The following is a 140,744-nucleotide window of genomic DNA, read 5'->3' on the forward strand; positions in this document are numbered from 1 at the left end:
CCCCCACTCCCCACTGTGCCTGGCTCCCCACAGCGAAGATGGGAACCTTCTGCAAAGTACCACGCAGGTTTCCTCTCCGCCAGTCCCAGTATGTCATTATCAGGCACCACCCAAAACCTGCCACTAGGTGGCACCCTTGGCTTTCTTGTGCCCCCCAGTCTGGCTGTGGCCCCCCCGCCCCTTCTTGGCCGGCTCTCCCAGGCAGCTGGCTGGATTGTATCAGACGCTGGCTGGGGTCAGGGCTGTGCTTTCTGGGCGCTCTGCTTGCCAGGATAAACAGACCCATGCAGGCGGGGATCAGCAGAGAGCGGCCCTTATGAAAGCCTGCAGCCCCTGCCCGGTGCGGAGGGGGGGCGGGAACGCCTGCTCTGCAGTCACCAGTGCAGGCTTTGAAGGCCGAGCCCACCAGGCTCCCAAGCCAGAGCTTCCGGCTCCCGTCCCCCACTTTCACTCCGTCGCCCCCAGCCCCTTCCTCTCCCCACGCCAACCTCCTGGACTCCGGCTCAAAACTCCGGGGCTGGTTGTTGGGAAAAGCAACGTCAGACCTTCCCCCAGGGCCTCGTCCCGTGGAACCTGCCACCAAAGCCAATCTCGACAGGCTTGTGCTCCAGAACTGACGCTTTGGTGCACCCGCACGGCTGCGATTCCAGCCCTTCCGACGGCGAAAGGTCCTTCCAAACATGGCCCAATGTCTGCCAGAGTCTGCGGAGAGCCTGCGCCGACAGCTCGGAGCGGGGGAACTGCCCTGAGTGTACCTGACGCTGTGGCATGGCCTGACTTTGTAGGCAGCTTGAGACAAGAGCTCTAAGAAGCTCCTCTCTTTGCTCCAGGGGGGCGCTAACCCGAGAGGCCCTTTGAAGTCCGCTTTTGTTAACTGTTTAGCTGCCAATCCTTTCAGCAGAGGCGGCGAGTTAACAGACCTGCTCCCCGTCACCCGCAGCTTGCACCGTCCATCGTTTACAACTGTGCAAAGTCTCCTCAGATTCTGCCGAACCAGAGCGTTTCCTATTTCTGACGTAGTGGTGCAGTGCAAGCAACTTCCATGTAGATTTCTCAATGTCCTGACCACAGGCCCCGCCCCTGCCCCGTTGTTCTGGTCCTGGGCTCCCCCATCCCACCCCCAGCTCTGCCAGCGCACCAGCAGCCCCCACTTCCTTGTTATTGCAGTTCTGGACTCCCCGCTCGGATCCGCTGTGCTCAGTGCCTCATTCCCTGAACGCTGCTCAGCCGGCACGCTGCGGGAGGCGGGCTCTCGCACAGCCGTATGGGACAATGCACTTAAAATCGGGATGGTAATGCATAGCCACAGGGGGCAGAGTTAAGGGTAAGGGCGCCATGGCAGCTTTGACAGCTCTTGACTTCTGCGTGCTTCATCAGGTTCAGGTGAAGTGGGCAGGAGGGCTGAAAAGCCGGTTTATAATGCGAAGTGAGCGTCAGGCTTCTCCCTGGAGAGAGAGAACGCAAGCGGAGACGTGGCTGCATTGCCAGGCCAAGAAATTGACGGGGCTCCTCCCAGACAGAGGCCAGTGCTGAAGTGTGGAACTATGGGATCCAGACACTGCACTGGGCATTCCCCATCACCTATCACGCGAGCTTGTCTCTGCGTCGCTCAGAAGCCCCCCCGAGAAAACCTTTACCCCCCTCTTGCATGACCCCATCTATGCTCTCGAGGACGGCCTGCTCCGCCGACGTCCAGGGAGCGACGCTGGGCTACACCAGCCGGGGATCTATCCAGCGGTCCATAAAATCCTAAACGCAGCTGTTGATAGGATGTTAAGATTTCGCAGATAACATCAAAAGCAGCCTGGAACTGCAGCCCCGGCAAAGGCTGGGGTGCCTCCCCCGCATGGCACATCCTGTGTGTTTGAGGAGAGATGTTTTGTGGTGTAAGTCATGCTATATTAAGCCACACGCCGAACTGGAAAAACAGGAGGCATGTGGGGGAAGCTCCTTTTGCACAGGGTGATTTCAGCCTCGCTCTTGGTCAGGACGCGGAGTCCCCTGCCCCTTGCTTTGCACACGCACTGCACAGGTGGAAACAAGGCGCACGGGGCTAGGTGGAGCCCTGTGTCTTTTCAAACGAATCTTAGGATCTTTAACGAGTGTAAAAGGTCAGGAGGTGGCTTTTCCAGCTCATCTGGAAGCCAGCCATGCCGGCCTAGGACCTACCACCTGCCTCCCCGCAGCACAGAGCCCCCGAGCACCCCACGGGAGTCACCACTGCCTGGAGGAGGAGAGCGCCTCCCTCTGAGTTACCCATCCCGCTCCCCGCAGCACAGCGCCCCCTAGCGCCGTGGCACTGGGGGCACTAGGGGGTAAAGTTGGTTGGGAAATTATGTCCCCACCACCCCAAATGTTGAGAGTGTTGTTGAAAAAAGAAAATGTTTTGGTTTGTGGCAACTGGAAACCCCAAAGTTTTCCCTTAAAATGGTTTGGGGGTTTTCAGCTGAATTTTGTTGCTTTCTGACAAATTGAGAATTTGGGAGAAACCCCATTTTCTGGCCAGAAGAGGTTTAGAGAGACTGTTCACCTCGCCCTGGGAAGGGGGCACCCTTATGCTTTAGGGCGCGACCCGAGAGCCCCCGTTCCCTTCCCACTGGCTCGCACGCCTGGCTATTTCACTCGCTCCCTGCCAGACTGCAGCGCACCCCAGCTGCCTGGGACGGCCCAATGGGCACCGAGGGCTGCACCCGTCGCAGCGTCCGCAGGGCCTGCCCGGCTCGCTGAGCTAGAGGAGCCGGGTGGGGGGCGGATCGGGCAGCCATTCTGCTTCCATCCCCCGGAGGGCGCCGGCGACCCAGGCTGGCTCGCCCAGAACATTTCAATACAAACCCTCGACTAGAACTAGGGTGGGATTTTCATAAACGGAGGGACTCAAGCTCTGCATTTGGGCACCTAAAGGAGTGGCTCGGTTTTCCAAAGCGCTGGGTGCCCAGCAGCACAGGGTGTGCTGGGGGCGGGGGTCACTGACCCTGGAGTATCTGCCTGATCTGGCCAAAGAGCGTAGGCCGAGGGCTTTGCCGTCCCAGCGTGTCTCATTCTCTCTCTTGTCCCCGCTGTGGTCGGTAGGCAGCAGTGGGAGTGGCCCCCGCCCTGCCTGCTCCAGCGAGCTGGGCTCTTGCTGCGTCTCCAGAACCAGGAGCCAGGCCCGTCTCTTGCAGGCGAGAGCGGCTCCGGGTTGATTGATGCCCCGGACATGTCTCCCCTGGCCTGGCACAGCATTTAATAAAGAGGGAGTGATTTATGGCCCCTCTTAAGCAGGAAGGAATGTTCCCCGGGGGCATCCCACCACAACGAGCCCCCCTCCCCTCCTCATTGTCTCAAGGAACTCGGCAGCCATCGGCCAGAGCAGGGGGGGAACGAACCCCTCCCCAGCAGCCGAGCCTTCAGCAGCCAGGTGCCATCGTCCCAGCCCGAGTGACCCTGTGCCCGGGGTGCCTCAGGAAGGCCGAGCCTGGGAGCCCCCAGCTGGGAGCCCCTCCCCTGACCCCACCATTCAGCTATGGCCCACCGCACTGCCTAACCACGCTGGTCTCAGTGCATGCTGGGAAATCATGGTGGGCTGCCCCCCAGCACCCCAGCTGGCATGCATGCAGAGCAGCAGCACCTGGGGCCATGCACTTGGGGCTATCCTGGCATACCCTAGCCAGGTACCTGGGCACCTGCGGGACCCCTGCACTGACTCAGTGGGCTGGACTGGTGACAGGAGAACAGCCGAGGCCTCTAGCGGGTGTCCTGGTTTCTGGGTATTAATCAACCCGAGGTGTGGACACCCCCCCTACCTCCCCCCAGGCCCCTGTCTGGGAGAGCTGAGGGGTAGGTCCGGGGGCTCGCCAGGGATGGGGACAGGATGGGAACGTTTCCCTGTCTCCAAAGGGCTAACGAGTCAGGACAGGGGGGCATAAGTGAGGGGGCGGAGAGGGCGCCGCCCAGCCAAAAGCTGCCCCAAGAGGCTCCCAGCTGCTAATGAAGATAAAGTGCCGAGTTCCTTTTCTTCTCCGAGTGAAATCTTGTGGCTAAGGGAGAAAAAATGCTTTCAAGTGTATTCAACTAGAACAGGGCCTGGGAGGCAGAGATTCCAGCAGCATGAGCTGGGCCTGGCAGAGGCACTTATCACACACACACCACACACCCCCCCACAGGTGTACACACACGCACGCTCACACCCACACATCGCACAAAGGACACACACAGGCCAGAAAAAACACCCAGACGCACACACACGCCATACAAAATATACAGACTGCATGCAATATACCCCCCCCCCAACACAAACGCAACACAAAACGCACACAAGTAGAGTCGCCCACCGCAGGACGTGCACCTGGACAGCTGCATGGGTGAAGCGAAACACACAACGTACACTTGCATGCATACGCCTGATGGATGTTTCACAAAACACACGTGAACGGAGATGCACGTGACACCCACGGATACACGCTACGCACTAAACGCCCCCCCCGTGGACTCGCCCTCACTCATGCCACGTGCACGAACACACACGTATGGACACACGTGCCTGCCTGTCTCTCTCAGGATATTTTGCCGAACCCCAAGAGGAGCACTTAAGGGCTGAGCAGTTGACAAGCGCGTCCTGTGGCTGTGAGCACGAAGCTTCTGGATCGTGAGCTCGCTGGGGCAAGGACTGTCCGTGTGTACAGCACCTGATACAATGGGGCCCTGACCCCTGCCTGGAACTTCCGGGTGCCAGTGAAATACAAAATAACCATCAGCACTTTAGATGTTGTAAAACTCGACTGTACAAACTCCCTGTGGGGTCACTAGTCATAGAATCACAGAATATCAGGGTTGGAAGGGACCTCAGGAGGTATCTAGTCCAACCCCCTGCTCAAAGCAGGACCAATCAAAACTAAATCATCCCAGCCAGGGCTTTGTCAAGCCAGGCCTTAAAAACCTCTAAGGATGGAGATTCCACCACCTCCCTAGGGAACCCATTCCAGTGCTTCACCACCCTCCTAGTGAAATAGTGTTTCCTAATATCCAACCTAGAACTCCCCCACTGCAACTTGAGACCATTGCTCCTTGTTCTGTCATCAGCCACCACTGAGAACAGTCTAGATCCATCCTCTTTGGAACCCCCCTTCAGGTAGTTGAAAGCAGCTATCAAATCCCCCCTCATTCTTCTCTTCCGCAAGTGGGTGGCTATTACCACGGCCAACGGCCAACGTTCAAATAGCGACCTCTCCGTTAAGGGCCCAAGAACTCGGGGCTTTTCAGGGGCTTAGAAGACTTGGACTCATCCTGGGCCCTGTGGGACCCTGGGTAGGTCAGGTTCCATCTGCAGAATGGGAATAACAGCCCGGCCCTGCCTGCCAGGAGCGTGTGAGGAGAAATGTGTTCAGGCTTGGGAGGAGCTCAGCTCCTGGCCACATGGGTGCATACAGCAGAGATAGTGCGATGCTCCTGCCGGGCCCTTCTCCCTGGGGCCGGGACTCAGGGGAGCTCCCAGCTCTGGGCCGCTCAGCCAGGCCACGCCAGCCTGCAGGGGCCGGGAGCCCGCAGCGTCTTGGGCGACGGCATTGCGCGGCCCGAGCAGAGTCTGCCGTGCAGCCTTACTCAGCGCTGCGATCCTGGGGGGTCACGCTGCTAAACATACCCACCGCTCCTGCTGCAGCCACCCGTGCATGGCATCTGCCAGGCCTCAGCTTCCCTCCTCCGTGGCGCTCTCTGACCCTCCGGGCCAAACCTTCCCACTGGGGTCTGGGGTCTTAGCACAGACCAGTTATCCAGGCCCAGCCAGTCTTTTCCCCTGGGCGTCACAGTCACCCGCAGCAGGCCTCTGGAGCAAAGCCCTCCCTGGCGCTACGCCCAACCCTCCACCCCACACCTTCCCCCACCCTCAGGCCCTCCCCCCCGACCCGAGAGCCCCCCAGGCAGCCACATGATCCCCAGCCACTGTCCCCAAACGCTGGGCTGACAGGTGTGCCGGGCCACGCAGGCACCCAAAGGACCAGTGCCCAGGATTGGATTTCTGCAGCGACCATCCCCGTGGTATCTAGGCACTAACACGTCAGCTACAGAGCTCACCACCTGATCACCAGCCCCGAAGCGACCAGCCAATCCCCTCGACTCACCAATGGCCCAAACAAGGGGCAAAGACCCCCGTGGCAGCGGGCTGGGAACGGAGGGGGAGGTATGACGCCACATCTCCTCGAACCCGAGCTCCAGGACTCAGTATTTCTGATGCCAGCAGTTCAGCCAGAGGCACAAAAGCAGGCCCAGGCCTCGGCAGGAAACGGCTAAGCCGCAGGTCGTGCTGACAGGTCGCTGCGTGTCGCCCCTTCCGGGCTGCGGGGTGCCGAAGTTAGGGGGCTGAACGCAGTGGTTTAATTGAGCTCTGGCATTGTTCGGCACGGCCGGATCGGGCAGGTATATTAATATCCCGTCCTGCCTGGCTGCAGACAGACGGCTCATTGTTAGCGCCGGGGCCCCTTTTATTAATTCGTATGGATCCGCTCGGTCGAGCCCAGGAGAAACCGAAATGAACTGTGTAATGACGGTCCCTGCCCCAGACACCCCCAGCCGTGGAATGTTAATAAACGAGGGGCCCAGGTGGGGTCTGGCCTGAGCTCGGGCAGCGCCAGGCAGAGAGGCCGGCAGCACGGGGGCAAGGACCCCCGTCGCGGTGGGGCCTGCCAGGGGGACTAGGAGACAGAGGCCCTGCCCCGGCGCTGTGCGATGCCAGCAGGGGAGGGGCCCACGCGGGTCTGGGAAAGGCTCAGAACTAGTTGCATCCGCTGTATTCCAGACGTCGGTGAGATGGCGGCTTGTGCCCCAACGTAGGCAGGTTTATGGTCCCCTCTTTCCTCGCTGGCTGAACGCCCTGGCCGCTGCTGAGCTCTTCCTACCCAAGCTGAGCTGCAGCCATCCCCTCATACCGTGCTCCTCACCGTGGCGTCTGGGCACCAGCCAGATGTGCATTGAGCAATGTGACTAGCATCTGTCATGCCTTTGTGCCCTCATCCACACATCACGCCCCTCGGTTACTGGCCCCATACTGGCTGTCCCCTCGGCACCATCTCACAGCCCAGGTCAGCGGATTTAGCTCTTTGAATTGGGTACCCCAGCCCCGGCTTCATTTCTGTTGCTGGAGCCCCTCCACTTTGTCCGGGTATCTTGGTCCTGGAGCTGCCCCGGTGTCCCAGGTAGAGCGTGAGCCGGCTCTCACGGCGGTCCAGGGGACCCTTTCCATCAGCTTCCATGGACTTCAGGCCAGGTCTTCAGCTTGCAACTTCCATGCAGGAATCTCAGCTGGTCACTGATTTAACCCCTTGCCTCCCTACGGAGCTGGGGAGTGTCATAAACCCACAGACAGCCCAGGAAACTCAAAGAGCTCAGCTTGTTTAGCCGAACCAAACGAAAGGTGAGGGGAGGTGTGATCCCTCTCTATACATACAGCAGAGGGATACATACCAAGGAGGGAGAGGAGTTATTCAAGTTAAGTGCCAATGTGGACGCAAGAACAAATAGCTGTAAACTGGCCACCAACACATTTAGACTCAAAATTAGGTGAAGGTTTCTAACCACCAGAGGAGTGAAGTTCTGGAGCAGCCTCCCAAGGGGAGCGTGGGGGCAAAAACTGAACTGGCTTCAAGACTGAGCTTGATAAGTTTATGGAGGGGGTGGTGTGACAGGACTGCCTCCGATGGTGTGTGGCTCATCGGCGGCTGCCTGAAGCAAAAATCCCCTGCAGCTGGAGATGGGACGCTAGCTGGGGAGGGCTCTGAGTCACTACAGGTGTCTGGCTGGTGGGTCTAACTCAGGGATCGGCAACCCTTGGCACACGGGCAGCCAGGGAAATCCGCTGATGGGCCGGGACAGTTTGTTTACCTGTCGCGTCCGCAGGTTCGGCCGATCGCAGCTCCCACTGGCCACGGTCAGCACATCCTTCTGCCCACGCCATTTCCCGCAGCCCCCATTGGTCTGGGACGGCGAACCACGGCCACGGGGAGCTGCGATCGGTCGAACCTGCGGATACTGCAGGTAAACAAACTGTCCCGGCCCGCCACCGGATTTTCCTGATGGGCTGCGTGCCAAAGGTTGCCGATCCCTGGTCTAACTGATGTGCTCAGGGTCTAACTGATTGCCAGATTTGGGGTCAGGAAGAAATTCCCCCCCCCGGTCAGTTTGGCAGAGACCCTGGGGGGTTTCACCTTCCCCTGCAGCATGGGGCAGGGTCACTTGCTGGTTTGAACTAGTGTAAATGGTGGATTCTCTGTAATTTGAAGTCTTTAAACCATGATCTGAGGACGTCAGTAACTCAGACAGAGGTTAAGGGTCTATTACAGGGTGGGGGGGGTGAGGTTCTGTGGCTTGCAAGGTGCAGGAGGTCAGACTAGATGCTCACGATGGTCCCTTCTGATGGTAAAGTCTCTGAGTCTATGAGCAGGAGTGGCTGGGCCAGGCCACGCGGAGTCTCCTGACTCTGCCGTTCCCCAGACGATGACAAGGGGCATTGGTCCCGTCGGTCCATGACATGCTGCTCAGGACCCCATCAGCACACGGGGCAGGAGCGCCTGTAACCCCAGGGAATGGCAGTGCTCAGCATGTGATGGGCTTGGCCATTTATCTCTGTCTGGGGGCATTGTTTTCTGGCAGAGGCCAGGGACTGCTCCCTGGGAGAAAGCAGCAGCCAAGGGGGGAAAGCGAGGTAATGTTTAACCACAGAGCGGGGATGCCCTGAGTAATGGAGGTGCATGGGGAGGGCGGCTTCCCAGCCCTCCCCAACTCCTTAGACCAGACACTTCCTGGGACACTAATTCTCCTGGGAGTCATCTGTCCCAGCGGAGGCCTGGGAAGGAACCCTAGGCCCAGGGGGCTGATGGTGGGGAAGCAGAGATGTCACAGATACCATAGTGATGAGGGCCAGAGAGGTACCTGGATAGATGGAGTGATACCAAATCGCCAGCACCCATAACAAATCTGTGGCCACCGATGGCCATCACAGTTGTCACTGTGGTGCACGCCTGCTGTCCTCAGTGACTCCTGAATTTGGCTGTCTTAGGTTTCCCATCTGTTGTCTCTCAGCATCAACCCATGGGATGCAGGAATCGCTGGGTGGATTTTCTGGCCCGGGCTGTACAGGAGGACAGATGAGATGATCACACTGGTCTCTTCTGACCTTGGACCTCTGAAGAGGAGCTGGCCACCGTAGAGATGGCCTTACCGAAATGGGGAAGGAGGAGGAAGAGAAAGAGCTAAGCTGAGGAATCAGACTCAGACTCTGTGTGAGTCCTGTGGTACCCGCCCTTATGGGGCTCCAGATTGGAGCCTTGAGCTTCCCTGGCTGAAACTCTGGAGGAAAGGATGGAGAGACGGACAGAGGCCACTTGGTGCAATATCCTCCAGCCCCCTTGCCCACATTCAGCCCTGCTCAATGCCGGGTGGCCATTCTCCCAGCCCCCTCTGTCGCCTTTTCTCTGCTCAAATGTCTCCTGGAGCCTCAGAGGTAGATAAAATGACAAAACCGGATGGGGGGGGGAGATTCTGGCCCCCACTCCAGCCCCCAGACGTCACTCTAGGAGCTGCATGGAGGCTGAGGAAAGATTCCCCCTAGTGCAGGAGCAGCTTAGGGCTGGCAGAAGTGGTTTGATGCTGCCCCTCTTTGCAGAGCCCAATTTTGGGTGGGGGCAGGTCAGAGGGGCACCCAGGGTGCCCATCGCTGCCAGGATTCCGGACTGCTGGAGTTTCAAATAGCCCCTAAAGCCCCCCAGCCCTCTTTGCCCCCTCTCCCCATAGGCTGCACAGAGCCTGCCCCGAGCATCCATCCCATCTGTGTGTGCCGTGGGCTCAGAATCCAGGGGGCCCAGGACGCCTCCCCCCTCAGGCCCATCCCAGGCAGCGGAGCCCTTGGGAGGCGCCCCACTGCCGGATAGATCCCTGGGGCCTTGATGCAGACTCACTCTCACAGCCAGGACCTCAGGATTGGGCCCCATCAGCTGGCACGCGCCCCCTTGCTGCCACTCAGCACCATCTCGTACCTGCCATCCGCACTAAGCCAGGATGTGACCCGTAGCTGGGGGCCAGCGCATGGGGCTGCAGTGTGGGAGGTCCCCATCCCCTCACCAGCCTGGGTGGTGCATTTGGTCCCACTGGTGCCTTTTTCCAGAGTCACAGGGTGAAGCTGAATGGGACCCCGTCCCAGGGAGGTGACCTGGGGTCAGTTCCCTGCTCCGACACAGTCTACCCGTGTGACCTTGGTATGTCACTTAACTCTCCCCACAACTGTGTGACGCTAACGGGAGCCAGGCCATGCACTGGACCTGTATCCTGTGTCGAGTGATTGCTTTGTGTCTGGGCACAACACCCTGGGATTCAAGCCTGGGAGGGGCGGCAGAGGGGGTCCTTCTCAGTCTCCTCTGCGGAAGGGACTGGTTGCTAGCTGAACCCCCAGCTCTCCATCTCCTCTCTCCTGTCCCCACGTCTCAGGCAGGCAGCAGGGAAGAGGTTAAGATCTGTGCAGCATGCCAGGGAGGGCTGTGGCTGGCTTTGAGCCATTTCTGGGGCACCAGTTCAGCTCCTACCTGGAGCCGTGACCACAGGCCGGAGCTTCTGACGGTGACTGAGTGGCTCGAACGCAAGTCTCAGCCCAGATCTTAGTGGAGGGGAACCAAACTGTCGGTGGGCACACACCCTGCCCCGCCATGGCAGCCTCCGCAGAGAGCCCAGCGAGGGAATGGGTCACGCCGCCTTTGCCAGGCCTAGAAGAGCTGCGTCCAGGCCCAGGAACGGGCGTGGGGGGAGGCGCTGGGGGTACTTGCCTGCTGCTGCCCACGTGGTACCAGCTCTGCGGGTTAGAACCCGGGGGGGTTCGTTACTGGATTCTCAGCCTGGCATGAAATTTGAGAAACCGACTTTCTCCGAAGGTGCCGATTTGGCAGCGTGTTTTAGGGAGGCCAGGGAAGGAGGCCCGACGCCCCCATGAGTCCCCGCTCCTCCTTCCCCTCTGGCTCAGATTTGCAAAGGATCTCAAAGCACTGGGTGCACATTGGGTGCAGAGCTCCTTTCAATTGTGGGGGCTGAAAGCTTGAAATCTGGCTCCTCCCTGAGCTGGCATGTGGGGCATGATCCCAGACATGACTGGCACCGAGCCAGGTTGGGCGTGCATCTCTCTCCCCCGTTTTATCTCAGCCCAGCCCTGTCTGTCCATCCGTCTGTCTCTCTGTGTCCAGCAGAGGGGGTGTGCTCTCTGCAGCTGCCGAGGGAGGGAGCTGTCCTGGCCGGTTCTCACACCTGCGAGCCAGACGTGAGCAGCAGCGAGCAAGCGAGCTCGGCCTTCGAGGCTTCCGCGGCTGCCATCCCGGCCCCGCACGGCTGGCTGCTTCCCCTTCCCCGGCTGCTTATTTACGCTGGGAATTTACCCAGGTGTCGGAAGCCTCCAGACTAGTGCTCCGCAAACGCGGAGGGGAGGGTCGCAGCCAGCTGGCCCAGGAGGCCGGGTCCATGGGGCTGGGTCACTCCCCATGGCCACCGAATCTGGGATCACACCTCCGGTCGAGAAAGGGGGAGGCTCTCTGCCTCCGAAGAGTGACCCAGTAGCCCTGGCTCTGCGTGGCTCCGGCTCAGTGTGTCAGGGGCTGCAGGACACGTGGGCCCAGTTTACCAGTAAAAGGATGGGGTGGGCACTGGAGCCCAGCTGGGATCCCTCCCACTCATACACCATCACGTGGCCCCATCACGGCCACACTCTGTCCTCGGTGCCCCTCGCGTGGCCACACCGCCATGCGGAACCAGGGCTGTCCCATCAATTCCAGGAGGGGGTGAGGAACGTTGCTTCAGCCAAAACTCCTGGGAGGAAGCCCCTTCGGAGCCCACCCGCGGCGCTTGGTCTCTCCCTCAGGGATGGGGCCCACTGCTCCTTGGCACCTCCTCCCTCGCTGACACCAGGGACTGGGAGTGTGGGGGTGGGATCTCACCTATTCAGGGGGTTCAGCACTGGGCTGGTCCCTCTTCTGTCCAAACAGCTTTGCCAGCCCCATAGATGTGTAAGCAGAGACAGGGTGGGCTCCACCCTGACATCTGGTGGTGAGGTGTGGCAAGTTGTGGAAAAGAACTTCAGGGGCTGATCTCATTTGCATAGGCACACCCACCCTGCCTAGAATGAGGCCATAACTGCCCAAATCGTCACTTTGGCTGCTGTGGGATCCCCAGTGTCTCTGTTATTGGGGCGGGAAGAATAAATTGTTAGTACCCTGATTATGGGAACTGTGCTTGGAACTGTACTTGGCCTTTTTGTTATGATGGAGGACTCACCATCAACTGAGTAGCACTCACTAGGCAAGGGACATGGGTTCCAAAACTCTGTGAATTGAGAGAGACTTGAGACAGGTATTAGTGCCTGGTGGTGTAGGCCCCTTTTGTGAGGGCCTGAAGCACCAATTGCACCTCTGTCTCTCTCCACTGTGGAATGTCAGAGCTAATTTTGGGTCTATTAAGAGTTTTGTTACAGGTATTGTGCTGAATTCACTTCAGCCTTATAGTGCACCAGCACTAAGGCTCCCACTACTATGAGCTGAAATCACTGAGAGCTGAAATCACTGAGCACTGTGTCAAGTAGGGGGGAGCCGGAAGTTCTAGTGTGCAGTGGAGCCGGTCGTGAGACAGCGGTGTGTTCGTGAGACGGCGAGCTGAGCGGAGCCGGTCGTGAGACAGCAGTGTGTTTGTGAGACGGCGAGCTGAGCGGAGCCGGTCGTGAGACAGCGGTGTGTTCGTGAGACGGCGAGCTGAGCGGAGCCGGTCGTGAGACAGCGGTGTGTTCGTGAGACGGCGAGCTGTCTGGAGCCGGTCGTGAGACAGCGGTGTGTTCGTGAGACGGCGAGCTGAGCGGAGCCGGTCGTGAGACGGTGAGCTGTGCAGAGCGGAGCCGGTCGTGGTGGAGCGGAGCAGAGCCCTGTGGGGCAGTCAGCTTCAGGACACGTAAGGTGCCCCTTACCTCTTTCCCCCACACCCAGGCACATTTTAGCCAGATTGGGGAGTAACACTCTGCAGGTGAACTTTTGAACTCCGGGGCTGGACTTTTTTTGGACTTTGGGCGATTAGTGGATTGCTGGACTCAAGAGACGTTTGGGTTCTGGGACTCAAGAGCCTGAGGGAAAGGATGTGGCCCAAATTTTCTGGGGTGGGTCAGTGTTCATGGTTTGGTTAATGAACACTAGTTGTGGTGTTTCCCCAATTTAATGCTGATGTTGTTTGCCTCATGTTATTAAAGATTCTCTACTACACCAAGACTCTGTGCTTGCGAGAGGGGAAGTATTGCCTCCTTGAGGCGCCCAGGGGGTGTGTAAGATTTTCCCAGGTCACTGGGTGGGGGCTCGAGCCAGTTTTGCATTTGCTTTAATGAGAGGGAACCCCTGTGTATTGAACCCGGCCCTTGCTGCTATCAACTTGGCCTGGCAGAAGGGTTACAGATGGATCTCCCCACCCGAGAGGCCAACCGTCCTGTGTTGTCCTGTGTCATCGTATCAAATCCCCGGCTTTGCCGTCTACCTCCCTGCTGTGCTTTGGGGCTGCTGACATCATGGAGCCGGCAGGGCTAGCCTCCAAGCCCCCTTCTCCAGAAACAATGAGCTCGGCCAGTATGGCTAAAGGAGGATCCTCACTGTCAGTACAAGGCCAATGACACACAGTTGAACTGTTCTGAGGCCACCCAAAAGAGAGCAGCAGCCACTCTCTCTCTCTCCGCACCCTCCCCCCCATTACGCTTGTGTCTTGGTGTGATGAAGCAGGACTGTTCTTAATGTTTCCTCTGAATAGTGTGCGGGTGCCTCAGTTTCCCCTGTGCAGTTCTTAAGTATCTAGGGGGTGGGGTAAGGGTGTGTGATCATTGCAGAGCCCTAGAGGGCAGGTGTGTGCAGGAGTCTGGACACAGAGAATGGCCGACACCCTGTTTCCTGGCAACTGGTGGCCAGGGCCCTTCCCCCTGCAAGGTGAGAGCTAAAGGGTTGGAGAACAAAGGAATCAGGTGCCCTCCTGGCCCGGGAAAGAGACAAAGCCCAGAGGAGGAGGGGCTGGAGGGAGTTTCAGTTTGGGGCTGGCTGGAGACATGGAGTGAAGGGCAGACGTGGTTGTCTGGCTCACTGGCCCCCAAAATGGACCCAGCTGAGGGGTCCTGTTCTCTGCACCTACAAGCTCTGTTTTGACCATGTTCCTGTCGTCTAATAAACCTTCTGCTCAAATAAATTGGTTAGTCTCTAAGGTGCTACAAGTCCTCCTTTCCTTCTGTGTTACTGGCTGGCTGAGAGTCCCGTCTGACTGCGAAGCTGGGGGGCAGGACCCTCTGGCTTCCCCAGGACCCCGCCTGGGCGGACTCGCTGTGGGAAGCGCAGGCAGGGGCAGAGGAGGCTGAATGCTCTGAGGTCAGACCCAGGAAGGTGGAAGCCGGGGGAGCTGTGTGTCCTGCAGACAGGCTGCTCCCAGAGAGGAGACTTCCCCAGAGTCCTGCCTGGCTTCGTAGGGAGCAGCTCCAGAGCATTGCCCAGGGACTCCGTAACACTTGGCACCAGCATCGTGGGGGCCGATGATGGGCCTTGTGGCCTAGTGGTCAGAGCCAGGCATGCCGTCAGTGGTCACAGCGAGGGTCAAGCCAGAGTCAGGGCGAGGAAGCGGGAGCTAGGGGGCTAACAGGCGCGGGGCTGAGCCAGGGCAGCAGGAACGGAACAAGGTGAAGCACCAGGAAGTGGGCAAAGGGGCAGAGACTTGGTCCCAGGAGTCTGGGGGCAGCACCAGGCCCAGCAACGGGTGGCTCAGATGGACAGCGAGAGGAAAGGGAAACTTTGCAGCCGGTGGGCTCCAGTTAGCCGTCCGCTGCAAATCATCTGCCCCTGCCGAGTCAGCGGGTGTAGCCGCTGGTGGTGGGGTGTCAGCTGCAGTCCCCCCCCCGAGCCAGGACCACGGAGGGCGGGGTTCTCGCGTGGCAACCCCAGGGGTGTGAGTCGGAGGCCGACAAGCACAGAGCACCAGAACGCTGGACCTTAGAGAGGGAACGGCCCCGTGGGGAGGTGCTTGGGCCAGGGGATGCAATGTGAATTTGCAGGGGAGGGGCCTGGAGCCCAGGCTCCAGCCTGAGTGCGGATGGTTCTGCCAGCCCGTGGACACTGGCCAGACATGGGTGTTTTATTGCAGTGTAGACATACCCAAAGGGTCTGATTAAGCACATCCCTCCCAGCCCCGCATGGAAACCCAGGATTGTGAGTTCAATCCTTGAGGGGGCCATTTAGGGATTGGGGGCAAAAATTGAGGATGGGTCCTGCTTTGAGCAGGGGGTTGGACAAGATGATCTCCTGAGGTCCCTTCCAACCCTGATATTCTATGATGGCACCAGTCTATGATGGGTCAGGGCAGGGTCGGGCTGCCCCCCAGACTGTTCTCCAGGGCTTTGTCCAGGCCAGTTTCCAACATCCCAGGTGACTGGGCTTCCCCTCAGTCCTTCCCTGCTCTGCTCCAGGGGGAATTTCCCAGCCTGTCTCCTGCGGTGTATTTTCTGTGCCTCTTCCCCGGCACTGGCTGCGTCTCTGCCAGATTTGGGGGGGGGTGGGGGGAGGCATCCGTGCAGCTGCAGAGCATTTAGCCCAGATGTGGAAGCTACACTTTGCAAAGGCAAAGCAAACCGGAGGTTGCCGGGGATCAGGCCAGTACTTAGCCGGCCGCAAAATGGCACAGGAAGAAAGGACATTCTTGCGCTGCCGGTGTCACCCTGTCATTATGACCAGGGCAGCCGCAGAAAGGGTGTTCCCAGCCTCCCAGAGCTGAAGTGAGTCCAGATCAGGGTGGTGGGAGCTGGGGCGGGGGGTGGGATCCTGCGTGGCCATTGGATCCCAAGTGGCTGCCTCCGTGAACCTCTCGGGCTTTCCACGTGCTGAGGGTTTCTGGCCCACGTTCAGCCTGCTCAGCAGTTGAGTGAGTGCCCTTAACGCAAGCCAGGCTGTCCCGGAGCCCAGGCCGGGGCCGAGCCTGCCAGAGCCACACCAAAGCCGGGGGCATGCGAGCCGCCACCAGCCCTGGGCAGGCAGCATTCCTGGGGGAGCTTGTGGGAACGCCAGCTTGGGGGGGAGATCTCGACCCATCCCGAGGGAGGCTGCTGGCTGGCTGTTCCTCCCAGAGGCTGGGTGAGGGCAGCTCCTATTAATCAACACCCCCGCTTGGGGTTAACATCCGGGAGATCCCAGAATCCCACTGCCAAGGTGCCCGGCTGGTCACCCTTCTGCTGAGGCTCCCGAGACCCAGGCGTTGCGTGGGTGAGGGCACAGAGGGCATCTCCCGGAATTGCTCCAGGGGGAGAATGTGGGTTCCCATAATAAGGGCCCAGGGAAAGTGACTGCGTTGGTTATTGCGGGCCTGATTCTCAGAGGTGCTGAGCCCCCACGCTGATGTCAGCGGGAACTGGATGTGCTCGGAGCTGGAGGACCTGGTCCCTGGCGGATCCCCCAAAAAGGGGGAGGTGGAAATCAGGGTGGGGGACAAGCATCCAGCCAGGCTCTCCCAGGTAAGCGGTGATGGCAGTAATCCCAGCACCCCCCTGGCCCCGCCCACCCCGTCAGCATTGTTACCCCAGCGGCCAAAGCCCCTCCCCCCGAAATCAATGAGAGCGCCAGGGGGCCAGCACCGCTGAAAATCAAGCTGTTAGTCACAGAGCTGGGGATGGAACCCAGGTGTCCTGGGACCTGGTAGCACACGGTCGGCCTGATCCCACAGCCCCTCCACCCCTGGCTCCCCCCAGGTTAAAGAGGAGGAGGCCGGTCATGGAGCTGCCCTTGCTGTGGCTGGTAGGGCTGGGGCGTGCTGACCTCCAGGGTCTGATCGGCAAGCTCCCCAAGAGGAAGGATGCTCCTAGCCCTGTCCCTTCCTACCGCGGATCCCCGGGGCCCTTGGCTTCGCCTCCTTCTCCTCCTGGAGGGTCTCTCCCGCCACCTCTGCCAGGTGCGCGGCTCCGCGGCCTTCTCCACCAAGTCACCAGCTAACCATGAATCCTTGTCCCAGGGCTCGTCTATCCCTGGGGGAGCTGGGGACACACTCAGTGCAGGGAGCAAACTGAGCTGCCAGGGGAGGGCTGTGGCAAGCCTAGCAGATGGCATGGAAGAGGCAGGCGGGAGGGAAGGAGACAGAGGGAGGTCGGGGTGGGGAAGGAAAGGAGTGGCTGGACTGGGATTCTTGTGTCTACGGGTCCCTTCCCCCCGACTCGGCTCCTGGGGTGCGGCTCTCCGCCTGTGCTAGCCGGGGAGTAGGGGGGGAGGTTTGCACTGAATTGCCCTGCTCTGCACGCACCAGCTCTTTTCACGCCCCCGGCTAACCGGGGCTGCATGGAAGTGTTGTGCGCCGCTGGGGGACAAACAGCCCAACGCCGCGCTAACTGCAGGCCTGGCTGCTGCCCTGGCTCCTGGGATTAAGGCTGTTACTGGAGCGAGGGAAGATGGGGCAGCCAGGGGGCCGGGGTGAGCCAGGAGCTGCTGTGTCTGGTTTGCGGGAGGGCAGGGAACGGACTGGGCCTCCCCTCCTGCGCCCCCAACCGGGAGAAGGAAGTGCCCCAGGGTCGGGATGAAACCGCAGGGTTGGGAGCTGAGAGAGGGCTGGCCAGGGCAGCTCCCACTTCTGGGCCTGGCTGTTCCTGGTTAGGTAGCACGGCCTACTGATTAGAGATGCCAATGGAGCCTCAGGACGCCTGGGTTCTTTCCCCACAAGGCCTGTGATTCACTGCATGGCCTTGGCTGAGGCCCTTAGGCCTGATTCCAGATCCCTGACGTGAGACACCAGGGGCCTGATGTTCAGGGGTGCTGAGCCACGCCTGCACCCCACAAGCAGAGGGGCCAGTGGCTATGGGAGGACTTGGAGGAGTTGCCAGGATGGGACAAACAAGCAGGCGGCTTGTTCACACCAAGGTCCCCTCTTCTGGGCTGGGCAGCTCCCCAGTGCCTGTCCCCGCAACGGGAAGGAGCTCTGGCTGCCCTGGCCAGGCCGCCTAGCCCCACCTGTGCCCCTTTCAGTCGGCCCCAGCTGGGCTCAGCCTGGCCCACTGCCTGGATAGGGCAGCTTTAGCTCAGTCTCTTGCTGAGCTGTGCTGGAAACAGCTGCCCGGTTCCCACGGGAACTAGCCGGAGGGAAATCTGAAGGCGCCAAGCCCGGTGCTCGCCATCCCGCCAGGGCCCTGCACTCTGGGCTGTGTCCTCGCAGGAAGCCAGCGGCCAAGGAAGACAGTTCGCTCTCTGCTCAGGAGGCAGAGGTGAGTCCCAGACCCGCCCCATGGGGTCATCCTAGGAAAGGTTTCCCAGAGCTGAAGCAGGGTTAAGGGCCCTGGGGAAAGAATGGAGCTCCGGTCTGGGTCTCTAGCAAGCAGTGGGCACCCAGCCGTGCCATACTGGGGAGCCAGCCAGCTGCTCATCCAGTCTGTTATGCTTTCTCTGGCAGTGCCTGCGGTGAGAAACCCCTTGCGGGGCAGCTACAGAGCTACTTGCCCATAGGGGTGGCTTCCTCCTGGCCCTGGTCACTCAGTGGATGGCTTGTGCCCTGAAGTGGGAGGGTTTAGGACCCTTCTTAAACAATTTAACCTCTTTAACGGTGATGTTCTCATCCATATAAATGCCTGACCTTGTCTTAAGCCATGCCAATTACTTGGCCTTGGTGACAGCCTGTGGGAGAGAGTTCCACAGGTTAATATTAGGTGTCTTGTGTGTACAGATTTTAAAAAGTGCTTTCTGTGCCTCAGTGTTAAGTTTGTTTCTAAGTGTCACTGTCCCACTGTTCCTGTGCCCTAGGAGAGGGGGACCACTAGTGCTTTGGTGGACCTTCTCTAACTCAGTCATTGGTTTTAGCCCTCCATTTTCTCCTGGTTCGTCTCTTCCCCTCTAAACTGAAGAAGTCCAAATCTTTTCACTCTCCCGCCAGGCAGGCGCTTCTCCTCACCATTCTGTGGCCTGTCTCTGCACCCCTTGCATTCTGCTGTGAGATGTGGGGGGACAGAACTGAACACAGTAGCCCAGGGTGGGCGTCTGGTTTTGCCACTGACATCTGAATATTTTCGGTGTGTTTATTGTGAATCACGCTCGTCGTGGTGGTGCCTGGGGGAGTTGCTGTCTAGTCTGTTCCTGATGCACCCTACTGCTCCTGACCTGTGTGCCCGCTGTCGCTGGGGGCTTTGTCAAGCGGCCCTGCTGATGCCCCGGCTCCTCCTGGAGCAGTTGCAGTTAATCTGGTACCTCCCAGGTGTACCCGCAGCTCAGACAATTCCTTCCAGTGTGAGGGTCCAGTTGTCGGCCTATCATAGCACCCCACTGTCATTAATGGACTGGAGGCAGGGAAAGACTCTCCCCGCGGATGGGGAATGGGGTACAGGGTAGAGTAAGTGACTTGCCCAAAGTGTCACAAGAAATCTGTTGGCAGAGACAGGAATTGAATCCAGGTGTCGGGAGCCCCAATCCAAAGGCCTGTCCTAGACCCTCCTCCCTGCTCTGGGCTCTGTTGCATGAGTACTGCAGTGCCGGCCTTTCCCCTAGCTCGGCTGGGTTCCTCTGCCATGTGCTCTGGCGATGAAACGAGGGTTAAATGGGGAACTGATCGCCAGGACATCAGAACGGTCACACTAGACCAGGCCAACAGTCCGTCCCGCCCAGCGTCCTGTCTCTGACAGTGGCCGGTGCCAGATGCTGCAGCAGGAACGAAGAGAACAGGTCGACTATCAAGTGATCCACCCCCTGTTGTCCAGTCCCAGCATCTGGCAGTCAGAGGTTTAGGGACACCCAGAGTAGGGGGTGGCACCCCTGGCCATCCTGGCTAATTGCCATTGATGGACCTATCCTCAGTGAACTTCTTGAGTTCTTTTTTCAACCCTGTTATAGTTTTGGCCTTTACGACATCCTGTGGCAATTAGTTCCACAGGTTAACTGTGTGTTTTGTGTGAAAAAGTACTTCCTTCTGTTTGTTTTAAACCTGCTGCCCATTAATTTCATTGGGTGATGCCTGGTTCATGTGTTATGGGCAGGGGTAACTAACACTTCCCGATTCACTCTCTCCACACCCGACATGATTTTACAGACCTCGGTCATATCTTCCCCCAGCCATCTCTCTTCTCAGCTGAACAGTCCCAGTCTTTCTAATCTCTCCTTGTCTGGAAGCTGTTCTGTACCCCGATCACTTGTGTTGCCTTCTTGCGTACCGTCTCAAATACTAATCTATCTTTTTGAGACGGGGCGACCAGAACTGCACACAGTATTCAAGGTGTGGGTGTATCGTGGATTTATGTAATGGCAGTACGATATTCTGTCTTATTATCAGTCCCTTTCCTAATGGTTTCCAGCATTCTGTTCGCTTTGACGGCCGCTGCACGTTGAGTGGATGTTTTCAGAGAACTCCCCACAGTGACGCCGAGATCTCTTTCTTGAGTGATAACAGCTAATTTAGACCCCATCATTTCATAGGTATAGTTGGGATGATGTTTTCCAAAGTGCATCACTTTGTATTTATCAACACTGAATTTCATCTGCCATTTTGTTGCCCCGTCACCCAGTTTAGCAAGATGCCTTGTAACTCTTCACAGTCTGCTTTGGGCTTAACTATCTTGAGTAATTTTGTATTGTCTGCAAATTTTGCCACCTCGCTGTTCACCCCCTTTCCCCAGATCGTGTATGAATACGTTGAACAGCACTGGCCCCAGTACAGATCCTTGGGGGACCTCGCTGTTTACCTCTCCACTGTGAAAAGCGACCATGTGTCCCTACCCTTTGTTTCCTGTATTTTAACCAGTTACCAATCCATGAGAGGACCTTCCCTCTTATCCCATGACAGCCTACTTTGCTGAAGAGCCCTTGGTGAGGGACCTTGTCAAAGGCTTTCTGACAGTCCAAGTTCACTATATCCACTGGGTCCCCCTTGTCCGCCTGCTTGTTGACCCCCTCAAAGAATTGCAAAAGGTTGGTGAAGTCTGATTTCCCTTGACAAAAGCCACGTTGACTCTTCCTCAACAAATCGTGTTAATTTGTGTGTCTGAGAATTCTGTCCTTTCCCACGGTTTCAGCCCCAGGGGTGCTCCACTCCTTAAGAAGTGTAGGCCACATGCTGTAAATGTAGGCTTGCTTTTCAGAGGCGCTGAGCACCCGCAGTGGATACACAGCACCGGAAAATCCCTCCACGGGTCCTTGTGGAGGCTCCAATTCAGCCTCGGCTGAAGGGACATGTTGGAAAGAGCCTGATCCTGGATCTCTCCAAGTCCTGGTGCCTGCTGTCAGATTTGGCATCTCTTCCAGCCCTGCCCCTGGCTCACCGTCAGCTGGGGAGCAAGGAGAAGGGCTCTCTAACCAACTGTGCTGCATCCCTGGTGCTGGGGAGGCATGTCCCCTGCTGCCCACGTTGCCATGGGACCTTGCCCATGTGGGGCGTGGCAGCGTTGTTTCCCACATGGGAGTTGTTCCGATGGGCTTGCCTCTTCATGCCAGTGGCTGCGGTTGGGACCCACTTGACGCACCAGGCTGCCTGGGGTGTTTGGCTCAGCAGGACAGGGAAAAAAACCCAGCGGTGCTGGCAAATGTTGTGTAAAGTTATGTGAAGCGGCGTGGCTGGCTCCCTGGGATCGGAGCAGCACTGGGGTGCTAATTCCCTGACATTAAAGCACCAGAGTGAGAATGAGCAAAGCCTGACTTGTGTAAGCAAAGCCAGACCCAGTTCCTTGTTTGCCTCCCTCTTGGCCGGCGTCCATTCCTGCCAAGCCTATCTCGTTGCACATTTAATAATTATCTTCTCTTCTGAAGGATCGTTAGATAGAATCATGCTATTTTACATGCTATTGGCCAAACTCCCTGCTGGCAGAACCCTACTGACTTCAGTGCATTTGCATCAGCAGAGAGTTTAACCTATATCTATCTATGCATCTACCTATTCATCTGACATCCCCGTGCTATAGTATCCAAGCGCTCGGTTCATTTCACCCAGGTCTACAATGCAGCCACCTCTGGGGTGCAATGTGACGTCTGAGTATTGGCTCAAAGCAACACCACCCAGCATTAAAACCGGAAGTGAAGATGAATCCCATATCGAACTCGGACTGCAAGGGACCTTGGGGAGGCAGAATGTAACTAGCTGTAACGGGGTTGCTGCTTACCGTGAGTGCGCCTCCTTGTGTCTGGCTCTGGGAATGGATCTCTCGCTGTGTCGGGTGCCCCCTTGCTCACTCTGTGATGATCTTTCTTCTGGTAACTTGGCCTTCCAGCCGGGTCACCCTGTAATCCGCCCCTTCCAGGGTTACAAAGTCCAACTCGACCCTTGCCCAAATACTGTCTCCAGATGGTGTCGGCCCCTCCTCGGGCTCAGTGCCACTATACCCATGGCTGGCAGGGAACCTGGGCCCACCTACTACACCAGGCTCCAGCCCAGGGACCCTATAACCAGAGATCCAGGTCTTCAGTCCCTGTCCCTGTTGGTGTTTCCCTGGGCTCCTTTGTACCCAACCTCTCTATCTTCCCTTGCCTGGTTCTGGGTTTGCCATGGGAGCTGCTCTGCCCCCTCCTCGCCTCTGGCCAGACTCCTCACTCCAGGGCAGGCTCTCAGGTGAGGCCAGATGACCTTCCAGGCCCTTGTGCACACCCCGTCATGTGATCCACGCTGGAATTCATCCAGGGTGACAGCGTTAAAGTCCCAACTCTCAATTTCAAAGTGGTCCAAACGCCGCAAAGGGCCTGCCCACTGCCGAACCACATGCCATGGGGACCTGCCATTGTGATGCGGCCGAGCTGGAAAGCCAGTCTAATTAATTCTGTAACGTTTCTAAGGTACGTTAGCTGTTAGCCAGAGTTTCCTCCTCTACTCTGAAGCCTGTAGGGTTGTATCTCTGGGTCTGTCTATACTGCAGTGTAAGCCCGGGGTCAGCAGACCCTAGGTTTGTTAACTTAGGGCTTGAGCCTCTACACTCCTTTGTAACCCCAGGTTGGGAATTGTTGAACCCTGGGTCCCAACTTGGGGCTCCTGCGTCTACACTGCATTATGCGGGCCCAAGTCCGACCACACACAGCCTAAGTGCCCTCCCAAAAGGTAAAAAGAAAAGGAGTACTTGTGGCACCTTAGAGACTAACCAATTTATTTGAGCATAAGCTTTCGTGAGCTACAGCTCACTTCATCGGATGCATGCTGTGGAAAGTGTAGAAGATCTTTTTATACACACAAAGCATGAAAAAATACCTCCCCCCACCCCACTCTCCTGCTGGTAATAGCTTATCTAAAGTGATCACTCTCCTTACAATGTGTAAGGGATTATCATACACATTGTAAGGAGAGTGATCACTTTAGAAACCTCCCAAAAGGTAGCCACTCTTGCCCTTCATTCATGGTGCGGGGTGGGAAAACTTGACTGTCCACCAAACTTGATGGTCTGCAGGACAAAGGATGTCCTTTGGGATTGTGGGATACTTTTGGGCAAGCAGCCCCCAGCACGTCACCCCTGCCCTTCATCCCCTTCCCTCCAACCCTTTTCCCGGCCTCTTATCCTTCCAAGGCCTTGCTCCATCTTCCAAGCCACAAACTGATCAGGACCCAGCTACGCCAGAGGCTGCAGCTCCATCCAACGGCTGGAAGGCGAAGCTAGACCAAGCCAGAGTGGAAATAAGGTGCAAAGTGTTAACAGAGTAATTAACAGAGTGGTGGAGTCTCCATGACAGGCAGTTTTAGAAAAGGGCCAATCTTGATTTGAATAGCTCTGCCCTGGGAATTATTTGGAGGGGGCAGTTCTACAGGAGGTCAGACTAGATGGTCCCTTCTGGGCTTGGAATCTAGGAAGCTCTGACCCTGGCACGCACCCAGACAGCTGTGCCCCTCTGGGCCGAGGCAGCGGAAGATAAAAGCAGTTTCGGTCCAAGGGATTTGGCTCTGGAGCCAACTTCCAGAGGAGAACAGGCTAATCCAGAACATGAGCGCCTTCCGGCCGTAATGCAAACCCCTCCTCTCTCTCGACGCTTTCCCACCATAACCAGGAAGGATGACAGCTACGCACCAAAGCCAGGCGGAAAACCCAGCAATGTCTTAGCAATGTTCTGGCTGCTTTCTTATTTTCCGCAGGGAGGTTCTTTTGAACGTAGGAGGTGGGGAGAGGGAACTGCTGCTGTCCCTTAGCCAAACAGAAGGACGCGGCTCCTTCAGGGTGGAGATTGGCTCAGACTTTGCTGAGGACTCTACCTGCCAGCGCGTGGGGGGCTGCTGAGCTGTTGCTGTGGATTAGCACAGGGCACCGTGCCTGCCGTTTGGTAACCTAGGAAACCTGACGGGATCCCAGGCAATCTAGGGAGGAAAAGCAACTCGCCTCTGTCACGGCGTCCCTGGGCGATGCTCTGGAACTGCTCCCTACGAAGCCAGGCAGGACTCTGGGGAAGTCTCCTCTCGGGGAGCAGCCTGTCTGCAGGACACACAGCTCCCCCGGCTCCACCTTCCTGGGTCTGACCTCGGAGCATTCAGTATCCTCTGCCCCTCCGTGCGCTTCCCACAGCGAGTCCGCCCAGGCGGGGTCCTGGGGGCCCCAGAGGGTCCTGCCCCCCAACTCCGCAGTCAGACGTGACTCTCAGCCAGCCAGTAAAGCAGAAGGTTTAGGAGACGACAGGAACATGGTCTAAAACAGAGCTTGTAGGTGCAGAGAACAGGACCCCTCAGCTGGGTCCATTTTGGGGGGCAGTGAGCCAGACAACCACGTCTGCCCTTCACTCCATGTCCCAGCCAGCCCCAAACTGAAACTCCCTCCAGCCCCTCCTCCTCTGGGCTTTGTCCCTTTCCCGGGCCAGGTGGTCACCTGATTCCTTTGTTCTCCAACCCTTTAGCTCTCACCTTGCAGGGAGGTAGGGCCAGGCCATCAGTTGCCAGGAAACAGGATGTCGGCCATTCTCTGTGTCCAGACCCCTGCACACACCTGCCCTCTAGGGCTCTGCAAAGATCATACACCCTTACCCCACCACCTAAAGACTTAAGAACTGTATAGGGGAAACTGAGGCACCCCCACACTATTCAGAGGAAACATTAAGAACAGTCCCACTTCGTTACACCTGCTGACTAGACAAAGCCATCAGCTCACAAGGCTGCCTAGGCTCATCCAGACTTTCCTTACCAAGCACCTTGCCACTCCCAACAGATCCCCTGCCCTGCCTTTGTCTACCCCCCACTCAGCTGGGGTCTCAGCTTCCACTGTGCTCAGCGCTGCCCTGGCTGTCCCAGTGGGGTAGGCAGCGAGCTTGCTGCTTTCCTCACTGCATCAGAGCCAGCCTGAGCCCCCTCTCCAGTGTGCAAGGGGGCAGGGAGCATCTCTCTGTCCCACCCAGCCCCAGGGGACTGTTTACAGGCAGGCAGGTAGCCCAAGCCTAGCAGCTCTTCCCTGCTGCCAGCCAGGTCATCTGCATTTTCACTGACCGTTTCCCTCTCCACCGATTGGTTCCCTGGATTCAAATTCAAACCCTTGGCAGTTACCGGAGCAGGGACTGGATCCTGTCCCAAAGAGACACAGTCACCCCACAACAGGGTCTCGCAGCTGGTGTCCTGGAGCACCCCAACGACCAGCCAGCCCCACCCCTCCTGGGTCTGCACAGGGATCTGGGTCATAGGCAGGGCGAGGGGCTTCATCCCTGGGACCCTCACACAGCTCACACAGCCCCTCAGCATCTGAGGCTGCACCACCCAGGGCCTGACAACAGTTCTCTCTGTCCCAGGATCTCGCCACCCCGGGAATGTCTCCCCATTGACCATCACCTTCTGCTCCCACTGGGGGTCTGAGGGGCCTGGCCCCAGGAAACTCCACACAGACATATAGGTTGGGGTCAGGAGTGGGAGCCTGTCCACCTCCCCACCCATCTCGCTGACGGAGTCTATGGCCTTGGGACCCAGCAAGGCAGCAAGACACCGGGGCTTTTCCGCAGGGTGCCCCTGGTTCAAATTGCCAGCCTGCTCAAAGGCAGTGAGGTGGCATCCACATCCCCCCCATCCTTAACCAGGGGCAGCAATTTAGTCTCGAGGTTCCCTGCGGAACTGGCCCCCCGGGGTCTATCCCCACTCACCCCGGGGAGGTCCCCTAGGCCTCTCCACCCCACCACCGCCAGTTCATGCTGCTGCTGCTTCTGCAGCTCTTTCTCGGGCTCTCGCTGTCTCCCACAGTCCTCTTGCTCTCTCGGACTCAGCTCCAATCCCGTCCGTCTCCGATCCCCAGGTGGGGAACCCGGTCGTGAAGACCCCCGTCTGGTCGGGGACAGGAGTCTTGGGGATCCTGGCTACTACTCCAGCTGCTCCCAGATCCTGCTATAGCCCCATTTGGGGTCAGGAATCTGTTCCTTAGAGCGGTCATCCTCCTCCAGCTGCACGATGAACTGTGCTTTGGTGAACTTTCCAAGGCTCAACGCTTCCTTTCTGCACAGGGTTACAATGTCCTTCTTAAGGAGACGGTGACAGGCCATCACTCCGCTCTTCCCAAGCTGTTGTGGACTCACAGGCCTGTGTGCTCTCAGCTCCCCACAGTTTCCAGGGAGAACCCCTAGTGTGCCAGCCTTTCTCGAGGTCACCGCCTCTTTGCCAGGGTCGAGCTGCAGACTCCTCCGCCCCTGGGACCGCTCGCTGCAATCCCCCGGGGGACCCTGTTACTGCAAAAGTCCTTCTCTCTGGTCACACATTCCCAGGGGTTAACCGCCCCCTGAAACCGTCTCTCTCTGAATCTTCAGCACGCCTGGTCCCTGTCAATCCCCCTTCGTTTTACTGCTCCCCAGTCACTTACTGCAGGAAGCGCCATCCACGGGGTGCAGTACATCCCACCCCTGCCACCAGTTTTCACGGAGTCCCTGGGCGATGCTCTGGAACTGCTCCCCATGAAGCCAGTCAGGACTCTGGGGAAGTCGCCTTTCTGTGAGCAGACTGTCTTCAGGACACACAGCTCACCCAGCTTCCACCTTCCTGGGTCTGACCTCGGAGCATTCAGCATCCTCTGCCCCTCCGTGCGCTTCCCACAGCGAGTCCGCCCAGGCGGGGTCCTGGGGAAGCCAGAGGGTCCTGCCCCCCAACTTCGCAGTCAGACGTGACTCTCAGCCAGCCAGTAAAACAGAAGGTTTATTAGACGTCAGGAACACGGTCTAAACCAGAGCTTGCAGGTGCAGAGAACAGGACCCCTCAGCTGGGTCCATTTTGGGGGGCCGTGGGCCAGACAACCACGTCTGCACTTCACTCCATGTCCCAGCCAGCCCCAAACTAAAACTCCCTCCAGCCCCCCCTCCTCTGGGCTTTGTCCCTTTCCCGGGCCAGGTGGTCACCTGATTCCTTTGTTCTCCAACCCTTTAGCTCTCACCTTGCAGGGGGGAAGGGCCCAGGCCACCAGTTGCCAGGAGACAGAGTGTCGGCCATTTATGTACCCTGGCCCTTTCCTCTGCAACAATTACACCCCCTTATCCCACCCCCTAGAGACTTAAGACATGCCTAGGGGAAACTGAGGCACCCTTACAGTATTCAGAGGAAACATGAAGCACAGTCCCGCTTCGTCACAGCCTCTAACTGGGCAGCAAGGGCCAGCTGGCAAATGGAGCGGTGATTTGGGGCAATAGGTGAGCCGCTGTCGCCAGAGCTCAATTGTCAGGCGATCCCTTTTGTTTTAGGAAAAGAGCATGACTCCGGGTGCTACACCAGCCAGTTCACTCTTAGTGGAACAGCAGCTCAGTCACGTCTGACTCTTCCCCACCTTACACCAATGTAAATCAGGAATGATTTACAGTATTTACACTGTGCCTGTACGGATTTCCTCTTCCTTAGCCCAGCACGTCACGAGCATGAGCAACAAATGACTCACCTTCGTGCGAGGGACAAGGGGATGTTTCTGCTCTTGGCTGAAGTGGTGTAAATCCAGAGCATCCCCTTCTACTTGTCTGGAGTTACTCCAGATTTATACCAGCGGAGCTGAGAGCAGACTTTGGCCCTAGTGGCCTGGGGATGGAGAGCTGACGTAGCCACACGGGAACCTGGGCTGTCACCATCTAGGCCCAGTCGTACCAGGGTGGGATCGGACTCCGGTCCTGGGGGAGAACTCTAGCACTGAGGTGTCACGGAGTCCCCGGGCGATGCTCTGGAGCTGCTCCCCATGAAGCCAGGCAGGATTCTGGGGAAGTCTCCTCCCTGGGAGCAGACTGTCTGCAGGACACATAGCTCACCCGGCTTCCACCTTCCTGGGTCTGACCTCGGAGCATTCAGCCTCCTCTGCCCCTCCGTGCGCTTCCCACAGCGAGTCCGCCCGCAGAGAACAGGACCCCTGAGCTGGGTCCATTTGCGGGGCAGTGAGCCACACAACCACATCTGCCCTTCACTCCATGTCCCAGGCAGCCCCAAACTGAAACTCCCTCCAGCCCCTCCTCCTCTGGGCTTTGTCCCTTTCAAGGGCCAGGAGGCCACCTGATTCCTTTGTTCTCCAACCCTTTAGCTCTCACCTTGCAGGGCGGAAGGGCCCAGGCCATCAGTGGCCAGGAAACAGGGTGTCGGCCATTCTCTGTGTCCAGACCCCTGCACACACCTGCCTCTAGGGCTCTGCAAGGATCATGCACCCTTATCCCACCACCTAGATACTTAAGAACTGCCTAGGGGAAACTGAGGAACCCCCACAATATTCAGAGGAAACATTAAGAACAGTCCCGCTTTGTCACATGAGGTGAAACCTTACTCCTCGGGCTCTGAGCTCCCGCATGATCAGTGTATTTTTCATGAGGGTTTGTATAAGGGTGCCCATCACCATGGCATCTGAGCTTCAGGCTGTTTAATGGCTGTGGAAACACACTGGGGGCTTGGCCCGCAGTGAGCAGGTGAGAGAGCATGGTTGACACAGTAGCCTGCAACCAGCCTGCCCCTGGAGCAGAGCTAACGCAGTGGGCGGCTACTTACTCACACAGACTCTGCCCCCTAGGCTGTATGCTCTTCAAGACCGTGTCTATGTTCGTACAGCGCCTGGCACAGCTGGGCCTTGATCCTGGCCTGGGCCTTTAGGTGCTGCCAGAATGTGAACATTAAACAACTCGGAAAGGCCGAGTGGGGCCAGTCAGGTCACAGCCTCTCTGACCCGCACTGTCTGAGTTCACCATCCACCTGTGGGCTGGGAACAGCTGGGCCGGAAAAGAGCTGGGAGGGCTGGGGCCGGAGAGGACCTCGGCGGGGCTGGCCGACCCGAACAATGGATGTCCCACAATGCTGATGCCCATCGTGGGCTGTGGCAGGCTGGCAGGGCTCTTGCTCTCACTGGGTCAGAGCTCTCATGAGGAGGTTCCAGAGTGACCCTGGACTTCCCGCTGGTTTCACTGGCCCATCGAACCTCCCTGGGCCTGGCCCACCACTGGGGTGAGCTGTCCTAGCCATGACGGCCCCCTGCTGCCATCCGCCGGGCTGAATTCCTGTGAGCTCAGGTGAAAGGCCTTCCCAGAGCCTTTCCAGCACCCCCCTTTCCCCCCGCCTTAAGCCCTGAAATTACAGCTGCCTGCAGGACAGCGTCCCTGGCTGGAGGTGCCCAGGAGACAGCAGGGTCATGTTTACACACCAGGTTTCCTCCATGTGCCTGTAAGTCATTACAGCTGTCAGGATGTTGTGGGTTGTCTGGTTGCAGCCCACTGGACATGGCGCTGTCCCCTCGCCTCACCCAGCAGCAGCGGGCAGCTCCGTCAACCACAGCTCACCCCTGCCTGGCACCCAGGATGAGCCAGGATCCTGCCTAGGTCCAGGGGGATGCAGCAGTCGTGGGAGCTCTGTACCCTGGTGGGTTCCCTTCGGGAAGCCGTCTGGGGTCAGCCAGTGCTCGAATGACTTGGGTACGTGCAATGACAAACCAACGGCCAGGCTAAACGCGATACCGATGGGAAAGGCCAGACTTCATCCTTCATTCAAAAACCCAGCCCGGTAACGACGGAGCCAGAATTCCAGGATGTTAACGGGCCATCACCATGGAAACTAGGATTCCCCAGCAAGGCTCTGCCCCAGCGTCCCAGAGCAGAGGTGGTCCCGTAGCCAGGGCCGTGGTAAGAGGGGAATGTGCAAGCCTGGGACCCGTGGGTCTGGCCGAGGTGACCCGTGTGCTGCGAGGTGCTGGGAACAGCTCAGACCATCCGTGCTGGCTGGGAAGGTGTGACAGCATTTTGTGGCCTTTCGAGGCAGGTTGTGGCTGGCCAGGGGGCGGAAGGAGGCCGGGCATGAGACCCAGTGTCCAGGCAGTGCTGGCCGCTTCCAGTCAAGGCCTGGGAAATACTAGACGCCAGGAGGGTGCAGCCCGCTAGCCCAGGGTAGATGAGAAAGCTGAGGGGCCAGGAAGACAGCTCCCAGGAGGAGCCAGCTGCCCTGTTACTTATTCACAGCTGCTGGTAAGGGGAAGGGCGCTGGGATACCTGCCTGCAGACCGTTCCTGGACCCTGCCAGGGGGCACCATCTCTCACATCTGCTGCTGGCTTGTCGATGGATCCAAAACCTGAATCTCCAGCCCTCTGGCTGCTGGAGGAGAGAGGGAAATTGCTGCTTCTTCCCAAAGCCTGCGGAACTCACCGCCACAAGGGAGTGGAAGCTTAGCAGGATTCCAAAAAGGACAGGGTGTTTATAGGGCCTGTGAGATCCCGCACAACTCTGAGACAAGATACACAACGTACAAGGGCTCTCGCCCCTCCTGCTTCCCAGTACAAGCCAGCAATAACAGCCCGAGGCTAGGACGGGATTTCTCCCAGGGCAGATGCCACACCTGCATGCTAAGAAGCTGCTTGTGCTTTGCTCCAAAGGAGCCGGTGCTGACTGCTGTCAAACACACAAGTCAGAGTCAGATTGGGCCCCTGGGCTGGTAAGTCTGAGATTTCCTATGGTCTTAATTTGTAGTTAATTGTCTGCCCTTCTCGGGGTGGGGTGCGGGGGAATCATCCATCACTATTGCAAGCGGGCAGTGCAGGTCGCTACCAGGGTATTTGTGTAGGACTCTGTCCACAGCAGTGGGGTTGGGAACTCCCAGGGCTCCTGGTGTCCAGCCCAAAGGACAGGACATCAGTACGGCATTGATGGGTACCCCCGGAGCCTGCCTCGCTGAGTCTGTCAGTTCTGTTTGAGCAAACACCGAGAAGCACAGTGTGTGTATAAACAACCCAGGAACACTGAGTGCAGGCCAGACATGGGGGACTCTGTCCTGGGAAACAGCGACTCTGAAAAAGGTTTGGGGTTCGTGGTGGATAATCAGCTGAACACGAGCTCCCAGGGGGACTCTGTGGCCAAAAGGGCTAATGTGATCCTGGGCTGCATCAACAGGGGGATCTCGAGGAAGAGCAGGGAGGTTATTTTACTTCTGTATTGGGCACTGGTGCGACTGCTGCTGGAATCCTGTGTCCAGTTCTGGTGCCCATGGTTCAGGAAGGATGTTGATAAATTGGAGAGGGGTCAGAGAAGAGCCACGAGAAGGATTAGAGGCTTAGAAAACCTGCCGTATTGTGAGAGACTCCAGGAGCTCCATCTATGTAGCTCAACGAAGAGAAGGATCAGTGGTGATGTGATCCCAGTCTGTGCGTACCTGCATGGGGAACACATGGTTTTGTTAATAGAGAGGCTCTTCTAGCTGGCAGACAAAGGTATAAGACGATCCAATGGCTGGAAGGTGAAGCTCGACACATTCAGACGAGAACCGTTGTGTGAATGTTTAATGGGGAGGGTAATTAACAGTTGGGACAACTTCCCAAAGGCTGTGATGGCTTCTCCACTGCTGGAAATCTTAAAATCAAAATCAGGATGTTTTCTTTCCAGAAGATCTGGTCTAGTTCAAACAGGAATTAATGCAGGGAGGCCCTATGGGCTGTTGTTATGCAGGTCAGATGATCATAATGGTCCCTTCTGACTTTGCAATTGATGTATCACCGCACAGGCTTTGAACCCAGGGCCTTCAGCATTCAAAGCATGGGCATCTGCAAGTCAAAGTAAAGGAGTAACTCCATTAGCTGGCAGCAGTAGTAGGCCCTTCTCCTCTTACAGACCAGCCACTTGAAGGGGACGTGCCCCACGTGGGGCTGGCATGGGTTACGTATGCAAAGCCTGGAACAGCTCTCCCCTAACTTGCAGTCCCCAAGAAGGGATTCCAAAGGAAAAATAGCCGTTTAATGGAACAGAGCCTTAATGATAATTTTCCTTTGTACTGCGGGGGCTCCCAGAGTCTCCAGCCGAGAACGGGGCCCCACTATGCCAGGCGCTGCATAAACACCTGGTGAGAGATGGTCCCTGCCCCAAGGAGATCACCGTCTAAATAGCTGTGAAGGGGGCAGGCCAGAGATCTTTGGGGAGGGGAGTTCAGATGTGCAGGTTCAGGGGGCCAAGCGGGAGAAGAAGGGGCTGTGGGAGTTGAGTGGGGAGGAGGGAAGCTGGCAAATGAGCCTGGGGCAGCTGAGAGGGGTGAGAGGAAGGGGACCAGCAGCCAATGGCAAAGCAGCCAAAGGAGATTGCATGGGAGCGGAGTGACTGGGGATCTCTGGAGCTTGCAAGGTTGGGGTGGGGGAGGTGTGCTGGGTCCAGGTGAAGGTCAAAGGGTGGGATGTGGGGGAGGATTTTGACTGGCAGGCTTTGGGGGTCAGGGGAGGCATGAAAGTGTACGGCAGTGGGATCCTTCCTGCAAAGTCTTGGCTCTGGGAGAGAGAAGGACTTTTGCAGTAACAGGGTCCCCCGGGGGATTGCAGCGAGCAGCCCCAGGGGCGGAGGAGTCTGCAGCTCGACCCTGGCAAAGAGGTGGTGACCTCGAGAAGGGCTGGCACACTAGGGGTTCTCCCTAGAAACTGTGGGGAGCTGAGAGCACACAGGCCTGTGAGTCCACGACAACTTGGGAAGAGCGGAGTGATGGCCTGTCACCGTCTCCTGAAGAAGGACATTGTAACCCTGTGCAGAAAGAGAGGGTTGAGCCTTGGAAAGTTCACCAAAGCACAGTTCATCGTGCAGCTGGAGGAGGATGACCGCTCTAAGGAACAGATTCCTGACCCCAAATGGGGCTATAGCAGGATCTGGGAGCAGCTGGAGTGGGAGCCAGACATCCCCAAGACTCCTGTCCCCGACCAGACGTTCCCCATCGGGGGATCGGAGATGGATGGGATTGGAGCTGAGTCCGAGAGAGCAAGAGGACTGTGAGAGACAGCGAGAGCCCGAGAAAGAGCTGCAGAAGCAGCAGCAGCATGAACTGGCGGTGGTGGGGTGGAGAGGCCTAGGGGACCTCCCCGGGGTGAGTGGGGATAGACCCCGGGGGGCCAGTTCCGCAGGGAACCTCGAGACTAAATTGCTGCCCCTGGTTAAGGAGGGGGGGATGTGGATGCCACCTCACTGCCTTTGAGCAGGCTGGCGATTTGAACCAGGGGGACCCTGCGGAAAAGCCCCGGTGTCTAGCTCCCTTGCTGGGTCCCAAGGCCATAGAGTCCGTCAGCCAGATGGGTGGGGAGGTGGACAGGCTCCCACTCCTGGTCCCAACCTATACGTCTATGTAGAGTTTCCTGGGGCCAGGCCCCTCAGACCCCCAGTGGGAGCGGAAGGTGATGGTCAATGGGGAGACATTCCTGGGGTCGCGAGATCCTGGGACAGAGAGAACTGTTATCAGGCCCTGGGTGGTGCAGCCTCAGATGCTGAGGGGCTGTGTGAGCTGAGTGAGGGTCCCAGGGACGAAGCCCCTCGCCCTGCCTATGGCCCAGATCCCTGTGCAGACCCAGGAGGGGTCGGGCTGGCTGGTCATTGGGGTTCTCCAGGATATCGGCTGTGAGTCCCTGTTGGGGGGTGACTGTGTCTCTTTGGGACAGGATCGAGGCCCTGCTCCTGTAACAGCCAAGGGTTTGAATTTGGATCCAGGGAACCAATCGGCAGACTGGGAAATGGTCAGTGAAAATGCAGATGACCTGGCTGGCAAGTGGGGAGGAGCTGCTAGGCTCAGGCTACCTGCCTGCCTGTAACCAGACCCCTGGGGTGGATGGGACAGAGAGATGTTCCCTGCCCCCCTGCACATCGGAGAGGGGGCTCGCGGTGGCTCTGATGCTGTAACGAGAGCAGAGAGCTCGCTGCCTGCCCCCACTGGGACAGCAAGGGCAGCGCTGTGCATGGGGGGAGATAAGACCCCAGCTGAGCGGGGGACCCACAGGTAGGGCAGGTCGGCTGCCAACCAGGTTCGCTTTGTCCAGAGGTGCTACTGGGAAGTGAGTCCACAGCAGGGAGGGAGCGACCAGGGACAGGGCTCAGCGGGGCTGTGACCCCAGGCCCAGCCAGCGAGAGGGAACAGGTCCCGCTCCCTTCCCCAGCAACTGAATTCCAGACCGAGCCACAGAAGGATCCCTCCTTGGAGGAGCAGAGGGAACGTGCTGGCCACAGGCTGCAAATCCCCTTGGGGAAGGCTGCAGGGACAGATTCCCATGGGAGAAGGGATTCCTGTACCGGGAATGGGCTCCCCCAGGGGAAGTAGAACTGTGGGGGATCAAGAGGCAGCTGGGGGTGCCCCAGAAGTGTCACCGCAGGCTGTCGTACCTGGCCCACGATGTCCCTCTGTTGGATCATATTAAAGAAGTTCTGTATTAAAATCACAAATAAATTGATTCCCCAGAGTTTAAATTCCAGGGTATTACTAATTAAGAGGTCTCTTGGTTTTTGGTGCTGTTTCTCTCCCTCTATGTGTGAAACCTGCAAGCTGCTAATTGCGTTAGTACATTCTAAGACAGAGTCTGTTCTCAAAGCAATTCACAGAGAGAGAGAGACTCAAAGCAATACTCTGTAACAACAGAAACAGCACCCGGAGACTCCCCGCCCTTTTGTTGTATTAACAATTGTGATTAAAATAGAGATAGAGGATGTATGTGGATGGATGCTTGGTGTGGATAATAACTGAATGATCAGGGAGGGGCCAGCCTAAGAATCCAGTGTCCATCGGCTGAAGAAGGCGTCAAGTGGAAATAACCAGAGGACCCCAGGAGGGCAGACTGGAATCCACCCAACAGCCTCAAGAATGGGAGAACCAAAGAACAACATAACATCTGGCAGCACGGAGCCATCAGGAATGTGCCATCTGCTGATTGATTCATGATGAAGCAATTCCCACAGACTGGCCTAGGAAGAAATTCCTATAAAAATGGACTCTAGAAAGTGAGAACTTCGGGGTCTGATTCTGCAAACCAACTTCCAGGAGCATCAGATGAGCACCTGACAAGGCCCTGCTCCCTCCTCATGTCCAGGCCACCTGGCCAGTGGCTTGGCATGAGCAACTCCAAGGCTGGTAACTATGATAACAACCTTGCAGAACCTGTGTGTGTGTGTGTGAATAAATATGAGATTGAACGGAATGTTATAGCTATAACTAACTGCTTACTATGATTCTTTCTGTGTTCACAATAAATGTGGCATTTTGCCTTTTTCCCTTTTAATAAGATCCTGCTGGTTTTTAATTTATTGGTATAACACCTCTCTTGGGACACCAGGGGATCCAGGCCCCAGGCAGTGGCTGCTGCAGAACTGTGACCGGCCCGGAGTTTGGGACGCAGCCCGGCACCACGGCAGGTCCTGCGACCCCGGCCAGAGCGGGGGGGGGGAAGGCCGGGATAAGGGTGAAGCCCCCTTGAGACCCCTGCCCATCATAGAGGAACCTTTCCAGAAGCTGGCTCTGGACAAAGTGGGGTCCCTCAGCAAGGCGAGCCGTGCAGGGAAGAAATATGTCCTGGGGGTGATGGATTTCGCCACCCGCTACCCAGGGGCGGGGGCTCTGTCTCCAGCAAGGCAGACACCAGGGCAGACATGCTGCTGACCATCTTCAGCAGAGGGGGGGTCCCCAGCGGGGTCCTCACAGATCAGGGGTCCAATGTCCTGTCAGCCCTTCTCCAGGGCTGGTGGGAGAAATGGGGGGTCTGGCCCACCGGGCCTCTGCATGTCACCCTCCATGCAACGGGCTGGTGGAGAGAGTTTATGGGATGATGCTGAGGACTTCTATGAATCAGCATCCGCAGGACGGGGACAAGGACCTGCCCCACCTGTGGTACGGGAACGTGCCCCAGGAATCCACCGGGTTCTTCCCTTTCGAGCTGTGTGGGAGGAGAGTGAGGGGACCCCTGGACCTGGTAAGGGATGGCTGGGAGGAGAACGGGGAAGACCCCCTGGTGGATCTCTTCCCTGAGGTGGGAGCCAGTCCTCCCATCATGTGTCCCCTGTTCAGAGTCACTAGGAAAACAGCCCAGAACCTGGAGAGGGAGATCAAGGATATGCTGGCTTTAGAGGTGATCTAGCCATTCAACAGCTCATGGGCCTCACCCGTGGGGCTGATCCCCAAGAAAGACGGGTCGAGCTGGTTCTGTGGGGACTATCGGAAGCTTAAAGCCAACACCGTGTCCGATGCCTACCCCAGGCCTAGGCCTGGTGAGATTCTAGACAAGCTGAGGGGGGTGCAGAACTTGGCCCTGGCATCCATTGAGGACATCGGTGTCTTTAGCCAGGCCTGGGAGGAACACGTGTCCCAGGTGAAGAGGGGGCTGGGCTGCCTCAGGGAGGCAGGACTGACGGTGAAAGCTGGAAGGTGGGGATGGCAGAGGCATTGTACCTGGGCCACAAGGTGGGGAGCGGCTGCCCAAGGCCAGAGCTGGCCAAGGTCAAGATGGGTGCTCTTAACCAAGAGAGCCTGAATTGCAGCCCTCCAGACTGGAGCGCTGGGAGAAAACCCGATCCCAGTTTGACCCCCGGGGGTTTTGGGGTGGAAGAAGGGCACGGGCCACATAAACCTTCCCACATGCAGCCTGCGAGTGCCATCGAGCACACCCGACCTAAGGGAGGGCGTGAAACAGGAAGGGCGTAAAACTGGAAGGGCCTGGTGTAACTCCCACCAAGGAATGGGAGAGATGCTGGGGCATCCATGGGAATGTTGGTGGGTTCGAACTTCCCCAGGTCACCGGCTAAACTGACCCTGCTCAGTTCGATCTCGAAGGGGGGAGAAATGTGACGAAGTGGGACACTTCTTAACGTTTCCTCTGAATATTGTGGGGGTGCCTCAGTTTCCGCTAGGCATTTCCTAAGTCTCTAGGGGGTGGGATAAGGGGGTGTCATTGTTGCAGAGCAAAGGGCCAGGGTACATAAATGGCCGACGCTCTGTCTCCTGGCAACTGGTGGCCTGGGCCCTTCCCCCTGCAAGGTGAGAGCTAAAGGGTTGGAGAACAAAGGAATCAGGTGACCTCCTGGCCCAGGAAAGGGACAAAGCCCGGGGGAGGAGGGGCTGGAGAGAGTTTCAGTTAGGGGCTGGCTGGGGACATGGAGTGAAGTGCAGACGTGATTGTCTGGCTCACTGCCCCCCAAAATGGACCCAGCTGAGGGGTCCTGTTCTCTGCACCTGCAAGCTCTGTGTTAGACCATGTTCCTGTCATCTAATAAACCTTCTGTTTTACTGGCTGGCTGAGAGTCCCGTCTGACTGCAGAGTTGTGGGGCAGGACCCTCTGGCTTCCCCAGGACCCCGCCTGGGCGGACTCGCTGGGGGAAGCGCATGGAGGGGCAGAGGAGGCTGAATGCTCCGAGGTCAGACCCAGGAAGGTGGAAGCCGGGGGAGCTGTGTGTCCTGCAGACAGGCTGCTCCCAGAGAGGAGACTTCCCCAGAGTCCTGCCTGGCTTCGTAGGGAGCAGTTCCAGAGCATCGCCCGGGGACCCTGTGACAAAGACATCTAGATTTGTAAAGGTATTTAGGCACCTAGTTGATTTTAATGGGGAATCCCATGGGTGTTAGGGGCCTAGATGCTTCCAAAAATCCCACCACAGCCCTTGGTGAGTTGTCCCAATGGTTAATTACTCACTGGGCTGGTTTTTTGGTTTTTTGGTTTTTTAAAAAACACCCCTTATTTTAAAAAACACCCCAGCCATTGGGCTTTGTTCTATCTTTGCTAAAGAGCCATCTGCTATAATAAACCTCTTCCCCATGTAGGTTCTTGTAGCCTGTGATCTAGTCCCCTCTTAACCTTCTCTTTGATCGGCTTATAACGTTCAATCTCTTCTCACTGTAAGGACGGGGCTGGCCTTCGTGCTCAGGCAGAGAACTCGCGGGAGATGAACTTGAAGCAGAAATAAGAAGTGGGAGCGGGCACTGAGATGACATGTAATGGTGAACGGTCACATTCCCCATGATAATCCACGCGTGCTCCTCCCCAGGGAACTCGGTGTGTCGCCAATGAAGCAATGGGCACAGTGACCTCACCCAGCGGGGAAGCCACCAGGGCTGGTAAGTCACCCCAATTGCCCTAAAGACTTTGCGCCAATGCCTGGGGTTGATGGTGGCTTCTGTGGGGTGCTGCATGGAACGGATTGGAAGCTCCTGGTTCAGGCTTCTCCCAAGGATGGGGACACACAGCCAGGGCTTGCCCAGGAAGGCCTGGGGTTCTGGGGCATCAGAGGTGCTGTGTTTGCAAAGAGACACTCAACTGCATAGAATTCTCTGGCTGGTGTCACACGGGAGATCAGCCTAGGTGATCACGAGCGACCCTTCTGGAGTGAGATTTGAGACGGTTTCAGGGCCAAGGCAGAGTCCAGTTGAGGGATGCCAGAAAGGGGGGGGGGGGCAGAGTGCTATGCCCTCCCACTTTTTACGAGGGCTGTCCATTAATTGCAGTTAACTCATGCGATTAACTCAAAAAAGTTAAATCATGATTCATCGCAGATTTAATTGCACGGTTAAACTGTAGAATACCATTTGAAATGTATTAAATATTTGTGGATGTTTTTCTACATTTTTAAATATATTGATTTCAATTACAACACAGTCTACAAAGTGTAGAGCGCTCACTTCATACTATTTTTTATTACAAATATTTGCACTATAAAAATGGCAAACAAAAGAAATAGTATTTTTCAGTTCACCTCATGCAAGTACGGTTGTGCGATCTCTTTGCCGTGAAAGTGCAACTTACAAATGTAGATTTTTTGTTTTGTTTTGTTACATAACTGCACTCAAAAACAAAACAAAGTAAAACTTCAGTGCCTAGAAGTCCACTCAGTCTTACTTCTTGTTCAGCCAATCACTCAAACAACCAAGTTTGTTTACATTTACGGGAGATAATGCTGCCTGCTCCTTGTTTACCATGTCACCTGAAAGTGAGAACAGGCGTTCGCATGGCACTTTTACGGCCAGCATTGCAAGATATGTAAGTGCCAGACATGCTAAACATTCACATGCCCCTTCATGCTTCGGCCACCATTCCAGAGGACATGCTTCCATGCTGATGACGCTCGTTAAAAAAATAATGCATTAGGTAAATTTGTGAGTGAACTCCTTGGGGGAGAATTGTACGTCTCCTGCTCTGTTTTACCCGCATTCTGCTATCTATGTCATGTTCTAGCAGTCTCCGGTGATGACCCAGCACATGTTGTTTGTTTTAAGGACACTTTCACTCCAGATCTGACAAAACGCAAAGAAGGTACTGATGTGAGATTTCTAAAGACAGCTACAGCACTCGACCCAAGGTTTAAGAATCTGAAGTGCCTTCCAAAATCTGAGAGGGACAAGGTGTGGAGCATGCTCTCAGAAGTCTTAAAAGAGCAACACTCCGATGCGGAAACTACAGAACCCGAAGCACCAAAAAAGAAAATCAACCTTCAGCTGGTGGCATCTGACTCAGATGATGAAAATGAGCATGCGTCAGTCTGCACTGCTTTGGATCATTACTGAGCAGAACCCGTCATCAGCATTGACGCACGTCCTCTGGAACGGTGGTTGAAGCATGAAGGGACATATGAATCTTTAGTGCATCTGGTACATAAATATCTTGTGACACCGGCTATAACAGTGCCATGCGAACGCCTGTTCTCACTGTCAGGTGACAGTGTAAACAAGAAGCGGGCGGCATTATCTCCCGCCAATGTAAACACACTTGTTTGTCTGAGCGATTGGCTGACCAAGAAGTAGGACTGAGTGGACTTGCAGGCTCTAAAGTTGTACATTGTTTTATTTTTCAATGCAGTTATTTTCTGTACGTAATTCTACATTGGGAAGGTCAACTTTCACGATAAAGAGATCGCATGACAGTGCTTCTATGAGGTGAATTGAAAAATACTATTTCTTTTGTTTTTTACAGTGCAAATGTTTGTAATAAAAATAAGTATCAAGTGAGCGCTGTACACTTTGTATTCTGTGTTGTAATTGAAATCAATATATTTGAAAATGTAGAAAATATCCAAAACTATTTAAATAAATGATGTTCTATTATTAACAGTGTGATTAATTGCATGATTAATCATGATTAATTTTTTTAATCGCTTGATAGCCCTACTCTTTACCTACCTTAAGGGCAAGCGATGGGGCGAAGGGGGTGGAGAGGAGTGAGCAGAGGGCGGGGCCTCAGGGGAAGGGGTGGGAAGGGGGCCTCAGGAGGAAGGGGCGGGGCCTCAGGGAGAAGGGGTGGGGCCTCAGGAGTGTGGGGGGCAGGGCCATGGTTCGGGCACCTGTGCCCACCCCTCACCCCCGACCTTTAGGGCACTTCTGCTGCTCTTGGTCCAGTCTTGATTTATGCTACATGTCCTTTGTGCTGAGTGACAGTATTTTTGGGGCCGTATCAAGAAGGTCTGGAATTAGGAATGCTGAGATCCGGGGTCATCTGTGACTGCAAAATTCATCTGCTGAGCCTAGCGCAATGGGACCCAATCCCCGATCGGCACCGCTGTAATAGAAATAACCCCATCTCCGCTGTCCACGGGGCTTGGTTGGATTTTCTTCGTGGGTGGCCCCAGCGGGGTGACTGGATCTGAGCATCTTTCTCCTCATTGGCAAAGGGGGATGGGAGACACGGGAAGAAAGTAAGAAGGGTGGGAGTTGCCAGGTGGCGCAGTTGCCTGTTACCAATCTTCTTTCTAAGGGTGTGAGCACTGTTCGGTCTTTGAAGCAATGTGGCGTTGTTGTTCGGTTTTGCGATGCACGTTCATTCTGGGGGGCACTGTTGCAAACAGCAGGAGAGTTTTTTCTCTGACTTACTAGAGTCAGTTCTTGGGGCAGTTGCTCCCTGGGAACCAGACATTGGTATTTGGGCTGTGATGCCTAAAAGAGGAGTTTGCCGGCCTGCTACCTCTGCTCCAGGACTGGTGCAGGGGGTGTAAACAAACAAACTAAACTAGGAAAATACTTCTCCAGCAAGGAGCCAACCTGCGCGGCCCTGAGACCTGTGGCCGCTTGGCAAAGGGGTGACAGGTAGCTACAGTCGAGGGGAGCCCAGAGCGGTTGTGTCGCGTATGTGCCACGTCAGGTATAAGTGTCTAAGGTGTGTAGCTTGCACCAGTCCGACACCCAGTGCTGCAATAAAATGAGGGTTAATTGCATTATGCCAGCACTGAGTTTGGTGCGGCGGTTTCCTGGGGTTGCCCCCAGCTTAATCACTGAGGGTGGAGGAGGGGAAGGCGCACACGCCCGTGACCTGGGTGCAGGGGATTCGTGGGGAGGGGGAAGCTCCCGAGTGCTGGGAGATGTCAGCAAGGCCGGCAGAGGAGGGACGGGCAGGTTGTGAGAAGAATCCCGGGCATCTCCTCTCCCTGACGGAGCAAGCGGCGCTCGGGCGTGATGGGGCGTGTGCTGCTGGGCCATTTGTACATGCCTCGGGTGCCTCTACACACCCGGGACGTGTGTTAATGGTCCGGTAGAGCAGGCCCCAGCACGTCTCATGCCACTGCGCGTGGCTCCCCTCCCCACAGCTGCAACCCAGGTGGAGAACAACACACGGGGTGGGAAGCTCTTGGCACATGGCCGGGACGAGAAAAGGCTGCAGCAGGCCTCGGAGGAGGAGGACTGCTGGCCTCTGAATCTCCTCCTGGGGTCTTCCCCCTCCTCCAGGCAGTGAGCGTCCTGCCCGGACAGGACTCCCCCTGGAGCCACATTCATGCTGTGTGGGATCAGCCAGAGGGGACGCTGCAGAGCAATGGATGGATGGTGCTAATTCCACTGGGTAGCCCTGCGGCCCCCATCGCTCTCCTGCCAGCTTGGGGAGCGGAGTCTGGGACTGATCCTGAGGCTCCTGTGGGGGGGGAGCACAGAGCCCCAGGCGCTGCATGGATGGAATTTGGGGTGCACACCTTACCCCTGATTGTCATGGTGCAGTGGGATGTGGGTGTGTTGTGAGGATCACGGGGGCTGGGGGGAGGCGTTAGGCTAACTTTGAAAGTGCCCCATCCTAGCTATTCCTTTTCTTCCTTCCTGAGCAGTGACCAGACCTGGAGCTTGAGGGTCTGTGGCGGGATCTCACCTTCGCTTCTTGCACAATCGTAACACACTCCTCTTCCCGCTCGTTACATCCAGAAAACCCGGGAGGCCCCAGAGCTGGTCCAAACCCTCACAACGTGGAGTCCTTCCCTGGGCCCACTCCAAAATCCATGGGGCTCTCCAGTGGCATCCACAGGCTTTGGATCAGGCCCTATTTGGAGAGTTGTTTGAAAACCCTCCCTTGAAAGCTTCTTCAGTGGTATCAGAGTCGTGGTTAGGCAGAGCCCAGTGGCGGGGTCCTGCGGCTCTCGGGATGTGCTGTGAATGTTCAATCCTGTTACCTCCCGAAAGCTATGCGGGGGAGAGAAAGGAGAAGAGCAAAAAGGCAGGAAAATGCAGCTTCTTTCTCTCCCCCTGTGCAGACCGTGGGTGCAATGCCTGGCCCGTGGCCCAGCTGGCCACGCTGGGGCCCCGGCTGGACTCCCCGGGCTCTGGGAAATGTTTGGCCAGGTGGCATGAATTTCCCTCTGACCAATCTGCTAGAAGCAAATCTTAAAGTAAGACTGGGCCCCCAGGGGCTCGCTCCTGGCTCAGTGGAACGGGTCACAGAAAGTGCTAGAGTTTGGGGTTGTCCTGGCTGGCCAAGCTGGGCCCGTCCTAGAAAGAAGGCAAGAGAGAAAGAGGTGGGGCTAGAAGTCGAAAGACGCGGGTCACGTTTCAGGAGTTGCTCAGGACACAGCCATGGCCATGTCAGCTGGTTCCGTGTCCTGGTGGTGCTTTCCAGGAGAGAGCCTGGGCTTCCACCAGGGCCAGCGCCGGGCTAGGGACCATACTGCGGGCCCTGAGCTCGTGCTGACCCAGCTGAGCTCCATCTAGCGGCTAATTGTCAGTGAATGGTGACTTGGGAGGGGGGCCTTAAAGGGACCCGACTTTCAGAAAGGGCTGAGCGCACACGCCCACACACACACGCATACGGAAATCAGGGCCCTTTCTGATGTCCCACGTTGGGCGCTGATCGTCAAAGCTCCCTGAGTCACTACTCTCTTGAAAATTTTGACCCAAATATCTGCCACTCCTGGATGCCTGGTTGACGCTGGCAGACCAGGTCATGCCAGCGTGTGTTCAGGCCAATTCACTGTGTATGAGTATTGATCCAAGTGATTGTTGAAGGTAGAACAGTGCATGTGGAGTTCAGACTCCGTAAAACTGATGGGACATTACGCACAGTGTTTTCTTTTTATCTGTGTCCTGCTATAATGTCGTAGCAGACATTTACATTGCAGATACCCTTGTGACTAAATAACCCATCGGACATCAAAGAAGCCTTGTGGAATGCTAATGAAGGACTTTATCAGAAAAGTGCCAATTTCACAGCAAACGCCCATTGTGTGCGACCACCGAGATCAGAGACTTGAAGTAGGTTCCTTGCTCACCATCATCAAAGGAAAAGCCCACGTGGGTAGAGATGCCGTTTGCCAGAAGCTGGGAATGGGTGACAGGGGATGGATCACTGGATGATTCCCTGTTCTGTTCATTCCCTCTGGGGCACCTGGCGCTGGCCACTGTCAAAAGACAGGATACTGGGCTAGATGGACCTTTGGTCTGACCCAGTCTGGCCGTTCTTATGTTCTCGTTTTCGGTGAGAAGCTCTCAGTGTGGATTCAAAGAAAGATCCTTCAGAGACAATCTGGGTACCCTGAAGACTTCTGGGAAACGCAGTTTATTACATCATGGCCGCCATTTGGAGTTACAAACTGTGATGCACCTTTGCAGTTATGTTACCTGCTTTAAGCTCTCAGTAACTCTCAGTTCCTTTCCATAGCTAATAATCCATCGGTCAGTGTACTCTGGAATTGGCTGCCAGAGGAGTCTTTGGAGTAAGATCCAGAGACCCCAGATCAATTGGTAACGTGACCGGTCTCTTGGGCCTGGGAGCAAGTGGTGTGATTTTTGGTGTCAGTGACCATTATCACAAAGACCAGTTTGTCTGGGTGGCAGGATGGGCTGACGAGTCTAAGGGGGCTGTCTGTGACTCCAGGATAAGGCAGATCCAGGAGTTCACATTTGTTCCTTGGCTTGGTGCGGTCTAATTATAGAACACACCCCCAGCTTGGGGTGTCTGCCCTGGCTCTGACAGTCTGCCCTGAGGTCGGCTTGCATGGGTGTAATTTGCTCTTTGTGACACTGAGTTTTGTTCCTCGTGGGTTACATGACCAAGGGACCCAGCTTAGAAAGGAAGTTGCAGAGCTCTTCGGCTGGTTTCCTGGCCTCCGGACAGTCTCTCATTTCCCGTGGTGGGGTTCAGGCTGGCTGTGTCTTTTAGGCTGCGGTATTAATGGCTGCTCCCAAAATCCAAGCACGTGCTCTCTTGTGAGCACTGTTGTGGTAACGCACGCTGAACGCCTGCCGGGTGTTTAAGTGACGACCCGCCAGCAAGCACCAGGACGGTACGTACAGGTGCCTTGGTGGTGCTTGGGGCAGATTTTAAGACCTGCACAAATCACCCTGGGTCTCGACACGCTGCTCAGCCTAGCCACGGTGACTGGGGACACGCTCGGTGTCTTTGCTGGAAGCATTTGTCTTCCAGGTGCAGAGGGCTGGGCTTTCCGGGGCTGTGACTCCAGACCCTCCCGGGCATCGAACGTTCCGTGTCAAGGGGGGGAAAACATTTATACGGTGAATTAGAAACTGACAGGAGACAGACTGTGCGGACAGCAGGAGAGTCTGACAGCGAATGTAAGCCAGACGCAGGTCCCATGTGCAGCTCCGCCGATGCCCCTCAGTCCCAACCCACAGCCCCCTGCTAGCCCAGCCCTGGGCTCCCCCTCCCAGCTCTGCCGGTGCCCCTCACTCCTGCAGCCCCCTGCTAGCCCAGCCCTGGCCTGCTCCCAGCCAGCTCTGCCGGCGTCCCTCACTCCCAACCCACAGCCGTCTCTCCTATTACCATCGTGGCTCCCTCCTGAGCCGTGCCGGTTGATCGTGCCAAAGCGCGTGGCTATTCTTGATCAAAGCTCCTGCGGGCTCTGAGCCACCTGATCCTGCTCTCGCTTGTGGGCCCGCAGGGTAATTAGTCCTGGCCGCCCGCAACCCAGGCTCTCGCTGGCTTGAAGGCCCAGACCCTCTGGATGGGCCAGACCCCTCCCTGCCTGCTCGCCGGCGCAGGGGACTGTGTGGCTGACGAGCTCTCACCCTGGCCTGGCTTCCTTTAACAGCCGGGCAGCCCCTGAGCAGGGAGCTGGCCGTGCACTCGGCCTCGCAGGCTGTCATTATGTCATTGCTTCTCCCCCCAGCTGGAAAGTCTCTGCACATGGAGCTGTGGGGCTGAGGGCCACCGCACGCAGCTGCAGGCAACCACATGAGAGCCGGCAGCTCCCCCTAGATTACAGGGCTCCGGGCGCCGCCCCAGCCCAGCTCCAGGAGAGCTCGCTCCCGGCCCCTTTCAGCTGGCTCCTGCCTGGCCCCCCCTCCCATGGCTGCCTCTCCGCCGGCCCCAGCCCCCTCGGCTCTCCTGCCCTCCCGCTCGCTTGGCGGTGGGGGGCTCCGCTTGCTCGCTGGCCCTTCCCCCCCCCGGGCTTCCCTTGGCAGCTGCCTCTGTGCTGCCAGCCCCCTACCCTGCGCCACTGGGGCGCCAACCCCCCGGCGATCTCAGCCCAGCCCTGTGGCGGGTCAGGGGGAGCTGAGCCCGAAGCAAGGCTGTGCTCCCCAGTGGGAGCTCCTGCGTCCCTGTTGCCCCCTGTCTTCCCCCCCATGGTGGCCTCCAGGGCCCCCCTTCTCCTTGGGGGGAGAAGGAATTTCTTCAGGTGCATTCTTCACAAGTGGCTGACCTGGTCGGGGAGCTCTTCCACACACCCCCCAGCTGCTTTTCTGGGGGGCTCCCTTCCCCCATCCCAGGCACTGCTCAGCCTTTTAATGGTGGCAGCTGCTTCCTGAGTGCCCCCCCCCCGCAGAAGCCTCTCCCCATCCCTGCCTTCTCCCAGCCCGTTCTGGGGAGGGGACGACACCTTTCCAGGGTGCCTCTGTCCCTCCAGTGTGCTCTCGCCTGTCACCGTGGGGTGTGGTGCAGGATGAGCCCAGGCCTGGGAGGTGAGCGAGGGGAGACCCGGGGACTGGCCCTCGACCAACGGAGCCCCCCTGAGCCAGCGTCCCCCCCTCGCCATGGGCGGAGTAACATTCTCCCCTTCCCAACGTCCCGGCCGGCCGCACAGGGAGCAGAAGCGACCCCCCGTGATGAGGACAAGCAGCCCCTCCCGAAATGCCAGTGCCCCCTCCCGCTGGGGAGCCCCCCGAGGCTGAACGGGGGGCGGATTCCGGCCGCATGGCCTGGGGGCTGCTACCCACCGACGGTCCCCTAGTGCCCTGGCACTATGCCCTGGCTGATTCCCCACCGCCGAGCCCTGCTGTGGGTGGAGATCAAACCGTGCCCGAGCAGTGGGGCACATGCTCCCCCCTGGGGTAACTGTGTGGGCCTCAGCAGGGCAACACCAGCGTGTGCTCGGTCCTGGAAGCCACATGGCGAAGGGCAGGGCGGGGGGCGGATCCCAGGCATGGCATTGTTGTCTAGGGCTCCGGCATGATTTGTAACACTCCAGGGCCAGGCCGACCTCGGTGTCTAATTCATCCCAATCCTCCCCGCAGTGCTGACCGCCTGGCGTCCTCCCGGGCCCAGGAATGGCTCTGCTGTGGCCCGAGGGGCAGCACCGCGGGGTGAGGCCTGAGGGATGGAGACAGGACCATCTCAGCCAGACCCTTGCCCTGTGCCCGGCGGATGCTGTGGCTGGGAGAGACGCAGATGCCCCATTAGCAGGGTGGGGGCCGAGGGGCTGTGAGCCTCCTCTGCCCAAAGGCAGAACAATGGTGGGGCTGGCAGGGGGTCTCCGCTGGGCCTGGCTTGCTCACCAGTGGGATGGGGCTCTGGCATTTTGGGAGGGCCCAGGCTTGGGAGTAGCTCGGTGGATCTTGTGTTGGGGGGGTCTGAGGAGATCCCAGGGCCCTGAAGCATGGGTAGCGCCAGGCCTGGGCAAGTGGTGAGCACCGTGGAAGAAAGGCCTAGTGGTGAGAGCTCTTGGCTAGTTAGCTACCTTTCCAGCCAGGGTCCCGGCTGGGGTGGGGGCCGGGGCCTGAGACCGTGTGCCCCACTTCTCAGACGCTCTAGAGCGGTTTTACCCTCCCCCACACACTGCCTTCTTTGCTCGCTGACTCAGTGACCCCTCCTGCTGCCTGCTCCATGCCCCCCTTCCATGGGCTCCCATAGTCCCTCCCATCTTCTCTGCCGGGGGGGGGTCTCCGGCCTTCCCCCATCGCTTAGCCCCAACCCCACATCCATAAAACTTGGCTCAGCCCCACTTCTGCCTCCGAGGCCTGTGCCCACTAATTCAGCAGCTAGGTCTGCACCCCACCAGCCCTCCCTGCCCATCCTTAGTCCAGCCAGGAAACCAACGTCTCTGGGCCCTGCGGCAGCCCAGGAGGTGCACGTACCAAGCTGTACGAGGGTGGCCTGCCCCATCCACCCCGCTAAGAACGTGGTGTGTTCAGCGGGGAGGGCGGGTGGCTGGCTGAGTGGCTGGGAATCTGGGCAAGATGCTGGTTTTAAAAACACCCCCCACCCTCGTCCTTGCAGACCCGGCCTACACCAGTAAAAGCAGGACATGGAGTCATTGAACAGGCCAAGCGTTGGCTGCAGCCTCCTGTCACGGAGTCCCCGGGCGATGCTCTGGAGCTGCTCCCTACGAAGCCAGGCAGGACTCTGGGGAAGTCTCCTCTCGGGGAGCAGCCTGTCTTCAGGACACACAGCTCCCCCGGCTTCCACCTTCCTGGGTCTGACCTCGGAGCATTCAGCCTCCTCTGCCCCTCCGTGCGCTTCCCACAGCGAGTCCACCCAGGCGGGGTCCTGGGGGGCCCAGAGGGTCCTGCCCCCCAACTCTGCAGTGAGACGTGACTCTCAGCCAGCCAGTAAAACGGAGGTTTATTAGATGACAGGAACATGGTCTAACACAGAGCTTGTAGGCGCAGAGAACAGGACCCCCTCAGCTGGGTCCATTTTGGGGGGCAGTGAGCCAGACAACCACGTCTGCCCTTCACTCCATGTCCCCAGCCAGCCCCAAACTGAAACTCCCTCCAGCCCCTCCTCCTCTGGGCTTTGTCCCTTTCCCGGGCCAGGAGGCCACCGGATTCCTTTGTTCTCCAACCCTTTAGCTCTCACCTTGCAGGGGGGAAGGGCCCAGGCCATCAGTTGTCAGAAGACAGAGTGTCGGTCATTTATGTACCCTGGCCCTTTGCTCTGCAACAATGACACCCCCTTATCCCACCCCCTAGAGACTTAAGAAATGCCTAGGGGAAACTGAGGCACCCCACCGTATTCAGAGGAAACATTAAGAACAGTCCCACTTCGTCACACCTTCTCGCTGGTGTAGATGTCGCCTTTCTTGGGGCTGGTGCTGGGCTTGTGAAAGACAGAGTGTAGCAACCAATGGTGTGTGTGTGTGTGTGTGTGTGTGGCGGGGGGGGAGGGGCAGCATGGCACAGGACTCCTGGGTTCTTCTCCCAGCCCTGCTGCTGACTGGCTGTGTGACCTCAGGCAAGTGATTTGCAGGAGAAACTGCATCAGCCCACTGTGTGATCAGTGGATAGAAAGCACCCAATGCCATGTGTTGTCTCCCCATTAGGGACCAGGTCTGTGCCGCCACGTAAATCCCTCTCCAGATCCCAGCAGCTGGGAGCCGTTCCCTTGTGGGGACCTCTCGCTTTACTTCATGCCGCAAGAGAATAGAATTGGGAGGGAGCTGGGTGTTCCCTGTGCACTGTGAACCCCCAGGCAGAATCGGCCTCAGCCCAGCGTTTGGAGAAAGGAACAAATACCAAAGGAGTTACTCAGGGTTCGCCGGCTCCCCCTTTGCTCCCAGGAGACGTTCTTCCCTTGTGATCTCCTGGTGGTTAGCGACTGGGGGTGGGGGTGATTGTCAGGCCCTGAAAATTATGGGCTTGGCTTAAAAATCATGAAATTTACAAAGAAAATAATCATAAAATGCTGGGTTCTCTGTGTTTCCCTTCTGGTGTCCGAGCCTTCAGGCACCACGAGGCTCCTGCCTTTAAAGCTTTTCTCTGCTATCTGCGGGGCCCAGAAATCTCTTCTTAAAAAATGCAAGCTGAGAATCTCGTGTCATCCCATGACTCTGGGAGCTGGGGCTTTATGGAATGCACTAAATAGCAGCAGACTTGTGATAAAATCATGAGAATTGGGAGGCACCCCCCTCTCTTCCAGGGGAAATGTTACATCCCAATAAAGTAGAGAGGTTTCTTGGGTCCCAATTGAAATTGGTGCACTTTAATAGGGGGAAACCCCATTCCTGTTTTATCAGTTGTTAAGAACTAGCTACTGTTTTGGGCAGTTTTTCTTCTGCCATTTTCCTGTCGCTGGTTCACTTCTCTGGATTTGCTGGGGAACTTCCTGCTTGCTTCTAGCGCACAACCGCTTTGTGCTGTGCTGGTGAGAAGGGGATCAACCGTCTCCGGGCAAAATTAGCTTCAACACTCGATTGCTCAAACTTTTTGCCCATCTCTGGGGAAGAGCCTGGGATATTTTAATCTCCTGCCCTAGACAAACTCTTTCAGCCCAAGGAGAAAGGCGGGGTATGTGCCCAATGGGTGGTGCTGCGTGGGTGTGACATTGTGACCCTGGCGGGTGGCCTGGTGGCGAAATGTCGGGCGCACGGGGGTCCTATGACTCATAATTCCCAGCGGGTTGCACCAACACAGGCTGGCTGGGCAGCATGCACTAAATGACCCACGTTTCCCCTAGCCCCTCTCCTGTCCTGTTTCTCCTCCCTATGCTCGGGGTGTCTCTGCAAAGGGGCAGAGCTGCTGCTCCCTTGTAGAAATGGAGCAATAGCAGTGGGGCCAGAGATCCAGGCAGTGAAAGCGCTGGGATACCCAAATCAGAGCCGCTCAGGGGTTAGTGTAGTCAGCTGGGAATGCAGGGGTTGCAGATTCAAATCTCACTGGGGCCTGGGTAGCAGTTTCTATCTTGGACTCTCCTTGTTGGTGGCTCATCGCTCCTCTCTGTTAACCTATTGCCCAGGGTTACATTCCATTTAATCTAGCCTGAAACGTTGTTCCCACAGGTGTCACCAGGAGGCGCTGTTACATGCCTTACACCTTGTTTTTGGATTCTTAGTGTGGGGGGCAGTGTCCTGTCTTTAAAGAACGCCCAGCTGTTGCTCGTTTTGTGATGCACGCTCATTCTGTGGGAGCTGTGGCAAATGGCAGGGGAATTTATTCGAATTAGAGTCAGTTCTTGCAGCAGAGTTGCTGCTTCCTGGAAATCAGGTGTAGGCATTTGGCCAAGAACCCCAAGAGAGGGGATTTCCTGGGTGCTGTTTGTGACCCCCTCTGCTCCAGGACTGGTGTCAAGAACAAGCTATGACAGGAATGTTGCTGCGGATGGCCGGCTCTAGTCCAGGATGTCCGGTGGTGGCTGAAGACCTAGGCAGAATGCCCTGAGCCCGTCACAGGACAGGGCTTTTACCGGCGAGTGGGGACTGAATGGCTGCCTTCAGGGCACGTTTTAACCGCGGATTTGCCGACCTGTTTGACGCAGCCCTTGCACAGCTGCGCACAAAGCCGAAAAGTGGCTGTGGCAGGGCTCTGATTTTTAGGGTCGCTGGTCGATTGCAACGCTTGGGGCTGGGGAAAGCAGTGTGAGCCTCGGATTGCCTGAGGGCGTCACTAACGGAGTGGCGTGATGGCTGAACTTTACAAAGCGGGGGGGCAGCTTGCAAATGTCACCTGCGCTCGGAGCTTCCTGGGGCTGCTGGACGGTTGGCGCGTACTGAGGCGAATGAACGTGTGTGAAAGAGGACAGGGCCTTGGGCCACAGCATGGCGCCTGTTAGCTTAACGTCACCCGAGCGTGGTGTTTGAGTGGTGTATCGGAAATGCACCAGACTCTCTGTAATTTTGCGGGGGAAGTTGCGTGGGATTGTGGGGATGCAGCCATGTCCCCGCTGCACCTCCCCGAGACCACATCAAGCAGAGGCCAGGTGAGCCGCCCGCAGCGGGCGACCCAGCTGTTGCAGCGTGTAAATGCTGCTGGATTAGTAGCTGGGGCGTTAATGAGCTGGTGGAGGGGAGAGTAAATTACTGTCTGAGGCAGCCCAGCGAGATCACACGCTCCCCGCAAAGCAGCCCCTTGGAGTTTGGAAACAGATGCCAAGTACAAAGTGCCGAGGTGTGATTGATGTGCAGAGGCCGACCTCCCCGCCCAGAGACACAGGGGCTGGGGAGGGAGGAGGTGAACATTTGAGGAGCTGGGCAAGGGGGTCGCCCTGCTACTGAAGGGTGGTCCCAGGGTCGAGATATGAGGGGGGCTGGGTTTCCATGCAGCATTACATTGGGAAGAGGGGTTCCCAGTGTTGGGGGTCCCCGTTCAAGCTCTGAAGCTGAGACTTCCGGGGGGGATTAGGAGGAGAGCCCCCCAGGGGAGGAAGTGGAGCTGGAGGGCCCAGGTGTCTGTGGGCATGAGGGGACGATAGAACAAGCGCAGGTGGGACACTGAGTCACCAGTGGAGGGTGGGGGGCAGTTTTGGATGGGGGGAGCAGTGCACATCCCTTGGTGCACCATGGAGCACTCTGGGGCCGTGCTCCTGCTGGAGGTGGCCGGTGGCCCTGTTGGTTTTTGAGATGTGGAAATTACAGATCCCAGGGGAAGCAAATCTCTTTGCAGTGAAACAAACTTGGCCTGTGTGAAAACCCCACCCTGTATGTGTCAGGGCATGGACCCGTAGTCCTGGCCAAAGTCCAACCCAGGTCCTCCAATCCTGCCTCTCTGCTTCCTTCTTTCCTGCAGGGCCTGTGGCCACCATTATTCTCAACTGAACCACAGTAGAAGAGCAGCTCCTAGCCAGCCACTGTGTTTTCCCCAGAGGTGGCTGCATTTCAGTGATGGGGGAGTGATCATTCTTACGCAGCCCAGCATGCAAGCTGGTACGGTGCTTTGGGAACCTGGGGGTGTTACAGCCGCTGTTTATGCACAATAACCCACGATCGTAAGCTAGTCTCTGTAAGCGCCTGATCGCCTTCTTGTTCCTTCTGTCCCCTCACTCGGTCTTGTTTGTTGTTTCTGGCTCTAAATGCCCCAGGGCAGGGACCACAACTGTGCCCGGCATGGCAGAGCCCTGATCTCGAGTGAGGCCTCTGTGTGCTACGCACATGTTAATCCTGGCAAGCTCCTTTCAGCCTGGTCTCATGTCTCCCATGACACCCAGAGGAAGGCGCTAGGGTCTGCAGGAGCCAGGCAGCCTGTCCGTTTGCAGCCACCAGCAGTTAGAGACAGGGCTGTCGCTTGTGACAACTTGCGGTTTGGTAGCTACTCAGTGTTATAATTCTCAGGACCCCAGAAATGTCTGTTTCTCAGTTGAGTCCTGCTGGGCCCTGTACTTAACCTGTGGGACCCTCGCAGCAAGGGCCGCCTTCAGTTCTGTGTCTGTCCAGCCCCTAACGCAGCGGGGTCCTGCTCCCAGCGGGGTCCCTATCACTACCGCCATACGAACAACACCCTCTGAGCGGTCACGGGGCCGAGTCATCGGCAGGGCAGGTGTTGCCAGGAGTTCAGGAGCTTTTTCCCTCCGGTCCAGCCCACGTTGTTTGTCTGCGGCCGCTGGCCGGCCCACAGAGCCGAGTTTATTTTGCAGTAGACACAGCTGCGCCCGACGCCAAGGGCCGAGTTCGGAGCTGCTGTCATTAGTGCCCTTCGTTTGCTGATTTACCCCAGGTGAGGATCTGGGCCCATGTAGAAATACCCCCCAACCCAGCATGCTGCTCACCGCCCGGCCATCGCCCTTCCAGACGAAGCCGGGGTGGCGGATGAGGGAGGCTGTGGAATCCGCGTCCCTGGAGGTTTTTAAGAACAGGTTGGACAAAGCCTGGCGGGGCTGATCTAGGTTTGCTTGGCCCTGCCTCAGGGCGGGCGGCTCTGGATGGCCGCTCGAGGTCCCTTCCCGCCCGCTGTTGCTCTGAGCCTGATGCCAGCAGCAGTGGGGTTGCTGGGCCCCGAGTTGCAGAGGCCAGGGCCCTGCCCCGCTCCGAGTCAAAGCTGGGGGTGGCCAGGCAGAACTGAGCTCAACAGGCTTGACGGGATGGGGAGACGCAGGCCTGTCGGGCTTGAGATCAAAGTCAGCAACGGGGCCAGCAGCCGTCAGGGGCGTGGCACAGGCTCGGCCAGGGTAAGAGCTGGCTCTGGGAGCGGAGCCGGCCTTCGCTGCCTGTTCCCTCCACATCACAGTACGAGCCAAGACCTGCACCAGCCCGAGCGTCTGACTTCCCCTCTCGCCCTGAAAGGGGGTCCCTCTGGGGCAGGCTGGGGGCAGCGGGCCCTGCTTTCTCCATGCCACGGGTAGAGGCCTTGGATCCGCTGGGCTGCCCGGCCGGCTCCTTCCCCTGGCATGGGGAGAGCAGCTGGCTCAAGCCCAGAACCTGGCAAGGCTGGATCCCTCCTGCAGCGCTTCGGGGGGCCCTCCCTAGCTGGGGCAGCAGGGCCTTTCCTTCCACTCTGGTGTTTTCCTTTCGCGTAGCCCGGGGGCTGAGCCCAGGATGGCCGGGGAGATGCCGGCAGCAGGAATCCGCGTGCAGGGCAGCGGGGGCTCGTGTGTGACGGGCACTCCCCTCGGGCCCCGCCAATGTCTGAGACCATGGAAACCGGCGCGGCTTGGTCCCCTGAGCTCTGCGGGATCCTGCCCGTGGGGCCTGGGGTCACTGTTGGTGCTGCAGGAGCTTGTGGGCGCAGGATGTGCCAGGCCACTCTTATGCTGGGTGGGTGAATTTGAAGGGGGTTGGGCTATTCCAGGGCTCCCCCGACTCCCCTCCTGCCCAGTCCCAGGGGATGCAGAACTGCCCCTGTCCCCATGGGTTGCCTGTCTTTCCCGAGTGACGTTTGTGCTGGTGGAAGATCCCAGCCCCCCGCAGCTCCAGGGCCTCTGCGCCCAGCTGTATCCCCAGATCACATACAGCGTGGCCGGCGGCAGGACAGGAGGCTGCCTCTGTGGCTGTGTTGGATCCCGTGTCCATTTCACAACCGCCTGGGGCCTAGCTTCCCACCGGCTCCCACTGATCCGTGGAGATCCTGACCCCTCTGCTCCCAGGGGTGGATCCTGTGTGGGGCCAGGAGGCTCAGTGGGACTGCAGAGCCAATGGGCGAAGGAGGTTAAAGTGGTCAAAGGAGCACCCCATGTTTCTAGGGGGTCTCTTCTGCCTTCCCGCAGCAGCGGCTAGCCGCATAAGCTCCCTTTAAACCCCTGGGGACTCTGCAGAGCAGGGAGGGGGCTGCCCCTCCATTAAAACCCTCTCCCAATCTCCCGCCCCCAGCCCACGCTCAGAACCGCTGCACGGCGCCGTCTCCAATCCACTTTTATTCACGATAATAAAATAACTTACCAGACACCACCAGCCACGGGCGCGCGTGGCACGGCCCCGGGGCGCTGGGGACCCCTCCTCCTCTTCGAAACACTGGGTTAGTGTCCTTACAAATCTTGCTTACATGTTTTTTTCATATGGAAATCCCTTTTCAGTGCAGTCCGGTGAGTCCTGAGCTGCCCCTCTCCATTGAACGAGCCGGGCGGGCGAGGGGAGACTGCTGGGATATTTAGTCCCCTGCTCCCTGGAGGTCTCTGCCCGTGTCCACACTGGGTGGGGACGGAGCTTTTGCCAGAGCTGCTCACGAATGGCCCGAATCCCATCCAGCCTCTGCAGCCCGTGGGCTGTGGCTAATGCTGTCCCTGAGCAGAAGGAAGGGTACATAGCTCGGAAACGCCCCCCACCCTTCCCACCCCACCCCACCCCCGCCCCGCCACAGAGTTGCCCTGCGGGTCCCGGCGCGGGGTCTCTCCCTGTCCGCGAGCAGCGCCGGGGTCTGCCCGGGCCGTCGTCTGACCGCTCCCCGCGGCAGGGGCCGGCGCGGCCCCGGAGAGGGCGGAAGGAGCGTTAACCGGGCTGGGCGGCGCCGGCCGGGGCCAAGGGAAGCCGCGCCGGGCCGCCTCACTTGCAGACGCTGACCCACTCGGTGCGGCGGCAGTCCTCGCAGGCCACGAAGCAGCACCAGTGGAATCTGCAGTGGCAACGCTCGCTGCGGGTCTGGCGCAGGATGTTGTGGCCCCGCCCGCAGCACAAGCTCTCGCAGTTGTCCATGCCCGGGCTGCTCTTGTTGCACAGCCGGCCCTGGGTGCCCAGGGAGTCCAGGGCCGGCTCCCGCTCGCAGAAGTCGGGCGATTTCTCGAAGTAGATGAGGTCGCCAACGCTGGCTCGGCGCCGGTGCCGCACGGGGCCTGGCTCCAGCTGGCCCGTGTTCCTGTTGTGGGGCCGGATCAGCGTGGCCCCGGAGAAGCGGTCCTTGAGCAGGGAGCCCACCAGGCGGAACTCGGGGGTCACCTGCCAGCACGTCTTCAGCTGGCAGCTGCCGGAGGTGCCGTGGCACTTGCATTTCCTCCGCATGTTATCCAGCACCACCTGGGGGGACAAGGGGGTTCGTTAAGCCCAGCACAGCACCCCCTGCTGCAAACGCAGTGCAGACAGCAAACCAGCCCCCGTGTGCAACTGGAACTGAGCCGCGAGCTCGCTGCACCGGAGCCGCACCTGCCTTTGCTACGGCTCGTTAACGAGCTGCGTTAATCGTCGAGGAGAAAGGGGACGCCGAACATGGGGGATCGGTCACAGCAGCCACGTAAGCCCTGGTCTTTAGGGAAGAGGGTTGATGGTACCTGAACGGGCCGGCTAGCGAAAGTGCACAGGCCTGGGCCTGGAGCCCCCGGTTGGAGTCGCGGCTCAGTGACCGTGGCCCTTTGGGGACGTGCGCTGGGCAGCCGGAGGCCTGGCTGCTCGCACGAGGACACGCCAGGCTGGCTTTGACGGAGCACAGGAGGCTCCGTGGCTTAGCCCCACCCACCCAGAACCCGGCTACGAAGGGCAGCTCCCGCGGCGTGGCTGCAATTGTCACTCAAGCTGGCTTTGATCTCGCTGGATCGCCACTAGCTGCTGTCACACCTCCCGCCTGCAGACCCTCCGTTTTCCCAGCAGTCAAATGGGGAAACTCCCTCCCTGCCTCCCAGGAGAGCTGTGAAGATAAAACTCCTCACTGAGTGAGAGGTGCTCAGCTGCTCCGGTGAGGGGTTGAGTTTAGCTCGAACGGACACGCTCGTAAACCCCAGTGTGGACACAACGCGAACGGTTTTTGCAGGGCAGCTTACGGCTAAAGGGGGCTGGACCAAACCTGCCTGTCCTGCTTGCGCTAAACATCCACTCGTGTTAAAACATCTCTGAAAACGCCAGCATGGCGGAGCCGCTCGCTGCTTTTGCTGGGCAGCCGCCCCAGCACGCAGGCTTGGAAATAGAGCCAGCTAGCACGAAAACAGCTGCTCGTGAGCGCTAAACTCTGCTGCCCTCATCAGCAGGGTCTTCTCCATTCCCCGCCCACTTCCATGATCGATCCACCTTCTCCTTCCATTTACGCAGCCAGCATGCACCACTAAAGTCATCTAGCTGAGCCGGCCGGTTTCTGGGCACTGCCATCTCTTTCTCGGTCAATTAGGTTTCTCACAAAGGCTGCTTGCTGTTTGCCGTTCCAAGGGAATTCACACTGGATTCCCCCAGTTAGGAGCCAGAAACTCTAGAGTAACTTGGAGCCGCCTACTCGAAAAGCAGAGGTGGCCCCTAATACGCTGAGCTAAAGGAAAATCTCCATGAGCTGTTAGCAGTACAGGTCATAGGACACACTATTGAGCAGTTCTGATTCCAGTCAGTAGAGGGCAGCAGTCTCTTTGACACAAACAGGGATGGAGCTAGAGAGATCCATTACCTTACAATACCACACACACACACACACACACACACAGAGGATTGTACTTTGACAGATGGTTGAAACAGAACCACAAGGTTTTTAGGCAAAACAGAGCAAAAAATCAAATCCCCCCATGTCTACCTCTTCCACCTGGGCTCTGGCAGACCTGGAGAGATTTGATTGATTCTCTTGTCCTTTCTTATGACAAAACAAAAGTCTTCTCCTGGAGCCAGAGTCTGACCCCGGAGCCCCTCTCAGTTCTGTTTAAAATTCAGAAATCCAGAGATTTTATACAGCCGTGTTGGAGTGTGTCCCCACCTCCTGCCCTTCCTCTCTATACCCCCACTCTGCCTGGGTCCCCTCCACCCTTCATATAACCAGACTTTGGGTCAAAAATACCAGCATCTGCCTTGCCTGTGACTCTCAGCACAGGGACTGTAGCATTATTGTCTGTGATGTAGTGTGGGGGGAGGGACAATGTGATATATGTTGGGGGAGGATGTACATATGGGGTGTGTGTGTGGGGGGGGGTGTCATATCTGCCCTGTAAAAGACTGTATAACGATAGTGTTGCCAACTCATGATATTTGGTTTATTTCTTAAAGCCCCAGCTCCTGGAGTCCTGTGATTATGAGGAGACTCGGGTTTCATTTAAAAAGGAAAATGAAGTACGGGCCAATGGGAGTTAGGTGCCTAAACACCTTTGAGGATCTGGACCCTTGTTGCAGAGGAAAGCATGAAAACCTGGCATGAGCATGATGTAAAGGCTCAGGAACCAGCCAGCCTAACCCAGGATAACTGCACCACCCATGTGCTGCAGCCGTGAAAAAGGCAAACACGATGGGAAGCTGTGTGAGGCGAGGCGTTCCCCATCGAGATAGGGATGTGTTAATGCCATCGGACCGGGCTGTGCACACGGTGGGCCGCCCACCTTCAAGGAAGATGAATTTGAAGAGGAACCGATGTTGAGACGACCAGGGGGATGGAGGGCCGCTCTTACGAGATCTGATTGCTGTCTCTAAATGCAGCAGGGGGGCAAACCCCAGGAAGGGAGGAGAGTTATGGTAGCCAAAGGGGATAAACTGGCCATGCATAGACACAGGCTGGGAAGGAGAAGGAGGTTTCTAAGCAGCGGAGGTGGGAAGAATGGGGCCAAGACACCTGTCTGCTCTGAAGATGGAACTTGATCAGTTTACGAAGGGGATGATCTGTGGGGGCAGCTGACCCAGGACGTCCCTCCCCATCCAATGGTCTGATTCCTAAGCAGAACCACTTATTTATTATTCCTAAAGAGTGTGGGATTGTGGGGCCCTGACTTGCACTGTCTGAATGGTGGGGGCCGGCAGCGTCGTGGTTCCTGGCTCCCCCCAGCAGTCGTGACGCAGGGCGTGGGCATGGCCCGGGTGGTGGGTTTGGCTGGTGCCATGCTGGGTGCAGGTGGCATGCTGGCGTGGGCGGGTGGTTAGCCCCGGTCAGCAGACAGGCCTCTGGTCTCCGCGTGGGGACGCAGCAGGCCTGTACTTGGGGCGGGGCAGGGGAGGGCAATGCCGCGTGCGGTTGCTGCAGGGTGTGGGCGGACAGAGCAGGTGTTTGTGGTGTTGGCCAGGAGCCGGGAGTTGGTTGTTCGTGGGGACTCGGGGAGGGGGGTTTGATTTGTTTGATGTGGGTGGCCACGGCCTGTGTGGGTGGAAGAACATTGGCCAAAGGCTGGCTGGAAGCCAGAGCGTTCCCCTGGAGTCTGCCGCTGCTGAGAGCCAGGGTGCAAGGAAAGTGTAGAGCTGGGTGTGAGCAGGAACGGAGACTGGCACTGAGCCAGGAGGGGCCTGATCACTGGCCCCCCCGGGCCGCACACACCGTCCCAGGGGCAGGGCAGGGTGATCCCACCAGATGCCCCTGGGTGTGCCAGCCTGGAACACAGTGTCAATATCCTGCAATCCAGCCTATTGGACCACCTCCCTCCCGCCCACCCACCCAGCAGGGTCGCCAGCCCACACAGCTGCTACTCCGGACCCCCCAAACTGCCTCGCTAGCACGTCCCGGTGGGGGAGAGCTCAGCACCTCCAGCCCGGGAAACCCCGGCTCTGGGAGGGGAAGGAAGGGGGTTTGCTGGGGCTGAACAGGTAATTCCGGCTCGCTGGGCCCAGAGCCAGCGGGGCCAAGCGCAGCATCGGTACCCATCCCAAGATCTCAGGGCTTTGCCCTCTGCCCGTGAACAGCTGTGCCCCCTAGTCCCACGAGTGTATCCCGGCAGCATCCCAGTGCACCTGAGAGCAGCCGGCCCAGCCTTGGTCTGCCTGTCCAGACAGCTGGATGAGGATGTTCCTTGGAGACCCCCGGCACGGCTCTGGTGCCCTGCCCAGGGTGAGGGTAGCCCCGGGGTTGGCCTGTTGGGGGCGCTAGTCTCACCTTCGCCCAGCACAGCCCTTGCTTCTAAAACCTCTGGAGCACAGATTGGGCAGCCCCCCACCATGTGGTAACCCTGTAATAAGGAAAATTAGCACCAAATTCCAGAGCACGAAGAGCTGGGAGGCATTCACCACTTTGAAGTCTTTGCAATGCGTTTCGTGGTGGGAAGGCAATTTCTTGTGCACTGTCCAGGGCGCCTGCCTCAAGGCAGTGCAGCCTGGCATGGACGCTGGTGCCAGCCCCTTCCTGCTGCAGAAGGTCCCACTGGAGCCGCACCAGGATGGCCAAGCCCCAAAAGGCCCCGAGTGACCGTGGTTCAGCAAAACACTCGGACGCTTCTCAGACCCAGCGCTCCGAGCGTCCTGCTGCACTCCGTGGCACCCGTCCCGTACCCCCTCTGGCGCCACCGGATGCCCAAATAGCTGTGGTCGTGAAGCCCCTCTCCCCTCTTCAAGGAATCCCTGTTGAGGTTACAGGGACAAACCATCCCGATGAGTTGAAAGAATAGTAAATATGGCAGGCGACCAGCTTGGCTTAATGGTGAAATCCTAGCGGATCTTAAACATAAAAAAGAAGCTTACAAGAAGTGGAAGGTTGGACATATGACCAGGGAAGAGTATAAAAATATTGCTCGGGCATGTAGGAATGTTATCAGGAGGGCCAAATCGCACCTGGAGCTGCAGCTAGCCAGAGATGTCAAGAGTAACAAGAAGGGTTTCTTCAGGTATGTTGGCAACAAGAAGAAAGCCAAGGAAAGTGTGGGCCCCTTACTGAATGAGGGAGGCAACCTAGTGACAGAGGATGTGGAAAAAGCTAATGTACTCAATGCTTTTTTTGCCTCTGTTTTCACTAACAAGGTCAGCTCCCAGACTGCTGCGCTGGGCATCACAAAATGGGGAAGAGATGGCCAGCCCTCTGTGGAGATAGAGGTGGTTAGGGACTATTTAGAAAAGCTGGACGTGCACAAGTCCATGGGGCCGGACGAGTTGCATCCGAGAGTGCTGAAGAAATTGGCGGCTGTGATTGCAGAGCTATTGGCCATTATCTTTGAAAACTCGTGGCGAACGGGGGAAGTCCCGGATGACTGGAAAAAGGCTAATGTAGTGCCAATCTTTAAAAAAGGGAAGAAGGAGGATACTGGGAACTACAGGCCAGTCAGCCTCACCTCAGTCCCCGGAAAAATCATGGAGCAGGTCCTCAAAGAATCAATCCTGAAGCACTTGCATGAGAGGAAAGTGATCAGGAACAGCCAGCATGGATTCACCAAGGGAAGGTCATGCCTGACTAATCTAATCGCCTTTTATGATGAGATAACTGGTTCTGTGGATGAAGGGAAAGCAGTGGATGTATTGTTTCTTGACTTTAGCAAAGCTTTTGACACGGTCTCCCACAGTATTCTTGTCAGCAAGTTAAGGAAGTATGGGCTGGATGAATGCACTACAAGGTGGGTAGAAAGCTGGCTAGATTGTCGGGCTCAACGAGTAGTGATCAATGGCTCCATGTCTAGTTGGCAGCCGGTATCAAGTGGAGTGCCCCAAGGGTCGGTCCTGGGGCCGGTTTTGTTCAATATCTTCATAAATGATCTGGAGGATGGTGTGGATTGCACGCTCAGCAAATTTGCGGATGATACTAAACTGGGAGGAGTGGTAGATACGCTGGAGGGCAGGGATAGGATACAGAAGGACCTAGACAAATTGGAGGATTGGGCCAAAAGAAATCTGATGAGGTTCAATAAGGATAAGTGCAGGGTCCTGCACTTAGGACGGAAGAACCCAATGCACAGCTACAGACTAGGGACCGAATGGCTAGGCAGCAGTTCTGCGGAAAAGGACCTAGGGGTGACAGTGGACGAGAAGCTGGATATGAGTCAGCAGTGTGCCCTTGTTGCCAAGAAGGCCAATGGCATTTTGGGAAGTATAAGTAAGGGCATAGCGAGCAGATCGAGGGACGTGATCGTTCCCCTCTATTCGACATTGGTGAGGCCTCATCTGGAGTACTGTGTCCAGTTTTGGGCCCCACACTTCAAGAAGGATGTGGATAAATTGGAGAGAGTCCAGCGAAGGGCAACAAAAATGATTAGGGGACTGGAACACATGAGTTATGAGGAGAGGCTGAGGGAGCTGGGATTGTTTAGCCTGCAGAAGAGAAGAATGAGGGGGGATTTGATAGCTGCTTTCAACTACCTGAAAGGGGGTTCCAAAGAGGATGGATCTAGACTGTTCTCAATGGTAGCAGATGACAGAACGAGGAGTAATGGTCTCAAGTTGCAGTGGGGAAGGTTTAGATTGGATATTAGGAAAAACTTTTTCACTAAGAGGGTGGTGAAACACTGGAATGCGTTACCTAGGGAGGTGGTAGAATCTCCTTCCTTAGAGGTTTTTAAGGTCAGGCTTGACAAAGCCCTGGCTGGGATGATTTAACTGGGAATTGGTCCTGCTTTGAGCAGGGGGTTGGACTAGATGACCTTCTGGGGTCCCTTCCAACCCTGATATTCTATGATTCTATGATTCTACAGCTGCCCGTCTGTTTCACATGTGTCCGCAGCCGCCCCCCGTGGACATTGCACTGTGGAATGACAACTCCGGTCACACGACTTCTCCAGAGTGCTGCGACCCGCCTGCTTGGCACCGAGGGCTCAGCTCCCTACACTGGTCTCCCCTCTCTGCCTCCAGAGCCCTCCACGGGCCAAGCTACCTGAGACGCCCCCTCACCCTGCAGTCCCTGGGCCATCGGCGCACACGGGCTCACCTGGGGGACCTGCTGCTGGGCCTTTGGGATTGAACCCCCTTTGCCTTCGTTGTCCCTGGAGCGAGAGGAGGGGGAAGAGGCAGATGCCCTCATCTCTATGGCAGAGGGCAAGAACTGCAGCCTCGGGAGCCGGTGGGGATAGCGTGCTGCTCAGTCGCGGCACAGACAGGAGCCAGGCCAGCGCGTGGAACAAGCTGGAGGGCTCAGAGCCTCCATCTTCTCCCATATTTCCATGCGGGCTAGAAATCCTGCGGGAAGGGCTAGCACCACTTCTCCCCGTTCTATCCCTCCTCAGGTGCACGCACGCTGGGCCATGTTACCCCTTGCCCCATCGGCACTGTCTCCTGGGCACAGAAGGGCTCAGCTGAAGCCAGTGCTGTGTTCCTAGTGGCTAGAAGGAATGTTACATTGTTGCAACGGAGGGTCTAGCATGCACCTGTGTGACGTTATTGACTTGAACTGGGACCGTATAGATCATTGTTGCAACCCAGGTCCTGTAGTGGCACCAAATCTTGTATAAAGGGGGTCAAATGAGGTGTCTAAGAGGAGGTTATGGTTTGCTGGTTAGGATTATGCTATCTGTATATGTGTATCATTTTTGTAGTTGAAGTTATGAATATTGGCTCTGTACTGTCTGCAGTTCAAACTTGTGCTCTGCTTCTGGGGGACACCCCAGACATGTTGGGGTCAGCTCTGCCTAGCCTGCTGGATGGCCCATTAAGGACCATCAGCGACACAACTGACCCATTGAGAGAAGGCAGACACGCCTGGGGACTCAGCCAGGTGTGCAGGGACCTGCCTAGGGACAGGACTCTGAGGTGTTTCCAGGCCATGGGATGGACAGCTTGTCCTTGGGACACAGAAAGAGACCACACGGCAAGAGACTATACAAAGCTGCTGCAGCTCCTCCATCTTGTCTTCAGTCCTGCTTCTTACCTCTGGAGGGACTTGGCTACACACTGAAGCTTTGAACCAAGGACTGAAGGACCCATCCCAGCTGGGGATGTTCTCCAGGGACTTGATTTGAACCTGCCGTTTATTCCATCCCTGCTGCAAGCCTGAACCAAGAACTTGGCCATCACTGTATGTCATTGATTCCATTTCACCAATTCTAGCTCTCATCTGTATCTTTTTCCTTTTCTGAATAAACCTTTAGATTTTAGATGCTAAAGGATTGGTAACAGCATGATTTGTGGGTAAGAGCTGACTTGTACATTGACCTGGGTCTGGGGCTTAGTCCTTTGGGATCAGGAGAACCTTTTTCTTTTACTGGGGTATTGGTTTTCATAACCATCTGTCCCCATACCGAGTGGCACTGGTGGGGATACTGGGAAACTGGGGTGTCTAAGGGAATTGCTTGTGTGACTTGTGGTTAGCCAGGGGGGTAAAACCAAAGTCTTCTCTGTCTGGCTAGTTTGGTTTGCCTTGGTGGGCATAGAATAAACGGCAGGTTCAAATCAAGTCTCTGGAGAACATTTGATGCCACTACAGGACCTTGGTTGCAACAATGATCTATACGGTCCCAGTTCAAGTCAATAACGTCACAACCTGTCTCTAGGGTCCAACTCTGCTCTCAGTGACACTGACGTAACCACGGGGCTAATGTTAGGTGGGAGACAGAGCTGTGACCAAAAGCTTTGGAGCTTGGAGTGGAGGTAGCTGCTGTGATCTCTGGCTTTGTCCCTGGCCCGTGTCTGTTCAAGGTGCAGCACAGTGGCCTGGAAATCCCAGTGAGGGCCCTGGGCATGTTATCAGGGTCCAAGGCAGCAGCCCAGCTATGTATCTGAGCTGCACCTTGCTGGGGAGACTCCACCCCATGGCCCCTTCTCAGAGAGCGCCCGCCTAGCACACTGTAGGTCCCACACCTGCCCTGACAGCGGTGCCCCGCTGAAAGAGTCCCTGCGGCTGTGAGGTCACGGAGGTCTGCTGATGCCTGCACCAGCCCTGACTGGGGCTCAGCCACACGCAGCCCTAGAATGTGAGAGCAAAGTAACTGAAAGGGCAGTGTCTGTCCCCCCCCAATCCCTCCCAAGCTCTCATCTCCAAAGGTGCTGCACAGACACCGTGTGCCAGGCAAGAGCTCACAGTCCAAGTAGCCCAGGCCAACAGAGGAAGGACTGTTATCCCCACTGCACAGATGGGGAAACTGAGGCCCAAAGCCATTAGACTGCAACGCAGCCAATCCAGCGATGTCGAGCTCCACAGGGCTGCCCTGGGTCTAAGCTCAGAGACAGGCTGGTCCCTGCTAGTGCATGTTAGCAATGTGTGAGCTAAACTTAACCCCTCTTCGGAGTTAAGCTCCATGGTCCCACAGGGCAGCTGGGGCCCAGCTGGGAATCAAATCCGGCCCTCCCAAGTCCCATTAACCACTAGCTCAGCCATTCTTCCGTGCCTGGACACACCTCTGTCCCTTGTTCACTGACACACATGTCCTTGCACATGCATGCTTGGGCTCCCCCACCCCCACCCCCACCCAGTGCTTCCCACACACACCCAAAGCATTTTATTGCCATTCTTAACTCCGGGAAGCCTTTGTTGTGAGATTAATAGGCTCCCACTCCCCTTTCATCTCAGCCCTCTGATCCTGAGTGCTCCATAAAATACAACCCTACAAGGGAGCTGGGCTCTGAGGTCCCGTCCCCAGCCCTCCCTCGGGCCCCATTCTCAGCTGTTCTGTTCCTGTGTTATGGCCTTGGAAACCCCCTCTCCAAGGGGATGGACCACTGCCGACTAGCCTGGGCCAGGAGCCAGCGATCGCAGCATTCTGTGGCTGAGAAGAAGCTCCATTTTGGGTCACGGTCCCAGGATTCCCATTTATCAGCTGTGACCGTCCCAGGCCAGCTGGGAGCGAAGCCTCCCCGGGCGTGTAGGTGGAGGGATACGGAAAGCAGTATGCATCAAACTGCTCTCTACACCATTGCTAAGAGCGCTGCGAAACTGGGGGCACACCCCGGCCACGTGGGGACGAGCAGAGGTTTATAGGCACCCATTTGGGGTGGCTTCCGCACTGCATCCATCCCAAAGCCATGCCAGTGAAACCTGTGCCCCAGCCCAGCCTGTAAGCCCGACAGAGCAAACACGGATTAGTGGGGAGTAATGGCGCCTCATGCCCTCTCTCCCCCCTTCCGTCTCAAGCGGCCACCAAGCGCTTTGCAGGGTGGGCTGAACCCTGCAGGATTACTGAAACCCCTCAGCACCCAGCGCAATGGGGACCTATGCAAAGACAGGAATCGCTACACCACCACTCAAATGCAGCCACCTCTGGGCTGGAACATGGCAGCTGATTAACTGTTCACAGCAAAACTCCACAGCAGTTTGCTATGGGAGTCTCTTCACTTCTGTCTTCATCTTTGTGTGTGTGTGTTACAAAATATAACTATAAAATAAAATAAAAACTCAGCTTTGAAACCAGCTAGTCATGCCCACAGTGTCACATGAGTTCCTAGCCCTGATAGTGTCCTTCCCCTTCCCCAGATGTTTTATACCCATTTGTCGCCTCTCATGTGGAATTAGAATATTAACTCTGTGCGGCAGGGCCCTCTGTTTTTGTACAGCTACTAACACAATGGGATGACAGCCCTGCTTTGGGGCTTGTGGCCCGCTGCATTGCAAGTACTAATCACATCTCACCGCCCCTGCAGGGAGAGAGGTGGATGATAAAGACCCTGAGTTAGTCTGGCCAGGAGTCCCCCAGTAAATAGCCCCATTCTTGGAGAAAATACCATGAGAGAAGCTGGGACTGGATGGCAGGGGATGGATCATTGCCCTGTTCTGTTCATTGCCTCTGAAGCATCCAGCACCAGCCGCTGTCAGAGACAGGACACTGGGCTAGACGGACCCTTGGTCTGACCCAGTGTGACCGTTCTGATGAGAGTTTAAGGAGCTGGGTGATCTGGGCTGTCTCTGCTCTCCATGCTGGCTGCGGGTTTCTAGGTGCCCTGGTTGCTCAGTGGATCGGGTTTTACATTCAGCAGGCGATCGCAGGCCGGGCAATCACCTGGCCAGGCAGCAGCGTGCGCACTGCACAGGGCCGGGCGTTCATCCTTGAAGCTGCACCGCACAATAGCCAGCCAGCGACGCCCTCCAGCATCATCCGGGGCCATCGCTCACTCACGGCCCCAGCGTGAGGCCCGGCGGGCTGGCTCCGGGAGGGGCAGCTGGGCGGGGGTGATGATAATGCCTCCCTCTAGCTTAGTTGTACCCAAACAGCTGCTAATGAAGAGATCACCAACGGCCTCCAAGAGGGAGTGATGGAAGAACCAGTGTCCGGACAGCGCCCTGGAGCGTCTCTTGCAGGGACGGCAGCTGAGGAGACAGGAGCAAGGCTGGGCTGCAGCCCTGCGGCTTTGCCCTGAGCCCAGCCTATCAGGCTCTCCCAGTACAAACCTCTAGCACCTTTGCAGAGGTTCTTGCAAGCAGGGTGAGCTCACACCAGCATGGCCAGGGATCTGAATATGCCTGCGCTCGGGGTTTGCACTTGAGCAGCTTCACCACTAGGTGCAATTGCAGCAATCCCCAGTGTAGACAGAGCCTCAGTCCAGTCTTTGTGGCCGGGACAACCAGGCACTGGCAGATTTCAGGTGCTTTTTCACCCAGGCAGGCAGATTTGCAGTTTCTATGTTGGTAGCAGGGACCATGGCCTGTTTTTGCCTCCAGTCTCAACTCAGGGTTCACTCAGGAACATTCTCATAGGCGGGGGTCAGGAATGAGAGAGGAGACTTGAAATAATAAGGGCAGGAATCTGTGTCCTATACACTTTCGATGACTGGCTGGAACACAATTGTTGTAATCGCATGTGTGATTCCTTATGGCGCCCTGCTGGACAGAAATGTTCCATTGTGTGTCCTTGGCTGTGTACCGCAGCAAGCTAGTGGAGATTTCCCTTCAGTGTGTGATCAGGGCTCTTGGACCAGGAGGCCCTGGATTCTATCCTAGCTGTAGCCATGGCGTTTCAAGTGGCCTCCACATGCAACAGACCATGCCGCCTGTGTTCTGCGACGGCAGCTGGTACGTCCTAGATGGCCACTGGTTTGTCACAATATCATGTTCTGTTCTTGTCCCTGAGACCAGCTGTCACGGAGTGTGGGGGAGTCCAGGCCCTGCACCCCTCTTCCTGGGATTCACTGAGACTCTCAGCCAGCCAGTAAAACGGAAGGTTTATTGGACAACAGGAACACAGTCCAAAACAGAGCTTGTGGGTACAACCAGGACCCCTCAGTCAAGTCCTTCTGGGGGAGCAGGGAGCTTAGACCCCAGCCCTGGGGTTCCCTGCGTTCCACCACCCAGCCCCAAACTGAAACTAAACGCCCCCCAGCAGGCTCCCTTCTGCAGCTTCTGTTCACATTCCCGGGCAGAGGTGTTACCTCCCCGTCCCCCGCCTGGCTCAGGTGACAGGCTCTCAGGTCTCCCATTGAAACTCCCCTGCCACATTCCCAGGTCAACGCTCCCCCCACCCTGCTGCGTCACATCTCTCCCCCCTTCGAGACTGAACTGAGCGGGGTCACTCTGACCAGTGACCTGGGGAAGTTCGGGGCCCCCTCTCCGGGACAGCGCATCCGCTATCAGGTTGGCACGTCCCTTCATGTGGACCACGTCCATGTCGTAATCCTGCAGGAGCAGGCTCCACCTCAGGAGTTTGGCGTTGGCTCCTTTCATCTGGTGCAGCCAGGTCAGGGGAGAGTGGTCGGTGTACACGGTGAAGTGCCGCCCGAAGAGATAGGGCTCTAGTTTCTGGAGGGCCCACACCATGGCCAGGCACTCCTTCTCGATGGCCGCGTAGTGTAGCTCCCAGGGTAGCAACTTCTTGCTCAGGTACACAATGGGGTGTCTCTCCCCCTTTTCATCCTCCTGTATTAACACCGCCCCCAGTCTCGTGTCTGAGGCGTCGGTGAACACCACAAAGGGCTTGTCAAAGTCTGGGTTTGCCCGAACTGGGCCACTGACCAGAGCCTCCTTCAGCGCCCGGAAAGCCTCCTGGCACTGCTCGGTCCAGACCACCTTGTCTGGCTTCCCCTTCTTGCACAGCTCCGTGATGGGGGTGGCGATGGCGCTAAAGTGGGGCACAAATCTTCGGTAGTATCCTGCCAGCCCAATAAAGGCTTGGACCTGCTTTTTGGTGTGGGGAGCGGGCCAGTCTCTGATCACCTCCACCTTGGCTGGTTCCGGCTTTAGGCGGCTGCTCCCCACCCGATGGCCCAGGTAAGATACTTCCGCCATCCCCACCTTGCACTTCTCCGCTTTTACAGTCAGCCCAGCCCCCTGGAGTCGGTCCAGCACTTGTCTAACCTGGGACACGTGGTCCTCCCAGGTCTGGCTAAAGACACAGATGTCATCAATATATGCCACGGCAAAACTCTCCATCCCCCTCAGGAGCTGGTCCACTAGGCGCTGGAAGGTGGCCGGCGCTCCCTTGAGGCCGAAAGGCAGGGTCAGGAACTCATAGAGCCCCAGAGGGGTGATAAAGGCCGATTTCAGCCGGGCATCTGCATCCAGCGGCACTTGCCAGTAGCCCTTTGTAAGATCCATGGTGGTAAGGTACCGAGCTCCTTCCAGCTTGTCTAGGAGCTCGTCCGGCCTGGGCATGGGGTAGGCATCAGATACAGTGATGGCATTGAGCTTCCGATAGTCCACACAGAACCGGACCGACCCGTCCTTTTTGGGGACCAGCACCACCGGCGAGGCCCAAGGGCTGGCAGATGGCTGGATCACCCCCAAAGCCAGCATGTCCCGGACCTCTCTTTCCAGGTCCTGAGCAGTTTTCCCTGTGACTCGGAAGGGGGAGCATCTTATCGGCAGGTGCGACCCTGTCTGCACCCGGTGGACAGTCAGATTAGGGCATCCAGGCTGGTTGGAAAACAGTTGTCGGTATGGATGCAGCACCCCCCTGACCTCAGCTTGCTGGGCAGGGGTTAGCTGATCCGAGAGGGGAATTGTTTCCAGGGGGGAACCAGCTCTGGTCCCAGGGAATAGATCTACTAAAGGGTCATCTCCCTGCTCCTCCCACTGTCCACACACGGCCAACACCACATTCCCCCTGGCATAATATGGCTTCATCATATTCACATGGTACCCCCGGCGGTGGTGTGCCCGGTTCGACAGCTCCACCACATAGTTTACCTCCTTGAGCTGCTTGACAACCTTTAAAGGGCCCTCCCAGGCGGCCTGTGGTTTGTTCTTTCTCACGGGGATGAGAACCATCTCCTGATCCCCGGTGGCGTAGGCACAGGCCCGCGCCGTGCGGTCATACCAGACCTTCTGCTTCCTCTGGGCTCTGGCCAGATTCTCCCTGGCCAGGCCCATGAGTTCAGCCAGTCTCTCTCGGAAGATCAGGACATACTCCACCACTGACTCTCCATCGGGAGTGGCCTTCCCCTCCCACTCGTCTCTCATCAGGTCCAGGGGGCCCCTCACCCTCCTGCCATATAACAGTTTGAAAGGCGAAAATCTGGTAGACTCCTGGGGCACCTCCCTGTACGCGAACAGCAGGTGAGGTAAGTACTTGTCCCAATCCTGCGGGTGCTGGTTCATAAAGGTTTTCAGCATCATCTTTAGCGTCCCATTAAACCTCTCCACCAGCCCATTGGACTGGGGGTGATAAGCTGAGGCCCAGTCGTGCCGGACCCCACATTTCTCCCACAAGCACCGGAGCAGGGCCGACATGAAGTTGGAGCCTTGGTCTGTCAAGACTTCCTTGGGGAACTCCACTCGGCTGAAAATGGTCAGGAGCGCATCGGCCACGGTGTCGGCTTCAATGGAAGCTAAGGGCACTGCCTCGGGTTAGCGGGTGGCAAAATCTACCACCACCAGAATGTATTTCTTCCCCGACCGGGTCGTCCTGCTGAGAGGCCCCACGATGTCCATGGCCACCTTCTAGAAAGGCTCCTCTATGATGGGCAAAGGTTTCAAAGCCGCTTTCCCCTTGTCCCGGCCCTTCCCCACCCTCTGACAGGGGTCACAGGATCGGCAATACTGCCGGACCGTGGTAAAGACCCCGGGCCAGTAAAAGTTCTGTAGCAACCTCTGCCGGGTGCGCCGGATTCCCTGGTGCCCTGCGAGGGGGATGTCATGGGCCAGGGACAGGAGCCTGCGGCGATACTTCTGGGGGACCCCCAGCTGCCTCCTGACCCCACAGGACTGTACTTCCCTTGTGGAGCCCATTCTCGGTACAGGAACCCCTTCTCCCACAGGAACCTCTCCTGGCAGCCTCTCCTCATGGTCCGTCCCACACTGAGGTCGGCCAGGTCCCTGAGCTTCCGCAAGGAGGGATCTTTCCTCAACTCGGCCTGGAACTCAGCGGCTGGGGAAGGGATGGGGACCGGTTCCCCCTCAGTGGCCAGGTCTGAGGCCTCCACCTCTCTGAGCCGTGCCCCTCGGCGCTCCCTCCCCACCAGGGCAGGGTCCTGCGCCTCCGGTGTGATACCCTCCCCGAGGTCAGGGCGCAGTGCCCCTCGCCGGCTCTGGCTACGCGTCACAACCAGGGCGGTCTGGGGCTTGCTTGGCCAGTCCTCTAGGTCTCCCCCCATCAAAACTTCAGTGGGCAAATGGTGATGTACCCCCACATCCTTGGGGCCCTCCTTGGCCCCCCATTTCAGGTGTACCCTTGCCACGGGCACCTTAAATGGAGTCCTGCCCACCCCCGTCAGGGTCAGGTAGGTGTTGGGCACCACCCGATCTGGGGCCACCACCTCGGGCCGGGCCAGCGTCACCTCCGCGCCCGTATCCCAGTGTCCATTGACCTTCCTCCCATCCACCTCCAGGGGAACAAGGCACTCGCTCCGGAGGGACAGCCCCACGCCCACCCTGTAAACCGAGCACCCTGAGTCCAGAGCCTCCAGCCTTCTGGTGGAGCTGGCCGGGGGTACTCTTCCCTCCTGAGCAGGTGGTAAACTGGTAGCCCCCCTTGCCTGGGCCGTCTTCCCCTCGTCCAGCGGGGTCCCTACCCAGTTAACCCTGGGTAGGTTGGGTCTGCTCAGTTTGTCCCTGAGCCTGGGGCACTGGGTCTGTACGTGGCCTCTCTGGCCACAGTGATAGCAGCTCCGGTCACGTTGGTCCCCTCGAGCGGGTCGGAGGGGCCCGACGCCAGGCGTTCCCCTTGGGAGGGGGTTCTCCCTATTTCCCCGCTGGGAGGCTCCATGGTGACTCTCTCTCTGCATCGGGGGGGCCTGTTCTTTTGGGACTCCTCCCTGCTACCCCCGACCGACTGTTCACAAACTCGTCGGCCAGCTGCCCTGCGTGCTGGGGGTTCTCGAGCTTTTTGTCCACCAACCACAGCCTCAGGTCGGACGGGCACTGTTCATACAGTTGCTCCAGTACGATTAGGTCCAGCAGGTCCTCTTTAGCTTGGGCCCCAGCTGTCCACTTGCGGGCACATCCCTGCATCCGGTTGACCAGTTGTAGGTAGGTGACCTCAGGCGTTTTACGCTGACTCCGGAACCTTCTCCGGTACATCTCGGGGGTCAGCCCAAACTCACGGAGCAGGGCCTGTTTGAACAGTTCATAGTCCCCTGCCTCCACCCCTGTCATCCGGCTGTACACCTCCACGGCTTTGGGGTCCAGTAAGGGGGTGAGAAACTGGAGCCTGTCTGCAGGGTCAACCCTGTGCATCTCGCAGGCATTCTCAAAGGCCGTCAGGAAGCTATCTGTGTCCTCCCCCTCCTTACGCTGGGCCAGGAAGCACTTATCAAAGCTCCTTGCAGTCTTGGGTCCCCTCTCACTCACCGCAGCCGGGGCCCCACTGCTCCTCAGCCTGGCCAGCTCCAGATCATGCTGTCTTTGTTTCTCCTTCTCCTGATGTTCCCGCTCCTTCTCCTCCTGCTCATGCTTACCTTGTTTTTCATGATCCTCCAGCTCCCTCATTTTCATCTCCCTCTCCCATTCCAGCCGCCTCCGCTCCAGGGATGGGGAGCTCCGCCGGGAGGATCCCCTGCTGGCTGCCGGGGTCAGGGTGCCCTCGATATTCGCTGGGCTTCCCCCAACCCCTCCCCCAGGCATAGGTAGGAAGGGTCTTGGGATGTCCTGGGCAGCAGTCTGACCCCTCCCAGCCCGGTAAGGCCCCAGGGCCCACGCTGCGTCTGCCGGGCGGCTTCCCTCAGGGACAGGGATCGGGTCATCCCTCTCCTCCAACTGGGCAATCAGCTATTCCTTGGTGGACCTCCCAATGTGCAGCCCCCTCTGCCTGCACAGCTCCACCAGGTCGCTCTTAAGGCGTTTAGCGTACATCTCCCTGCTGGCCACTCGCAGGCCGGGCAGCTTCCCACGGTTTCCAGGAAAAGCCCTTAGTGTGCCAGTCCTTCTTGAGGTCACTGACTCTTTGCCAGGGTCAAGCTGCAGACTCCTCCGCCTCTGGGACCGCTCGCTGCAATCCCCCGGGGGACCCTGTTACTGCAAAAGTCCTTCTCTCTGGTCACACACTCCCAGGGGTTAACCGCCCCCTGAAACTGTCTCTCGCTGAATCTTCAGCACGCCTGGTCCCCGTCAATCCCCCTTTGTTTTACTGTTCCCCAGTCACTTACTGCAGGAAGCGCCGTTCACAGGGTGCAGTACATCCCACCGCTGCCACCAATTGTCACGGAGTGTGGGGGAGTCCAGGCCCTGCACCCCTCTTCCTGGGATCCACTGAGACTCTCAGCCAGCCAGTAAAACAGAAGGTTTATTGGACAACAGGAACACAGTCCAAAACAGAGCTTGTGGGTACAACCAGGACCCCTCAGTCAAGTTCTTCTGGGGGAGCAGGGAGCTTAGACCCCAGCCCTGGGGTTCCCTGTGTTCCTCTCCCCAGCCCCAAACTGAAACTAAACCCCCCCAGCAGGTTCCCTGCTGCAGTCTCTGTTCACATTCCCGGGCAGAGGTGTTACCTCCCCCTCCCCCTCCCCCTCCTGGCTCAGGTGACAGGCTCTCAGGTCTCCCATTCGCAAAAAGAAAATGAGGACTTGTGGCACCTTAGAGACGAACCAATTTATTTGAGCATGAGCTTTCGTGAGCTACAGCTCACTTCATTCAAACTCCCCTGCCACATTCCCAGGTCAACACTCCCCCTCCCTGCTGCGTCACATTGTCACACCAGCCCCGGGGCCGCACTGGGCTCGAGTTAGATAAAATGGTTCCCCGCCTGCTAGCCACAGAGAAGCCACAAGCAGGGTCCATGTCTGGCTCAGAGGACTCTGCATGCCATTCGCCCCTTGTTACTAGAGTAATCTCATGGTGCAATGCCCCAGAACACCTGTGTTAGACAGGAGGCCAGACTAGCTAACCAGGGTGGTCCCTTCTGCCCTTAAGGGGACTCAGAGTTCTGAGCATCTGTCACAGCCTGCACCAACTGTTACTTGTGGTGTGACCAATTGTGTGGTCTCTCCTTGCTTGGGGGTAGAGACCTATATTAACCCCCGCTAGGCAGCTGTGTGGGTGTGCACACAGTGTGTGTATTGCCCAGAGCATACACAGGCTATTACACTGGTAGCTGGTAAAAATGATCCACAAGCCGACCCACATACAGGTGTTCTGATGGCATCCCAGTAACCACACGAGCAACACAAGAGCCACCAGAACCCTGGGCCCGCTCCACATCCCAGGTTCCTCTTCTGCTACATTATTACACACACTATGTTTAGAGAACACTGAGGTTGCAACACTGAGCAGTCAAAAGTTAGGAAATACCAGAAGGAAGGGCGCCCACATAACCTTAATTCAGCCCCCTTGTGTGTATGCATTATGGCTCTTTTGTCCCTTCGGTATTCAAATCAGGCGTTTTCCTCCTCTGCACTTCCTGGGTCCAGCAGGGGGGTAACTGAGGACCCAGGATATACACAGGCTCCCTGATGTCAGTACAGGGCCTGGCTGACACTGTAACCTCTGGCAAGACTGGCAGCCAGGAGGAGCAAATGCAGGGAAAGTCTGGGCTGGAGCACGCTCAGCCACTGTGTGGGGATGGCGCATGTGCTGTCCGGTCACATGTAGAAGCTGAAAGGGGACTGAGCGTGCTCAGTGAGGTTGGAATCAATGGGAAATTTAGCTGCGGAACTCTAACAAGGTTCTACTAAGCACGTGTAAATTGAGATTTTTCAGAGGCCTATAACTTGGCCAAATTTGGGCAGCTTTTCTTGGGAATAATAAAAGACTCATCCCAGTGACCAGGGTGACCTCCCCACCAAATTTTAAGCCCCTGCGCCAAAGCACGGACACACTAGAACTTCTCAAACAAAAGGCCCTATGAATTGTTTTAACAGGGGCGGAACAATATATTGCCCCTCCTCTCGTTCTCGGAAAGGGCTGCACCATTTCTGCTGAACCTGTCCAGGAAAATGCAGCCTGAGGCAGATGCCCAGCTTTGCAAATGTCAGCTTGGATGGTTGAAGTTTGGCAAAGTTATAAGCGACTGAAAATAGGGCCTTATAATGGGAGGTGTTAGAGAACCTGAACTGTGGGTAGGACTACGAGCAGACTAGGACAGCCCGTGTGAAACAGCAAGCAAGGGCCTGATTCTCCCATGGGCTTCATTATGAAAGGGCTCTGTGTGTGTGTGCGTGTGAGCATGTGTTTTACACACATACTGCCTGTTCAGAATGAAGCACATGGGAGAATCAAGCCCTTACTTGCTACTCTACACTGCCCTGTATTGGATGGAATCAGAACTCCTCAGCTGTGTGTCATAGGGTCTATACTGTTAAGAGTGAAGTGGGATTCTCCTTTAGCTTAGGGGATTGTGGACTTGAAGCAAAAGACTTTGAGGATATGTCTGCACAGCAGCTAGAGACCCGCAGCTTGTGCCAGCTGACTTGAGCTCTCGGACCCTGCAGGGTGGGAGGGTCCCAGAGTTCGGGCTCCAGCCCAAGCCCGGGTGTCTACACAGCAAAGGAACAGCCCCACAGCCTGAGCCCCGTGAGCCCGCATGGGCTGGCACTGGCCAGCCAGAGGGTTTTCTTTGCTGTGTAGACACACCCTGAGTTTGATCCCGGCTGCCTCAGCAAAGTTCCTAGGTGGCTACTAATTTGTTACAGGGACAAAACAAACAAATCCGTTTGGCAAAAGCACCAAAGTCTGAGCAACGAGAGCTGGCACCAGCGTGGCCTCAGATGGGAAATCCTTGCGGAGCAAGGGGGCCAACCCGCTGGTCTGTGTTTCGACTAGCTGAGGAGAAGACTGATGGAGCTCGCGGATCAGCAACGCACCAATTGCACGAGAGCTTCCCAAAGACCACCTAGAGTCTGAGCGTATGGGGAAAGTTTTACTTGTCTGCACTGCCCAGTGACTAGCAGAATGGGGCCCTGCTCCGGGCCTGGGGTTCCCAGATGCAACTGTAATAGAAAGAATAATAAAATAAAGAACACGCTTTTTTAAAAATTCTATTCAGCGAGTCCCTCCGCCGTGGGTCGCCTGCAGGGATACGGGTTGTATGGTTCCGCTCGAAGAAAAGAAACCCCCAGATTAGAGGTTTTGGGGGGATTTGCAGTCAGATCTGAACAGCTGAGAGCTGGAGGAGGGGCAGCTGTGACAGCACCAATAACTAAGCCAATTGTGTCATTAGAGGAGAGTTTGGAACAAACTGATAAACTAAACAGCAATAAGTCACCAGGACCAGATGGGATCCCCCAAGAGTTCTGAAGGAACTCAAATGTGAAAGTGCAGGACTACTAACTGTCGTCTGTAACCTATCGTTTAAATCAGCTACCAGATGACTGGAGGGTAGCTAATGTGATGCCAATTTTTAAAAAAGACTCCAGAGGCAATCCCGGCAATTACAGGCCGGTAAGCCTGACTTCAGTACCGGGCAAACTGGTTGAAACGATAGTAAAGAACAAAATTATCAGACACAGAGATGAACATAATTTGTTGGGGAAGAGTCAACATGTTTTTTGTAAAGGGAAATCAGGCCTCACCAATCTATTAGAATTCTTTGAAGGGGTCAACAAGCATGTGGACAAGGAGGATCCAGTGGATCTAGCGTATTTAGATTTTCAGAAAACCTTTGACAAGGTTCCTCACCAAAGTCTCTTAAGCAAAGTAAGCTGCCACGGGATAAGAGGGAAGGTCCTTTCATGGATCAGTAACCGGTTAAAAGATAGGAAACAAAGGGTAGGAATAAATGGTCAGTTTTCAGAATGGATAGTGGTAAATAGTGGTGTCTCCCAAGGGTCTGTACTGGGATCAGTCCTATTCAAAATATTCATAAATGATCTGGAAAAAGGGGTAAACAGTGAGGTGGCAAAATCTGCAGATGATACAAAAGTACTCAAGATAGTTAAGTCCCAGGCAGACTGAGAAGAGCTACAAAGGGATCTCTCAAAACTGGGTGATTTGGCAACAAAATGGCAGCTGAAATTCAATGTTGATAATTGCAAAGTAATGCACAATGGAAAACATAATCCCAACCCTACATATACAATGATGGGGTCTAAATCAGCTGTTACCAATCAAGACAGAGATCTTGGAGTCATGGTCGATAGTTCTCTGAAATCATCCACTTCATGCGCAGCGGCCGTCAAAAAAGCGAACAGAATGTTGAGAATCATTAAGAAAGAGACAGATAATAAAACAGAAAATATCATGTTGCCTCTATATAAATCCATGGTACGCCCACACCTTGAATACTGCATGCAGATGTAGTTGCCCCATCTCAAAAAAGATATATTGGAATTGGAAAAGGTTCAGAAAAGGGCAACAAAAATGATTAGGGCTATGGAACAGCTGCCGTATGGGGAGAGATTAATAAGACTGAGACTTTTCAGCTTGGAAAAGAGATGACATGGAGGGGATACGATAGAGGTCTATAAAATCATGACTGGTGTGGAGAAAGTAAATAAGGAAATGTTATTTACTTCTTCTCATAACACAAGAACTAGGGGTCACCCAATGAAATTAATAGGCATCAGGTTTAAAACAAACAGAAGTATTTTTTCACTCAACACACAGTCAACCTGTGGAACTCCTTGCCAGAGGATGTTGTGAAGGCCAAGACTATAACAGGGTTAAAAAAAGAACTAGTTAAGTTCATGGAGGATAGGTCCATCAATGGCTATTAGCCAGGATGGGCAGGGATGGTGTCCCTAGCCTCTGTTTGCCAGAAGCTGGGAATGGGCGAGGGGAAGGATCACTGGATGATTCCCTGTTCGGTTCATTCCCTCTGGGGCACCTGGCCCTGGCCACTGTCGGCAGACAGGACACTGGGCTAGATGGACCTTTGGTCTGACCCAGTCTGGCCGTTCTTAGGTTCTTATGTTAATTGCCTGATGACATACTTTAGTTTATTTGCATATTGCATTCCTATTGGTTGAAAGGCTTTAAAGGTCTGTGTGGGGTTTTGTCCCCTCTTCCCGCAGGCAGTTCGCCCAGGGTGCTATTTGCCCTCAGGCCGGCCCCACGGGAAGGAGTCCCTGCCTGCATGGTGGGGATCTCTGCTTCTCCAGCCTGCACAGCCACAACTGCTGGGAGGGAGTTTGGGGATAGGAGGGGCTGCAGGGGTGAGGGCTGTGGGGCTGAGGATGAGAGGCTTGGGGTGTGGGAGGGGGCTCAGGGCTGAGGCAGAGGATTAGGGTGCAGGGGGATGAGGGCTCTGGCTGGGGCTGGGGTTGGGGGGTTTGGGGTGTTGGAGAGGCTCAGGGCTAGGGCAGAAGGACAGGGTAAGGGCAGTCTGCCCTGCCGTTAGTGAATAGGGGGCACTAGGACCCTGCAGCAGCAGTTGATGCGGGGAGCCTGCAGAGCAGAGTCAGCATGAGCCACAGTCTCTGGGGCCAGGGGAGGAGAGTGGGGGCAGCAAGTGGGGGCCGGGGGACACTTGGGGGAGCTGCAGGGGGGCGGCAGGCAGGGCCGAGGGAGAGACCTGGCCCCAAACATTGGTGGAGCCGGGCCCCCGGGCCCTGAATATTGGTGGAGCCCAGGCACCATGAGTGTATATAACTCGCCGCCCCTGCACCCTTGTGCACCAGGCCATCTTTGCTTTGCTGACCCCTCCGGTGTGCATGGACACACCCACACATGCACACCTGCCCGCCTGCACACACAGCTCCCTGGCCCCCAAGGCCTGTGGCTCCCTTGAAGCCTTTCCAGCAAAGCCTGGCCAAATTCCAAGTGGGGCGATTCCATTCTGCCCCCGAAGTGCCCCCGCAGCTCTTGTTCTCCAGGTCCCGTCCTACCCTGCTGAGCACTGTGAACCAGCTGCCACGTCACACCCCGAGGGGGCTGCCGCTCAGTGGTGGGTGGTGGGACATCCCCTCCCCCCGCCCAACGTCCATACACGGGACAAACGTCCCGTCAGCATTAGTGCAACCGCTACCTCAGCTCCCTCCTGAAAACCCACCTCTATTGCGGCGCCAGCCAACCCCCCCCACCCAGCCTTGGCCCAGCAAGTGCTGAGCTGGGGCTGCTGCTTCTCTGCTGCTCTCGGCTTATTGTTCCCCCTCTCTGCCTGTTTCCTCTACCGATCGCGCCCTGTCCGACCTGTGGCCTGGCAGCTCTCTGGGGCAGGGGCCATCCTGATCCGTCTGCCCAACGCCCAGCGCCATGCGGCCCGGATGGGGCTAATGGGGATGGACTGGAAGGCGCCCTGCAGAAGTGCAAAGAGCTTCTGATCTTGTGATGCCCTCCGCGGGGCTGTGCAGCCGTGTGACGGTGCGAGGAGCAAGCCCCCCGGTGCAGAGCGGGTCTCTCTGGCAAAGATGCCACGGCTCCCGCAAGAGGAAGATGTTTGCAAGGCGGGGGAGTCCCAGGCTCTCTTTTCCAGCCTGGTCTGGCTGAGGTGCCCCAAACCAAACCCCAATTCCTGTCTCTGTCAGACAACCCAGAACCCAACCAAAACAATCCCGACTCTGCTTCGCTCCGAATCTTTTCAGATGATTTGCTTCCCTCGAGGTGGGAAAAGAGAGCGGGGGATTTAAACCCAAAGGGAGGGAGAAAGGGGGATTTTCCCCACCAAAACGAAATGCGGAGAAATGCTTCCAAAAGACGCAGAGGAAAGTGGGAGTTTTCTGGCAGAAACGCCAGCTTGGTGGAATAGGGCGACCAGACAGCAAGTGTGAAAAATCGGGACGGGGGTGGGGGGTAATAGGAGCCTCTATAAGAAAAAGACCCCCAAATCACGATGGTCCCTCTAAAATTGGGACAACTGGTCACCCTAGGTGGAAAGGCCGTTTCAGGTCAAAATTTTCATTCAACAACAACATTTCGAGCAGCTGTGGGCGTGAGCAGCTTCCCCCGGCCCCCATTCCAGGAACCTGCCCTGGCTGCCCCTCGCAGAGGCATCGAGCGGGGGGATGTCCCCCAGTGCTGCCATGCCTGCCCCTGCTGCCACTGTGCACCACGGCGCCCCCCAGGGGAGATCTGCCCGCAGCGCGCACGGACTCACCTGCCGGCCGACACGGTTGTTGTGCAGCCTCATGCGGGAGTGGATGTCCCTGTAGGTTTCCCGGGAGTCGAGGAAATCCTTGGAAAACTTCTCCCCATAGTCCATATCGGGGCTGCAGCCCCCCCACTCCCAGGAGTCCTGGAGCCCTGGGGCCTCGGCCGGCATGTGCTCCAGGCGGACCCCGTGCACCATCCCTTTGCCCCGGTTCATGGCCTCCAGCTGGAGCCGGTGCAGCTTCGTGCGGAAGGCTTCCTCGTCCCCCCGGCGCTTCTGGTCGCAGCCGCAGGCCTGCAGCTTGCCGAGGGCACAGGCGTTGGAGACGGCGTGCACCACCCCGGCGGCCGCAATGGCGTAGGCAAAGGCGCTCTCCCGGAAGCCTGCAAGGAAGCGAAGGGCAGGGGGTCAGTCAGAGGCTGGGAAAGCAGGGGGTCCGGCCGGGGGACAGGCAGGACGGGGCACCGGGGGGGTTAGCCCAGCCCAGAGGAGTCAGGGTCTCCCAGCAGACCGACGGGCCAGCCGGGGCGGCGACAAGGCCTGGTTCGGCCTCCAGAACGCCCTGGGCTCTGCTGAGGTCTCCAGCACGGAGGCCGGTCGGTGCCAGTGGGGCTGGGAGCTGCTGGGATGTGGTGATGCCTGCCCTGAGGCCCCGGGGAAGTGCTGAGGGGGGCGACCTTCCGAGAGCCTCCCCCCCGGCCCCCGGGAGCCAGGCAGCCCTTCCACGAGGAGGCTCACCTGGGGCCCCACCGAGTGCCTGGCGCTGCTTCTTCCCCTCTAAGCGCTGAGCAAGGTGCTCAGTGCTGCCCCGGGGGGGGGGGACGACAGGGGTTCACCCACGGGGGGGGGAGGGGATGCCAAGGACAGCACAGGCCCACAGGCACCCGCGGAGGGTCCAATCCACAGGGGTTGAAGGTGTCTCTGCCTCTTTCTATGCTGTGCCTCCCACCATCCGCCCCCCCGGCCCCTTCTCCGGGGACCCCTCCAGCCCCCTGCCCTGCACCCACGCAGCCTGGAGCGCCTCTCTCACTCCCTCCCTTCCTGCCCTCCCACCCCAGCTCCCAACGTCTCACCCCTTTCACCCCACCCCGATCGCCCCGATCGCCAAGCCTAGGCTGGGCTCTCTCCTGCTGCAACCTTCCGCTGTCTGGCCTGCCCAGCCCATGGTCCGTCTGCTGCCCTCCCCCACCCCCCCACAGCAGACAGCCCTGCCACAGCCCTTCCCTCCACAGAGTGCAAAGCTCGTTGCAAAGCTGGGTCGGTATCATCACTGTCACTTTGCAGTGAGGGGGAACTGAGGCAGGGCCAGGGCAGGGGACTCCCCCCAGCTCTCACAGTGAGGCAGTGGCAGATAAAGGAGCGAAACTGAGACCTCCTGATTCCTGGTCGGGTGCCCCTTCCGCAGGCCCCCCCAACCCCCTGCAGCCCCTCACCTGCTGCCCTAGGTCCCACGCTGCTTCTGCATCACAGCTCAAGCCAGATCTCCTGCCCGTCCAAGCTCTCCATACCTCCAGCCCTGCCTCCGTCCATCCCTCCCCTGCCCCCTGCTTCCTGCCCCCTGCGTCTCCCCACGTGGCTGGAACGTGCCCAGCGCTGCGAGAATCCCGCCTTGCTGGGACTCCTCCATGCTCCGGGAGTCACTCCCTGCTCTGTGTTCCCTCTTGTCTTGTCTGCTTCTGTTGCCCTTTCACTGTAAGCCCTTTGGGGCAGATATCTGGTAACGCCTTGGCAGCGCCCTCCCACCACGCCGCAGGCATGATTCAGGGACCCCTTCCTCCACTGGGTCGGGGGGCTGCATTTCAGGGGGGCAGGGAGGCTCCAACAGTAAGAATGAGCTGCTCCGGAAGGGACCCCCTTTGCAGGCTGCGACCCCTTCTGGTAGGAGCCAGTATGTCTGCCAAGGTGGCGCTCCCATTCCACAGAGGGCATTTCATGCTGCCCCCGACTGGCTCGCCGGCAGCAGAGGAGACGGCCCGGGGCAGCTGGCATGTTCGAGAGGCGAGAGAAAAGTCCTGGATTCACACATATCAGGTGGAGACTGACAGGAGTTCAAGGAAAGCACACAGCAGGCATTGTCTCAGCATAGCAGTGCCCGGTGGCAAAGGAGGGGGTAAGGAGGATGCAGCTTTGCAGACGTTTGCTTTCTGCATCACAATCCCCCATGGTGCAGATGGGAAACTGAGGCCAGATTATGTGACTTGCCCAAGAGGTCACATGAGAAATCTGTGGCAGAATGGGGACCTGACCCAGAGTCTCCCAAGTCCCAGGATACAGCTCTAACCACTGGGTTACCCTTCCCCTCCCTCTCTCTGCTTTGTTCATCGCCCTGCCTGGGAGCAGAGTGATTGGTTTGATCTGACCTAGGGCTGGAGTCTCTGCTCCGTGGGGTGCAGGGGGTGTCAAGCTGCTGGAGACACCGTCAGGGAGCTCCCTGCGCAGGGGACTCGCCTACGGAGCTGGCAGTGAAGGCTTTGCCGGCCTCCACACCGGGCTGCTCAGAAAATGCCGATTATTTTGTGTGGGAAATTTGGAGGGGGGAAATCGGGGGGGGGGGTTCCTTCCAAATTCCCATTCAGATTTTTTGGTGATTTCCAACAAAAAGCCGAAAATCTGTCGGCTTTGGAGAGCTGAAGTTTTCCCAACAGGCCGAAAGCTTCCTGCGGAAACCCTGGTCCGGGTCGAAAGGTTGTGGGCGGCCCGGAAAATGTTTAGCTTGTTAAGTATTCATTCCAATGAAATTAAACTAATTAAAATGTGTAAACGCCAGCTGAAGGCGAGGGAGGGGCTGGGGCCGAGCAGAGCTCCCCCGTGATCCTCATGGCTCTAATTCACAGCAGGTCGGGCCGCCCGGGGTTCCAGGAGCTGCAACTCCTGAGTCCCACCCACTGCACCCACCAGGGCTAAGGTGGGGAGAGGAATCCGGCTTATCCACTGGTGTTTCTCTCCAGGGCTGGTGCTCTAGCCCCTTCCTTTGGAAAGCTGGTTCCTGGGGTCATGGATCAGTGTTCACGTCATGCTCCCCATCAGTGCCCGGCCCGAGCCGGGGAAGCTAACGATCCAACCAACGGACCACGTTCGGTGATGAATCCTGCGGTACCACCTGCATTAAGAAGAAGCCTGCAGCGCCCTGTGAAGACGGGTCAGGATCGCGAGTCTCCTTGGACAGACGGGAAAACTGGAGCCTGGAGCTGGGAGGTGCCTTCCCCAAGGTCACGCAAGGTCAGTGAGCAGAAGAGTAGGCCACAGAACCCAGGAGTCCTGCCCAAGCCCTTGTCCCCCGGCCCCCACTGCTCAGATGCCTCGAGGGGAAGCGAGAGCTGCAAGGGGTCAAAGAGCCCCTCTCAGGCTGATGTCCGGGTGAGGAAGGGATCTTGGCTTTCACAGGGCGAGGCCGGCAGGGCAGCCCGGAAACGGACAACTGCTCTGCTGGGCAGGCTCCCGCTTGGAGCGCACAGGACTCTGTGAGTCTGCTGCAGTTTCCACGGTAAACATCTGATGAAGTGAGCTGTAGCTCACGAAAGCTCATGCTCAAATAAATTGGTTAGTCTCTAAGGTGCCACAAGTACTCCTTTTCTTTTTGCGAATACAGACTAACACGGCTGTTCCTCTGAAACAGGACAGTATGCGATCGGGGTCCCCAGGACAGCCGCCTGGTGTGGATCCTGTGTTCCCTACCCCTCAGACTGGGCCTCCTGGCTCAATCCCCACGCCAGCCTTCTGCCCACCACAGCTCACCCGGGGTGGGGATGGGGGGGTGTCCAAGGCAGCCTTGGTCTTAACCAGCAACCCCCAACTCACTGCCTTGCTCCATGCCCCCCAGGGCGTCATAGAATCATAGATATCAGGGTTGGAAGAGACCTCAGGAGATCATCTAGTCCAACCCCCTGCTCAAAGCAGGACCAACCCCAACTTAATCACCCCAGCCAGGGCTTTGTCAAGCCGGGCCTTAAAAACCTCTAAGGATGGAGATTCCACCACCTCCCTAGGTAACCCATTCCAGTGCTTCACCACCCTCCTAGTGAAAAAGTTTTTCCTAACATCCAACCTAGACCTCCCGCACTGCAACTTGAGACCATTACTCCTCGTTCTGTCATCTGCCACCACTGAGAACAGCCGAGCTCCATCCTCTTTGGACCCCCCCTTCAGGTAGTTGAAAGCAGCTATCAAATCCCCCCTCATTCTTCTCTTCTGCAGACTAAACAATCCCAGTTCCCTCAGCCTCTCCTCGTAAGTCATGTGTTCCAGCCCCCTGATCATTTTCACTGCCCTCCACTGGACTTTCTCCAGTTTGTCACACCCCTTCTGTAGTGGGGGGGCCCAAAACTGGAAGCAGTACTCCAGATGTGGCCTCATCAATGCCGAATAGAGGGGAATAATCACTTCCCTCGATCTGCTGGCAATGCTCCTACTAATGCAGCCCAATTTGCCGTTAGCCTTCTTGGCAACAAGGGCACACTGTTGACTCATATCCAGCTTCTCAACCACTGTAACCCTAGGTCCTTTTCTGCAGAACTGCTGCCGAGCCATTCGGTCCCTAGTCTGTAGCGGTGCATGGGATTCTTCCGTCCTAAGTGCAGGACCCTGCACTTATCCTTATTGAACCTCATCAGATTTCTTTTGGCCCAATCCTCCAATTTGTCTAGGTCCTTCTGTATCCTATCCCTGCCCTCGAGCATATCTACCACTCCTCCCAGTTTAGTGTCATCCGCAAACTTGCTGAGAGTGCAATCCACACCATCCTCCAGATCATTGATGAAGATATTGAACAAAACTGGCCCCAGGACCGACCCTTGGGGTACTCCACTTGATACCGGCTGCCAACTAGACACGGAGCCATTGATCACTGCCCATTGAGCCCGACAATCTAGCCAACTTTCTATCCACCTTATCGTCCATTCATCCAGCCAATACTTCTTTAACTTGCTGGCAAGAATACTGTGGGAGACCGTGTCAAAAGCTTTGCTAAAGTCAAGGTATATCATGTCCACTGCTTTCCCCATATTCACAGAGCCAGTTATCTCATCACAGAAGGCAATCAGGTTGGTCAGGCATGACTTGCCCTTGGTGGATCCATGTTGACTGTTCCTGATCACCTTCCTCTCCTCCAAGTGTTTCAAAATGGATTCATTGAGGACCTGCTCCATGATTTTTCCAGGGTGAGGTGAGGCTGACCGGTCTGTAGTTCCCTGGATTCTCCTTCTTGCCTTTTTTAAAGATGGGCACTATATTTGCCTTTTCCCAATCGTCCGGGACCTCCCCTGATTGCCGCGAGTTTTCAAAGATAATGGCCAATGGCTCTGCAATCACATCCGCCAACTCCCTCAGCACCCTCGGATGCAGCGCATCCGGCCCCATGGACTTGTGCACGTCCAGCTTTTCTAAATAGTCCTTAACCTGTTCTTTCACCACTGAGGGCTGCTCACCTCCTCCCCATGCTGTGCTGCCCAGTGCAGCAGTCTGGGAGCTGACCTTGTCTGTGAAGACCGAAGCAAAAAAAGCATTGAGTATTTCAGCTTTTTCCACATCCTCTGTCACTAGGTTGCCTCCCCCATCCAGCAAGGGGCCCACACTTTCCCTGACCTTCTTGTTGCTAACATACCTGTAGAAACCCTTCTTGTTCCCCTTCACATCCCTTGCTAGCTGCAACTCCAGTTGTGTTTTGGCCTTCCTGATTACACCCCTGCATGCTCGAGCAATATTTTTATACTCCTCCCTAGTCATCTGTCCAAGTTTCCACTTCTTGTAAGCTTCCTTTTTGTGTTTTGTGTTCACCGAAGATTTCACTGTTAAGCCAAGCTGGTCGCCTGCCATATTTGCTCTTCTTTCTGCACATCGGGATGGTTTGTTCCTGGGCCTTCAATAAGGATTCTTTAAAATACAGCCAGCTCTCCTGGGCTCCTTTCCCCCTCACATTAGCCTCCCAGGGGATCCTGCCCATCAGTTCCCTGCGGGAGTCACAGTCTGCTTTTCTGAAGGCCAGGGTCTGTGTTCTGCTGCTCTCCTTTCTGCCTTTTGTCAGGATCCTGAACTCGACCATCTCATGGTCACCACTGCCCAGGTTGCCACCCACTTCTACGTCCCCAACAATTCTTCCCTGTCTGCCCGGGGCAGCCGCAGAGCCCCACTGACCACAGCCACCCTGCTCTGCCTGAGAGCTGGGGCAAGAGCTCCCAGTGAGTGTGCGAACCCAGCGGTGCCCCTGGGCTGCTTCCACCAGCTGGGAAAGAGCCGCGGCGTGGGTGTGCCGTACACCGTGGGCGCATGGCGAGAGCTGGGGCAGGAGGGGCCAGTGTGTGACCTGTCTTCCGTCCTTTGGCCTCCAGCAGCATCTTTTCCATTGGCATGGGGGCTGTACGGTGCCTGGGGGCTGTACGGGGTTTGAGGACTGAATGGGGTTTGAGGGCTGTATGGGGTTGGGGGCTGTATGGGGGCTGGCAGCTGAACAGGGCCTGGGGCTGGGGGCTGTAGGCAGACTGGGGGCTGTATGGTGGTTGGGGGCTGAACGGGGGCTAGGGCCTATATGGGCGTTGGGGGCTGTACAGGGCTGGGGGCTGTATGGGGGTTGGGGGCTATACGGGGGTTGGGGGCTTTGCTGGGGATTCCGATGGGGCAGGCGTAATCCAGCCAGAGCCAGAGTCAAAGCAGAGCGTAGAGCCCAGGATCAGGCCCCTTCACACTCAATGCCAGGAGAATGTCGAACAAGTGAAGGGCGCTCTGGGGACAGCAGTGGGAAGGGGGGGCTGGTATCAGAGCAGCGGGTAACGCGGGGCGCTAGCTTCTGAACAGAGGCTAAAAGAGAAAGAGGGGCAAGACCATCTAAGGGCTCCGTCTTGCAGCCTCGGTCATCGGGATCGGCCCCATGCGCTCCCATGCTAATCCCCCCACCTTCTCCCCTTCCGAGGTGGCTGGTGAGGGCCAAGCCATGGGGAGAACATGAAAGCAAACAGCATGTTCCTGCAGGCCCCCCAGCTGAGCCAGCTCCCGCAAGGCCCCGAAATGGCCTGTGAAAGTGATGCCCAGCTGGGAAGCTCGCCTTGTGCCAGCCACAGCCTGCAGGGAGCACGCGGCGTGCCGGGGGAGACGCTCCAGCTGGATGTCATTAGAGCTCCGCGGACGGAGAACGCCAGCAACAGCAGCTTCAGACTGCGCCCCCCTCCCCGCCCCCCCACCAACAGCACGGGCTGGGGATCTCTGCAGGCGGCAGATCTGGGGTGCAGCTGGTAGGGGTGCTGAGCAGGGACCGTTAATCAAAGCTGCTTCAGATCGGGGGGCTGCAACAATGTGAATAGTGGGGGGTGAACCCTGTGCATGATGGAAACCACTGCAAGGTAGGGGGCGCGGCGGCCTGCCCAGCCCCTCCACGCCAGACCTGCTGGCTTTTCTCACTGAGACTCTGAGACGGGCCGGTTGGGAACTCAGGGTTCCTTCCCCACGAGAGACGCGGCACCAGTGGGTATTTCCCGTTGTTGCTGCAATACTTCGGGTTCTTGTTGAAAGCCCTGAAATTTGTTGTTGATTTTGCTTTTTTCGCTTTGGGGGGGCGTCGGGTTTTTCAACAACTACGCGGAACATTTTTGATCCAAACAGAGGGTTGGGAGGGGGGTGTCCAAAAACGTCCAGGGTTTCCGTCGAAAGACGGCTTTCGATGAAAACGGTCGCAGCAGCTCTGGTCTGAGCCTGGGACCAGGGTAGCTACGCACATTGCAGCACGAGCATGGTTCCACCTGGCCTGCACCTGGCTCTCGCTGTTTGCAGGCATGACAGGCCCCTATCTCGGGCCTGGCAACGTCTGTGACTGCCAGACCCACTGGGGGGCAGATCCGCGAGACGGCCCACCTGGTTTGCCAGCCACGGTTGTGCCATTAGAGGAGAAACTGCTTTGATGGCCGCCCGCGGTGAGGTGCAAATGTCCCCTGGTGTATTTATTGGGTACTTAGCAAGCTTCACAAAGCTTTTCAGTGATTCATTGCCGTCTGCTTAGCAAGCTACTATGATCTTATGAGACGGACGCGAAATGCAGCTCCGAAACCTGAACGGAACGCCACGCTGCCGATTTGCGCGTTCATTTTTAAAATGCACTGGTGTAAAATAAACGAGACGCTGCTTAAAAGCAATCAGAATCTGCTCGCGGCCTCTTCTGTACCGTCTGACAAACTCATTCCCCGGGCCCCTGCGTCTTCCAGTGCCCAAGGTTAACAGTGCAATGTTTTCCGCTAACGCAGCCACACCAGTGCCTCCTTGTGGAGAACACGGGGGGGTCGTTGTTACAAAGCAAAGCACCATCACGGTTATTAGAAAATGAACTCCAGGGCATCTGCAAACAGTGATTTCTTTCTAACCCTTACGAGCCAGCCGAGTCAAGGACAATTTTCACCAGCACATCATGTACGTCTCCTCCCTCAGGCCCAGTTCTCTGCCAAACCCTCCTTTTCCAGCTCCACCGGCTTCAGAGGAAGAGCCGTTCAAAACGGCGGTGATATCGGTCTTTCACAAGGAGGCCCATGGCTGTCCCTCCCCACCTGTTCTCATTAACGATGGCCCCAGTTTTGCTCAAACTTTCCAAAAAGATTCACACTTGGACGGAGCCCAAACCTGAAAAAATTGCAGGCCAAAAGGGGAAGGTTTTGAGCAACTGAAAAAAGGGGGTGTGAGCACGGGAACTCTTGGGCACCCTAGGTCTGGCTGTCGCTAAGCACTGCAGGTATAATGTGAGCATGGGTCTGTTTTAAGTGTTGTCGGCATTCTGCGTTCCACCAGAGCCACATTGGAACCCACCAGGGATCAGAAACGGAGCAGTGCGGCTGCAGGCAACGGCCACAGTCACTTCCCCTCTCTTGGCAGAGGCACTTCCCAGGAGCCCATCCATGGACGGCACAGGAGAGCGTGAATAACCCTGCCCCAGGGACACGCGGCATGTTTACGGAGGAGTTCTAGGTCCACGGTAGGCATAAGGCCCCGACGGCACAGCCTGGGTCACCACAACCCTCCTGGGACGACAGAGGATGTTACAGCCCAAGCCTACGCAGACTCTGGGGCTATTAGAGAGGCCACGGGAAAGTCAGCTTCCCCAGGACACTGCAGCTCTGACCCTGCCAGGCCCACCAACTCTCACAGAAACCCCAATGTGGCCAGGCGTAAAGACCTTGCTGAACCAGGTGCTATCTGACAGCAGTTCTGAAAACACCCGTCCCCGCTGCGGCTCAGATTCCAGTGTCCAGAACGCTTGGGAGCGTTCATCTGTGCAGGCTCCATGTACCCAAACTGGAGCCAACCAAGAGAGTGTGGACAGTTTACCAGGAGAACGTAAGAACCAAGGGTCCATCTAGCCCAGTGTCCTGTCTCCGACAGTGGCCAGTGCCAGGTGCTTCAGAGGGAACAAAGAGAACAGGGCAACTATCGAGCAATCCATCCCCTGTTGTCCAGTCCCAGTTTCTGGCAGTCAGAGGTTTAGGGACACCCAGAGCAGGGGGTTGCATCCCTGACCAGCTGGCTAATAACATTGATGAACTTATCTAATTCTTTTGAATCCAGTTATACTTTTGGCCTCCACAACATCTCCTGGCAATGAGTTCCGCAGGTTGACTGTGCCTTGTGTGGAGAAATACTTTCTTTTGTTTGTTTTAAACCAGCTGCCTATTCATTTCATTGGGTGACCCCTAGTTCTTGTGTTATGAGAAGAAGTAAATAACATTTCCTTATTTACTTTCTCCACACCAGTCATGATTTTATAGACCTCTGTCATATCCCCCCTTAGTCGTCTCTTTTCTAAGATGAACAGTCCCAGTCTTATTACTCTCTCCTCACATAGAAGCTGTTCCATCACCCTGCTCAGTTTTGCTGCCCCTCTCTGTACCTTTTCCAGTTCTAATTTCTTTTTTAGATGAAGCAACCAGAAGTCAAGGTGTGGGCATACCATGGATTTCTATAGTGGCATTATGATATTTTCTCTTATTATCGATCCCTTTCGTAATGGTTCCTGACATTCTTTTTGCTTTTTTGACGGCCACTGCACATTGAGTGGATGTTTTCAGAGAACTATCCACAGTGACTCCAAGATCTTTCCTGAGTGGTCACAGCTAATTTGGACCCCATCATTTTATAGGTATAGTTGGGATTATGTTTTCCAACGTGCATTACTTTGCATTTATCAACATTGAATTTCATCTGCCGTTTTGTTGCTCAGTCACCCAATTTTGTGAGATCCCTTCATAACGCTTTGCAGTCAGTTTTGGACGTAACTATCCTGAGTACTTCTGTATCATCTGCAAACAGCCACCTCACTGTTTACCCCCTTTTCCAGATCATCTATGAATATGTTGAATAGCACAGGTCCCCATACAGATACTTGGGAGACGTCACTATTTACCACTTTCAGTTGTGAAAACTGACCATTTATTCCTACCCTTTGTTTCCTGTTTTTTAACCAGTTCCTGATCTATGAGAGGACCTTCCCTCTTATCCCATGACAGTTTACTTTGCTTCAGAGCCTTTGGTGAGGGACCTTGTCAAAGGCTTTCTGAAAGTCCAAGTACCCTACAGCCACTGGATCCCCCTTGTCCACATGCTTGTTGACCCCCCTCAAAGAATGCTAATAGATTGGCGAGGCCTGATTGCCCTTGACAAAAGCTGTGTCGACTCTTCCCCAACATATTGCGTCCATCTCTGTGTCTGACAATTCTGTTCTTTACTCTAGGTTTCAGAGTAGCAGCCGTGTTAGTCTGTATTTGCAAAAAGAAAAGGAGGACTTGTGGCACCTTAGCGACTAACCAATTTATTTGAGCATGAGCTTTCGTGAGCTACAGCTCCCTTCATCGGATGCATACTGCGGAAAGTACAGAAGATCTTTTTATACACACAAAGCATGAAAAAATGGGTGTTTACCACTACAAAAGGTTTTCTCTCCCCTCACCCCACTCTCCTGCTGGTAATAGCTTATCTAAAGTGATCACTCTCCTTACAATGTGTATGATAATCAAGGTGGGCCATTTCCAGCACAAATCCAGGGATTAACAAGAACCCTGTTAATGGGGTTCCAGGGGTGGGTCTGTGCTGTGGATGGCATTGTGTTCTGCACGGCTGAGGTTATGGGGCAAGTGATGCTGCTTTTCCACAATTTCAGCCCGTGCACGTCGGCGGAAGCACTCCATGTAGAAGTCCAGTCTGCTGTCTCGACCTTCAGGAGTCGTCCACCTAGAATCCTTCTTTTTGTAGTGTTGGTAGGGAGGTCTCTGTGGATTAGTATGTTGTTCAGAGGTGTGTTGGAAATATTCATTGAGTCGGAGATGTCGAAAATAGGATTTTAGGTCACCACAGAACTGTATCATGTTCGTGGGGGTGGAGGGGCAGAAGGAGAGGCCCCGAGATAGGAGAGCTGCTTCTGCTGGGCTGAGAGTATAGTTGGATAGGTTAACAATATTGCTGGGTGGGTTGAGGGAACCATTGCTGTGGCCCCTTGTGGCAAGTAGTAGTTTAGAAAGTTTAGTGTTCTTTTTCTTTTGTAGAGAAGCAAAGTGTGTGTTGTAAATGGCTTGTCTAGTTTTAGTAAAGTCCAGCCACGAGGAAGTTTGTGTGGAAGGTTGGTTTTTAGGAGAGTAAATTGTGGAAAAGCAGCATCACTTGCCCCATAACCTCAGCCATGCGGAACGCAATGCCATCCACAGCCTCAGAAACAACTCTGACGTCATAATCAAAAAGGCTGACAAAGGAGGTGCTGTTGTCATCATGAATAGGTTGGAATATGAACAAGAGGCTGCTTGGCAGCTCTCCAACACCACTTTCTACAAGCTATTACCCTCTGATCCCACTGAGAGTTAACAAAAGAAACTACAGCATTTGTTCAAGAAACTTCCTGAAAAAGCACAAGATCAAATCCGCACAGACACACCTCTGGAACCCCGACCTGGGATATTCTATCTACTACCCAAGATCCATAAACCTGGAAATCCTGGGCGCCCCATCATCTCAGGCATTGGCACCCTGACAGCAGGATTGTCTGGCTATGTAGACTCCCTCCTCAGGCCCTACGCGACCAGCACTCCCAGCTACCTTCGAGACACCACTGACTTCCTGAGGAAACTACAATCCATGGGTGATCTTCCTGAAAACACCATCCTGGCCACTATGGATGTAGAAGCCCTCTACACCAACATTCCACACAAAGATGGACTACAAGCCGTCAAGAACACTATCCCCGATAATGTCACGGCTAACCTGGTGGCTGAACTTTGTGACTTTGTCCTTACCAATAACTATTGTACATTTGGGGACAATGTATACCTTCAGATCAGCGGCACTGCTATGGGTACCCGCATGGCCCCACAGGATGCCAACATTTTTATGGCTGACTTAGAACAACGCTTCCTCAGCTCTCGTCCCCTAAAGCCCCTACTCTACTTGCGCTACATTGATGACATCTTCATCATCTGGACCCATGGAAAAGAAGCCCTTGAGGAATTCCACCATGATTTCAACAATTTCCTTCCCACCACCAACCTCAGCCTGGTCCAGTCCACACAAGAGATCCACTTCCTGGACACTACAGTGCTAATAAAGGATGGTCACATAAATACCACCCTATACCGGAAACCTACTGACCGCTATTCCTACCTGCATGCCTCCAGCTTTCACCCTGACCTCACCACACGATCCATCCAAGCTCTGCGATACAACCGCATTTGCTCCAACCTCTCAAACAGAGACAAACACCTAGAAGATCTCTATCAAGCTTTCTTACAACTACAATACCCACCTGCAGAAGTGAAGAAACAGATTGATAGAGCCAGAAGAGTTCCCAGAAGTCACCTACTACAGGACAGGCCTAACAAAGAAAATAACAGAATGCCACTAGCTGTCACCTTCAGCCCCCAACTAAAACCCCTCCAACACATTATTAAGGATCTGCAACCTATCCTAAAGGATGACCCAACACTCTCACAAATCTTGGGAGACAGGCCAGTCCTTGCCTACAGACAGCCCCGCAACCTGAAGCAAATACTCACCACCAACCACATACCACACAACAGAACCACTAACCCAGGAACCTACCCTTGCAACAAAGCCCGTTGCCAACTGTGCCCACATATCTATTCAGGGGACACCATCACAGGGCCTAATAACATCAGCCACACTATCAGAGGCTCGTTCACCTGCACATCCACCAATGTGATATATGCCATCATGTGCCAGCAATGCCCCTCTGCCATGTACATTGGTCAAACTGGACAGTCTCTACGTAAAAGAATAAATGGACACAAATCAGATGTCAAGAATTATAACATTCATAAACCAGTCAGAGAACACTTCAATCTCTCTGGTCACGCGATTACAGACATGAAAGTTGCTATATTACAACAAAAAGCTTCAAAACCAGACTCCAGCGAGAGACTGTTGAATTGGAATTCATTTGCAAATTGGATACAATTAACTTAGGCTTGAATAGAGACTGGGAGTGGCTAAGTCATTATGCAAGGTAACCTATTTCCCCTTGTTTTTTCCTACCCCTCCCTCCCCCCAGACGTTCTTGTTAAACCCTGGATTTGTGCTGGAAATGGCCCACCTTGATTATCACACACATTGTAAGGAGAGTGATCACTTTAGATAAGCTATTACCAGCAGGAGAGTGGGGTGGGGGGAAAGAAAACATTTTGTAGTGATAAACACCCATTTTTTCATGCTTTGTGTGTATAAAAAGATCTTCTACACTTTCCACAGTATGCATCCGATGAAGTGAGCTGTAGCTCACGAAAGCTTCTGCTCAAATAAATGGGTTAGTCTCTAAGGTGCCACAAGTCCTCTTGTTCTTTACTCTAGTTTCAACCAGTTTGCCCGGTACCGAAGTCAGGCTCGCCGGCCTGTAACTGCCGGGGTCGCCTCTGGAGCCCGTTTTAAAAGGTGGCATGGCGTTAGCTCCCCTCCAGCCGTCTGGCCCCGAGGCGGATTTAAGCAATAGGTCACACGCCACGGCTGGCAGTTCTGCAGTTGCACATCTGAGTTTCTTCAGAGCTCTGGGCCGATCCCATCTGGTCCTGGTGACTTATTGCTGTTCGGTGTATTGATTTGTTCCAAACCCTCCTCGACTGACGCCTCAGTCTGGGACCGTTCCTCAGGTTTGTCCCTAACTAGAATGGCTCAGGTGTGGGAGCCTCCCTCACAAAGTTGGCAGCGATGACTGATGCAGATAACGCATTTAGCTTCTTCACAAGGGCCTTGTCTTCCTTGAGTGCTCTGTTAGCCCTTCCATCATCCAGTGGCTCCGCTGATTGTTTGGCTGGCGTCCTGCGTCCCATGTACTTATAAAAAGGTCACACTAATTAATTTGCATTACACTGAGCCAATTACAGCTGCCTTCCTCTTTAATGTGGATGCAGAAACTGTAGAGACAACAATCCCAGCATGCAATGTGGCCTGTTTGGGTCAAACGAGCCTGCTGCGTGGGACCTAGACCTAGGGACCTAGACCTCCTGCTGGTGTCAACACTATCCTGGTGTGGGCCAAGTGGAGCTGGATGGAGAGCTGCAGTCGTGCAGTCACCTCTCCCCATTAAAGGGCTCTGGCTCTTTCTGGGCCACAATCAGAACCAACCAGAACCTGCCACCGAACCCTGGGCAGTTTTTTTGAGTTTGGAGAAATTTCCGCTGAGGTTTTCCCATCACTTTTCCTGGTACTGGCTCTCCGTGCTCCTGGGACCTGGCTGGGAATGGCTGATGGGTGCCGTTCCCAGCCTGACACAGCAAACACTGGACGTCTCCCAAATCTCCTGGATTTCTGGTCTGGTTTGACTGGTTCAGGAGGCTCCTGGAAGTTCCCAGGAATTGGGGCCCTCAGCCAAGCCTCCAGACCCTGCCCATCGCATGGTGTCAGCAGGGCCGCGCCAATGGCCTTCCAAGAGCTGTCCCGCTCCAGGAGTTCTGCCTACACAAAGAGGCAGAGTGGGTGCCCAGCTCCTCCGAGGACTGGGGATGCAGCCAGTTACAACATGTTTCCTGTTCTCTCTCCTCTTCCCTCCCCCTCCCTCTTTTCCTAATTAAACTGCAGGTGAACCTATCCGGCCGTGGCAACACGCCAGACACTAAATTCCTCCATGCAGATCGGAACTTGCCTCCATGCACCTTCCGAACGCGCCGCTCTGAGAACACGGCCGCTCTCCACTGCCAGTCCAGTCGCAGGGACAGCCCAGGGCTGCTTGCTTGTTTGCAGGGTGGTCAGGCCCAGATCCACAAAGACCCCTAGGCACCTTTCAGTGGAAAGGAGGAGCCTAAATACCTCCGTGGAGCCAGGCCCAAGTGGCTAGGGTGCTGCAGTGGGGCTCAGGAGACCACCGACCGTCACCTCTCTGTGCTGCCTTTCCCTGGTGTCTTGCTGTAGCGGGGTGGTCACCCGCTCCTGCCCTGAAGGGCTTGAAATCAGCCCTGGGAGCGGGCTGAGGCTGCTGGAAGGCTGGTGCTAGAGAAAGCAGCAAGCCTCGGCTGATTGGGGAAACAGCCACAGCTGCGGCCATGCCCCAATCAGGGCCCCGTTGGCCTTTATAGGCGGGCAGTGGGCCAGTCTCTCTTGAGATGTTGAGAGGGAGGAGCCTGACTGCTGGAAGCTGAGCTGGATACCCAAAGTGGAGCAGGGCTGGGGAAAGGCCAGAGGAGCTGGGGCGCTCCAGCCTGAGAAACCCCTGGGCTGCAGGCCTTGATGAAGGCCTAAGAAAAGGGTACTGGGGTTGCAGAGGGCAGCCCAAGGGTAGGCAGAAGCAGCAGGTCCAGACCCCCCTTGCCGATGATGAGTGGCAATTATAGGTAGCGGAGGCTAGATGGTAACTGACAGTAGCCAAAGACTGAGGTGAGATGGGGATTAGGAGGTTGGGGGTTCCCCGGGGAGGGGAGACCCAGAGACCGAGGGGACACTGCTGGGGCAGACCCCCAGACAAAGCGGCACCTGGGTCCGGAAGAGACACGGGGGCAGCAGCAGCAACGAGACCGATCTGCAGAGAGCGCTCTGGAGCTGGAAAATGAGCTAATTCCCAGCCAGCCTGCAGGAGTGAGTCCCGCCCCGCCACACTTGCCTATTTGGATTTTAAGCTCTTTAGGGCAGGCACTATGGGACAAGGGATTTAGGTGCCCAGAGAGACAGATAAATGGGATTTTGAAAAGTGCCTACAGGCATTTTTGAAATTTATGGGAATTAGGCACCAAACTTGCCTTGGCCCCTCTGAAGCCAGGTGCCAGTCAACGTCTTTAGGCACCTAAATCCCCTGGGATCAAGTCCACTGTGGCTCTGTAGCACACAGCACCCCAGGGCCCCCATCTCAGCTCATGTGCCACTCCGATGGCTGGTTTGCCTACAGTGTCTCCAGCATGGGGCAGAGAATGGCCATGCGCACCCGACTCCAGCCCATGGCTCCAGCCCATGGCAAGAGACACGTTCCGGGACCCGCCTCCCCCTCTACCCATAAAGAAATGGAGGGTGGCTACTATACCTAGACACCCGCGACAACCGGTGGAGACGCAGGGAGTGTCACCTGGCAGGAGACCGATGGACCAGGTCTGTCCCGCATAGGCCCCTGAGCAGGGCCACGCTCTGCAGGCAGAGCACCCTGTGCTGACGGAGAAGCTATCTGCATTCATCATTATGCTGTAGACCCAATACTGCCCCTGCCTGCCTGGCTCTGGCACCCCCAAGCCCGTGGCCTGCCTCACAAAACCCACCCTTTGCACGGGTCTTCCCCTGTCTGTATGAGGCCTGGTGAGACGTGCCTTCCCTGAAATGACCCCCACACCCGTACGCGAGGAGGCCACTCCCAGACCTGCTGGCTGTGCCCTCGAAATGCCACTGGTAGGGCTGGCTGGGAACAGTTGGGCCGGGGCTTGACTGGGAGGAAGCCGTCCCAAGAAGCCATCAGGCCCTGCTAGCTCCTCCCCTGTATCTCAACAGCCTCCTGGCAATGGCACGAGTCTTGGTGGGGCCGGCCAGCTGCTCCGTGCTGCCTGGCACCGCGGAGAGGGCGTCTCTCCAAGCCCGGAACGCCCTAGTGTGGCTGGGGTTTGAGGAGCGCGCAGGCCAGGGCCCAAAGCTGCCAAAGACACAGGGCCAAAGCTGCCAAGACCTGGCCACGGGGAGAGTCAGCAAGGGGCGGAGGCTGGGACGGGAGCTGGGGAGGAGAGTGCCTGGTGCGGGGGCTGGCTGAGGTTAGGAAAAAGGGAGGTAGGGGAGCCTGACTGGAGGCCCTGGACGTTTCGGAGAAGCATTTGCTAGCAGCTCGCTCGCCTTGGGCTTTGACCCCGCAGGCTCTGCAGAGCTCAGAGCCTTCGGATGGGAGACCTCCCCAGGAAAACCCACTCTGCATCCCTGCCAGGCCCCCAGAGGTGCAAAGGGCACCATGCCCGTGGAGGTGCCAACTCCCCGGGGAGATGTAAAATCCCAGGCGCTGCCCACTGGGGGTCACTCGGGAGCCCAGGATGCCCTTGGTAAGAATCCAGGTGCAGCTGCACATCGCGGCCAGGGCCCGGCTCAGGGGGCAAGTATAGGGGCTTAGTCTGGATCCACAAAAACATGGAGCAGTCCGGTGGCACGTTAAAGACTAACCTGTTTATTTGGGCATAAGCTCTCGTGGGTGAAAAGCCCACTTCTTCAGATGCATGGAGAAGTGGGGTCTTTACCCAGGAGATCTTATGCCCAAATAAATCGGTTAGTCTTTAAGGTGCCTCCAGACTCCTCCTTGTTTTTTAGGCTCAGGTGGTTTATTCCCCTCTCTAAAACCCCAGTGTTTACAGAACCCAGCACTCAGCTGCACTTCCTGTCCTGAACTGTTGTGTGACGCTGCTGGAGGCAGCGGCGTCCCACCCCAGAGGGGGCTGCATTTCCAGGGCCCAGGCAGACTCACTGCAGAGGCGCTGGATGAGGGGTGCAATAGAAAGACCCCAAGCGGCGCCTGAAGCTCCGAGGACCGGACCGTTTCTGTTCACCTGGAGCTTGTGCCCAAGCTCCGCGTTTGATCCGAAGCAGGAAGAGGTTTGGGGCCCGGGGATTCGCTCGCAGCTGTTCTTTGCCGAGGCTCTTCTGCCGATCGACTTCCATTACTTCCCCCGGCTGGCTTTCGCCCCGGGTGGCTCGCTCGGGGCAGGGCGCGGGGGCGGCCGGATTCGGAGCGAGCGAGGCGCCGGAGCGGACTCCAAAATAATTCAGAGTGCGGCTCACGCCCGGCTGAGCTCATGGCGCAGCGGCGGGAACACGATGAAAGATTCAAGGGCTCTGTCACTCCGCGTTAGGAACAGCGAGCCTGCGGGCGCCCGGAGCCGGAGCCGGAGCCTGGCCCCCGGGGGAGCCGCGCGCGTTAGCTGCACCGAGCCCGGTCGGCCGGGGCTTCGGGAGAGGCCATTAGCGGCCCCTGCTCTCACGGCCGGTTGGTTGGTTGGTTGGTTTGGGGAGGAGCTGCAAAGCGGAGCCGCGTTCTCCAGAGACCTGGAGCAGCTTGGAAACCCGCCAGCGAGCCCACCTGGCAGGGCCGGCGACCGTGTGCGCTGGCTCCTAGCTCCTAGCCAGTGGGCGCAAGAGATCCTCAGTCATGGGATACATCGACGTCTCTTTCCAAAGCCCCAGGCAGCCCTCCGAGCCGCGGGCGGGATTTGATGTTCGCTGGGAAGCTGAGAACCGCCCGTTTGGCCCCCCGCCCCAAAGCCGACAATAACATTTTCCCAGCGTCCATGCTACACATGGGCCGAGATCAAAGTCATCACAAATCCGCAGCTAGGAATTGTCCCCCTGGGTCAGAGGAGCAGCGGCCCATCTAGCCCAGGTCCTGCCTCCAGCACCGGCGGGGAGAGAAACTCTCTTGTCCTCCCCGTTCCCCTGGCTTGGCGGGGTCCCTCTGAAGCGCCCCCCAGCTCTGGCGGGCCTGAAACACCCTGGCACCCGGCGCACCCTCTTCCACATCGGGGAGGAAGACGGTCAACGCCCCGCCTCAGTGCAGAGCCCCGCGGCCCTGGCTGGGAGCCTTCGGCCCCGTCCTAGCCCCGCTGTCTCCCGTCCCGCTTCGGAGCCCAGACACAACTCGACGGCTCAGCCCGGGCCGGCTTCGGTCCTGTCTTTCTGAAACTCTGCCCAACAGAGCAGCTAGACAGGCCGACTCGTCCGCTGGCGCCCGAGGAGGCTCCACACGGGACACGGGCAGCCAGTGTCTGGAAAGGCTCTGATTCGTCTCAGCTGTGACAGCCCCCTTCCTGCCGGGAAGCTGCACCTTGCGCCCTGGGCCCTTCCACCGAAGCTGGTCTTTGGTCGGAGGAAACAGCCCTTGCGGCTCTGTAGGGAGTGAGGCGCCAGCAGGTTTACACCGAAGGGGGTTGGGCCCGAAGGTTAGTTACAGACCTGGGATGACATTTGGCGTCTTCAGCGCTGCGTTGCGAATAAACCCGGATCTAATCCGGATTCCTCCCACCCGGGGTCAGTCTCCCCGTGGAGACAGCGACCCTACTGGTATGAGTGAGGACGGCTCCCGCCAGGGAGGCTTTCAAAGCTCCAGCTCTAAATTCATTAGCCAAGTATTTCCCCGTCTCCCGGCCTGCTCCGGCCGGCCTCGGGAGCCCCGGTGGGCCCTGGGGCTTGGCTATTTCCCACTAATGCCACCGTGTGCACAGGTACTTTTCTGGGTGGTTTGGAAATCGGAGTGTCTCTCGTGGGTGGGAATCCGGCTCCGCTAGTGTGTCTAGCGGCGGCTGGGAGCAGGGAGAGCTGAGCTCTGCCGTTACTTGTACCCTGAAACTCGCTCCTGGGGGCCCCTGCACCGCTGGGGAGGGACCTCTGACCCCCTGGGGCTACAGGGCTGGAAGCAGACACTGGGCTGGGCCGGCTCGGGCGATGCAGGGGACTCTGGCCCCAGCACTGGGCAGGCCCCGGAGCGAGCTGTCTGGCAAGGCGGGGGCATCTCCCGTGAGCGAGCTGCCACGGGCCCGATCCTGCAGGGTGCCCAGAACCCTGCCCTGAAATCAGCGAGAGGTGAGGGGGCCCAGCGCCACGGGTTCAGGGAGACGCCTAAGGCTGTGCAAGGACAGCTGTCCCGGAGGGGTCTGGGCCCCGATTTCCACCGCCGGGACCCAGCTCCCCCCACGGGTCTGGCGCCCCCCACGGAACAAGTGGCACTGCTCCCGCGGGAGGGGCGGCTGTGGTGGGGGTCGGGTCACAGAGGGGGCGTCTCTCCTGGAGCTGGGGGAGGATCCCAGAGCAGGGAGTCGGATGCCAGGGGGATCCCTGTGTTCCTCGGCAGCGGGACCCGCTGGAGCTTTCTCCGGGCAGGCGGCTCCGGCCCTAGGTACAGCCTTGCAGGAACCGAGCCTGGAGGTGAGGAGTTGGGGTGGTTACCCCACTGCCCGGGCCAAACTCCCATGTGGAGGACCACATCCGGTCCCCCAGAATCCCCTCCTTTCCCCTGCACTTCCTAGTGATTAACAAGATTCCCGTTCACATCCTGTCCTGCGGCGCTGCCGCTGGCGGGCTGCCACGTCCCACCCCAGAGCTGGCTGCATTTCCCAGGCGCTTCCTGAGACAAACCCCGCGGCCCCGCTTTGCAGGAGAGACATCCCCTGGGGCCCGGGAGAGCTCCGCCGGCGCGAGGGGCGCAGAAACGGGGCTGGGGCTCAGAAAGGAGCCGGGGACGGTCTGGGGCAGGCGCTGGGCGTGCGCAGGGGACGGGAGGGGTGAGCGGAGAAGAAACAGGCCTCGGCTGTAGGGACACAAAAGGGCCCAGCCGCACCCTGGGGTTCCCACTGGCTCCCAGCCTGGGCAGGTCACTTCGAGGCGGCGGGTGCCTGGTCCAGGACCCGTCCCTGGGCCTGGCGGCAGGTGAGGGGGACCCGCCTTGTGCCCAAAGGCGGGGCGGGGGCTCCCCGGCCCTTACCTCGGCTGAAGATGATGCTCTCGTAGGGGATCTTGTTCTTGGTCTCCAGGCTGGAGCAGTTCCAGCGCTGGTCCCGGAACTGGTGCTGACATTCGTGGATGGCGATCTGCATGCCCTGGATGGCGGAGGCCGTCACGTCGGGGTGGCGGACACACACCTCCAGCTGCCGGCGCGTCAGGCCGGGCAGCGTCAGGCAAACGGTGTTGGCGTTCAGCACCGGCTCCGACGGCAGCTTCAGGCCCAGGATTTCATTGGGGCAGGAGCTGGAAGGGAAGGGAGAGCCCGGCTCAGCGCCCTGCCCTGCCGCCTCGCCCACCCCTGGCGCCAGGGGTCTGCTGCGGGGAGGGGAAAGCCCCGCAGAGACCCAGTCACGGGGTCGCTTCCCAACCCCCCCCCCTCCGCCGCCCCTGGGTGCAAAGTCCCCACACGGAGGGGGGCAGCCGGGGCGTCGGGTGCAGCCAGGCCCCAGAGAGACCGCCACCCAGGCCAGCGATTCTGAGGTGGATTTGGAGCGGGCTGGGGAGTCGGGGCTGGGGAGTCGGGGCAGGGGATGGGGGGCTGGCTCGGAAGCCAGGGAGGGGATGGGGGGATGGGTACGGAGCTGGCCAAGGCGGGGGGATGAGGATGGAGACAGGGGACTCTAGGGTGTTGGCAAAGGGCGGAGTGGGCTCCCCAATCAGCCGATTGGGGGGCATGGGTGTCAGGATCTTGCCCCAGGGCACCAATCCCCAGCCTCGGGATCCCCAGGATCAGAGGATTCTAACTTGAGCCACCCCGTTTTATTCCCGGATGAATCAATTAAGGACCAGCAAAAGAGGCGCTCAGGCGCAGAAACTGCCCCCACTGGAGCCCCCGCAACGAAGCCCCAGCAGGCGGAGAGTGTGCCGCTCCCCAGAGGAGCCCCCGGCTCCTGGGGCGTGTCTGTGACCCAGACCCGGGGCGAGATGCCGGCGAGGTCAGGGTGCAAGCCCCAAACACCGGGCTGAGCTGCTCAAAGCTATTGCCTCCCCTGTGCTTTCCAGGGGGGCTGCTGCTCCAGACCCTGGGGGCGCCAAGGAAGACCAGGGGCCAAACCCTGCCCGAAAGCAGCCAGAAATCCCCAGCAGCAGCCTGCTTTCCACGGGCATCCCAGCTCTGCCTGGGCCGGACAGGACTCGACAGGACTCTTCTCTACCGATCTTATCCCAGCCCATCACTGCAGTGTCTGGGCACCTTCTAGTCATGCACCAAGTGAGGTGACCGACACCTGTCATGTGTGGAACAGGGCGGCGAAGAGAACCAGCATCAGAACCCAGACAGACAGACAGAGGGGTGTTTGGGGACGAATGGATGGATGGCTAGGTGGGGGGGGGTGTAGAGACAGATCGGAGGGTATGGGGTAGATTAGATAGGTCGAAGGGATGTATGAGGATGGATGGGTAGTTGGGATGGTGGGGGATGGATAAATGACTGATGGGTGTGTATGGGATAGGTAGAGGGGGTGTATGAGGATGGATGGTGGGAGGGTGTGTGGGGATGGATGATGGATTTGTATGGGGATAGATACAGGGATGGATGGTGGGAGGACATGTGGGGACGCATGGACAGCCAGCCAGCCCCAGAGACCCAGGCCCGGTTTGGGTGACCACCTAAGCTTTTGGCTCGTTAACCAAGCAGAGGGCCAGTCAGTGAGGGGGCTCACCCCCTCCAGGGCAGTTACCCCGGGTTTGCAGGGCTGTCACTGAGATCAGACTCCCTGAGCCCCGGCAGGCCCCATGTCTCCTGTGGGATGGGCGTGGGCGGAGCACGCACGGCTCACGCGTCAGCCATGTTGAAATTCTATTGCTGGTCTATCCAGGTTCGTGGCCCACGCCCCTCACCCTGGTATCTGGGCACCTGCGGTCACGTTGGGCGCTGTGTTCCCAGGCTGTGGCCAGTTCCCATTTCAGCCGCTCCTCGGCGTGGGGCTCCCAGGTTGGCACTTTCAGGCCCACCCCAGTGGGCCTGGGCCTGTCGCTGGCACCAGGGACCAGGCCGCCCTCCCCACCTCATTTAATTTCAGGGTCCGAGAGGGGCATGATCAGAAAGTCCAGTAGGGACAGCACAGCCTCGCCCCTTCATTAAACAACACGGCTGCCATCTGTCCCGGGGGTTCTCTCTCTCTCTCGCCCTCCCCCGGACGGGGAGCTGTGCATGCCGGGGTGTGCGTTGTGGTCGGGTTGGGTTTTCTAACACCTCCAGGGCTCTGTGTCAGCCAGAGATGTGCCCCTGGCATGGGGAGCAGGGGCTGGGAGGTTTGGGATGGTCCTTCCTCCCTCAGTCAGGGTCCAGCCCTAAGGATGCTCTGTTCCCCCCGAAAGCGGAACGTCCCGTGGGGCCCGAGGAGCAGAGCTCTGCGCGGGTCTCCAGCCCGGACCCCTGGAGCACCTTGAAGACAAGGACCGAGCCCTGGGCTGTGGGGCGCCGGTGCGCGGAGTGGGGACAGGTGCCCATGTTGCAGCCCAGCCAGGTGTGCGAGCTGCAGGAAAGGTGAGCCCGGAGCCCAGCCCGTTGGCTGCTGTCTCACTCCCCACTGGCGATCCGGGGCAGAACCTCACGTTCCACCCCGCGGCGGCTTCTGTGCCCTAGACCCTCTTGCCAGGGATCTGAAAGTCAAGCTGGGCTCTGCCCGGCGACTCTCCGCTGGCTCTCTGGCACCCGCTGGGAAGTGTCGGGCCTGGCCCGGGCTGGCTTGTTCCTCTTCGGTCACGTTGGGCGCTGTGTTCCCAGGCTGTGGCCAGTTCCCATTTCAGCCGCTCCTCGGCGTGGGGCTCCCAGGTCGGCACTTCCAGGCCCACCGGAGTGGGCCTGGGCCTGTCGCTGGCACCAGGGACCAGGCCGCCCTCCCCACCTCGTTTAATTTCAGGGTCTGAGAGGGGCATGGTCAGAAAGTCCAGTAGGGACAGCACAGCCTCGCCCCTTCATAGCTAGGGACCAGACCCCCAGCTCCTCATTTGGGCCCAGCTCCCAGGGTCTGTCCGAGTCAGGCCTGGCACCGGGCTCTCCGCTCCTCCCTTCGGAGGGTCCCTCTGAACCTGCCGCAGAGCTACCCGCTCTGCCGCTCCACTCGGGCCTTCTCTAGGATTCGCCAAAGGCAGAGAAGAGCCCCAGAGCTCCGGCATCTTCCAAGGCCAAGCGCCCCGCCGAGCCCCCCGCAGCCGGGGGCGGCTGCCACCCAGGTGACTGGAGCGCTGTAGGGAGGCGGGACTTGCTTGGAGGGGCGCTGGCTGCTACCTGCTCTGGCTGTAATTCATCGGGGGTCGGGGGCGGGGGGTGTCTCCCATCAGGACTGTCAGCCAGGCCAGGCTTGTTCCCCTGGACGCCGTTTTACACTCAGGGGCTAAAGCCAGGCCCTTTCTCCCCTTCAGTGCCGCGGGGCCAGGCTCGGAATTCAGCCTGCTCCAGCGCCAATCCGGAGTGACCCCGCTAGGGGAGCGGGAGCGACCTTAACAACCAGAGCAGGGAGCTCCCCAAGTCCTGACCCTGAGTCGGAGTCACTCCGGATTTGCACCCGCCTGTCAGATCAGGATCAGTCCTGCAGCAGAGTCCAGCTGGACATGTCCCGAGCAAAGAGGCTTCCAGCCCTCCCCAGCCCCCCCCGTCCCTGACTCCCAGGTCTGCTGCCCCTATTCTTCCTTCGCTTCACCCTCTCCCCCCAGGCCCGCCCGCCCCAATCCAATGGGCGGGGGGGGCGTGCCAGGGCGGCTGGAAATCACGTGCCGCCGCTGTCATCCTCTTCTCTGATCCCCTGGCGCTGCTGCCTCGCTCCCCCCGCCCCCCCGGACTAAGTGGGTTTAAACAGGATTTCACGGTGAAAGGCCCGCGGGTCACCGGCTGCTGCGGCTTTAATTAATACACGTCCCGGCGTCAACACATTCTGCGTGAAGGAGAGGAAAGGGAAAAAAGAAAAAAAGCCAGCCCAGAAACAGGAGCTGGAGCGAGCCAGGGGAGGAAAAGACAGGGGGGTTTAACCCTTCCCTGCCCGCCGCCCGGAAGTTTGGCAGCTGGCGGGGGATCAGGGGAGATCAAAGGAAGACGCCTGGAGTGGCCCTGGGATGCGGAAAAGGGGGGGCGGGGGAGGATCACGGCATGCGAAGGGGGGAAGGTGGGAGTCCCCCCCGGAACTCGACGTGGGGCACCAGCCGGCTCCCCACCCCCAGTCTCTCTTTCCCTCGGATTTGGGATGAAAGGAAAAGCAGAGCCCTAACGACCAAAAGAGCTCGGTTCTCCTGGCCCCGCCCTTAGGGAGCGGCCCCCGCACCCCACTGGGGTGGCCACAGGGGCGCCCCGTTCCCCTCCAGGGAGGGGGTGCAGCGCTACCTGCCGAACCCTCCATGCACGGACAGACCCCGAGTTGCCTGGACTAACACCACCCCCCGGCTGCGCTTCCATTTGTAGGGCCCAGCGCCAGGCTCTCCAGGCGTTTCCCGAACCCCACCGTGCACAGGGGCTGGTCGGTGAGCGCCCCGCACCTCCCCCAGAAACCCGCCTCTGTCCAGGCCAGGAAAGGCAAACAATCCCCCAGGAGACCGTCAGAGGCACGGAGCTTGGCCTAACCTCCGAGTCTTCGTGTTCAATAAACCCCAGCAAAATACCGCCCGGGCAGCCACATGGACTGGCTTGTACGTGTGAATCCAAGATTTTCCAGGGGTCCAACTAGCCCCTCGACTCCTGGGAGGTTGTTTTTTACATAGGGACAGCTGAGCTCCCCCAAATACCCACTCCCCCCAATCATGGGACCCTAGAACCGACCCCGGGACACAACTTGCCCCAGCTCGGCCGGCAAGGCAGTGAGAGAGCTGGGGAAAGAACCCAGGAGTCCTGGGCCGCAGTTTGGACAAAACTCCCTCCTTAGCCCTGAATTGTTAGTCATTTGCCGGCGGGCGAGCGGAGCCAATTAGCCAGCCCGGCCCGGCCGGGGGGCGCTACCTTTAGACGGAGCAGGTGGCTTCTGAACTTATTTTCTCCATATACTGCAGCGGGGAGGACCCGATTCGGAGCGGGACAGGAGTCGCTGGGCTCTGTCTCCGAGCCCTGCGCCAGCAGACCGTCCCCACCTCAGACGGACAATTCCCCCTTCCCGGGGTTTGCTCTGCGGTCCAGGTGGGCCCGGCAGGGGCTGGGCTCTGACCGGGCTTCCGCCGGGGTTCCCCACGGGGCAACTCGAGGGACGCGGCTCCCCGGTTTACGCCGCGGTGGAGGTGAGCCGGGAGTCAGGCCCTCGCCCGGCTGGTCCTCCAATCAGCGCCTGACCCAGAAAGCAAGGCCGAGCAGAGGCGGCTTCCATGGCACTGGCGAGGAAAAGCAAATCCCCCTGCGGGGAGAATTTCCACACGACGGAGGAGATCTCTAGGAAGGGAAACGATCAGCCGCAGCCCGGATTATCTGGAGCAGGCGGGGGTGGAGGGGGGTTAGCACACGGGGGAAATAATCCTCCCGAATCCGTCACAGAACGGAGACAATCTGGGTAAACGTTGCATTCCGGAGAGGCACAGGGCGCTGTGATTATCACAAGGCTCCGAAGTGACATCTCCTCTCCTAGGGCCCGTGTGCGGGTGCGCGGTTCATCTCCCGGGAGCACAGGGCAGCTGCCGAGGGACCATTGGCCAAGACACAAGCCTGGGTCCTAAAGGCCCCACCACGGCTAAAAACAGGCGAGTTTAGGAAGTGGGAGCCCGAGCGCGGCGGGAGGTCTCTTACCTTCGCAGCCAGAGGCCGAGGAGAAGCAGGGGGCAGAACCCGGGCAGCAGGGCCAGACCCATCTCGTGTCCCGCTGGCTCGGTGCGGGGCTTGGCAGGGACTCGGGTTTGCGGTGGGGCCTTTGGGTTTCCCGTGGTGGTTTCCCCGGCTGCTGCTGGTTCTTGTCTCTTCTCGCTGCTTCTTGCACTTCCCTCTGCTATTCAGGACCTCAGGGATCCCCCGCCTGGATTGGTGGGTTGACAGTCCCAGAAGGACGGGGCCATCCTCGCCGCAGGCAGCCCATAGCCCCCCACCCCCAACACAACCCCAACTACATGGGCCAGGCAGGGCCGCTCCCCCCTCTACGAGGACACCCAAGTTCCAAGGAGCTGCTGGCTGCTTGCAGGGGGGAGAGCTGCTCTCATTCCAGGCTCCATGTGGACAGGTCCTGCCCCTCCGCCCCCCACCCAAGTCTCCAGCGGGGGGAGGGGGGCCTAGCTGCAGGGCGCTGGCAGAGGCAGAATGAGGGGGCAGGCTGCCCCCCCTGCGCAGCCCCCCCCCCTTGGCTTCCCTCTTTGTCACTCTGCCTCGCTTTGCTCAGAGCTCCCCGTCCTGTGCGCCCCGGGCGGGGCGCTCCGGTCCCTGGGGCTGGGCGCGCGGGGAGGGGGGGGGTCTCTCCTTGTGGGGGGAGGGCAAGCTCCCCTGGATCTCTGAGGCGCAAGTGGAGCCCCAGCTGCTCCCTCCTCGCCGCCGCTTTCTCCAGCTGCCTCCGGCTCAGCGCCTCCCTGCGCCCCGCAGCCGCCTGGGACCGTCCCCTGGCGAAGAGCGCGGCGGGCAGCGGCCGGGCCGGGCTCGCACGGGGGCTGCGGCGGCGGCTCTGCCTGGGATCGCGCCGCGCGCTGCGTTCCTCGGCGCCCGGAGCCCTCGTCCCGACACGTCTGGGCAGGAGCCCGCAGGGGAAGGACGGGGGCAGAGGATGGCAGCGGCAGCGGGGCAGGCGGGGCGGGGAGGGAGCGTGCCACACACGGCCTGCCGGGGCGGGGGCGGGCGGGCGGGGCGGGCGCGGAGGTGTGGGTGCATGGGTGCAGCTGCATGCGGGGTGTGGGCCTGACAGCACGGTTGTGAAGGTGTGTCTATGGATGCGGTCCGGGAGCATGGCTGGGGTGTGCCCATGTGGGTGTGCAGATGTGTGAGGGAATGGAGGTGAGGATGTGTGCATGGAGGGGGAGGTGTGTGTGCAGATCCCCATGGCGTATGGCTGTGCTGATGGAGATAGCGTGTTGGAGGTGGGTGTGTAAATCCCCTAGGCATATGGCTGTGCTGATGGAGATAGCATGTTGGAAGTGGGTGTGTAAATCCCCTAGGCATATGGCTGTGCTGATGGAGACAGCACGTTGGAGGTGGGTGTGTAAATCCCCGAGGCATATGGCTGTGCTGATGGAGATAGCACGTTGGAGGTGGGTGTGTAAATCCCCTAGGCATATGGCTGTGCTGATGGAGATAGCATGTTGGAAGTGGGTGTGTAAATCCCCATGGCGTATGGCTGTGCTGATGGAGATAGCGTGTTGGAAGTGGGTGTGTAAATCCCCATGGCGTATGGCTGTTCTGATGGAGATAGCACGTTGGAGGTGGGTGTGTAAATCCCCTAGGCATATGGCTGTGCTGATGGAGATAGCGTGTTGGAAGTGGGTGTGTAAATCCCCATGGCGTATGGCTGTGCTGATGGAGATAGCGTGTTGGAGGTGGGTGTGTAAATCCCCTAGGCATATGGCTGTGCTGATGGAGATAGCATGTTGGAAGTGGGTGTGTAAATCCCCTAGGCATATGGCTGTGCTGATGGAGATAGCGTGTTGGAAGTGGGTGTGTAAATCCCCTAGGCATATGGCTGTGCTAATGGAGATAGCATGTTGGAAGTGGGTGTGTAAATCCCCTAGGCATATGGCTGTGCTGATGGAGATAGCATGTTGGAAGTGGGTGTGTAAATCCCCTAGACATATGGCTGTTCTGATGGAGATAGCACGTTGGAGGTGGGTGTGTAAATCCCCTAGGCGTATGGCTGTGCTGATGGAGATAGCACGTTGGAGGTGGGTGTGTAAATCCCCTAGGCATATGGCTGTGCTGATGGAGATAGCATGTGGGAAGTGGGTGTGTAAATCCCCTAGGCATATGGCTGTGCTGATGGAGACAGCACGTTGGAGGTGGGTGTGTAAATCCCCATGGCGTATGGCTGTTCTGATGGAGATAGCACGTTGGAAGTGGGTGTGTAAATCCCCATGGCGTATGGCTGTTCTGATGGAGATAGCACGTTGGAGGTGGGTGTGTAAATCCCCTAGGCATATGGCTGTGCTGATGGAGATAGCATGTTGGAAGTGGGTGTGTAAATCCCCATGGCGTATGGCTGTGCTGATGGAGATAGCGTGTTGGAGGTGGGTGTGTAAATCCCCTAGGCATATGGCTGTGCTGATGGAGATAGCATGTTGGAAGTGGGTGTGTAAATCCCCATGGCGTATGGCTGTTCTGATGGAGACAGCACGTTGGAGGTGGGTGTGTAAATCCCCTAGGCATATGGCTGTGCTGATGGAGATAGCGTGTTGGAAGTGGGTGTGTAAATCCCCATGGCGTATGGCTGTGCTGATGGAGATAGCGTGTTGGAGGTGGGTGTGTAAATCCCCTAGGCATATGGCTGTGCTGATGGAGATAGCATGTTGGAAGTGGGTGTGTAAATCCCCTAGGCATATGGCTGTGCTGATGGAGATAGCGTGTTGGAAGTGGGTGTGTAAATCCCCTAGGCATATGGCTGTGCTAATGGAGATAGCATGTTGGAAGTGGGTGTGTAAATCCCCTAGGCATATGGCTGTGCTGATGGAGATAGCATGTTGGAAGTGGGTGTGTAAATCCCCTAGGCATATGGCTGTTCTGATGGAGATAGCACGTTGGAGGTGGGTGTGTAAATCCCCTAGGCGTATGGCTGTGCTGATGGAGATAGCACGTTGGAGGTGGGTGTGTAAATCCCCTAGGCATATGGCTGTGCTGATGGAGATAGCATGTGGGAAGTGGGTGTGTAAATCCCCTAGGCATATGGCTGTGCTGATGGAGACAGCACGTTGGAGGTGGGTGTGTAAATCCCCATGGCGTATGGCTGTTCTGATGGAGATAGCACGTTGGAAGTGGGTGTGTAAATCCCCATGGCGTATGGCTGTTCTGATGGAGATAGCACGTTGGAGGTGGGTGTGTAAATCCCCTAGGCGTATGGCTGTGCTGATGGAGACAGCATGTGGGAGGTGGGTGTGTAAATCCCCTAGGCGTATGGCTGTGCTGATGGAGACAGCATGTGGGAGGTGGGTGTGTAAATCCCCTAGGCGTATGGCTGTGCTGATGGAGATAGCGTGTTGGAGGTGGGTGTGTAAATCCCCTAGGCATATGGCTGTGCTGATGGAGATAGCATGTGGGAAGTGGGTGTGTAAATCCCCATGGCGTATGGCTGTTCTGATGGAGATAGCACGTTGGAGGTGGGTGTGTAAATCCCCATGGCGTATGGCTGTGCTGATGGAGACAGCACGTTGGAAGTGGGTGTGTAAATCCCCTAGGCATATGGCTGTTCTGATGGAGATAGCACGTTGGAGGTGGGTGTGTAAATCCCCTAGGCATATGGCTGTTCTGATGGAGATAGCATGTTGGAAGTGGGTGTGTAAATCCCCATGGCGTATGGCTGTGCTGATGGAGATAGCATGTTGGAAGTGGGTGTGTAAATCCCCTAGGCATATGGCTGTGCTGATGGAGATAGCATGTTGGAACTGGGTGTGTAAATCCCCATGGCGTATGGCTGTGCTGATGGAGATAGCGTGTTGGAGGTGGGTGTGTAAATCCCCTAGGCATATGGCTGTGCTGATGGAGATAGCATGTGGGAGGTGGGTGTGTAAATCCCCATGGCGTATGGCTGTTCTGATGGAGATAGCACGTTGGAGGTGGGTGTGTAAATCCCCTAGGCATATGGCTGTGCTGATGGAGATAGCGTGTTGGAGGTGGGTGTGTAAATCCCCTAGGCATATGGCTGTGCTGATGGAGATAGCATGTGGGAGGTGGGTGTGTAAATCCCCATGGCGTATGGCTGTTCTGATGGAGATAGCATGTTGGAGGTGGGTGTGTAAATCCCCTAGGCATATGGCTGTTCTGATGGAGACAGCACGTTGGAGGTGGGTGTGTAAATCCCCTAGGCATATGGCTGTGCTGATGGAGATAGCATGTTGGAAGTGGGTGTGCAAATCCCCATGGCGTATGGCTGTTCTGATGGAGATAGCACGTTGGAAGTGGGTGTGTAAATCCCCTAGGCATATGGCTGTGCTGATGGAGACAGCACGTTGGAGGTGGGTGTGTAAATCCCCTAGGCATATGGCTGTGCTGATGGAGATAGCATGTTGGAAGTGGGTGTGTAAATCCCCATGGCGTATGGCTGTTCTGATGGAGATAGTGTGTTGGAGGTGGGTGTGTAAATCCCCTAGGCATATGGCTGTGCTGATGGAGACAGCACGTTGGAGGTGGGTGTGTAAATCCCCGAGGCATATGGCTGTGCTGATGGAGATAGCATGTTGGAAGTGGGTGTGTAAGTCCCCATGGCATATGGCTGTGCTGATGGAGATAGCATGTTGGAAGTGGGTGTGTAAATCCCCATGGCGTATGGCTGTTCTGATGGAGATAGCACGTTGGAGGTGGGTGTGTAAATCCCATAGGCATATGGCTGTGCTGATGGAGATAGCATGGTGGAAGTGGGTGTGTAAATCCCCATGGCGTATGGCTGTTCTGATGGAGATAGCACGTTGGAAGTGGGTGTGTAAATCCCCTAGGCATATGGCTGTGCTGATGGAGATAGCGTGTTGGAGGTGTGTGTCTAAATCCCCTAGGCATATGGCTGTGCTGATGGAGATAGCATGTTGGAAGTGGGTGTGTTAGTCCCCTAGGCATATGGCTGTTCTGATGGAGATAGCACGTTCGAAGTGGGTGTGTAAATCCCCTAGGCATATGGCTGTGCTGATGGAGACAGCATGTTGGAGGTGGGTGTGTAAATCCCCATGGCGTATGGCTGTTCTGATGGAGATAGCACGTTGGAGGTGGGTGTGTAAATCCCCTAGGCATATGGCTGTGCTGATGAAGATGGCATGGTGGAAGTGGGTGTGTAAATCCCCTAGGCATATGGCTGTGCTGATGGAGATAGCATGTTGGAACTGGGTGTGTAAATCCCCATGGCGTATGGCTGTGCTGATGGAGATAGCGTGTTGGAGGTGGGTGTGTAAATCCCCTAGGCATATGGCTGTGCTGATGGAGATAGCATGTGGGAGGTGGGTGTGTAAGTCCCCATGGCGTATGGCTGTTCTGATGGAGATAGCACGTTGGAGGTGGGTGTGTAAATCCCCTAGGCATATGGCTGTGCTGATGGAGATAGCATGTGGGAGGTGGGTGTGTAAATCCCCTAGGCGTATGGCTGTGCTGATGGAGATAGCACGTTGGAAGTGGGTGTGTAAGTCCCCATGGCATATGGCTGTGCTGATGGAGATAGCATGTTGGAAGTGGGTGTGTAAATCCCCATGGCGTATGGCTGTTCTGATGGAGATAGCACGTTGGAGGTGGGTGTGTAAATCCCCTAGGCATATGGCTGTGCTGATGAAGATAGCATGGTGGAAGTGGGTGTGTAAATCCCCATGGCGTATGGCTGTTCTGATGGAGATAGCACGTTGGAAGTGGGTGTGTAAATCCCCTAGGCATATGGCTGTGCTGATGGAGATAGCATGTTGGAAGTGGGTGTGTAAGTCCCCTAGGCATATGGCTGTTCTGATGGAGATAGCACGTTCGAAGTGGGTGTGTAAATCCCCTAGGCATATGGCTGTGCTGATGGAGACAGCATGTTGGAGGTGGGTGTGTAAATCCCCATGGCGTATGGCTGTGCTGATGGAGATAGCACGATGGAAGTGGGTGTGTAAGTCCCCTAGGCATATGGCTGTTCTGATGGAGATAGCACGTTCGAAGTGGGTGTGTAAATCCCCTAGGCATATGGCTGTGCTGATGGAGACAGCATGTTGGAGGTGGGTGTGTAAATCCCCATGGCGTATGGCTGTTCTGATGGAGATAGCACGTTGGAGGTGGGTGTGTAAATCCCCTAGGCATATGGCTGTGCTGATGAAGATGGCATGGTGGAAGTGGGTGTGTAAATCCCCTAGGCATATGGCTGTGCTGATGGAGATAGCATGTTGGAACTGGGTGTGTAAATCCCCATGGCGTATGGCTGTGCTGATGGAGATAGCGTGTTGGAGGTGGGTGTGTAAATCCCCTAGGCATATGGCTGTGCTGATGGAGATAGCATGTGGGAGGTGGGTGTGTAAATCCCCATGGCGTATGGCTGTTCTGATGGAGATAGCACGTTGGAGGTGGGTGTGTAAATCCCCTAGGCATATGGCTGTGCTGATGGAGATAGCATGTGGGAGGTGGGTGTGTAAATCCCCTAGGCGTATGGCTGTGCTGATGGAGATAGCACGTTGGAAGTGGGTGTGTAAGTCCCCATGGCATATGGCTGTGCTGATGGAGATAGCATGTTGGAAGTGGGTGTGTAAATCCCCATGGCGTATGGCTGTTCTGATGGAGATAGCACGTTGGAGGTGGGTGTGTAAATCCCCTAGGCATATGGCTGTGCTGATGAAGATAGCATGGTGGAAGTGGGTGTGTAAATCCCCATGGCATATGGCTGTTCTGATGGAGATAGCACGTTGGAAGTGGGTGTGTAAATCCCCTAGGCATATGGCTGTGCTGATGGAGATAGCATGTTGGAGGTGTGTGTCTAAATCCCCTAGGAATATTGCTGTGCTGATGGAGACAGCATGTTGGAAGTGGGTGTGTAAATCCCCATGGCGTATGGCTGTTCTGATGGAGATAGCGTGTTGGAGGTGGGTGTGTAAATCCCCTAGGCATATGGCTGTGCTGATGGAGATAGCATGTTGGAAGTGGGTGTGTAAATCCCCATGGCGTATGGCTGTTCTGATGGAGATAGCGTGTTGGAGGTGGGTGTGTAAATCCCCTAGGCATATGGCTGTGCTGATGGAGATAGCATGTGGGAAGTGGGTGTGTAAATCCCCATGGCGTATGGCTGTTCTGATGGAGATAGCACGTTGGAGGTGGGTGTGTAAATCCCCTAGGCATATGGCTGTGCTGATGGAGATAGCATGTTGGAAGTGGGTGTGTAAATCCCCTAGGCGTATGGCTGTTCTGATGGAGATAGCGTGTTGGAAGTGGATGTGTAAATCCCCTAGGCATATGGCTGTTCTGCTGGAGATAGCATGTTGGAAGTGGGTGTGTGTGACGAAGTGGGCCTGTTCTTAATGTTTCCTCCGAATAGTGTGGGGGTGCCTCAGTTTCCCCTAGGCAGTTCTTAAGTATCTAGGTGGTGGGGTAAGGGTGTATGATCATTGCAGAGCCCTAGAGGGCAGGTGTGTGCAGGGGTCTGGACACAGAGAATGGCCGACACCCTGTTTCCTGGCAACTGATGGCCTGGGCCCTTCCCCCCTGCGAGGTGAGAGCTAAAGGGTTGGAGAACAAAGGAATCAGGTGACCACCTGGCCCGGGAAAGGAACAAAGCCCAGGGGAGGAGGGGCTGGAGGGAGTTTCAGTTTGGGGCTGGCTGGGACATGGAGTGAAGTGCAGACGTGGTTGTCTGGCTCACGGCCCCCCAAAATGGACCCAGCTGAGGGGTCCCGTTCTCTGCACCTGCAAGCTCTGTTTTAGACCATGTTCCTGTCATCTAATAAACCTTCTGTTTTACTGGCTGGCTGAGAGTCACGTCTGACTGCGAAGTTGGGGTGCAGGACCCTCTGGCTTCCCCAGGAGCCCCGCCTGAGCGGACTCGCTGGGGGGAAGCACACGGAGGGGCAGAGGATGCTGAATGCTCCAAGGCCAGACCCAGGAAGGTGGAAGCTGTGTGAGCTGTGTGTCCTGAAGTCAGGCTGCTCACAGAAAGGCGACTACCCCAGAGTCCTGACTGGCTTCATGGGGAGCAGTTCCAGAGCATCACCCAGGGACTCCGTGACAACTGGTGGCAGCGGTGGGATGTACTGCACCCCGTGGATGGCGCTTCCTGCAGTAAGTGACTGGGGAGCAGTAACACGCAGGGGGGAAGGGCCCAGGCCATCAGTTGCCAGGAAACAGGGTGTCGGCCATTCTCTGTGTCCAGACCCCTGCACACACCTGCCCTCTAGTGCTCTGCAATGATCATACACCCTTACCCCACCACCTAGATACTTAAGAACTGCATAGGGGAAACTGAGGCACCCCAACACTATTCGGAGGAAACATTAAGAACAGGCCCACTTCGTCACAGTGTGTAAATCCCCTAGGCGTATGGCTGTGCTGATGGAGATAGCATGTTGGAAGTGGGTGTGTAAATCCCCATGGCGTATGGCTGTGCTGATGGAGATAGCGTGTTGGAGGTGGGTGTGTAAATCCCCTAGGCATATGGCTGTGCTGATGGAGATAGCATGTGGGAGGTGGGTGTGTAAATCCCCATGGCGTATGGCTGTTCTGATGGAGATAGCACGTTGGAGGTGGGTGTGTAAATCCCCTAGGCATATGGCTGTGCTGATGGAGATAGCACGTTGGAGGTGGGTGTGTAAATCCCCATGGCGTATGGCTGTTCTGATGGAGATAGCACGTTGGAGGTGGGTGTGTAAATCCCCTAGGCATATGGCTGTGCTGATGGAGATAGCATGTTGGAAGTGGGTGTGTAAATCCCCATGGCGTATGGCTGTTCTGATGGAGATAGCACGTTGGAGGTGGGTGTGTAAATCCCCTAGGCGTATGGCTGTTCTGATGGAGATAGCACGTTGGAGGTGGGTGTGTAAATCCCCTAGGCGTATGGCTGTGCTGATGGAGATAGCGTGTGGGTGCTGGGAGTCCCCGTCTCGGCTTGTACCTTACTCACATCCCTGAAGTCTGGTCCCTGGATCCCCCCGGCTGCCTTGGGCCCTGCCTGGAAAGGGGCAGCCGCTGTCACTGATGCCCGCCGCAACGCGGGGGGGCCGGAGCAGTCTCCGGCTTGCGGTGGGGTTGTGATGGGTGGGGGGAGCAGTGGGACTCCGGATCTGCTGTTTACCTCTAACTAAGTGCCCCTTATTTCCTGCGTCCCGGTAACCCTGGGCCGGCGGTTTGCATGTGGGCCCCCGTGGCAGCGGCTGGCCTGTGGGGCTCTGCCTCAGATCTGCCGGTTGTTGCAGTGGGGAGCTGGCTGTGTCCACACGGCTCTGTTCCTGCCCGAGCGAGCCGGCCTGCGAGGGACGCGGCATTCAGGCCAACTCTCTCTGGGCCGGGCGGGACCTTTCCAGGCCTGGTAACTGGCTGTGGGGAGAGAAACACCCTGTGTGTGGGGCGGGGGGGGGGGGGCGCAGGTAGTGCTCCGAAATAGTCCCAGGCCGGAGATCAGAGAGACTCCCCTCTGGAGAGTACCTCCCCTTGCAGCGAGCCCAGCCCGGCTGCTGGTGGACGGAAGGTGGCCTGGGAGTTAATGCACCGAGCTGGGACTCAGGAGATCCGGGCTCCGTTCTGTCACCGACTCCCTGCGTGCGCCTGGACCAGTCTCTCCGCCCCGCTGGGCCTCAGATCCGCTGATTTCTGGGAGCGTAAACTGGCCCTGGTTCCCCCCGGGCGGCTGGGGCGGCCGGAGCTGGGGGGCGGCCGCCGGGCGGGCTGCCGGGGAAGCACTGCCATCCCCAGTAACTTTGGCCACCAGCAGAGCGACGCGCGGCACCCGGCCTGCACCTGCTGCTCCGGGCAGCTCCCCGGCTCCTGCCCTGCGGCCCCTCCGGCTCTGCAGCGTCCCAGACTTGCCACCGCCCCGGCTCATCCACAGGGCGGGTGCGGGGTCGCAGTGCGGGATGGGCCGGGGCAGCGGAGTGCAGGGCCCCGGGCGGGACCCAAGGTACAGAGCCCCCACCGCTGTCCAGTGGGAAGGAGCTCGCCACAACCTGTGCGGAGAAGGAGGGAGGGGTGCCCACGCTGCCCATAAAATCGCCCCCCCTCGAGTGATCTGACTGGGGGTGGGGCAAGGGGATCTTTCCACAGCACCGGCACACCGAGCTGCCCCCCTACCCCCAGTAACCCGCCCCCCGCCTTTCTCTGGGTGCCCTGGCTCCTCGCCGTATTTCTGCAGCTGTCTGTGGGTCCCCTTTCCCTGCAGTGCCCCTGGCTAGCTCCAGCCTTTGCTCCTCTCTTGGGACCCAGCCGTGCCCTCGCTCCCAGCTGCGAAACCCCAAAGCAACCGGCAGCCTGGAGAGCACCACTGGGCCTGCTCTGCAAACTCCTGGCTCCAGGATCCAGCCCCTTGTCTCTGGTGCCCTGGCGTCCCAGTGCTGGCTGCCGGGCCCTTGTCGTCCCCGGACAATGGCTCATGCCTGCGGGGAGGGGGGTGTCCCAGATATCGCTGAGGGTCCCTCACTTGGTGGGAAGGGGCCGGGCGGAGCTGCCCTTGGGGGTGGGTCGGAGAGGAGGGGCCCAGGGAACACTAACTCCCTCAGCTCCAGACCTTGCCCTGTTGGGGTTTGCTGTGTAAATGGGGGCTGCCAGTAACCGGCTCCACTTAGGGGTAGGTTCCTGTGTTGGCGGGGAAGGGCTGCAGGAGTGGCCGGGGCAGAATTCACCTGTCATGGGTAGGACCGGGGCAGCCGTGCCAGCCAGCCGCTGCCGATACAGGCCTGTGGCAGCTCTGGTCACCCGGCCGCTCTGCCCAGTGCTCCTGGAGCCAGGTCGCCCCCAGGCTCGCCCGCTGAGGGGGCCCAGAAGGATCCCCCAGCCAGGAGGGGGCATGGAGGAGTCCCTGCAGGGATTTCCCTACCCCCCTCCGAATTTTCCAAACACCCCCCACCCCCAGTTTTGTGAACTAATTACATGCAGTGTTGCCAATTTAATGATCGTTTGGACATTTGAATTGAAATTGAAACATCAATACACACTTGAAAAGCATATGCAGGGTATGATAAAATACCTGTATATGAAAAAGTATCACAGATTTGAAAAGTATGAAGACAGACAAGCTTCCTTCTACAGCTGTTGTTTTTAATGATCATGTCAGTGCCTTCATGTCGGTGATGCTGGTCAGCCTAACCATTTCAAATGATGATTTGTAAGCAAAGTCTAATGGAGCTCTCCCTGACAGCTCGTGATGAGCTGGGGTGGGCAGGGGGGTAGGCTTCAGGACCAGATTGTATTTACATTCACACCTAATCTATCCAGGTATCCAGCAAACAGAGCCGTGTTGCTCAAGTGATGGATTTTGGCTGGGGCTGGGTTACAAATCACTTGAATGCGGGGGGGGGGGGGGGGGGGGAAGGAGGTAATGAAATGTTTTTATTGTAGGAGTAAAGGGCAGTAGAACTGTCCTTAGCCTGTGCTGATTGAGGGCATCGAGAGAGCGGGTGGGGACCTGCCCCTGCCCACTGTTTAAAGACAGAGCTGATTAGGCTCCATAGGGAGTTTTTGGTTTGTTAAGTGACCCCTAGAGCTGAAATCTCTGCTACTCAGGTCTAAGTGTTTGGACCGGCTGTGGGACCCGGTTTCTGTGGAAGAGATGGCCCGGCCTGCACGAACACCGAGGCTCCCGCCCCGAGAGCTGAACTCACGGGGTGCCGGGGGAGAGGCCGACTCGCAGAGGTCACAGTGGCAGGTGGCCGCAGAAGGTGATGGCCGCAGGGCCATTGGGGCAGAGCAATAAAGTGAACGGTGGCACGACAAACAACAGCAGCCAGAGCACTGGACTCTGTGTTTTAGTGACTTTTCTCCAGAAGCTAGTTCTGTGACTGGGAAACTTATATAAATATATGTTTCCTAGTGGGCCAAGATTTTTAAAATGCATTATTTGCCCAGGTCGTTATCTCACATCATCGCTGGCTCAAGAGGTCATTATCTTGGGGAGTTTCTGTACGAAACTTTTTTATTATTATAATTATTTTTATGTAAGAATGGCCATATTGGGTCAGATCAATGGTCCAGCTACCCCAGTATCCTGTCTTCCGACAGTGACTGTTCCAGGTGCCCCAGAGGGAGTGAACGAAAAAGGGAATCATCGTTTGATCCATCCCCTGTCGTCCCCTCCCAGCTTCTGGAGAAGAGCCTGCTCCATCCTCTGGGGTGGCCAATGGCTCCAGCACCACCCCCCAGACTTTGCTGCCATGGCTGAAGGGAAAAGCCGTCCAACTCATCCCTACTGTGGGGGGCTGCTCCCGTGGGGAGGGGGTGGGGTGACTCAGGCAAGCTCATCACCTCCTACGACTGGGCCCACGTTTGCTCCCCCTCTCTTCCCGACTGGCCGGAGCCGGGGGCAACCCGCTCCTTTCACCCTGGCTCCCTCCAGGAGGTCGCCAGCCCGCGCTCTTGGCATCCTGAGGTTGAGGCACTTTCAGAGCCCCCCAAAGGCACCTTTAACCCTGAGCAGAAGCCGCAGCACTCCCCCCCCCCCCCAACTCCTGCCATAGGCAATGGCTGTGGATCAGCTGGCTGGCAGATACAGCCCATAATGACACAGGCTCCCCCTGGAAAGTTCTGATTGGCTAGGATGATCACACCACGCAGCGTTTCATTGGTTATTTAAAGGAAGACTGGCCAGCTGAGTTCAGGTGTTGCTGTCAGAGGCAGGTGAGCACAGGACTACTGGGTTCTTCTCCATGCTCTGCCGCTGACTCTTCCTGCTGCCATGGCCATTCCTCCCCCGGCATTCGCAAACAACAAGAAGAGGGGGGAACTGAACTCAGGATCTACAGCTTGAGCTAAGGGAGTAGCTCCTCTAGCTGGCAGCAGTAGTAGACTCTTATTCTCATAAGGTGACCAACCATTGGAGGGGGACAAAGACCTATGCTTCCCAGTGTGGGTGACATGAACATCCAGAAGGGAGAGGAATTATTTAGAGTGGCATGTGCTGGTTTAATCAGGACAGCAGAATTGCATCTGGGAAACTTCCAGACAGGAAGATGTGTTGAACCAGGAAATCATCCCCAGGGGGAGGCTGGGGGCCCATTCTTCTCCAACAGGGGGATGGATCCAGACCGGAACTCATCCCCCAGGGAAGGGCCGGGAGCCACATCACTCAGGACATTTAAAACTAGGTGGCACAGAGCCCTAGATGATGCGCGGTGGAGCGTATCTGTGCCCTGGTCCCTGGGGATGGACTGCAGGACCCAACAGGTCTGTGTCAACCCTAGCTTCTGTGCTGCCCATCCCCTGTTGACTCACCCACGCCAGCCCTGTCAGCAGCCCAGATTCTCCTTGGAGGCTGCTCACCCAGCGTGGTTTGAGAGCTCTGGTGGCCACATCAGCAAGCGTCTCCTCCGATTCTCCCGCCCCGCCGCGCTCCATCGCACCCACATTCCTCGGGAGGTTTCTCACCGCTTCCCAGCGGCACTCCCTCCTCGGCTTTCCTGGGTCGGGGACAGGCAGCTAATGCCGGCCGGCACTTCAAATGCTTTGCTGGGTTTCGGCAAGCACCTGAAGCTGCTGCTGCTCCTGGGGGCCCTGTGCCAAACTTGACTGATGCTTTGAAGCCGGCAGGGCCAAGGCTCAGGGCTTGGGGCTCAGAGCAGAACAGCATCCTTCAGGAGAAGCATCGCTCCGGAGCAGCTTGGCCATGCAGAGACAGCAGGGAGGAGCAGACGCCTCCCCAGACCTCCAAGAGGGCTCTGGTGGGTTCTCATTTCCCGGCGCCGGCTCATCCCTTCCTCGCCCACTGGGACCTTTTCCTCGCAGGACCAGCACTGGCCCAGCGTTTCAGAAGTGGCTATAAAAGTTGTGGGTAACCAGGGAAGAATGGACAACCAAGGCACACGTCCCAGCCCCGTCCTCCACAGGGTCATTAGAAATATTAGCCAGCAACTGGACCAGCCTTCCTTGGGAGTGATGCCAGATGCCGGAGCTAACAGCTGGGGGGAGATGCTCTCTGCTAGAAACTCCAGTGCTCTGGGACCCATGGCTGGGTCACAGACTGTGGGGCAGCCTGGGCTGGCCGGAGATCATGGGGCTGGCCAGGAGAGAAGTTCCCTGCCTTGGCCTTTTTGAGCCCCCTTCCTCATCCGGCTCCCTCATCACTAGGATACATCGTGAGATGCCTCGGTCTCCCGGGCCCCACAGTGACACAACTGTACGTCTCTTCGACAGGGCTGCCGGCCTAGTGGCTGTGGGGAGCATGGACGCGATGTACCTTGATACCAGTAAGGCTTTTGGCACAGTCCCACGTGACAGTTTCATAAACAAGCTGGGGAAATGTGATCTAGATCCAGGTTTTCAACCTTTTTCTTTTTGAGCCCCCCCCTTACACACCACCAACATGCAATAAAAACTCCACGGCCCATCAGTGCCACAACGACTGCATACAAAAAGCTAGGGCTGGTGTTAGGGGGCAGCAAGCAGGGCAGTTGCCGGGGGCCCCATGCCACAGGGGTCCCCACAAATGACATTGCTCAGACTTTAACTTCAGTCCCGGGTGGCGGGGCTCAGGGCCCCGGGCTTCGGCTTTCTGCCCGGGGCCCCAGCGAGTCTAATTCTGGCCCTGCTTGGCGGACCGCCTGAAACCTGCTCGCAGCTCCCTAGGGGACCCCAGACCCCTGGTTGAGAACCACGGAACTAGATAAAATCACTAGATGGTAGGTGCACAGCTGGCTGAAAGACCCTGCTCAGGCAGTGGTTATCAATGGTTCATTGTCCAAGTGGGGAGGCTTATCTGGGGGGTACTGCAGGGGTCAGTCCTGGGTCTGGTGTCGTTCAATATTTTCAGTCATGACGTGGAGAGGATGCTTATGAAATGTGCAGATGACACCAAGCTGGGAGAGATCCCAGGCACTTTGGAGGCAGGATTAGAATCCAAAACCACCTTGACTAATTGGAGAACTGGTCAGAGATCAACAAGATTAAATGCAAGATAAGTGCAAAGTGCAGCAGGTGGGGAGGAAAACTCAAATGCACACCTACAAACTGGGATCTGGGGGGACTAGTGGATCACAGATCGAATACAAGTCAACAGCATGCTGCAGCTGCGGAAAGGCCAGTCTCACTCTGGTATCAAGAGGAGTGTTGTATGTAAGACACAGGCGGTAACTGACCCACTCTGCTCGGCACTGGTGAGGCCTGTGTCCAGTTCTGGGCACTGCACTTCAGGAAAGCGGTGGACAAATTGGAGCAAGTCCAGAGGAGAGCAACAAACCTGACCAAAGGTTTAGAAAACCTGAGCTGTGAGGAAAGGTGAAACCCTGGGCATGTTCAGCCTGGAGAAAAGAAGACAGGAAGGGGGGACTTGAGAACAGTCTTCAAATCTGGGAAGGGCTGTTTTAAAGACGCCAGTGATTGCTTGTTCCCCATGGCTGCTGATGGCAGGACAAACAGTAACGGGCTTAATCTGCAGCACGGGAGATTTACGTTAGATATTAGGTGAAACTTTCTAACTCTCAGGGCCGTTCAGCTCTGGAACCAGCTTCCCAGGGAGGTTGTGGGATCCCCGTCACTGGAGGTTTTTAAGCCCGGGCTGGACAAACCCTGGCCAGGGCTGGTCTAGGTTCACATGGCCATGTCTCAGTTCAGGGGGCTGCGATGACCTCTCCAGGTCCCTTCCAGGCCGACTGCCCAGCCACTCCAGCCACGCCTGGACCCAGCTAACCCCTGTGATGCCAGGTGCAGCGGGACACTTCCAAGCACTGGCTAATCCCACTAGAGGGCATCTGTCCTCAGGGCATCAAGCCCATAGGCAGCCCCGGGGGGTCCTGGACTTGCTGGCTAGGGCTGCAGTCCCGCCTCAGATATAGGGCTGGCCCTAGCAACGCTTGCATTCATCACCTCCAGGTTCAGTGACTGACATCACTTTTGCCCAGGAGCCAGCCCGGCGGTGGGCAGCTGGAGGGCACCTGCTAAGCAATACAGGACAAGCCAGGCCACATGGCCCTGGGGCACCCCTCTCTCGCCCCTACCAGATTGGGTCTGTGCCACGAAGTCCCCGGGCAATGCTCTGGAACTGCTCCCTACGAAGCCAGGCAGGACTCTGGGGAAGTCTCCTTTCTGGGAGCAGCCTGTCTTCAGGACACACAGCTCCCCCGGCTTCCACCTTCCTGGTTCTGACCTCAGAGCATTCAGCATCCTCTGCCCCTCCGTGCGCTTCCCACCGCGAGTCTGCCCAGGCAGGGTCCTGGGGAAGCCAGAGGGTCCTGCCCCCCAACTTCGCAGTCAGACGGGACTCTCAGCCAGCCAGTAAAACAGAAGGTTTATTAGCCGACAGGAACATGGTCTAACACAGAACTTGTAGGTGCAGAGAACGGGACCCCTCAGCTGGGTCCATTTTGCGGGGCAGTGAGCCAGACAACCCCGTCTGCCCTTCACTCCTCATCCCCAGCCAGCCCCAAACTGAAACTCCCTCCAGCCCCTCCTTCTCCGGGCTTTGTCCCTTTCCCGAGCCAGGAGAGCACCTGATTCCTTTGTTCTCCAATCCTTTAGCTCTCACCTTGCAGGAGGGAAGGGCCCAGGCCATCAGTTGCCAGGAGACAGTGTGTCGCCATTTATGTACCCTGGCCCTTTGCTCTGCAACAGTTACGCCCCCTTATCCCACCCTCTAGAGACTTAAGAAATGCCTAGGGGAAACTGAGGCACCCCTACAGAATTCAGAGGAAACATTAAGAACAGTCCCACTTCATCACAGTTTGAGACCCTTGTCCCCAGCTGAGCCGGACCTGGGCCCCATTATGGAACAGCTCTCTCTGTGGGGATGGTGACGGGGAAGGTTGGATACATCCCCCATGTGGGCGAGCTCTGGGAGAGGGGTGTGACGAAGTGGGACTGTTCTTAATGTTTCCTCTGAATAGTGTGGGGGTGCCTCAGTTTCCCCTAGGCAGTTCTTAAGTATCTAGGGGGTGGGATAAGGGTGTATGATCCTTGCAGAGCCCTTCAGGGCAGATGTGTGCAGGGGTCTGGACACAGAGAATGGCCGACACATTGTTTCATGGCAACTGATGGCCTGGGCCCTTCCCCCCTGCAAGATGAGAGCTAAAGGGCTGGAGAACAAAGGAATCAGGTGACCTCCTGGCTGGGAAAGGGACAAAGCCCAGAGAAGGAGGGGCTGGAGGGGGTTTCAGTTTGGGGCTGGCTGGGACATGGAGTGAAGTACAGACGTGGTTGTCTGGCTCACTGCCCCCCAAAATGGACCCGGCTGAGGGGTCCTGTTCTCTGCACCTACAAGTTCTGTGTTAGACCATGTTCCTGTCGTCTAATAAACCTCTGTGTTACTGGCTGGCTGAGAGTCACGTCTGACTGCGAAGTTGGTCGAGGTTCAAGTTTTGAGTAGCCAGGCTGTATTGCGAAGCTGGTCTGGTAGCTTGACAGAAAATAGGAAAATGCGACCATCTTGCATGGTTGTTTGCCCTCTTATAGGGTCCCGTACTGCCCACTGCCAGAATCTAGGCCCAACCTACCATGCCCACATCTTATTTCCTCACCCATATAAATCTTCAGGTGCACTTACTCTATAGGTTAACATATCATGACATTTACTCATATGTATTAGTATCAATTATCTCCTTCCCAGAACTGTTACCCTGGGCCTAACTCATGACTTCCATGTTCTGTGGTCTGCCCTGCGGTTACTGGTCTGCTCCAGACTCAGGGCAAACAGATTCAGTTCTTTGTTCGGTTCCCCATTCAGTTCCCCAAAGTTAAGGAGACCAGTAGGCCGTTTATCTATGCCAAAGGTTACAAACACTCATACTGACTTGCTCTAGCTAATCACACAGGATACAGGCCTGTAGGTCACTTGCATTATAGCCAACTATTATGAATAACCATGAATAACTCTTGTGAATACCATAAACCAGAATTCCACATAAACAAAATCCCAGAAAATACTATGATTCATTAATAATATGATGTGATAAAATAATATGAATAAAACCAAAAGAAAACATATTATGCAAGCTAGCAAGCTAGCAAAATGACCTTATGGGCTACAAATCCCCCCTTTGATGGGGTGATTGCATAAAAACCCCATCACATAGAAGAGGGGGTGGATAGTGGATGTGTGGAAACAGGGGTGGAGGAAGGATAGGCTAATGATCTACCTCCTGATATATCTCTACAATAGGCATCATGGATACATGGATACTGTGACAGGGTCGGGCCAGATGGCTATAGGAGAGTAATAGAAGGCAGATATATTAGCCCCAGGCTAAGTAGGTCCCTTTTCCCTGGGTAAGGTAACAGGGAAGGTTCCAGAACAATCAGGAACCTTCTGGAGACAATTAAGACAGGCTGATTAGAACACCTGCAGCCAATCAAGAAGCTGCTAGAATCAATTAAGACAGGCTAATCAGGGCACCTGGGTTTTAAAAAGGAGCTCACTTCAGTTTGTGGTGTGTGTGTGAGGAGCTGGGAGCAAGAGGCGCTAGGAGCTGAGAGTGAGAACGCGGACTGTTGGAGGACTGAGGGGTACAAGCATTATCAGACACCAGGAGGAAGGTCCTGTGGTGAGGATAAGGAAGGTGTTGGGAAGAGGCCATGGGGAAGTAGCCCAGGGAGTTGTCGTTGTCGCACAGCTGTTCCAGGAGGCAGTCTAGACAGCTGCGATCCACAGGGCCCTGGGCTGGGACCCAGAGTAGAGGGCGGGCCCGGGTTCCCCCCAGATCCTCCCAACTCCTGGTCAGACACAGGAGGAGTTGACCTGGACTGTGGGTTCATGAAAACGGCCGAGCTGAGGGCTGCCGTGAAGCTCCAAGGCGAGCAAATCCACCAATAAGCGCAAGACCCACCAAGGTAGAGGAGGAACTTTGTCACAATACATATTCACCATCGATATCTGTCAGCTGTAAGGTAATTGCTCTTTTTCCTTTAACTTGTTGATCTTACACTGCATGTATCCTAAAGTGATGCAAATAATCCCTGTTGCAATGCCTTGGACAATAATCCATCCCTTTAGCCCAATTTCTTCCCAGGGAACATCTGTTGCCTGTTCTCCCCCATCTAATAATGAACAATGGCTTGTTTAGCCTTATCCATGTCATTCATAATTTGAATGAGGTGGGTTTCCTTTTGAATTAATCATTGTTTTAATTGTAGTCCCAGAGGGGGAATATATACCGAAAACGTTGGAGTGTTTTGGTTAGTCAAGTCCTGATAAAAGGGGTCAGATAAAATCACGGTAGCGTTTTCAAAGGCAGGAATAGGGGAAATCACTTGGTTTCCAATTGAAGTAAACTGCTTTGGAGTAAAACAGAAATTTGGATCTGTGACCTGACACTCCAAGGAACCATATAGGAACCTTTCCTGGTTAGTCACTATGCCAAATTGACCTTATTTCTCCAGTCCCCATATGGGATTCTGTGTATGAGGGCCGTGAAATTGGTCGGTGAGGAGATATACGTTTTACATCCTCCCCCCCCCATTTGAATCTTCATCCAAGGGCTTAATCCTTTTCCAGCCACTTGATGGCAGTGATATCACCCCTGCCAACTGGTATTTAAAGGAGACCTCTTCCCCTCTAATTCCCTTAACATATTGGATGGGACGGTGGATGAACTCAGGATTAGGACCTAAATTCACAATTTCTAAGCAATCGTCTGTGTTCGATGGGCAGACTATTAACCTAATATGTTTCCACCAGATACAATTATCAGGGAATTGACGGGAGGCTGTACAGACCCTTGCTCTATACCTGCCTGTCACAGGTGGGGGTACATCCTGTAGTCTCCATGTTGTTTCAGTAGACCAGGCGGATAGTTTGGTCCGCCGTTTTACTGTTCTTACCAATTTTCCATCTCGGTGTGTTGCGCCAACTCAGAATTACCTCATGCCCTTCTGGCCTCAGATCAAGTGAAGGTGAAGGTTCGGCTTTTGCCTCTCCTTTCCACCCCCAAACAATATTCACCACCACATTAACACTCACGGTATTTGCAAGATACGGAAATGAGTCCACAGAACCATTTGCCAATGAATCGGCATATAATTCTAAAGTAAGTTCGTTGCCTTGATTGGTGGGGATGGTTCGCTCCGCTCCTTTTGGAGGTGCATTGCACTTTAAATGTTCGAACACCTGCGTGTTTAAGCACCGCTGAGCATTATGGTCCTGTGCAGCTTGGTGTATCCTTTGCAAAATTTGAGTCCCAAATTCTTGATTTTTGGCTCAGTCCTACCCTCAGGGCAGAGATGAGGGAACAGTAGATCAGCTATTCCAATGGCCATTTCATGGTTGCGATTCGCCGGACTCCATTGGTAGCAATTCCACAGCGGGCAGTTCACCTACCTCCTGGGAAGCAAGCTACTCCTGGGACCTGGATGATCGATACAGCTTTACCTGATTAGCAGGGTAGATTTTCTCTCTATTACGCTTGCCTCCTGTTACTCTAATCTTGTGCACTGCCGAACTGAGTTTATCGATGATTTGGAAGGGTCTGATCCATCAGTTACATAACCCATGCTCTGGTGTTTTGTAAGATAACAACATCATTTGATTGCCAACCTCCCAAGTATTCTCTTTTTGTTTTTTACCAAAGTAGGCCTTAGCCTTAAGCTGGGATTTCCCCAATTTAGCAGCAACCTGCAGATGGACTTGATTTAAATGTTCTTGCAGATTTTGCAGGTAGGTGTCCATTTTGATTCCCTCCAGCTGAGTGCCACCGGTGTGCCAGATCAGGTGTTCTAGCAACCTCATATTTCTGCCTGCCATAACCTCAAAGGGTGTTTCATCAGTGGACACAGCAAGAGTTGCCCTTAATGCCATAAAGATCAGAGGCATACAGGAATCGCAACTGCATCCATCAGCATCAACCAGTTTTCTCAACATCACCTTTATGATCCGACTCGTTCGTTCCACCATCCCAGATGATTGTGGTCTATATGGGATGTGTAGTCTCTACCAGACTCCCATCAATTTAAGACAGTCTTTGAAGAACTGTCCTGTATAATGTGATCCCTGGTCTGATTCCACCTTCCCAGGGATCCCCCAAAGAGAGAAGACTTGTTCTACTAGGACCTTGGCTGTGGCTTTTGCAATATTGGCTTTCCGGGGAAAGGCCTCCACCCATTTTGAGAAAGTATCAACAATCACCAAGAGGTACTGGTTGCCTCTTTGGGTCCTCGGTAGAGCGGCTATGAAATCAATCTGCAAAGCCATCCATGGTCCTTCATACACCTGCGATTGCAACAGTGCATTCCTTTTGGATGGAGCTGGTGTCACCCACACAAAATTCTCTGCTACTCACACACTCTAGGGGCACCCAGCCTTACCCTGTTCCTAGGGCTCAGCGTGTAATTTTCTGCGGGCTCGCAGGACCTTTTACCAGTGAAAGAGCCTTACACAGTAATATCCTTATCCTCTGTTTATTAACAGTCATCAAGCAGGATACACATGCTAAGCATGCAGTGCCATGCTCACCAATCTGATCAGGCAGGTGGACTTTTCCTGTTGGCCAGGCAAGGTCCGTCTCATCGGGATTCTGGCTGCTGCACGTCATGGTCGTGCAGAGGATTTTTAGTAGTTCTGATCTTAGGCTGTGTCTTAGAGGTGCATTTTTCTTCTTCCAGGTCTTTCCTTCTTCTTATTCTTCTGTTCCTTCTCTGCTGGTCTCCTTCTTGGACCCCAGTTTATATAGTGAAACTTGAGTCCTGCTTAGCTCTACCGTAACCAATTATGTTAGTCAAATTTTACTAACCAATCCTAACAAAATTCTCTAACCAATCCTACCCCACCAGCTTAATGAATTTACACCTAGCAAAATTAACTATGTAACAGACAGAAACAATCAAAGAACCAGACAGAGACCAGACAGATAAACAGTAGGGAAGAGGGGACCATAATGACAGAACAATGAAGAAATGAGGATTTCACAATCCCAACTATTGAGAAGTGGTTTCTTGCCAGACAGGATGCTATCAAACTACGTTTCCTTTAACCATTTTAAGATCTGTTTCTTTATCTGGAGATAGTGGACGCCATTAAGATGGGGTCTACTTCTGAACAGCCTGGCATTACACTATTTTAATGTAATTAGACGGAATGTGAGGATGTGACTTCCTGCTTCTCAGCTAATGGCTGCTGCTTGGCTGCTCTTTTAATCTGGCTGTTAGGCTTTAAGCCTTACAATATGGCTGCAGACAAAGGCCTTAACCTTACATTGGGTTGGCTTGGGCACAAGCCAAACGATTGTCACAGTGCTGTTGTACATCCAATCTCAGAAGTGGCCAACATCCACAGTTAAGAGACATTGGACAGTTTTGTCCACCTCCTGATGTTCCCCTGTTGGGAGTATCATGGACCATGTTTATCATTTCCCTTCTCCAGGGAGGTGGGACCCCCACACAGGAGAAGGACCCTCCTGTGCACATGAGGATTCCATCTACCACCTGTAGAGACTGCCTATATCTCCCCTATAAAGGGTTTAATGCGGGTGGCCATTCTCCTTCTGCTTTAGAAAGTTCTCGGGTTATGTCCACAATGTCCTTGTCTAATGTTTGCATCTCCTTTCCTTCAGGAATGTCAGTTCCTACCACTCTGGCAGCAGCAACGGGGCACTTAGGACCAAGGGTTATGATGGAATGTTGTAGGACCTTCTCCCTCCAGAACTCCCCTGATCAGACTCCCTCTCGGGCTAATCTATCAGCCTTTCCATTCTCAACAGCACTGGGGTCCGATTTCGAGTGGGCCTTGACCTTTTTCACTGTAACTGGCCATCCTGGGACAGTGATTTTTAACTCCAGGTCATGGATGTACCTCAACCGTGATGCATATTTGATAGGTGACCCATCAGAGGATGTAAACCCATTGGTTTTCCCAACAAGGTAGGAACTCTGTGAGAGAACTGCACACCCATGCTGAGTCTGAAAACGGTACGAGGTCTTGATGGAGGCCTGGACACAGTACTCCAATACACAAGCCACCGCTGCTCATTCAGCATATTGGGCCGAATGTGGGGTGCACAAGTATGCTTTCTCCCAAGGTTTTCCTCCTTCCTTCGGGAGGAATGACTGTGACGAAGTGGGACTGTTCTTAATGTTTCCTCTGAATAGTGTGGGGGTGCCTCAGTTTCCCCGAGGCAGTTCTTATGTATCTAGGTGGTGGGGTAAGGGTGTATGATCCTTGCAGAGCCCTAGGGGGCAGGTGTGTGCAGGGGTCTGGACACAGAGGATGGCCGACACCCTGCTTCCTGGCAACTGATGGCCTGGGCCCCTCCCCCCTGCAAGGTGAGAGCTAAAGGGTTGGAGAACAAAGGAATCAGGTGACCTCCTGGCCCTGGAAAGGGACAAAGCCCAGAGGAGGAGGCGCTGGAGGGAGTTGCAGCTTGGGGCTGGCTGGAGACATGGAGTGAAGGGCAGACGTGGTTGTCTGGCTCACTGCCCCCCAAAATGGACCCTGCTGAGGGGTCCTGGTCTCTGCACCTACAAGCTCTGTTTTAGACCATGTTCCTGTCGTCTAATAAACCTCTGTTTTACTGGCTGGCTGAGAGTCATGTCTGACTGTGGAGTTGGGGGGCAGGACCCTCTGGCTTCCCCAGGACCCTGCCTGGGCGGACTGGCTGTGGGAAGCGCATGGAGGGGCAGAGGAGGCTGAATGCTCCGAGGTCAGACCCAGGAAGGTGGAAGCCGGGTGAGCTGTGTGTCCTGCAGACAGGCTGCTCCCAGAAAGGCGACTGCCCCAGAGTCCTGACTAGCTTCATGGGGAGCAGTTCCAGAGCATCGCCTGGGGACTCTGTGACAATGACAGATTCCGAACCCTGTGTTTGGTTTCCCTTGATCATAATAACTCGAACCATCCACCCAGAAGTGGTCTCCTTTGAAGGAATCTTTCTCCTGGATCAAAGGTAGGAAAAACTTCCTCTCTACCACCCGCCTTGGACTCTGTTCACCCATGTCTGGACAAACATGGGGCTCCCCTGGATACAATAGGGCAGTTGGTAGCAGAGATAGGTTTCACTGCAATATCCTTCCCTTGTAGTAACAAAGCCCAATGGGCCAGGTGGGCACTGGAGACCTGCCCATCTTTGACCCGATTGGACAGTAAGAACTGAAGGGGTGTGTGCGATGAGTGCAATATGATCAAGCTGAGGCCAATTAGAAAAGCAAAATGTTGTACAGCCCAACTAGTGGCCAATAAGAACTTCTCACGGTTGTCGCATTTCAGCTCCACGGGACACATTAAACATGAGGCTCAGGCCTCGGGTCTGATCTTCCCATGCCTCTCTTGGGAACCGACACCGCCAGGTGACAGGGTATCTCAGGATTTGGATTGATCAACACCAGAGCCTTGACAATGGCTTGTTTCAGCTGGGACACTGCTTCCGGGTGTTGCTCAGTCCACTCCTGTTGGACACTCTTCTTTAGCAGTTGATACAAAGGACCTGCAATGGAAGCAGAATTAGGAATGAAATCCCTGTGGAATCCAGTAAAACCCAAAAAGGATCTTAACGCAGCTGGGTACTCCGGTAACAGGAACTTTTGGATTGCCTCCACCTTTTGCTGCTATGGGGTTCGATCCCATTTTGTCAAGGTGAGACCTAAGAAAGAGACACGGGTGCACATTAGCCAGGCCTTGACAGGAATACACTTTAAACCTGCTTCTTTCAGAATTTTCAGGAACACGTGTGACGAAGTGGGACTGTTCTTAATGTTTCCTCTGAATATTGTGGGGGTGCCTCAGTTTCACCTAGGCAGTTCTTAAGTATCTAGGGGATGGGATAAGGGTGTATGATCCTTGCAGAACCCTCGAGGGCAGATGTGTGCAGGGGTCTGGACACAGAGAATGGCCGACACCCTGTTTCCTGGCCACTGATGGCCTGGGCCCTTCCCCCTGCAAGGTGAGAGCTAAAGGGTTGGAGAACAAAGGAATCCGGTGACCTCCTAGCCCGGGACAGGGACAAAGCCCAGAGGAGGAGGGGCTGGAGAGAGTTTCAGTTTGGGGCTGGCTGGGGACGAGGAGTGAAGTGCAGATGTGGTTGTCTGGCTCACTGCCCCCCAGAATGGACCCAGCTGAGGGGTCCGGTTCTCTGTACCTACAAGCTCTGTGTTAGACCATGTTCCTGTCGTCTAATAAACCTTCTGTTTTACTGGCTGGCTGAGAGTTACGTCTGACTGCGAAGTTGGGGGGCGGGACCCTCTGGCTTCCCCAGGAGCCCGCCTGGGCGGACTCACTGGGGGAAGCGCACGGAGAGGCAGAGGATGCTGAATGCTCCGAGGTCAGACCCAGGAAGGTGGAAGCCGGGTGAGCTGTGTGTCCTGCAGACAGGCTGCTCCCAGAGAGGAGACTTCCCCAGAGTCCTGACTGGCTTCATGAGGAGCTGTTCCAGAGCATCGCCCGGGAACTCCGTGACAGCTCGTCCAGCTTCTCCAAAGGCTCTTCCTTGGTGTGCTAGACAAAGGTCACCTACATCCTGGAACAAAACAGATGGTTTAGAAAATCATGCCAGTTCCCGCCGCATCTGGACGTGGAACAATGCAGGACTGGTTTTGTAGCCCTGGGGCAATCAAGTCGAGGAGTATTGGACCCCCTGGAAACTAAATGCAAATCTGTATTGTGAATCCCGGGCCACTGGTAGGGTCCAAAAGCTGTTACTGATATCTAGAACTGTGAACCACGCAGCCTCCGGATCAAAAGACTTAATGAGGTCTGGTGTCCTGGCCACTGTAGGGGCACAAATAGGTGTGACCTGATTTAGACGTCTGTAATCAATTGTGCGACACCAAGAGCCATCTGGCTTCTTCACGGGCCAAATCAGGGAATTGGCTGCGGAAGTACATTTACATAGGACTCCCTGTGCCAGCAAAGACTTAATAGTCTTGGCTATGTGCGGCGTAGCCTGATCTGGATAGGAGTACGGTTTCTGGGCTGACACATCTCCTCCTTCCACAACAACAGTGACTGCTATTCACCCACCGTCATCTTTGTGTCTGGCAAAGGCATCAGCATGTTTGTGGCTTAGGACTTGTAACTCTGAACGAAGTGTTTGTTCTGCTAGCAATTTGTCCAGGTTGTATCCATCTGGTTCTGGGCCCTCCACTGAGGAGACCATCCCACATTCAGGCACGATCACCAGAGAGGAATCCATTTCCTGCCCTGTAGTAAACCACAACAACTGATTAGCCATACCAATAACACATCCCTGCCTGGACAGGAAATCAGATCCCAGCAAGTTATTCTTTGGGTCTGACAATTTCAGTAATGCGAAAGTATGGGTCTTTCGCGGGTGACGGATTTCTACTTTATCGGGTTTAAAAAGCATGGCCATAACTCCTGGCTAGAACCCAGCAATCCTGGCTCCCAGCACCCCCCTGCTCTAACCACTGGTCCCCACTGCCCTCCCAGAGCTGGGAGTAAAGCCCGGGAGACCTGACTCATGTTCTGACATGAGCTGTATTCAGAACCTGGGGCAGAAGGGCCAGTTCCCAGGGAAATCTCTGGGTCCACTCACTGGAGACCGGAAGAGTGGGGGGAGACCCACAGCTGGGGGTTGGAAAGCTGGTGTGATGGACAAAGCAGTGCGAACCACATCAATCTGACCTACAGTGGACGTTCCAACTGATTGTATCATAGATGCCCAGGGGATTAAGGGGTCACATAGCAGGAACTGTACCTAACAGAGGGTCTGGGATAGAATGGGGGGGGCTGATTCCCCTTACCCCGGTTTTCCTGCTGTACCCCTTTCACCAGGTGTGTAAGTGACATTCACTTTGTGCCCCCTGTTCAGTGCCAGATCAGTGCAAGGTACCCGACCACCGCTGCCCCTCCACCACCGTTCAGGCCCCCGCCGATCTCAGATAAATCTGGAGCAAGCCCAGAGACTCCAAGGCAGCGGCTCTGGATTAACGCCTGGGGAGCCAAAATCAGCTTCTGCCACCTCAAGTCTCCTCCTTCCCCAGGGACGCTCAGCCAAGATCCAGCGTCTGTGTTTCGGGGCGCTCCTGCTTTGGGCTGTGGTGATCAGACCTCCGGGGGCTTTCACCTGGCTCCCTGGCCCTCTGCGCTGACCACCAGCCCATGCAGCCTCCCTAAATCATTCACAAGAAGAAAGGCCCAGCAGCCCTGTGGTCATGGCCGGCGAGGCCATGCCAGGCACCTGGCATCAGTTCCCAGTTGCAGCTCTGGCCTGGCAGGGGAGGAGAACCGAGTCCGGCGCTGCTCAGGAGCAAGCCCTGCCGGCTGGCTGAGGAAGTGTCTGGAGCTTCCTGCGGGGAACCCCACCCGCTCTAGCCCGTGCTTCTCTGGGAAGGAAAAATAACCCGGCGTTTTAAAGAGGGACAAAGGTGGCTCCCCCCAGGACTTTACTTAGCACAGCCCTAGGGCCACCGTACAGGCACAGGGCCCAGCTGACACGGTCAAAGGATGAGGGACCAGGAGAGAAGAAGATCAGAGCCCCTGAGGGCAAAGCAGCCGAGGAGCTGATCCCGCAGACGTCCACGGGAGAAGAGATAGATGGCAGATAGCCCCGGGGCTGCAGATGGCACATGGGTGCCAAGTGGGGTGGGGCACACTGGGGAGTATTTCTGTGCCTATTCAGTGAAGGGGCGGGGGTGTCTCACCAGCCTTACGTTGCACCCCCTCCCCACCCTAGACTCCAACATCCAGCTGTTTGTGGGATGCTCAGGGCAGGGAATGAGCCTCTTTCCGCGGGCGTGCAGCGCCCTGCACACCGGAGCCTCAGAGCACGACTGGAACAGAAGTAACTGAGCCGCCTGGCTTTTGTACCGATTATCAATCATGTGACCTTGCCACCAGCCAATCACCATGCATGGTTCTCTGGGCTTGGAAGCCTTCCTCTGGCTGCGGATGTCAGGATGCCAGGCCAGGAGTTCTGATTGGCTGACACTAACCTCAGTTTCCATAGCGCCGTTCACCCCAAGCGCTACAAACTGTGGCTCCCGCCACCTAGCGTGGAAATGCAGCCCCCTCTGGGGTGGCCATGGCAGCTGATTGACAGTCACACACTTAGTGCCTGGCCTGGTTACTACTCACCAGGGCTCTTCTCGTTCCATCATACAGGCGTATGGAATGGAACTGGGAGCGACAGAGCACTTGTACGCGCGACAGGGTCAGGCCTGGTCATTGGGGTAGCTAGGAGAGCGCTCAGAAACCTCTGGATGCTGTGTCAGGTGGTCTCATAGGCAGCCATGAACCACCCTGAGGTGCTGCCCTGTGGCCCCGACAGGGCCGTTCGCACACGGTGCTTTAACCCTGGGGTCCTGGCCAAATCTTGGCTGAACCTTGCCCTTGAGGTTTCTGTTCCTGCCCTGAACGGTTTGAAGCATGGCTGTGCGGCTGCCAACCAGCTGCTGCCCTCCCCCAGAGGTGGCTGCATTTCAGCGCTGCTGGCACGTCGGCCGTCGGGCTCGAACACCCTTTGAGGTCCTTACGGAAGATGCCATAGACCCAGCACATGATTATTCACATACAGGGCTCGAAAGCTTCTTCCGGGGGCTTCTCCAGCAAACTCCCAACCCTGAGGGAGCAGCCCGGTTTTATTTGGGGGGGGGAGATTGGGAGGGGCTATTGCAATGACTCCTCCTTGCTGTTATGACCCTGGCCATAGTGACTAAGAGGTGGTGCCAGGCCGGGTCTGCAGTCCCGCGCTCTGACACATTCCAAGGTGACACTTTCCCAGCTAGCAGGAGCTCTCCCCTGGGGCCGAGCTGGAAGACAACGAGGATCTGGGCCGGGCTTGGCTTCTGGGAGATTAGCTGCGGTCGTGGTGTCCAGCTGCAGCACTGCTGGGGGCTGGGCTGCTGGGAGACGTCTCTCTGTGCTCGGGAAATAGCTTTGCTTGTAATCGAAGCCCTGCAGAGTGAGCCAGACACGACGCTGCTGGCTGCCTTGCCGCGGGGACCAGCCGCATTGCGAGCGCTGGCAGGCGCTGAGGTTTATCCCAGGGACCTTTCACCCCTCAGGCCGCAGAGGGACCAAACGTGGGTTCCAAGCAGATACTGGCGGCTGTAGAATCCCAGGCATAGAGATGGAAACCACCCCCCTCTCCCTGCAGGCCAGACCATCAGATGAACTCAGCACGTTGAAAATCTGGCTCCCCAGGCCAGGATCAGCCCCCGTTTCTAGCACCTCGCCCAGTCTAGTATCAAGTGTCCCGTGGGATGGGTCGCTGGGTGCAGCCTCGCACATTTCACTCTCCAGCCCTTCCCCTGAGGCTCAGCCTCCAGGTTCCCTTTGCCAATCTCATGCTGCTCATTGCTCCTAGCTAGGCCTCTGTACGGCGTCCGGCTTGCTGGTAACACTCCCCAGGTATCCGCTTTCTGGGCCCACTTCCCCCCGCGCCAGCATTCAGACGGGTCAGGCAGATTTGCTCTTTTAGGCCCCGATTCAGCAAGGTACTTGAGCACGTGCCTAATCCTTTGCTGACTCAGGGTTAAATCTTGCCTCCTAATGCAGTCTCCAGCCCCCTGATCATTTCTGTGGCTCTTCTCTGACTCCCGCTCCAGTTTGTTAATTTCTTTGTTTCAGCCCAAAAGGCAGCAATTCCCCTTTAAGCTAATCGTCTATTTCATTGTACCCTTTCTGAGAGGCTTCTGCCAGCAGTTTCAGTTCCTGTCTCCTCCGAGTACAGATCATTATCTCGATTTTTCAGACTCCTTTCCCGTCATCGGCCTCCATTGTCATTTACTCCAAACTTTCTTAAAACGTCTCCTTTGTTTTTCTCTCAAATGTCCCATCCCTGGTCTCAGGCCAAAGGGGAATTTTTTCCCTGAAAGTTTGACTAAAATAATCTGTCCAGCTGGTTTGGAGGCTGGGCGACTGAAAGGCGAGTGACATGCTTTCCCCTTAACAAAGCGAAGATGCTCACAGTATAGATTTTAAAGAAGCAGAAGACGAGAAGCTCCTCTGCGGTCCCTGGGGCCGACGCTGGAGGTTTCACACTGTGACCTGACCCACAGAGTGTTCCGCCAAAGAGCAACAACGACACTCACACACTCACACACTCACACACTGACCGTGGGTATCTATTTCACAGCCTGCAGGAGGGCATGTACAAATTAACTGCAGGAAATGAGGTTAATTCAGAAGCGAGGGTTTCGAAGCGCTGCTAACCGGCCCACGTAGCGTACGCGGCGTCAGATTCGTGGGCCAGCCTCTGATCTCAGCTACGATGGTGTAACCCTGAAGTAACGCCGGCTTTGAGCTAGCGTGAGAGCACAACCTGGCCCAGGATTGCTAACAGAATGACCCCACCACAGATCGTCAGCAGGGGCTGCGTGCCCGACCCTCTGGTCTACAGCACAGGCCTCTACCACATGAGTTAAAGGAGTAACTCTAATAGCTAGCAGCAGTAGTAGGCTGCTGTCCTTCAACCGGTCCCCAGTTACAGCTCACATTCCACTGGGAAGCTCCTTCGTCACTCAAGCCCTCACCATTCCTACAAGCTGTCTGTGCAGTGAATGTGTCTTGTGTTGCCCACCATCAGACTTGGATTTCGGCTAGCATGTGCCCCGTGCCACGGCACAGCCAGCTGCCGGCTGCACTGGGGATGGGCGCAGGGCTGGGGTGCAGCCCCCAGAGGTCCTCACGGGATCCTGCAAAAATATTTCAGCCGACCGGCTGTTTGTAAACTAGTGGCTTTTGCTCTTCACGGCTCGTTACTGTTTCTGGAGTCTGACTGGTCATTTAAAACACGTCGGGTTGTTTCTGCTTCCTGACTGGGTGACTGAAACTAGGGTCTAGTGCAGGGGGACAGCGGGAAGCCAAGGCCCCACTTAAGGTCCAAGCAGAGTGGCTCCCCCTTGTTCACGGTGGATCATGGGAGCCCAGCATAATCAGCTGGCTAGAGTCCATGTGCACCTCTGCCCTCTGCTGGCTGGCATCAGAACCCTCCCAGTACAGGGTCTATGACACACAGAACCTCCCACTGTGTGTATTCAGGAGATCCAGGGTGTATTCCCAGTGCCACATGGCCATAGTGAGGGGCCAGGTGATAGCCAGGAAGCCCTAGTGGCTTTGGTTTATTATAGTACAGTCCTTACCCCACTGCACAGAGCTGGGGGGGGTCAGGTGGCTGGGGAGGCTGCCCTGACTCAGGGCCCGATGGCCAAAGCCCAGGGGCAAATGGGCTGTGGTATCCCAGGGCTCAGTTATCTCTGTGACCCCGGTGGGATCCTCTGGGGTTCTCCAAAGATAAGTCACTCTCAGAACCTGGCACTCTGGGTTGTTCTTTAGGGCTGTGTACCGCAGAGCCCGGCAGATGCACCGTGTGCCCTGCTGGGGGCGTTTTAACCTTCAGCAACGTGTGGCTTTCAGAGTGATGGGTCTGTGACTCCGCGTCCCCTGAGCCGGTGGCCTTTGCCTCCCGTGCTGGCCCGGGAGCCTGGACAGCGTGCTCCCCCTGACCGACAGTGGCCACCGGCGCCGCCTGGCAACTCAGACCTGGACTAGTTACTGCTGCAGGCACCAGGAGCAGCCCTGGGCGGCCACAAGTGCTAATCTGCACAGAGACCTGGCCCCGGGGCCCCGGCTCCAGGGCAACCAGGTCATCCCCAGTTTGTCTGTCCGAACAGGAGGAGGCTGCCTGCTCCGCCCTGCCCAGAGCCAGTGGATGGCGCCTCCCCGATTGGCACGACAGCGGAGGATCTCAGGGCCGGACATGGAGCAGGGCACCGGGGGCGGCTACCCCAGCGTGCCGCAGCAAGGCTGGGCCAGGGGCAACGCGGCCCCAGGGGAAGAAGCCTCTGTGTAGCAGGCTGTGGGTGGGAGAGCGGAGGGGAGCGTCGGGAGCTGAAGGATTTGCGCAGGCGAGAGGGAGCAGGGCAGAAGGGCTGGCTGTCACCTATGAGGACAGGAAGGAATTTCTCCCCGGATGCGCACTGGGCCTGGTGTATCCCTGGGGCAGTGCCAGCTTGGGGGGGGGGTTCTCTGCAGCATCAGAGATTGGCTTCCCCTGGAGATGCGGGGGAGGCACTGGGTGCCCAGAGGTGGGTCAGAGAAACCCTTTCCTGTGCCTGGCTGTTGGGGCTCGCTCACAGGATAACTTGTCACCAGATTTGGAGTTGGGAAAGAATTTCACCCCAGTCAGATCAGCAGGGACCTTGGGGGTGGGGGAGAGTCACCTTCCTCTGCAGCGTGGGTCACCCACTGGGCATCTCCCACCTAATCAATTCCCTACCATTGCAGGGGCTTTGCGGGCACCTGGGTCTCGTCTGTTCTCTGCCTCCGGCAGCAGCCGCCCACCAACGGACCTGCTGTAGCCTGAGTGGGCTCAGGATTGGGCTCCCTGCCTAAAATCTTCCGGCCCGTGCTGTGCAGGGGTCAGACGAGAGGAGCACAGGGGTCGCGCCTGGCCCTAATCTTCGATGGCGCTGCCCGTCAGTTTCCTCTACATCCCCCTGCTCCCTTCACTGTCACAGATCCACGGAGCTCTGGCTGTCCGGCGTGCCGGGACGGCTCCACCTCTGTCACCGCCGGGAAACGCCAGATCCCCAAGAGCTTTTTCTGGGTTGCCGCTGGCCAGTGAATCCGGGCTCCTGCTGCCTCCTCCATCGTAATGGCCCCACCCTCGGTCATAGCGAGGCCACCCGGTGGGCCAGATCTCGCCCGCCATGACGCAGCTACACCCAGAGTTGCACCAGCTTAGGGGAAGGTTGGCTTTGAAACCAGTTTAGTCAAATCAGTGCGACTCTGGGTGTGGAGCCAGGGAGATGGGTATAAACAGGGCTCAGAGGGGCCTAGCTGGGTTTCTAGCAATGTCAGAGCATCCACACCCAGAGCTGCGCCAATCGGCCGGCCCACGGCACAGCTGTGCGCAGGCCAGGCCTTAGTGACAGGAGTCACCTGACCCGCAATCAGAGCGTCCACATGGGGGCTCCTGCTGCTTTAACTGAACTGGTTTAATGAAATCAGTTCAATTACATATGTGGAAATGTGGGTGCAGCTGAGCCGCCAGTTCCTGCCGATTCAGAGCTTGAGTTTACTTTGACAGAGGGTCTCCGTTCCCTCCTGGGAGGAGCGAAGAGAGCACAAGGACCTGTGAGTGAGGGACATCGGGGGCTGGGGGAGCCCAGGGCAGGTGGGGCTGCGGGTCAGGACTGAGGGGCACTAGCAGAGCTGGTTATGGGGGAGCCCAGGGCCAGGCTAGAAGGGGGTTGCGGGTCGGGACCGAGGGGCACCGGCAGAGCTGCGTGTGCAGAGAGCTCTGGGACGAAATAGCAGGGGTCGGGATTGAGGGAAGTCGGCAGGCCTGTGTGGGACCCTGCCCAGTGCCTGGTTCCATGCAGTCTCTCCCCGCCCCATCCCCTGATCTAGCCGCTATCAGCTCCCCTCTCCAAACCAGCATCACCGGTTCAGCTCCCCAGTGGCTGGACAAGCTGCAGGCCGGTCGCCCCTAGGGTTGCAGGTGAGGATCGGGGAGCTGCCTGGCCTGCAGTCACTCCACAGGCAGGACAGCTCCCTGGCACCCACCCCTGCGTCCAGCGCTTGTCTGCCCTAGGGTAAGTGGGTGTGAATTACTGAGCTCTGGCCCCTGAGATGCCTGACAGGATGGGGAGGGGCAGTGGGTGAGTGTCATGGAGTCCCCGGGCGATGCTCTGGAACTGCTCCCTACGAAGCCAGGCAGGACTCTGGGGAAGTCTCCTTTCTGGGAGCAGCCTGTCTGCAGGACACACAGCTCACCCGGCTTCCACCTTTTTGGGTCTGACCTCGGAGCATTCAGCCTCCTTTGCCCCTCCGTGCGCTTCCCACAGCCAGTCCGCCCAGGCGGTGTCCTGGGGAAGCCAGAGGGTCCTGCCCCCCAACTCCGCAGTCAGACGTGACTCTCAGCCAGCCGGTAACACAGAGGTTTATTAGACGACAGGAACACAGTCTAAAACAGAGCTTGTAGGTACAGAAAACCGGACCCCTCAGCTGGGTCCATTTTGGGGGGCAGTGAGCCAGACAACCACGTCTGCCCTTCACTCCATGTCTCCAGCCAGCCCAAACTGACTCCCCCTCCAGCCCCCCCTCCTCCAAGCTTTGTCCCTTTCCCGGGCCAGGAGGTCACCAGATTCCTTTGTTCTCCAACCCTTTAGCTCTCACCTTGCAGGGGGAAGGGCCCAGGCCATCAGTTGCCAGGAGACAGAGTGTCGGCCATTTATGTACCCTGGCCCTTTTCTCTGCAACAATCACACCCCCTTATCCCACCCCCTAGAGACTTAAGAAATGCCTAGGGGAAACTGAGGCACCCCTACGGTATTCAGAGGAAACATTAAGAACAGTCCCACTTCATCACAGTGAGTCATGGGACGGTGAACAATTAATGACGGCCAGCCCCACGGGAGGAGGGCTGTGTGTGTAGATGCCCCGTGTCGTGACTCAAAGCCGTGTCACCGAGCCCCTCAGGGCAATTGGGGGGGGGGGGGGCGGCTGGTGACACACTGTGCTGCCGAGAAGCCCATTAGCTCACCACTGACACACTTGGCCCAATGGGCTTCGGCCAGCGGTTCCCCAGCCGTGGCCGTGGGTCTGCGCGCCAGGCCAGCCTCTGCCAAGCATGGTGTTTCCGGGCCCCTGGGCACCCGAAGGGCTCAGCTGGCACAGCAGCTGCTCATAGGCTCATAGGCAGGGAAACCTACCGACAGGCTCCTGTGGCTTGGACCAGCACCCACGTGCCTCGGGCATCGCTGGCAGAAGGGGGTTGTTATTGTCGGGTCGCTTGTCCCCGCTGGTTGTGTGGCTGCCGGTGAGAGACGGGCTTTGCACGCTGGTTTGTTATTGTAGGGTTGCTCAGAAGCGCTCGCCCCTGCCCTCTCAGATCTTTCC

The 140,744-nt window shown here is 56.8% G+C and overlaps 1 protein-coding gene across 2 annotated transcripts; it reads right to left on the minus strand.

The window, feature by feature from the left end:
• Positions 1-54,982: 54,982 nt before the first annotated feature.
• On the minus strand, positions 54,983-106,760 carry WNT10A (Wnt family member 10A). Of its 2 annotated transcripts, XM_073304881.1 has the most exons (4): positions 106,019-106,760; positions 100,301-100,563; positions 79,435-79,811; positions 54,983-55,621 (listed from the first exon to the last, which is right to left on the minus strand). In XM_073304881.1, the coding sequence occupies exons 1-4, from the start codon at positions 106,078-106,080 to the stop codon at positions 55,154-55,156; spliced, it is 1,170 nt and encodes a 389-aa protein (XP_073160982.1). In that variant the 5' UTR covers positions 106,081-106,760; the 3' UTR covers positions 54,983-55,153. The 2 variants fall into 2 exon arrangements, with proteins under 2 accessions (XP_073160982.1, XP_073160983.1); XM_073304882.1 differs by lacking the exons at positions 100,301-100,563; positions 106,019-106,760 and adding an exon at positions 97,377-97,912.
• Positions 106,761-140,744: the final 33,984 nt, after the last annotated feature.

The sequence above is a fragment of the Lepidochelys kempii genome, chromosome 11 (genome assembly GCF_965140265.1).
Source record: "Lepidochelys kempii isolate rLepKem1 chromosome 11, rLepKem1.hap2, whole genome shotgun sequence".
Taxonomy (NCBI): domain Eukaryota; kingdom Metazoa; phylum Chordata; order Testudines; family Cheloniidae; genus Lepidochelys; species Lepidochelys kempii.

Bases quoted from the DNA above. Each gene is read 5' to 3' on its own strand.
- WNT10A (XM_073304881.1), bottom strand. From the start codon at position 106,080: ATGGGTCTGGCCCTGCTGCCCGGGTTCTGCCCCCTGCTTCTCCTCGGC. The intron at 79,812-100,300 runs GTAAGGGCCGGG...GCTTCCTTGCAG, and splicing joins GAGCATCATCTTCAGCCGAG to GCTTCCGGGAGAGCGCCTTT. The intron at 55,622-79,434 runs GTGAGTCCGTGC...TTGTCCCCCCAG, and splicing joins ACAACCGTGTCGGCCGGCAG to GTGGTGCTGGATAACATGCG.